At 37.8% G+C, this 144,179-nt stretch overlaps 5 protein-coding genes and 1 long non-coding RNA gene across 9 annotated transcripts in view; 2 read left to right on the top strand and 4 right to left on the bottom strand.

The window, feature by feature from the left end:
• Positions 1-3,424, top strand: part of LOC136259874 (uncharacterized) — a 4,530-nt gene extending 1,106 nt beyond the window's left edge. The window contains exon 2 of the mRNA XM_066053464.1: positions 1-3,424. This exon is cut by the window's left edge and continues 340 nt beyond it. Coding sequence (XP_065909536.1) covers positions 1-3,424 — 3,424 coding nt within the window.
• Positions 3,425-36,159: 32,735 nt separating this feature from the next.
• On the bottom strand, positions 36,160-37,905 carry LOC136248678 (uncharacterized). Of its 4 annotated transcripts, none has more exons than XR_010697799.1 (8): positions 37,812-37,905; positions 37,265-37,565; positions 36,909-37,198; positions 36,748-36,858; positions 36,651-36,698; positions 36,546-36,596; positions 36,412-36,496; positions 36,160-36,357 (listed from the first exon to the last, which is right to left on the bottom strand). It is a non-coding gene; the product is annotated as an uncharacterized lncRNA (long non-coding RNA). The 4 variants fall into 4 exon arrangements; XR_010697797.1 differs by having other exon boundaries at positions 36,909-37,264; positions 37,343-37,565; XR_010697796.1 differs by having other exon boundaries at positions 36,904-37,565.
• A 36,314-nt stretch (positions 37,906-74,219) lies between these two features.
• On the bottom strand, positions 74,220-77,246 carry LOC136259781 (uncharacterized). Its single transcript, XM_066053359.1, has 3 exons — positions 76,925-77,246; positions 76,174-76,881; positions 74,220-75,082 (listed from the first exon to the last, which is right to left on the bottom strand). Exons 1-3 carry the CDS (start codon positions 77,244-77,246, stop codon positions 74,220-74,222), a joined length of 1,893 nt encoding a protein of 630 aa, XP_065909431.1.
• Positions 77,247-98,459: 21,213 nt separating this feature from the next.
• On the top strand, positions 98,460-143,460 carry LOC136248669 (uncharacterized). The gene is made up of 9 exons (XM_066040450.1): positions 98,460-98,622; positions 126,242-126,327; positions 136,271-136,443; positions 140,188-140,347; positions 141,754-141,855; positions 142,613-142,696; positions 142,855-142,989; positions 143,107-143,169; positions 143,217-143,460. The coding sequence occupies exons 2-9, from the start codon at positions 126,255-126,257 to the stop codon at positions 143,333-143,335; spliced, it is 909 nt and encodes a 302-aa protein (XP_065896522.1). The 5' UTR covers positions 98,460-98,622; positions 126,242-126,254; the 3' UTR covers positions 143,336-143,460.
• On the bottom strand, positions 105,694-108,489 carry LOC136259706 (uncharacterized). Its single transcript, XM_066053248.1, has 3 exons — positions 107,788-108,489; positions 106,549-107,743; positions 105,694-106,340 (listed from the first exon to the last, which is right to left on the bottom strand). Exons 1-3 carry the CDS (start codon positions 108,487-108,489, stop codon positions 105,694-105,696), a joined length of 2,544 nt encoding a protein of 847 aa, XP_065909320.1.
• LOC136259624 (uncharacterized) lies at positions 109,561-112,064 on the bottom strand. Its single transcript, XM_066053143.1, has 2 exons — positions 111,108-112,064; positions 109,561-110,940 (listed from the first exon to the last, which is right to left on the bottom strand). Exons 1-2 carry the CDS (start codon positions 112,062-112,064, stop codon positions 109,561-109,563), a joined length of 2,337 nt encoding a protein of 778 aa, XP_065909215.1.
• Positions 143,461-144,179: the final 719 nt, after the last annotated feature.

The following is a 144,179-nucleotide window of genomic DNA, read 5'->3' as shown; positions in this document are numbered from 1 at the left end:
TGACCACTACTGGCGTTTCGTGCAAGATGAGGTAATTCGGGGTGATGGTCCCACAGCAGTTCAATCACGACTAGGCTACCTATTGTCTGGCCCACTTCCCTTATCTCAACCCATTAATTCAACTAACTTACACATAGCTATACTATCGTGTACCACAGAAACCAGTGACCTATTCCAATTCTGGAATTCAGAGTCTGCAAGCTTGTCACCCACTGCAGACACTCCAGATAACAATGTGTTCCTCCAGCAATACATGAAAAGCCATATCACTATACGATCAGATGGTGCCTATAGCTTGCGCTTTCCCTGGAGAGAGGATCACCCTCCTCTCCCATCTAATTATTTTATCTGCTCGAAACGAACTAGGTCCCTAGCACATCGATTGTCCAAAACACCAGAGCTACTGAAAACATATGGAACCATCATTAAAGATCAAGAACAAAAAGGCTTCATAGAAAGAGTAGAGAGTGGCAGTCACACACATAATGTACACTACATTCCCCATCATCCAGTCAGAAAAGACTCGGCCACCACACCTATCCGAATAGTGTACGACTGCAGTTGCAAACAGTCTCGCAACAATCCTAGCCTTAATGACTGCCTTTCAGCAGGCCCCCCGTTCCTCACAGATCTTTGCACCATTCTTCTCTGTTTCCGACTACATACAATTGCGCTTTCAGCTGACATCGAGAAAGCCTTTCTCCATGTGTATTTAGACGAATCAGACAGTGACAGTACACATTTTTTATGGCTGTCAGATCCCACTGATGAGAACAGCCCCTTTGTGATCTATAGATTCCGAGTTGTGCTATTTGGAGCTACTAGTTCTCCTTTCATGCTGTATGCAGCACTTAGCTTCCACCTAATTCGGAATTCCTCTGCAACATCACAGGATCTACTTCACAATCTTTACGTAGACAATGTTGTGTCTGGTTGCCGTAGTGAGGAAGCTGCACACAAATATTTCATTGAGTCTCGTTCAGTACTTGGTAGGACAGGTTTCAACCTACGCTCCTGGTCCTCGAACTGTGATTGCCTTCAGCAGGTAGCATCACAGCACAAGGTTGCTGAACCAAGCAACCCAGTCAAAGTACTAGGAATGTACTGGAACACTGAGAGTGATATGTTCTATGTCTCCCCCAACCTAGACACAAAATTTCCACCTACAATGACTAAGCGAGAGGTTCTCAAGTGGTCATCAAGCATTTTTGGACTACTATCACCTGTCACGATCTCCGCAAAGCTCTTCCTACAACAGCTATGGCAAGAGCATTTAGAGTGGGACACTACACTTGACTCCAGTCTGTGCACTCAATGGATCACCATTGCTGCGAACATTGCACAAGCCACAACTCTGTCCTTCTCCCGCAAGTACAATATTGTTTTTCCAGTACCTCAGGGTGTTTCCACTAGTCTGCATGTGTTTGCTGACGCAAGCTTAAAGGCCTACGGCGCAGTTGCCTTTATCCAACAAGGGCAAGGACCAGCCTCAATACTGATGTCCAAGACTAGAGCTGCACCATTGAAGCAGCTAACCCTGCCCAAAATGGAATTAAATGCAGCTGTACTTGCGGCCAGGCTAGCTCACTTTATTATGAAATCCCTGACAATCAATGTGACTGTTCATTTGTGGTCAGATAGTCAGATAGTTCTGCATTGGATTAATAGCCAGAAAACATTGAAGCCATATGTAAGTCATAGGGTTGCTGAGATTCACTCTGTTTCCAATAGGTGGAAGTACTGTCCGTCTGCAGAAAATCCAGCAGATCTCCTGACAAGAGGGATAACCTTTCAACAGCTCAGCTCATCTACCATGTGGCTACAGGGACCACCATGGTTGTCATCTCAACAACGTTGGCCAGTCTGGGACCCTACAGGAGTGCTCCTATCACAATCAGAAATTGACTTAGAAAAAGCAGATCAAAGCTCGCACACCGAACAAGATGAAAGCGACCCATCAGTTACCCTCCTGAACATCATACATATCAAGAGGTACAGTAGCTTAAAGAGATTGCTTGCAGTAACTGCCTATGTGTTGCGCCTTGTCAACAATACAAGACATCTCCTAACTGTCAGCACAAGGTATCTAACCCCAGCAGAGATGTCTACAGCAAACCTGAAGGTCCTTGAAGCTGTTCAACATGCAGAATTTCCCAGAGAGATCTCTAACTTGACTTCAAAATCTCGACGGCTCCCACTGGTAAGAAAGCTCAGGCTATTCTTGGATCAGAACCAGCTGATTAGATGTGGTGGCCACATCCACAATGCTCCACTTTCAGAGCTTACAAGGTTTCCCTACTTGCTGCCATCTAAACACCATTACACAAACCTTGTGATCATACAAGCACACATAACACAACGTCACGGAGGCGTGAACTCCACCCTGACGGTTATCCGGCAGCAGTACTGGATACCATCAGGAAGACAGCGCATCCGCTCACTGCTCTGGAAGTGTGTAATCTGCAGAAAGGTTTCATGCAGACCATATTCAGCGCCAGACCCTCCACCACTTGTGAAATGCCGAGTCAATATGGCTAATCCGTTCGAAGTCACCAGAGTGGATTTCACTGGTGCGCTGTACGTCCGGAGCAGTGAAGGTGAATGCAAGGCCTACATTTGCCTCTTCACCTGCGCTGTTTCCAGAGCAATCCATCTGGAAATAGTTGTTGATCTAACTGTTGCGTGTTTCTTACAGGCATTCCGTCGCTTCGCCAGCAGAAGATCTCTGCCAAGATTAATGCTCTCTGACAATGCCTCCACATACTTGGCTGCGGCCGAGGAGCTCAAGAGCCTATTATCATCTGAGGAACTAGCTGAGAGTCTTTCAAGGAGAGGCGTTGATTGGCGTTTTATCCCCAAACGTGCCCCCTGGTTTGGGGGATTTTGGGAAAGACTTGTTGGGCTCACGAAGTCAGTTCTGAAGAAGATATTGGGCCGCAGTCATGTCACATTGGACAGTCTCCAGACCATAGTGGTGGAGGTAGAAGCTGTGCTGAACAACCGTCCGCTAACCCATGTTTCTGCTGATGTCAATGACATAGACCCCATAACACCATCCCACCTCCTATATGGCCGACCCATTGTCTCCCTGCCTTATCAGAGAGTAGAAGATGATGAGATAGATGACCCAACATACGGTGATGATGCAGACATTAGGAAGAGGACTAAGGCTCAAGCACTGCTCTTCAAGCATTTTTGGACCAGATGGCAGAAGGAGTATCTGACCTCGCTTCGAGAATTCCATCGCTCAACAGGCAATAACACACAGATGATAGGAGTTGGTGATGTTGTCCTCATCCACGATGATGCTCCCCGGATTCAGTGGAGACTAGGTGTTGTTGAATATCTTAACAAGCAACGATGGATTTGCTCATTCTGCAAATGTCAGGACATTCACTGGTCAGACAAATCGACCGATAACTAAGCTCTATCCTCTTGAGGTCACAGCAGCAGAGTTGCCACGATCAACACGTGAGGATAATGTTCAAAACAAACAGCCCACTGTGGAAGAGATGTCAAGACCAGTTCGTCGAGCAGCAGTGAAGGGACGCCAGAGGGTACAGCAATGGACTGGTGCTCTTTGTGCCCCCCCGGAGGAAGTCTTAGATTGACTGACACTTAATACTGTTACTAATATTAGCTATTGCAATTACTGCACATGTGAGACTCTAATATATTAGGTTGGTATTAGGCGCGAACACGTGTTGTAGCTTGTAGTTTCGTTTCCTCTATCTGGGGCCAGAATCGGTCGTTCTACCCTATCAAACCACTATGCATCACATTCATCGGATTCCTACTAAACTTGGTCCTGCCATTCGCCTTAATAAGCCCTTTACGTGTGCTAAATTTCAGCCCGATTGGATCGGATCATGTATTCGTGTTTTATGGCGGATTTTGCAGCTGGGGTCTATTCTACGGAACAGAATGATGGACTAAATTACGGAACGGAACGCTTTCTCAAATTGAAGCCTGCAGTTTACCGTTGCTGAAACTGCTCTTACATGTTATCGACGGACCTTCAGAGGGTGATTAAACATGCTCTCAAGAAAGATAGAAACAATTAAAGGACTGATTGTGGGTTCTTGTTGGTTATCATTAGTAACGAAGTACTTATTGTGGGATTAACTGTCTCAATGATGAATTTATCTTGAAGGGTATTTAATTTATTGCTTGTTTCATCACGGCTAATAGTATGTGAGTTGTTTATGCTTACTTATACAGTCTGGGGCCTGGGCCGGTGTTTCAATTATGCATCTGTACACTGGAGGTATACTACATAGATAGCAAGGAGACTGAGTCAGTGGAATTAACTCAGTCAAAAAGTTAAGGAATTTCATGCAGTGTGTTGAGCAATGATACTGACAGACTGGGCCGTGTGCCATAAGGAGGCTATATTCTGTGAGCATCAATAAAATGGCATGCCTGAATCCATTAACTACTGCAGTGGACCAAAGCCAGCAGTGAGTTGAAAAGTTTCTGTTTTCAACTGCTAGCCTTTAATCAATACTTGAGACCAACCAAATCTCCTAAGACTCCCATGTATGTATACTATGTTGACAGCCACCACAGGGATTTCTGTAGTGTAACATTTCACATACTTCTCTGCAGGGCCGGCTCACTTTTTTAACATTGGGTGGGCCAAACTGTTATATTCTTGACAGGTATAAAAGTCACTGCGTTTGTAAAATGCAAAGCATTTTTCCCTCTAGGGGGGTTTGGGGGCATGCCCCTCCCAGGAAATTATTTGAAATCTAGATGCTTGAAAATGAAAATTATGATAATTTCGACAGAAAATTTGTTAAACGTAATCAGTATTCTTATAGCTAGCTAGTATCCAGCTTAAAATTATTGCCAGTCCATCTTTCCATTTTGTTGAAAGCTGGCGGCAATGCAATGTTGGTAAATCAACTGGTTAATATTTTTAAACTTAGCTACAAAAACCTTGTTGTATAACTTATAAGCTATGCATTTTCCTCTACCTGTGGCAAGTGTGGCAAACAGTTCTTTATCATCATAATGAAGGAAGCTAAACTCAGTAACCATGAATCTTGTCCAGTTCAATGATGATACATGTTGTCATGTATGTTGAGGCCCTAATTAAATGCCTGAATAATGCCATAAACGCCTGTCCTAAATAAAGGCCAGGGGTGTTACTTTACCAGGTCCATGGTGTGAGATAATCGTGAACGGCCTCCTACAACAACTAGTCTACAGTTATGACAAACAATATCAACAGCAGATGTTACAAGGAGAAACATGGCCAGCCGCTTCAGTGATGATTGGAAACCAGGTGCCAGCATAATTAAACTGGTTTGCTATGGTTATGGTTATGGTTAAAATATTGAAGCAGGAATTATTGGGCGTGCCATGGCCCACCTGGCCCACCCTGCTGAGCCGGCCTTGCTTCTCTGCACATGTACAAAGAAGCTAACATGCATACTGTATTTATTTGTATCCTACTTGAATATGCTGCAACATTGTGGCCTGTGTGGGTACCCGACCTGGCAGTATACCTTGAAATCTCAACTGTATAGCAGATCAATACAGAGCAGGACAAATACATGAACTTATGAACCCATTGGACTAGCTGGACTGGAAATCACTCAAAAATATGTACACAAATTTAAAAGTTATGTATGTTGTACACAACATTATGAAATTGATATAATATTTGATTTGTTACACTCCCATTTAAGAGAAGATAGAGTGGATTATTATGACACAGTCAGTATGGCTTTGGATAGTTAATGAATCATCTTTGACAGTGCTGTCTAAAAGGTCCTTGGTTTTAGCTATAATGTCAGATACACCAACTTCAAGTGTATTTGTAATTAGTACATACGTTATGATAGTACATATATATTAATTATATTTAGTACATAACTACTTGTATGTGAGGCTAGAATTTTTGCAATTAAAGATGCAGTAAGATTTCATTTTACTTCGAGAAAAATTCAGCTCGTCTGGATTTATTTGTTTACTGCGCAGAAGTCACACAAGATTATATAATTCACATGTACAGTACTTAAGTTATTACAAAACTGAATGAAGGAGGGAGAATTAATTACATAAGGGGGAGTGGGTTCCAAAGCTTAATTACTGAAGGGAAAATAATTTATATGAATCAATGTTCTGTTTGTCATTAGTTGAAAACATCCATTCCTTTAACCGAGGGTAAAAATGGATAAAGAAATCTTTAGTGATATCAATGTGGTCATTAATAATCTTGTACATCATTGTGAGTTTAGCTCTGACTCTTCCCTGTTGTAGTGTAGGTAGATCAGCATAATTATTGGAACACTGGAGTATCTTGAAAAATCATTTAGACAGAGTCTGGTAGCTCTCTTCTGGATGGCTTCAGCTTTGTTTTTGTGGGGATCCCAAACAGGTGATGCATATTCCACAATAGGTCTAACCATGCTTCTGTAACAATTGCACTTACACAACTTGGGAATGCAGTGATGTAAAATTCTGTGTATATAGAAGGTGTTGATTCGTTGGCTCTTCTGAATATGATATTCAAAGTCAGCTTGCTATCAAAACCCCTAGATAGGTAGCAGACAAAACTTCCTTGATTAGTGTGTTCTAATATGTACGATGGGACTTCTCATTTGTCACTTTTAAAAACTCACATTTTTGAGGATTGACTGACATCATCCAAGTGTGAGACCATTGGACTAGCAAGTCCAGATCTTGTTGCAAGGCAACAGTCATCTGTATTGTGTATAAAAGAGTGCAAACAAAAACATCACCATCATAGTCCATTGCAACTAAAATTTGATGAATCCAATCTCATAAATCTTCACATGTGGTCTGAAACTCTGAAAGTGATACTTCACTCACTCAGCCACGTAGCTATTTACTGAATCAAGTTGTGATCAACTAACCTTTTCCTGTCACCAGCGCCTTTCTGGTTTCTGGAAGATGTGGTCAGTTTATTGTGACTGTACTCTGAAACTTATGAAATTGATTAGCCTTCTGAATAGCTTGTCAATACCAGCAGAAACAATTAACTGACTTCCAATCCTGCATCTGAGTCGCTGCAACGAACTCGCCTCAGTCATCAATAAATGAATTAAAGAGCACCGCTTGGTATATTAGGGAGGAGAACAGTCATTGTGACAGCTAATACCACAATTACAAATTCGTTGCTAATAACGACTAACACGAACCCACAATCAATCCTTTAATCATCTCTATCTTTCTTGGAGGTATGTTTGATCACCAACTAGAAGTCCGTTGATAACTTGTAAGGCTAGTTTCAGCAATGGTAAGCTGCAGGCTTTAATTTGGGAAAGCGTTCCGTTCCGTAGTTTAGCCCATCATTCTGTTCCGTTCGGTTCCGTTCCGTAGAATAGACCCCACCGATTTTGCAAAGTGTGCGAAAAGAAGACGAAGAAAAAACCCTAACTTTGGCCACTCGTATCTCGGAAATGACTTGAGCGATTGTCTTCGAATTTGGAATGTTGACTCCCCACCCTAGCCAACACATCTGTAGCAACTTTGGTTTCAATCGGATAGGAAATCACGGAGCTACAAAGGTATGAAAATCGCGTTTACTTTCTTCCTGTAAATATACTCACGGTGTGGCGCGCCGGCTTCTTGGGCCGCACGACATACGGTACTTGATATTACCGTTAATGTCTTGTGTCATAATGAACAAGTAATAAATACAATTCTCTCCATTCAGGGCAAGCAGCTAGTGAAAATCTAATGTATATGTGATGTGTTTTCTAATATTGTAAGCAGTACATGCAGTAATGATGGAGCCATCACCACTAAGTAATTCCAGGGGCGGATCTAGGATTCCAGAAGGGGGGGGGGGGGGGGGGGGTGCTAACGTGGACATTTATTATGTAGCAAGATATATAGTTGATATAAGTAGTGTGAGAAGCACACTCAGCATGCGGAGCATGCTCTATCTAGGGAGGTCTGGGGGTATGCCCTGACAGGAAAATTTTGCATATTTGGCTAACTGAGATTGAATTTGGTAGTAATTTTGAGAGAAAAATGATGTCACATTTGGGTATCGGCAGCTGCACACGATCAAATTTAGTGTTTTGAAGTATAGCATAATTTACAGTCTCATGGCTCAAACTACACTAGCTGTCCAAATAGTAGAGAGGATAAGTGGGAGTGGAGAGGGTAAGTAGACTGACTCACCAATGTATGGAATGCATGTGCAGTCAGTTGTATATAATTCTCCAGCTAGAGGGGCTCTAGATCTGGTGGCATATATACTCCCAAACTCCCTGGAAATTTTTGGAAAAAATGGCTATCACAATTAAGCTAGATTGAATCTAGAAGCTATTTTTAACCAAATGTGAGTACAAGATAAATGAGTTCAGGTGGAAACAATTTTAATTTGAATGAGTTCAGTTGGAAGTAATTTTAGATAAAAACAGAACTATGCACTGTTTCTTGTTGGATTTGAAAATGTATAATAGTGGGCCAGTAGCTTGTCAAAGAGAATAAAGAGTGTATATAATAGACAATATAGTTAATTGAATGTAAGGTCAAGGAGAATATTTAAAACACAGGATTTGATCTACTTCATATGTAGCCACTGTTCTGAAGTGCAGGTTGCTCCTCTGATGGATCCATCCATCATTATAATTGTTTTACAACTGTAGTCTACAAATACAACTAGTTTTTGGCCCCAACTAAGCCCTTTTTAGCACACAATGATCATGACAACATACATGCTGCAGTATTATTTAAGCTTAAAGTTGAGCTTCAAGGGATCTGATAGTGCAAACTCCAAAGCTGCTAGATTTATACAAATGTAGCATGGGATTTGATCAAGCAAGGGAAACAAAACAAACAGTTCTCAGATGTTGCAGCCTTTTGAACTTTATAAAAGCTAAGAAATTTACTATTATATAAGGCTACTGTTTTACTTGCAAGAGAAACATTTCAATCCAAGAATCAAGTTTGCAGCAGAGCCTAAATAACTTAAACTATTTAACAGAAAAGGTTATTTGTGACCGGATCTGCGAAAACCCGACATAATGGCGCATTTTTCAAATTCTTTATTATTGAATATCTATATAATCTAGTTAGCGAAGTATGTGCTCTGGCCAAGTTTCAGCCTCATATGGCAACAACTTTTGGAGTTACAGCCCTACAAAGTAGCAACAACAGAAAGATTAATTTGTACAGCAAGCATTGGGGAAATAAATTACATACGCTTACAAAAATGGGTTACCATTATTCCACGGAACGGAACGGAATGGCATATTCCGTGGCATTATTCTCCGGAACAGAACGCCTAAAGTGCCTAGATATATTCTCTAAATCACTTTTCAAACACTATACTATGTTACTTTTGTGACAAACAAAACAAGCCGGCTGTTTCTTGTAGCCGATAACTAGCCTTTCGGCTATAATTATGCCTCGAGTTATGCTAATGTGGAATTTTATCACGTGACCTGCAACTGTCATCAGAGGTGACAGCACGAGGGAACACAAGATGAAGAAGGTGAGTTGGTGATGAATGCAAAGAAGTCCTTTTGTGGTGAATTCAGTCTTTGCTGTAGTTATAGAAAGTGCTTATAGCAGAAAGAACCAGAATGGAAGGAAATTCTGATGGCAGAACCAGACGACCTGGATGACAGAACCAGAGTGGAAAACAACCTGGACGGCAGAACCAGTGTGGTAGACCAGAGCTAAGAAGGACTGAGAATTACATTTTAGGTACTATAGCAGATCTCCGTGATTTTGATGAGAGATTCAGAGTTTTATTAACAAAGGCCACTAGGTTGAAAACTGAACTTTTGACTTGGTTTATGAAAGAGAAATTTAGTACTGCTGTATGTTGCAATACGTATGGCCCTAACACAGAATTTGAAAACTTACGTGAGTGGACAAGAATCAGTATAAAGGTGAGTGTGTGTTTGTTTGACATATTGTCTCTCAGCGGAACAGCCTGACTGCTCCAAACCTAGCTACAATTTATAATCTTCTTAATTGCAACAACTTTGTAAAGATCAGGCTTTACAGACTCCTTGAGCCTCCTTACCTGTAAACCTAATGCTAACTTGAGAATGGATTTACCATCAATTGAGCAAAATGAACACTAGTGGTGATAATTTTAATGGCTGAAAGTTAAGCTAAAATTTTATCTAATCTCTTTCTTTGGTATCTGCATGGGTTTGCTAAGCCTGTGGTGGAGTTACTGAAGTGTTGGTAGCCTGTAGTTGTTTACTAGATAGAAAAAAATGGCAAGGCCAACAACAAAATGTCATTGCTTACTTTCTGGACAAGAATAGCATTGATAGTAGCTTTTTGATGCACTGCAGTGTCACATTGTGGTGGTGATATACAAACATCTAATGGTAGCACTCATTTTGCCACTTTCTCTCTCAATACTTTTCTTTGACTGCTTGGTTCACACCAATGAAATTATATAGAACATGCTGACCAGGTTTCTACTCTATTTAGAGCTAATTTTAATTAGGGCTCTGCTACTAACAATTAACCGTACATTTTTATTTTTTAGCAAGAAAAAAAGGATTAATATTTCCTTACTTGTTTTGTAGTTAATATCATTATGTTAACAGTTAATATGTTTGCTCCAACATGCAGATCATGTAGTGTGCAGTGAGGAAGGCTCATCACACAGTGGATCACTCCTTTTGGACAGCTCTCCATCGAGTCAACCTGTCAATGAAGCTTCCAAAACTTGTTCAAAAGTATACAACTCAGTAAAAAGAAGCAGCATCCACCTACAAAATAAAAGACTGCTGATACATATAGAGAATCGTCCAAAGATGAAGACACCCATTCCTGGATTGATGAATTACACTTCATGTATGTGAACAAAGCTGTGGTATTGTCGGGTGATTGGATTAATGTTGCAATGATCAATGCTAACCAATATAATATTGAACAAGTACTTCAAACAAAATTTCAAGATGTTGGCTATTGAGTTATTTGATTGTTGAAAGTGCTTTCACTCAAGTTATACATGACAGCAACTGAAATCACTGGGTGACAATTAGTAACTCAACCAGAAAAGATGCATTGGTTTTTGATAGTATGTTTTCTTATGACAACTAATGCAAGTGGCCTGTTTACTGCACACCAACAAAATCAGAATTTACCCTGAACTTTGTAGATGTTCATAAACAGACTGGATGTAATGATTGTGGTTTGTTCAGCATTGCATATGCAGTGCTCCTGTGTTTAGGTGAAAACCCTGGCAAATTAGTATTTGGCTACCTTATAAGATGTGTAGCCATCTCATCTTGTATTGAACAACAATGTTTTTCTATGTTACCAATCAGAGGCAAAAGAAGAAAAATCTGAAAATAAAATAAACTGAACAAGCAAAGGCTTACTGGACGCCTGGCATGCCACGTTGACCTCCAATGATATGCTTTTTGGAGTGTTCAGAATGGTACTATGGGGATGTGTGCATTTCTCCAGTTTCATTTGAAGCACCTTAGACAAAGAATGTACGCTGGAGTTGTCAAAGCTGTGTTGATACTAATTAGTGTTTAGTAATTGTTACAGTGTAGTCTATCGTTGTACCATTTATTTGCTGTACTGCTTTTAATTTAATTGTGTTAATTTACTGTATATGCTAATACTTTGTTACTTATTTTACTTGATAATGTTGGTGTTATCAACATAGTTAATTGAATGTATTCAATTTTTGCTGTTCAACTGTGTATTCTTGCTTCCTGTAAGAATTTTTTTCACTGGCATCAACCTATGTAGCAAGGTTAAATTAGACATGCTGTATAGCTACATACATAGTTGAGACTTGGGGACTGGTCCAAGTTGAGAGACAACCTTTAAGTTTATAATAAAACAGACATAATATTGCGACTACTAGTTTTTATGCTATAACTTTGCACACCTGATAGCTATAGATTTAGAGTTGAATGTAGTCTATAGAACTTCCCTTATAGATCTAGCCATTCCAGGACACCCATGGCCACAAAGAAATACTATAGTTGATGCGCTGGAGGGAACGTGTTTGGTTTGCTTTGTGTGGAACAAAGTACCAATCAGTATTCTGGGAATCGAGAGCCGTTCTGTTTCTCGCCACACTATTTACAGACATTTTTGTTGTAATTTTTAAATGTAATTTATTGTTGTTGTTTTGTAGATGTAATTATAATTGTTGTTGATTTGTTTTGTAAGTGTTATTTTGTGTGTGTTTTGTTTAGTGGTTGTAGCTATGTGTTTTGTATTAGGACAGTACCTTGTACAGGCTTGCTTTTTGTACCGTTCCTTCCCTTGTGGTAAATTGATAATAGATAAATAAATAAACGTGTGTCTGCTCTGTTCCGTTCCGGAGAATAATGCCACGGAATATGTCATTCCGTTCCGTGCCGTTCCGTGGAATAATGGTAACCCAAAAAGGGCTGTAACTTACAAATAGAATGCAGTACAGAGTTGCAACTTGCACCGTTGTGTTCGCCATGAATAGGGGAGTACATTACTGGGTAGGTTTTGTCTTCTGTTACCATTCTTCACTGCATACAGAGACGAAATCTGTGAAGAAAAATCAATTGCGTACGATCGTTTCGACGTGACGTACACAAACGCCCATAACTTACGTATCCTTTAGTCTACTGCAATGAAACAAAGATTTTTGAACTCCTCTTGAGTAGGCGAATAAGATGATATCCAGATTTGTATCATACACTGTTAAAATAAAGAGTAATCACCACTCTGAAGAGTTCCCAGTGTAGGGAGGATTTAACACCCCATGGAGAGTAACCAACACTTGAAGAGAATAACCATTACTCTGAAGAGTAAGTGACACCACCTTCAGAGCATATGTTACTCCCCAGTTACTCCTTTAGAGTAATGGTTACTCTCCAGGGGTGTTAAATCCTCCCTACACTGGGAACTCCTTGAGAGTTTTGGTTACTCTTAATTTTAACAGTGTAGGACCCTTTCTTCACAAAGAAAAAAGCGTTTAAAAAATTTACGATTTTTTTTCGATTACGCAGATATTTGACCCATTACAAATGAATGGTTTATACTGAAAATTTAGGCTTGCGCCATTATGCCGGGTTTTCGCAGATCCGGTCACATTTTTAGAATAGATTTTCAAGTAATGATGTTTTATACAATTTTAGTACATTAAAGGTATGAATCTTTTACCTGAGTGATTGGTATATGGCAGGATGTTTGGTACAGTGGTGAGGGTAGCAGTGCACAGGTCTAGAAGAATAGGTTTAATTTCAGCTTACACTCTGATAACTTCTTTAAAATTATAGTTTTATTGTTGGATGTTCTATTAGAGTAGTTGACTGTTCTATTAGAGTATTTCGGATTTAGCAACTTCTAAGGTAAGACTTACTCCAAAAGTATAATTTTGAACCATTTTAGTAATCTTGGATAAGATTAGCTATTCCCCTTGCTCTATCTATGTTTTCAGTACCCATACATGTGTATAAAATGTAGCTGCACCAGTACTACAGCTTCTAAAAGCTTCCTAGCTTGTTCAATGTAAAATTTTGGAGGTGGGGTGCTTCAGCGCCCCAAGCACCCTCCCCCCCCCCCCCTCCCAAATCCGCCCTTGAATTCATTGGTATGCTTACAGTTCAGTGAGGTGTTTTCAATTCCTCCAGGTTTAAAATAATTCAAAATAAAGTGTCAAGTGTGTGTTATACTGGTAGGAGCCATATGTGAGAATGTTAGTATCTCAGCTTGTGATACGGGTGGTATTCATTGTACTCATATAAGCATTATATAGGTGTGTTGCAGTCAGTAAATGGCTACAATCATAGATATACTATACACATAGGGATTGGAAACGGAACTCGCACACTAAAACATCCGTGTTTTGGTTTGCATCATCATGCGGTTACTAAGGACGAGATGGCGAGCAGGTGTGCCCAGTAGCTTATCTCTTTGTGGCTTACCTCACTTCAGGATGAAGAAGTTTTATGTATCAAACATGATAAATGCTACTGAACTATCATTTGACACTCAATTTAAAGAACATCTGTGGGTGTCAATTCCCTTACTGAATAATGACTTGTTGAGTATTGGATGTATTTATAGGAGTCCTACAGCTGACTTTGTTACCAGTACAAAATCCCTATGTGACTTACTTAGTGTAGCAGCTGAATCTTGTTCTCACTTGTTAATCTGTGGTGACTTTAATTACAGTAACATCAATTGGGCCAACAACATAAGTCATACTGGTGATTCTTGTGCCCAGCAGGTTATTGACAAACTAAATGACCTTTTCCTCTACCAACATGTTAATGAACCTACAAGATACAGACTGAACCAGACTCCTAACACCCTAGATCTAGTTATCACCAATGAAGAACACATGATCAACCAAATATTGTACCAACCAGGCCTTGGTCTTAGTGATCATGTTTGTTTACATTTTAAGTACTCATGCTATGTGGAGAGGAGCAATAGACCAGTTCCTAGGTTTAATTTATATCGTGCTGATTTTAACAAGCTCAATAGTTTACTTACTTCAGTTGATTGGGAATAAGTTCTGAAGGACATTGACATCAATAGTGCTTGGGATCACTTTTCTGGTATGTTTGATAACTATATAAAAGAATGTATTCCAATGTCAGTCCCAAGAAAAAAGAACAACCTTTACATTACTCGAGAAGCTAAAGCTTTAAAGAACAAAAGAAACCGTTTGTGTAAAAGATATACCAGATCACAATCTACTGCTGATCATGTTGCTTACACTCAAGCTCGTAATGCCTTGCGTACTCTTACACGCAACTTGCGTAAACAGTTTGAGAGACAGATTGCTAACAATGTTAAGGAAAATCCAAAAGCATTTTGGAATTATGCAAGAAATAGAATGAAGACACGACCAGCTTTAGGAAATATTGAAGGAATTGATGGCAAACTTTATACCTCAGATATAGATAAATCCAATGCACTTAACAATTTCTTTTCCAGCGTTTTTACAAATGAGGACCCAAGTACAGCACCAACTTTTAATATAGACAAAAGTGATGATGTCTCATTATCCAGTATTACCATAGATCCATCTATTGTGTTTGAAAAATTGGCTTCTCTTAAAACTGGTAAGGCACCTGGACCAGATGGATGGCCAGCGGAGGTTTTCAAACAGTGTGCAGATCAGTTATGTGTCCCTCTGTCTATCCTTTTAAACAAATCTTTAGAAAGTAATGTACTACCAGATGATTGGAAATTGGTTACATAACACCTATATACAAGAAGGGTAACAAGACTAAAGTAGATAATTATCATCCTGTTTGTCTAACATCTATTGTCATTAAAATCTTTGAATCTATTATAAAGGATACTCTGTCCAATTACCTCTCCGACAATAACTTACTCTCACCTAATCAGCATGGGTTTGTTCCTAGAAGATCATGTTGTACTCAACTACTACATGCTTTAAGTGATTGGACCTTATCACTCGATGAACGTCTCTCTACTGATGTAGTTTATTTTGATTTCTCAAAAGCATTTGACAGCGTCCCACATACTAGACTTTTATTGAAACTTCAAGCATATGGAATTAATGGTCAACTTTTGAGCTGGTTCAAAAGTTTTCTTATGGGTCGACGTCATTGTGTTAAAATTAATGGTGTCTTGTCATCTTGGATACAGGTTTCCAGCGGTGTCCCACAAGGTTCAATACTTGGTCCGTTATTGTTTTCTCTATATGTTAACGAACTGCCGTCACTTGTCTCCAGTCAGTTACTGATGTTTGCAGATGATATAAAGCTCTATCGTACCATCTGTTCTTCTGAAGACTGCCTTGTACTGCAAAATGACATAAATATCTTGCTTGACTGGTCAAAACGTTGGTTATTATCTTTTAATATTTTAAAATGCAAGGTCTTACATATTGGCAATGCTCCATACACCGGCAATTATACTATAGCAGGAATCCAGCTGGAGCTATTGGACAACATTCGAGATCTTGGCATACAAATTGACTCAAAATTAAAATTTCACATTCACACAGATATGGTAGTTAAAAAGGCCTACCGGATTCTAGGTCTCATTTGTAAATCATTTGAATGTAAGGACTCTGATGTCATGGTAAAACTATATAAAACACTTGTCCGCCCAATTGTTGAATATAACAATGTCATATGGGGACTTTCTGACACACTTGACAATCAAAAACTTGAAAGAATGCAGCGTAAAGCAACCAGAATGATTCCATCTATCAACCATTTATCATACTACGACAGATTAAGACATCTAAACATACCATCTTTACAACACCGTAGACGAAGGGATGATTTGATATATTTGTACCAAATTCTCAAAGGCAGTTATGATATAGAAAATCATTTATTTACCCCATCCACTTCTACTGTAACAAGAGGTCACACAAGGAAATTATTGAAACATCACACTAATTCGTATACAAGATCTAATTTTTATAGTAACTGAGTAATCAATGACTGGAATTCATTACCCCAATCTATTGTTGATTCTCCCTCTGTCAATGATTTTAAAACACTGCTGGACAGACACTACAGTAATTGCTTATTTGATTTTGTATAGTAATTAGTCTAGCTAAGTACATAATAATTATTAATTTTGTTATGGATGTACAGGCATAAGCCTTTATCCTTAAAATACAAATACAAGTTAAGTCTCCCAGGACAGTTAACAAAAGTTTGAAGAGTTTGCAAGAACCATGGTTCGGCGAATTCGTGGTAGTGACACATTGGACGCTGACGATTTATCCAGATTTATCAGTGTGACAGTGTCTGTTTAGTGACTGATTTTCAGCTTCCCGTGGCCTTGTAGTCGTGGAAATGGAACATAATCTATTCCTTACTGTACTGCAAGTGTCCGCAACTATCGGACACCACCAGGCCACGTTCAATTCCCAGTCCTATGATTAGGCCAGGAGACCTGTATGGAAGCCTTACATTCCAGACTATGGTAGAGTCTCAGGGGCGGATCCAGAGTTTGGAAAAAGGGGGGCACCTTTCTAAAAAACAGTTGAAGACCAAAAAAACTTGCTGAAAACCAGTTGAAGACCAAAAAGAAAAAGAAAAAAGATTACAACAATAATAGCTAGTTATCCTTACCAACTATATATCACGTCTGTTATGTAAAATAAAATCCTATTTATAGCTTCATAGGTAAGCTACACTGCCTCATGAACATTGTGACTGCTTTATTAGAGTAATTGACTGCTCTATTAGAGTATCTCGATCTTGTATGCATTTTCTTGAAGGGGGCATTTGCCCCAAATGCCCCATCCTGGTTCCGCCATTGGGTCTACAACGCGAAAAATCGATATCCTTCAATCAACTACCTAACTATTGTCATGTGTTAGACTAAGTGTAACTTGAATAACACCAGCGTGGCAGCCAAGTTTGCCACTTTCTTCTGGTAGAAAACGATACAAATGTCTTAAAATCACGTGATTTTTCATTGCAGCAGTTCGTAAGGTTCTTTGTATACCACGATATTCACTTTCAAGTAGTCTATCATCAACTCAAAGGATTGGTGGATTGATAATATTGGTCAGTTTCCGGAGGCAGCACGATATGTGCAGCTTTTTGGCGACTGACAAAATGTTTCTTGCTCTGGAGCACAGGACAAGCAGAGCAACAACTGTGCCGTGTGTCAGCAATGACCAGTACTAGGTAAAGTATCTGCATGCAGAGTATGGTTGTAATTGAAGTTTGTTAGCCATCTGGCTGAGCCATCTATATGCTGAAATTCGGCAAAAACGACGCGATTTTTGAAAAACAAATACCAGAATAGTTGATACACCAGTGAGACAGTCTTCAACAACAAATATGTGAAGCTTATAAACATCTAACAATACGGCTATCTCGTCCAGTAAACGCATAGAGTAATCCATTGCATGAAATAAGCACTCACGTGATCGAAATTCAAATTGCGGAAAATACAACCATAATCTATTCCAATCTTAAAATCACTTGGAATCAAGTGGCAATCAGTTTGTGTGCATTAGGTTCAGCATCTCGATTAGCCCAGCAGTCTGACACTCTCCCTATTATGCCATCACAGCATAAAATATACCTGCACTGGCTAAGACCACGCCCGAGTGAACAATTAACACAAATATTTACGAAAGGAGTACACTACATGGTTCCTATTCAGAAATCAAAGGGATTTCATGGGTATTTCGGCAATTTGAGCTTCGATCACGTGAGTGCCTATTTCATGCATTAGATTGCTTTATGTCTTTACTGGGCGAGATGGCCGTATTGTTAGGTGTTTATAAGCTTCGTATCCTTGCTGTTAAAGACTGTCTCACTGATGTATCAACCATTCTGGTATTTGCTTGCAAAAATCGCGTCGTTTTGGCCGAATTTCAGCATATTGATGGCTCAGCCAGATGGCTAACAAGCTTCAATTATAACCATATTCTGCATGCAGATACTTTACCTAGTACTGGTCATTGCTGACCCACGGCGCAGTTGCTGCTCTGCTTGTCCTGTGCTCCAGAGGAAGAAACATTTTGTCTGTCGCCAAAAAGCTACACATATCGTGCTGCCACCGGAAACTGACCAATATAATCAAACCACCAATACTTTGAGTTGATGATAGACTACTTGAACAATGTTGAGAGTGAATATCGTGGCATACGAAGAACCCTACGAACTACTGCAACGAAAAATCACGTGATTTTAAGACATTTGTATCGTTTTCTACCAGAAGAAAGTGGAAAACTTGGCTGCCACGCTGGTGTTATTCAAGTTACACTTAGCCTAACACATGACAATAGTTAGGTAGTTGATTGGAGAATATCGATTTTTCGCGTTGCGGACCCTAACTATGGAGTAGATAAACATATAATTGATTGGTCCCTGTTATGACTTATTTCAGTGGTTAGCTACACACCAATAAATAAGCTGTCCATTCGCTCTATCGCAGCAACGGTACACCTATAGACATAATAAAGTTTACATATTCTGGCATCCAAGTTAACAACCCTCCTCGCTAACTGTCATGCTGTCAAGGTCCACGCTGACCTACAGGGATTTCGCTCCAATGATTCTCCACCTGAAACCATTCCTTCATCTGTCTTAGTCACCCCTTATAGACCTGATGTTGTTATCTATAATGCTCATTCCTCATTGATGGGTATTGTAGAACTCGTAAATACACTCGACTCAGTTCAGCACATCGAATCAGTCAGTGACCGCAAATGGTTTAAACCAGAATATCAGCACCTTTTGGTTGAGCTAGATTGTTTGAATATTTCTATCTGCTATAGAACTGTAGAAGTCAGTGTTTTGGGTCACTTTCAACCTAAGTCTATGCATGCAATCAAAGATGTAATTTTACGGACCCGCCGATTATGCTGGCATGATAATAAGCATAATAGGTGCTTGAAAGCATTGAGCATAATCCTATCATAATAGGCATATCACTGAAAAAGATCGATATACTCTAATAGAGCAGTCAGAGTAGGCCTGAGCCTATTATGCTCAAAAGTTTACCTATTATTCTTTCCAGAAGTTTCCAAAAAATTCTCCTATTATTCTTTTTGTTATTCTTGCATCCAGCCTATTATTCCATAATTATTCTCATTCAGTACATATCTGTGGGTAGTTGCTTAGTTTTCAAGATGCTGCTATAAGTAGTTTTGTCTGAATTATTAATAGCCAGATATGAACCATTCCACCTTACACATCATTTTCCTATCCATAATAGTTACAGCAGAGTTAGAATCAAGACACACGGTAGTGTGTCGTGCGGCCCAAGAAGCCTGCGCGTAACACCCGTGAGTATATTGAAAGGAAGAAAGAAAACGCAATTTTCGCACCTCCGTAGCTCTGTGCTTCCTTGATGAAACAAGACAATTTTTGCTGTGGACATGCCCTCCAACCGCAGCACTCCACATTCCAAATTTGAGCGAAATCGCTTCGCGCGTTCGCGATATATGTGACTTCAAAAATTGGCTCAGTTTCTTCGTTTTTTTCTTCTTCTTATTTTTCTTTTTCTTGTCGCACACTTACAAAAACTACTATAAAACTCGAACGCCATATCCGATTGCCTTGAAATTTGGCACACAGAAGGGGGATATAAGGGCGCATCTCGGTACCAACTTTGGCTGGAATACGATAAACAGGTAAAGAGTTATGAGCGATTATTCACGAAAAATAACACCAATATGTTGTCACGCCTACAGGGTAAACCGCGTATGGGAAGAAGCTTAAAATCGGTGGGTGAATAGGTTAACTATTGAACCTCAAACCTTTTGTGGTTTGAAAGAAATCGAGCTAAAAAAACAGGAAAATACAATGAAAAAACCAACAGTGTGTAGCAATTACGCAATCGAGATTAGCTAATAAAAAAACGACTGCTTGTCACGCCTACCAGATAAACCGCTTGGGGTAATGCTTTGAAAATCGTTGTACAGATGGAATAATCATCTTAGAAAGGCTCATCAATGGTGTAGAAGAATCAGACTTAAAACCACGGAGTTATAACACGAAATCCAACTTGGTGCAGCAAGTGCGAGATCGAGATACTCTAATAGAGCAGTCATCCTAATAGAGCAGTCACCCTAAAGAGAATTCAAGAGATCAGCTAGAAATAAGAAACCTGTATAGAGATCAGCTACACACAAGTCACCCTGTAGAGAGATCAGCTAGAAGAAGTTACCTTGTAGGGAGTTCATGCAACTGTGGAAAGAGATAGTTAAGCTAGAAAAAATCACCTTGTAGAGTTCAGCTACAAAGAAACCACCATGTAGAGAGTTCAGCTACAAACAAATCGCCCTGTGGAGAGATCAATAGAAGAAGTTACCTTGCAGAGAGTTCAGCTACAAAGAAACCATCATGTAGAGAGTTCAGCTACAAACAAATCTCCCTGTAGAGAGATCAGCTAGAAGAAGTTACCTTGTAGAGAGTTCAGCTACAAAGAAACCATCATGTAGAGAGTTCAGCTACAAACAAATCTCCCTGTAGAGAGATTAACTAGAAGAAGTTACCTTGTAGAGAGTTCAGCTACAAAGAAACCATCATGTAGAGAGTTCAGCTACAAACAAATCTCCCTATAGAGATATCAGCTAGAAGAAGTTACCTTGTAGAGAGTTCAGCTACAAACAAATCACCCTGTAGAAAGATCAGCTAGAAGAAGTCACCTTGTAGAAAGTTCAGTTACAAAGAAACCACCATGTAGAGAGTTCAGCTACAAACTAGTCACCTTGTAGAGACATCAGCTAGAAAAGTTACCTTGTAGAGAGTTCAGCTACAAAGAAACCATTCTGTTTAGAGCTCAACTGCAAACAAATCACCTGTACAGAATTCAGCTACAAACAAATCACCCTGTAGAGATTTCAGCTACAAAGAAACAAATCACCTGTACAGAATTCAGTTACAAACAAATCACCCTGTATAGAGATCAGCTAGAAGAAATTACTTTGTAGAGAGTTCAGCTACAAAGAAACCACTATGTAGAGAGTTCAGGTGCGAAGAAATCACCCTGTATAAAATTCTGCCACAAACAAATTGCCCTGTAGAAAGATCATTTAGAAGAAGTTACCTTGTAGATCGTTCAGCTACAAACAAATCACCCTTTAGAGAGATCAGCTAGAAGAAGTTATATAACTTGTAGAGAGTTCAGCTCCAAAGAAATCACCCTGTATAAAATTCTGCCACAAACAAATTGCCCTGTAGAAAGATCAGTTAAAAGAAATTACCTTTTAGAGAGTTCAGCTACAAAGAAACCATTCTGTAAAGAGCTCAGCTGCAAACAAATCACCTGTACAGAATTCAGCTACAAACAAATCACCCTGTAGAGAGATCAGCTAGAAGAAGTTAACTTGTAGAGAGTTCAGCTACAAACAAACCGTCATTTAGAAAGTTCAGCTTCAAACAAATCACCTGTAGAGAGTTTAGCTACAAACAAATCTCCCTGTAGAGAGATCAGCTAGAAGAAGTTACCTTGTAGAGAGTGAAGCTACAAACAAATCACCCTATTGAAAGTTCAGCTAGAAGAAGTCACCTTGTAGAAAGTTCAGTTTCAAATAAACCACCATGTAGAGAGTTCAGCTACAAACTAGTCACCTTGTAGAGACATCAGCTAGAAAAGTTATCTTGTAGAGAGTTCAGCTACAAAGAAACCATTCTGTAAAGAGCTCAGCTGCAAACAAATCACCCTGTAGAGAGATCAGCTAGAAGAAATTACCTTGTAGATAGTTCAGCTACAAACAAATCTCCCTGTAGAGAGATCATCTAGAAGAAATTACCTTGTAGAGAGTTCAGCTACAAAGAAACCATCATGTAGAGAGTTCAGCTGCAAAGAAATCACCACTGCCCAAATTTCAAGGCAATAGCTCTTTCCAATCTGAAGTTATCAATTGTCAAAGTTGGCAAATTGTGTGTGGAAGGCCCCTTTTCGCAAATCCAGTCACATATGTATTATATATATAATTTGTACATTTACTGATAAAATAATTAAACTACATCTACTTCATCTTTTCTTCTTCCTGTAGTAAAGAAAAAAACATAAGTTAAAAAAGTCCCAAAGCTGGCCATAGGCCGGCTTTGGGGTATACAAATACAAAAAGAAATGAAGTCTAATCCAAAACAGCTAAGCTGTAAAAAAAGTGTGCGGCCCTCAGAAAGGCTATGGTGAAAAAAGATGTGAAATCCAAGGTGGCGGCCAAGAAATGGCTGTGATGGTAGGTTAATGGTAAAAATTTTAATAACGACAATTCAGGTGAATTTTTGTGCCGCTTCACAAAATTTACCTGAATTGTCATTATTAAAATTTTTACCATTAACCTACCATCACAGCCATTTCTTGGCCGTCACCTTGGATTTCACATCTTTTTTCACCATAGCCTTTCTGAGGGCCGCACACTTTTTTTACAGCTTAGCTGTTTTGGATTAGATAGCTATCTACAGTAATAATTCAAGTGTATTTAATTATTAGTGTATTATAATACTATGCTGTATAACTACTGTATAGCTACTAAGTTAGGTAGATAATAATGCTCAAAGGCTTGAAGGAGATACACTTGTATAAGATGTACAAGTTTCAGAATTGCAGATAATCATGCAGTTAAATCCCTGATGCTGGCTGCAGATTGTTAACATGAAACGATCTGACTGCTCTATTAGAGTATTTGAGCGTTCTATTAGAGTATATCGATCTTTTAGAGGCTTTTCAGCTCCTTTCAGCCAGCACTCCTGTCAACTTTATATCATTTGTACTAGCTTAACTCTTTCTTCTAGATAATCAAGAAGAGGCACGCCCCCTAATTCCACCGATTATTCCCGTGGTCGTCCGATTATTCTAAAATTATGCCTGTAACCATCCTATTATTCCGGAATTATTCTCACGAAATTGGTGACCTATTATTCTCAAGATTATGCCGGCATAATAGGCGCAGGCCTACTAACTGTTCCTAAGAGATCAGTTAGTGAACAGAAATATTTAAGTTTTGAGAATGAATATCCTTTAATATTTGTTGAGAGATTGATACAATTTATTCAGAGTCAGAGAAACATTTCTTCACAACTATCACCCCATTCCCTGATGCTAGGCCAGCTATTTAAGCTTATTAATGCTGCACCACTGTGAGAGCCACCAACTCATCTATCCAGTTCAGAACGGATGCTCCAAGGAACAGTGTGGATGTACAGTATGTAATTACAATCTTCTGTTGACCAATAGTGTGTTAGAAGGCATTATTGAAGAGGATTTTATTTCTGGATATTTCCATGCTCTGCCAATATGAACATGCTGGATAAGGAGAATTAGAAGGTATATCAATGCAGGTTCTGGTTAGAGAAGTGGTCAAGGGCTACCATCGACCTGTAGATACAGTAATATCCCTATTATGTTTGGCCAATGTAGTGTAGTATCCAATATGTTCAAGATATCACGTGATCACAACATGTAATAAATAAACAAACAACTCATCAGGTAAATATACATCAACAATTTACAGTTCGTGCTAACCTGACACATGTATAACACGACCACTCAAGTTTAGCAGCTGCTGCCTTAAGCTTGTAATATGTCTCAACCAACCACTGAACAGTCCTTCGCCATTTCACCCGTGCCGTTCATCACGTGCGCAATTGATCACGTGATGCAATAGATACGATTTGCAGGGTTCAGCATTAATGTGATGTGACCCTCAAGAGTAGTACAGAGGAACGTCAGTTGGAAAGTAACTACCGGAGAGCTCCAGGGCTGTAAGATTTTGTGTGATTTTTTAATTAAAAAAAATTCTGCTTCTGAAAGGGGGGTTCGTCCGAACCATCCGAACCATCCGAACCCCCCTGCCTACGCCCTTGATGCACACAGTTATTGAATTTAAGACGGACTTCAACAAAATTAATAATCACTAAAAATTAATAGCAGCATAATTAACATAATTCAAGAAAACCATTAATGCTTCCATAACATCATGTTAAACATTTGTACACCTGGCTTACTACAAATATCTAGAAGCGTGCACATGATATGTTCAGCTTATAAAAATTATCTTTGCAATATGTGACCGGATTTGCGAAAAGGGGTCTTCCACACACATCCAATTGATCATAGAATTAGAAAGACTCCTTTTTTCAAATCCAGTCACATACACTGAGAATTAATCCATGACGTATAGATGTAAGATGTATAATTTAAACATGTACAGCCTTCAAATTGTTATAAAGTGAAATCTAATTACGTATGATTTTAAATCTGAAGGCTACTGGAGTCTGGAGCAAAACAATTGTAACATAACTATACGGTTTTTAGTCTTTAGTTTCAATTTCTTTTTATTATTGAAGGCTTATATTCATATTTAAAGAGAACATCGAACTTGCACAAAATCTTTTGGGGAAAATACTGAAAAAAGATGTATAATTATGTCACCTGGGCCGGAGGAATAGTTGATATGAGGAGGGGCTGGGCTGACCCAGACTTATGGAAATGATCTACATTGTCTCAGCTCTGGTTTGGTAAGGTGAGACCAAAAAAATAAATAAATAAAGGTCACAACCAGCTGACAATAGTTCCCCACCTCACTAGCTACCCATTTATAGCTGATAAACTACATAAAATCCTTACATAGTTCGCTGCACACTGCTCTAAGACTGTGACTGGTTTATTAGAGTATCTCGATCTATAGAGTGCATTTGTTGTGCAGCTGATGGAATTAAAGCCAGTATTTAAAAACACTTTTAATATCTTTTGAATCAGCTGAACAGGTGTCTGTTACCACCTTGCACAGAAGTTCTCTAATCATTGTAATAACAAGCTATAGATAATTTATATAACAATCTTTCAGAGACGTCATTATCACTCAAAAAATATATCTAAACATACTGTACTTTATACACTGTAACAGTATACGTACTGGTGTTTAAATTTGTCCAGAAAATGTAAATGGTTGAGTGTACTTGTATATCTGTACTGTAACTTTCAATGTATGAATTTTGTGCAGAGGTGATGGCTCTTGTGACAACACCTCATACCTTTGTGAATTAAAGTATGAAATTCATACAAGTTGCCATAGGAGTCATCCTCATAGTATGAAATTCATATGTTAGAATTTACTGTGTGAAAAGTAGGGGCTTAGATAATTAATCAGACCATTCGTGAAAGTTCCAGGTTCAATAACTGCATGGTATAGTATTGAGTGTCATTGAGTGAATTCATTGACTATTTCTCAGAGAACAATTAGCAAACAATCAATATTTAAGTCAGCTATGAGAATGAATATTCTTAACAATATGATTGTAACATGTGTTACTGGGGTGACCAACATAATTCAGAGCAGTTAAGAAGTACACTATGATTTTGCACATAGAAAGTGTGAAATACAAACATAAGGTAAATTACTTCATTGAAATGATTGTGTAACACGTGTAGTATGTTTAATGTACAGTAGTTACAGATGAAAATTATGTTGTCTTAAAATTAACATAATAAGTTTTAATAAGTCTTATACTACTGTGATGTCACTAAGAGAATGGCCAGCTTTTAATTAGATATAGATGCTAAAATTTGCACTGTAGTATCTGTAATACTACTGTACCAAACACTGATGGAGGTCAGGGAAGTAGCTTCAATAGGTGAGGCAGTGCTGAATCATGAATTGGTGAATGCGCTCTAGTCAGTCTAGTGTACGAAGCACAGTCAGCATGCATAGCATACTTTGGCTACTGCAACAGGATTTGGCAGGATGAAAATTAACTTACTTAAGAGTTATAAGTTTGAATTTGAAATCTGTTATGGTGATTGCAAAGAATTGCTATTCAGCTTATTAGCTGTAGCTCAGGCCTTGATTCTAGCCAAAAAGTACAAAACTACTATTTTTAATGCACGTAACAATATAACAGACTTTTTCAAGTGATACATAATTATCAGGAAGAATTAATGATTAATATTAAGCTCACCCCATATAAATGTAGAATAATCTCTTTTTTGTGCTTCTTCTGCTAGTTGTAATAGTGGCTCAATGTGGTCCACGCTGTGGCTGTCCACTTTAGCTAGTTCAAAGACACAAATTCAACTACTGTTTAAGTATTTTAAATGTGTTAACTGTGACTGTTGCTATTGTTATGAAGCAGTGATCTGATATGGATTGCATGTAGGTGGCTCCAGGAATCCCTTAAATTGTAGCTACGTCTTTGGTGGTCATGTTCATATCAAAATGTTGCTCATTAAAAGCTAATGGAGCTATTAATTATTTAATGATGTCAATTGTTACTCTACTTCCTGTACAAATCTAATGCTATGATAAAATATTAATTTCAACAAGAAATTCTAGTAAGAATATTGATAATTATGCTAAAGCTTCACAGTATTTAGCTATAAGCTGTGCTCAACACGATACAGATTGTCTTCAATTTGAAATCCAAGACAGCAAAAGGTTGTACTATCTTAGTGTTGAAATCATGGAGACGCATGAAAAAGGTGTCACTAGTGAGAATGAAATCATAATAAAGTGGATATTGTGTGATGTGAAAGAATTAAATAAAGACTTTGTCACTCCAGAACAATGTGATCGCAGTATTCTTATGAACACTTGTACCTTACAGTTAGTACATATGGGTGTATAATGTAAATAAATTATTGCTGTATATACGCTCATCCTATATTTAAGTAACTCGAAATATGAATACAAAGTGATTTAATAACACTCCTTTGAAATATGACATAAGGTAGTTATAATTACAGTATATCATTTATAGGTGGAAATGGGTAGAGTAAAATGGAGTTCAGTTTATTTGTAATATTGCTCTAATAATTCTTTGTGAATATCACGCATCCTACATATTACTTTACTATTATACTTATTTTGAGCTACAAGTCAAGTACATTCTGCTAAAAGAGATTTATTAAAATGTAGACTTATGGAGCTACTGTATTAAGAGCAATGATGCACACATTTTGTTCTATGACAACAGTTACTGTTCTTCAAACTTTAACTGATGATACTAGATGCTATTTTGTAAATAAAATTGAGGATTACTTTCCTCCAACAATAAAATAACTGATGTACATCACCTTATAATAACTTAATTATTCTACTGAATTTTTGATTTGGTTCCACACAATCAGGCTTTGATAGGTAAAACTCTCCTATTATGTATACAGAGATGTGATTCTTTACTTCATGAAAACTGGATATGTGTGGAAGCCCATTTCAGTCATAAATACTTCGTAAAGGACAAAGAGATTTAGCACACATGCTATGCATCACAGATATAAATTAAACGGCTAGCATAATAATAAGAATAAGGCATGCACTTTAATAAGGATAATGCATACTCAATATTTCATCCCCTCTTTATGAAATCTCTATCAACACAATTCAGTTGAAAAACAAAACAAATTTCTTAGTAAATGAACTCAAATAATTATAAGCATGCATTACTTTTTGTCAATTGACTGATGATAATAAACACGTTTGTTTACATGTATATACATATCAAATTGATTGAAAATGGTACACACGTACATACATCTGTACAGAACAACAGGAATACAAGCAAAAATTGCAGAAGTTAAACCAATATTATTTTATTCCTCTTAAGACTTAAAATTGAATCAAAATACTCCAAAGAAATATGTATGACTTGCTTATACAGGTGCTCAGAGTAGGACATCAGTTATGGTGTTGAAATAGGAGGACATCAGACATCAGTTACAGTATATACTGTATGTGATCTGAGTTGATGGCAAGATACTAAACTGCAGTGGCCAAACACAATAGGGATAATATCCACAGTAGGCACCAGCCTATTATGCTTTTAATTTTGCCTATTATGTTATGCTGCAGTGCTAATTTTTTTACCCATTATGCTCAAAATTTTTGCTACAGTTCCCATGTTTTGTTACTTTCTAATGGATAATGGTAAACTTTTGCTCATGAACAACTGGTTAAATGTAAAAAGTACTCATTGCACATTAAGAATTTGGCTGCATTGTAAATTATAACAACAGTCATGTTAAATGACTATGTAAAGCCATACCAGTAGCATTGAATGTTCTATTATTGTAAGTCAACCTTTCTCTATGGCATGCATTTTTGCATACAGTATGACAATTATTCTGCCTATTATGCTAGCATTATGCTTGATTCTTTCAGGCACCTATTACTCTCAAAATTATGCCAGCATAATAGGCTGGTGCCTAATCCACAGGTTTGATAGTAGCCAGTGAACACTTGCTTAGCAGACACTTTCTCATTCTCCAGAGCAGGAAATCTTCTGAATTATAATCCTGTGGTCTTTCTTTGCAGACATTGTGATGTCCAGTCAGTCATGACTAACTGTGAGGTCAGTAATCACCCCCAAAGTAACACAATTAGTCAGCTACATGTATATAATCTATACTTTCAGTCATGCTAGCTTGTATATAGCACCTAGGGAGATATTAAAGGTAGCACAGAAGTGCCAATACACTAATCTGGAAATAATATTATTTCAATAAAGATATTGGTGGAAGCCGGGCAGCTAGGACATGCTAAATAGTCCCTCCGCATTGCATGGAAATACATGTAATTGATACAACACAAAAGGGATGGAAATAATTAACACAACACAAAAGGGACAGGGAGTCGTTTTAATTTAACCTGGTACACACAGCAATTGGCTGTGCACAACCAGAGAATCCCCCTGCAATGTTAACACACTCTGAACAAGCTAAATTCATAAACTTGCCATGCAATTGGCTTAGCACTCAAACAATGATTCCATCTACAGACCAGAGACTTGCACGGTGAAAGCAAACGGGTAGCAAGTCTTCACCAGTGGATAGCGAGAAGTCTGTACATAATAGGACAGCTTCACAACACGCATAGTTGGTAAGTCTCCAAATGGGAGGATAAATAGATAATGACACTCAATAATAGCACAACAGGGTAACTTTAAGCAGCTGTTGACAGTAATGACCTTACAAAACATCACATCAACTTGAGCTTTTTCAGACTTGGTCCATTCTGCAACACCAAACCAATAATATTATAGAAGGGGATTACAAAACACAGACATTACGTTAAACCACTCATGAAGGAGAGACCTGAGACCTCCACACCAATGGAATATCTTACTTAATAATGCATTTACGCTCATAATATTCAATACCACCTGACTCAGGTAGCCCTATAAGTAGAGGTACGCTATAGCCATTATTCATCTCACCAATGTCAACATTCAATTCAATTGAATAGGAATTGTTTCACTTCTACATCACCAAAATAACTTCACTCAATGAATCACATTTAGGCTTTCTCGTTTTGTGGTTATTACCAACTTGGTTATATTTATATTATTTAGTGGCTTCTTTCAAAGATTTCAAAATTTCAGCTAATCTCCTTTATTACATGTGCTGCCATCTTGAAATGCAATTGAACTAATAAATGTAATGGTCAGAACAGGCATGTCCACTAAATAAGACCTGTACACACCAGCTCCTTCTCTCACATTGTGGCCTCCCCAGGGTCTCATCACACCTCAGATAAGATGGATACTCCATCACAAGGCAGCACAGTTCCTCATAAAAATGGTCTAGTGACTACCACCCAAGCTGTGTACATAAGTTTCATCCAATTCCATCATCAGCACAAACTCACCTCTTCTATTACTTGCTACTATTTGACATCTTTCAATATTTATCAACCATACCACTTCCAAGTACTGCAAGTTTCAGTAGAACTATGTACAAAATTCAGCAGTCGACTTGGTAAGTAATGGTAAGTCCCTCATGCTTACCACAGTACAACTTACCTCAGAGGAATTCGTGCATGAAAAATTCTTATATTCTGCAAAGTCCAAACACCAAATTTTATAATAATTCTATACATGTGCTATAGAATAATACTCTGTATGAAATATATAGTTCTGTTCTGTAGGAAGTAACTGATATGTAACAGCAAGTTTCATTAATCAGTGAATTCATTAACTGTTACTAGGAGACCAGAACAGCTTTGAGAATGAATATTGTTGAGAGACTGAGACAATTTATTCAGAGTCTGAGAAGCCCAAGAAGTACACAATGATTTTACACATACAGAGTGTAAAATAATAGCAGGACTAACTTAAAGTTATTAAAGTACTTCATTAAGTGTTACATGACTATAGTATGCATATGTGTGTATATCAAAAAAATGTACTAATATAGTTAGATACAAAATATTGTCTTCACATTAGCATAATCTTTGTAATACTGTATAGAATTAAAATCTCATTCTTGCTGCCTGAAACCAAAACTTTTTTATTACATACATACATACACATTGAAATGTTTTTATTACCATTTTTGCAGTTTTGCTAAATCTATTCAATGACAGATCGCTAGTGACAAGTCAATGTGTTTAGGAAATTCCATATTCCAGCTATTGTGGCTAGCCCCTTTGGCTGATACCTATATACATTATAGAGGATAAAGTCATCACTGGTATGGAATGTTTCTAAAGTTCATGAGATTGTCATAGAATTAAAATTTTACCTATAAGCAAATACATTTAATCATTATATGGTTCAATTGGTAAACAGGATACAATGCATTTTTATTACTGAGAGTTTTGTTGTTCTACTGAATTGTGAAAACATACAAAGGATGTAAATAGTAAGCATGTGTCACAAGTGTGTCCATTCACTAACTCAAAAGTTTCTGCTATGGATTCAATCCATTGATGTCAATAATTTTGAATTCTTAAAAATACAAATCCAGTGATGAGCAAGACTTAATAATTTACTTTTCACAACTGAGTAATAAACAAGCTAGAACAATCATGCACACTGCTGGTTCATGATAGTTGTAGCTACAAGCAAATATGGGAACACAACAAGTAATGGAGACAATAATTTATAACTTCATCTCTTCAATAACTGACTTCACATTATTTTTACATGAATGAGCATCACATCAGCTTGTATACCCTTTGGAGCTACTTTCACTATTAAAAATGTATTTACTAGAAACACACATTCTTAGGGTATGTACAGTTATCAATTACTGCACTTTAAAAGAGACACCTGATGCCTGTATACAATAAAACACATAGCCATGAGCAATATTAATTGTGAAAATACAATTCAGTGAAATGATAATTTTTATAATACGGAGAAATCTAATTTGAACTGACCAAAACATCTTTTGGGGATTATGTTAAAGGATGTATGGGTAAGTCATGCAGAATACATAGTGACAAGTAGACTATGTTCCTATACAATCTATACCTTACTGAGACTATAAAATAGCATCAGGATTTGTGAAAGTATCATTAGTTGAGTTTGAAGAAAATAAAAATTTATATACAGCTGTAAAAGAACAAAATGTGTACATCATTGCTGTTGGCACTTATGATGTCTTTAATATTTGCAATCCAAAGTGCTCCAATGGACAGACAACCTAGACAGCTAAATACAATGGAACAGAGTTTGAAGAATGAAACACTACTGACCTGCCTTTATTGTGCAGCTGACTGTATCAAAACTAGCATTCAAAAATTAGCTGAGGTAAGAAGACTTACATTGCTTGTTGTGGCTATATAAATGAGCTAATTAAAATAAAAACTTTGGTTTATGTACATTCTCATTTGCCAAATGTAATTACAGTATAATGTCAATATGCATAAGCACAGTCTGCATGATTATTATCTCTAACAAATATATTTCAGAAAGACAATGTTTCCATAATACTGAAGAAGAATGACACAGAAGACAACATCGATTGTACTGATTCACTCAATACAACTGCAATGTCATTCAAGTTGCAATTACAACAGCATTTAAATAACAATAGACAACCTCGCTGTTACAGTAGTGTTGAGACTAGACTTGATTTCATTAATACCCATGCCATCCATTTGACAAATAATGCTAGATTCCAACAAGGAATTCCAGTAAGAATATATAGAAGTTTAAGCTTCACTATACTAATTTTATGTTGTGTTCAACAGGACACAGATTGTGATATCCAAGATTACTATCTTAGTGTTGAAATGATGGGGAGGAATTCACAAAATATCACTAAAGAAAATGAAATCATAAGCAACTGGGTAGAAGAGTTAGATCTAAAGATAGAAAGAGTTCCAGATTCATGTGATTGCATTGCCTATATGAACAATTGTATCCTACATTGCAATTAAGTGTATTATGCAGTGTAATGCCAATTAATGAAGCAACGATTTTTGTACTGTGTTTATGTAATTTAATATATTCTTATGAAATATGAAATACAAAATAAGTATCATCCACAAGTATTCTGTTTCTTTAAGCCTACAAGTCTTGTATAGTAAACAAAGAACATGTTCAGTTAGCAATTAATTTAATTCTTAAGATCACTTTCTATTGTCTATGCACTAAAGGTTATTTGTACGCTAACTGCTGATATATTAAATTCTGTATTGGTGACATTAAGATATTAGATTATACATGTACAGAGCATGGTCTACTTAATAATATTCACATTCTTTAGAATAATATAGTTGATCAGTGAATTTATACATACAACCAGAAAAACAACTTAAGAAGCATCCTCCTTGGTTCTACTTAAACTGACAATCATATTTTAGGCTATAATTTAAAATCTAGAAGGATAAATAAGAAAACAATTAATACTTAAGCTGTTTGTACAAAGATTTTACAGTTGCCAAAACTGGTTATTACATGTAAAACAGTTGAAATTAGTGTGCTAGGAAGATATCAACATAGCTGTATTCAGGAAATCAAGAATTTTTACTTATTGACTTATACAGCTGTAAGATCAGGGTCTTTACAACATTGCTCATACGTGCATGGCATGCTAACAGAGAAGTTTCTTGGCTAAAAACTGCAGTTAGTGAACACTGTAGCAAAGCTATTTTTTCTATGTTGTTATTATATGATGTAATCAGTTATTTTGTACAACAATTTTGACCAAGCCATGCTCACACAGATCTCTTTAATAAAATCTGATTGTGGTTATACATGACCGAGGACTGAACTACTGTAACAGTATAATTATATTGCTCATCATGAGTATAGAATAATATTATGTAGCTAGGATGTAATAATAATCATAACTCAAGGTGTTTTATTTGACATTAACAAACAGTATGATAGTACTGTTTAATAGGGTTCTCTTTGAAAGTGACAGATGCCACAAAATACCATGTTGAAAAATCATCATTTGCATAATACAGAAGCTACTCAACAAAAGTCACCTTTAACTAACTCTCTTATTCCATTCAACATCAGATATTATGTATCTACATATTTATAAATGTAGTGTGTAACCTGGAACAAATTTTAAGCTATGTAGCTACAACACCTACAATCTTCACAAATACATTTTGCTCTAAAATATTTTTGCTTAATTTATACTATTTAGCCATGCATGTACAAGCTTAACTAGCAGTAACTTTAGTGGATTAAAGCTAATATTACTGGCATTTTAAATTGGAGCATTAAATCTATAATGTTGTTAATCTAAGAACCATTTTCCCTTATTTAATACAGACCTTGCGTAATTTTAATATGCCAGCATAATAAAGGGGGAGTGCTGGCAATACAAATAAAATGCTAGCATAATTATTATAAAGCTCAATTCCATAAAAATACATTGATATTCCCAAATAGAGTGGTCTGTGGAAACTGCAAACTGCAATAGAGCACTCAAATGAATTCTACATAACTTGGATCATGTAACCTCCAAAGAAGAGATGGCATTTCTTGCTAGATCTAGATGCTTTAATCTCGTAAAACTTGCCAGTGATCTCCCAAGGTGAGTAATTTTCTCATGATAGGAACCAGGAAGAGCCAATGAACGTACATCCTCTTTAAATAAACAAGCATACGTGCAGTAATATATAAGAATACATCACATTTAACACGACGACTCATCATTGTGAACGTACTAACTCACCTAAAGTATCTATTGTAAGGTTAAGTCGGTTTCTGATCCATTTTTCCGTAATAACCAGATTCCCAGCCATTCCTATACTAATGCAGCAACCGCGCACATTTGAAAAATGTAATTATAAATCTTTAAAAATCCGAATTACTTTTCTTCTACGCATGCGCGTGTTTGAATTTTTAAGGACAGTACGATTTTTTTACTCCGCGCTAAACTCTATTTCATGCCACAACACACACAGACACTTGGGTTGACCTGGCCGTGCACCAAGCAAGAGTTTAATGACTGTTTGAAAATAATTATTTACAAAACACCATCATAGCTAACTATGAAACACCATAGATACTGGAAACACTATCCAACACATTAATAACTGCCATGTGGTCAGTGATTTGTAGACCTGTGTGATGCTACTGCAGGGTCTGCAACAATAAAGTATCGGTTTTGTCTAAATTTTAGAGACAGCCGACCCCAAATCTGCCCCCCAAGGGAAAAAACCTCCACTGAACAAAAACCACATGGGTAAAAAAGAACAGTTGGAGGAAAAAACCATACATGATGCATGCAGCTGTAGCACCACATGTGCATCACTCTCGAACACAAACTGCAATAACAATAACCACAAGCAAGATTAAGCACATGGATGAATACATATATAATAGTCCAGAGTCTAGTCAAATTGAGTAGGCTCATCATCTAGCTAATGTCTGTAAAGGAAAAATAAAAAAAATTAACATTAACTGAAGTCAACACCACACATCACATCCATTACACACTAACATCCCTCAATAAAAATGAAGCAACAGGAGCTTGGTAAACGGCCTACAATTTCCCTAGCAACCAATCATTCATTTAAATACCCCCAATTATCCCGCCACTCATGCGAAATAACGTACCGCGGAGAGCGTATTTTCTGTCTAATATTGCATAACCGACAGAAAATACCACTCCCCCGCTAAACTCTATTGCATGCCGCAACACACACAGACACTTGGGTTGGCCTGGCCGTGCACCAAGCACCGGCACTTACTATGTATATAGACGCACTCTAGAGGTACAAAGAGCGGGGCTCAGTATATATAAGGCTCAGATGCCTAATCTTTGTGTAACTTCTAAGAGAGAATCAACTAAGTCTTTAACATAGCCATCCTTGGCGCTATCTGGGGACCAATGACCATGCCTCTTGAATAATCTGTCTGGTATTCCAGCTTGAGCTGCAGCAGTAGCACCTCCTGACCTAAGGCTGAAAATCTGAACTTAGAGAACCCACCATGCTCCACCTCTGATAGTCACGGTAAGGTACAGATTGTAAAGCTAGACTATTTGTCACTATTCTGCATGACTATATGTGCATCCTTTTAACATTACACTACCAGATACAGTGCATGAAATTTCCATGAAAGTAACCATGAAATACCCATGAAAATATCTATGATTTATCCCATGGATATTAACGTTTCATGGGTACTGCACCCATGAAATCTCTGCAACACCATGAAATTACCATGATAATCTGATCAATAGACATATTTCATGGCCCATGAAACAACCCATTGAATAACATGAATTGACTTTCATGGTACATTTCATAGGGGAGATTTAAAATTTCATGGAAAAATCATAGACGTTTCATGGCATACTTCTCTGGTAGTGATACACACTGTTAAAAATAAGGAGTAACTGTTACTCCCCTAGGGGAGTTCCCAGTGTAGGGAGGATTTAACACCCCTATATTTTTGTGGAGAGTAACTAACACCCCACAAAGGAGTAACAGGAACTCTTTGAAAAATCTATTGTAGGGAGTTCTAGTTACTCTAGGAGAGTTTACATAAGCATGCAAGGCGTTTCCTTTACTCCATGAAATTCTGCAAATAACTCCGTATAAAATTTCAAATGATGTTAAAGACATACAGCAAAACTGTAACAAAATATTTACAATATCCAGCTTTATAATATTGGAAAGTCTCTGAAAAAAATAGACCAGTAGCAAGGCTTCATCAGCAAACGATGCTTCACTGCCACTTCACTGGAGTTACTTCCTGCCACATGACATGTTATCAGCTGTTGTAAATAGCAGTATAGTAAAGAAATATTCAACAATCATATACTTGTTACCTTTATGGCTGAAGGTACGTCACACACAGTTGCCAACAAAGTTGTGAAAACAATTCTTCCAGACCAGCAGCATTGGTAGTGTAAACTAAAAAGGCAAACAGTTGCTATCATACAAAACAGCACTTTTTTTCTACCTGGAGTTCATCATTTTGTTTGTCTATTTGTTCACTGATTTCTTGTGGCACCTGTAATATATGTTTACAAATTGGTGCACAGTCACTGTATGTTAACACACTTACTGGATGTTGTAAAAATTCTATGTTCTCAGTGACATTGAGACATCCATGCTAAAAAAGCAAACATGTGCTTATGTAACTATAAACATTATCTCCTTACAGGTCAAGAATAACTTGGAAAGTTGATGAAGTTGAAGACACACAATGTACATTGTATCAAAGATTCTTGTTAACTGCAGACGATACATCTTACTAGTTAATTCCAGTGAATCTCTGCATGTAATTATGTAAAAAGACAATGATACAGGCTACTGACCTTACCAGGCAATATCATTGTGTCCGGCTGCTAACGTCAACTGAAGGCAAACGGACATGATATGTACGCCATGTTTAAGTTAGGTGGCTTTCCTCTCCTCCCTCAAGTCTTCAACTTCTTACACACTGACTACTAGTAGCTAGCGGCGAGCTTGAATGGGCTGAATACTGTACGTACCAGTCAGTGCGGATACGACTGAGTCCGCCGAATTTTCAGTATTCTCTTTCCCTGAGTCTTGAACTATTTCTGCCGTATCACAATAAGGCGCCTAAACTTTCACGAGCAGTGGTGACTTCTGTTGGAGCCAGTTTAATAAACCGGTGTGTCACACGAGACGACTCAGATATGAGCTCAAACGTACCTGAAGAAACAATGAACGAGATAGACTCTAGTGAACGTCCAGTAATTATTCACGAACAAGCAAACAGTTTAGTATCACCTTTCAAGCACTACAATTCCTCAGAGAAGCAAACCGCTTTCAACTACTCAACACGGCTCTGTTGTTAAAGAAGCCGTTTCTATGGTAATACTCTTCACTATAAATAATGCGCTTGTAATAGAAATGGTATTTAATAATTATACATACGTATTTCAAAATATTCTTGAGTAACAATTCGTCCTGTTTTCGTACTCTCTGTTTCCTTCACTATGTCTTGGTTAGCCTGTAAAATAAAACATGAGTAAATGGCTGCCATTGAAAAGGAAGCCTAAATAATTACTTTCCTTTTGTACATTGAGTGGCTAGAATTGAACAGGTTAGTTAATGGAGAAAATAACATAGTGAGACAGCTATAACCTGCATGTGGCTCATTCATATGTGGCCTCAGCCGGCATACTGGCTCACTGAGTTCACCTTAGCTACTAGCTAGCTGGTAATGGGAACTCTTCAGTTTGGTGCCTTCACTTACTTGGAGTTCTCTTTACCCTTAGTGGGTTACTGTTACTCTCCTAGTAATCCAAACTCCCCTTTCAGAGTAAAATATTTCACTCCCCTAGTTACTGTTAGCTACTCCCCTGTTTTAACAGTGCAGTATATCCCCAGCAGTATCAGAACTACAGGTTTCTTCTTATCATGAATATTAACATCAAAAAAATTCTGTGTACTGCACTATTATTGTAGTTTAATATTTGTCATGACTTTATGATCTATTGTTGCTTGGCTACAGATGGCAGATGTCTCTTAAAGGACAGTAACTTATGTTTGGATAACTGCATTAAATAATTGGGTTTCTGATAAACCCATGAATTTTTATGACAGGCTCAAAATAATGTGATGGTATTGCATTTATTGTATTCTATAACAATCTGATAATAATAGATAAAGTTAGCTATACAATTATGATGCCTCTATTCATTGTGTTGTATTATGTTCCCATATTAACTAATAATAACTAATAATAATAATAGCTATCTAATAATGTCCTTGAGGTGTGGGTCCACCTTGGAATCTAGACTTCTATAAAAAGCGAGGGTTCCACTCTTAAAAGACAACACGATAATTATTTCAGAGACACTTATTGCGTAAGAAGATAAAAGATAACTGCTTCAAGTGATATTTATACCATTTGGAAAACAAAAAGAGTATAATATACGTAGCTAGCTAGATAAAAAGTAAACAAACTAGCTATTAAAAAATTTAAATTTTAAAAGCAAGTAATTCCGGATTGGACCAAGGATTGGACAACTACAGTACTTGCTAAAATGCTTTAATCTCTACTTTTGACTAATTTCATGGTCTCATTTCACGATGCTAGCTAGCCAAAAGTAGGCATTAAAGTGTGTCACTTTTCATCTAGTAGACGTCTAATCTTGTCTCCTTACTTTTTACTGCTGGATCATTTCTCATTATTTTCAGCTGTAACATTTTTGAACTTGTTTCTTTACTTATTGTAGCATGTATATTACACCAATGCCTCCTTCCTTTTAAAATTTAAATAGCTTGTGAAATGTTTTTATTACCATTTTTTTGCAGTTTTGCTAAATCTATTCAATGACAGATTGCTAGTGACAAGTCAATGTGTTTAGGAAATTCCATATTCCAGCTATTGTGGCTAGCTCCTTTGGCTGATACCTATATCAAGACACATGGTAGTGTGTCGTGCGGCCCAAGAAGTCGGCGTGCCACCCGTGAGTATATTAACAGGAAGAAAGAAACGCAATTTTCACACCTATGTAGCTCTGTGATCCCTTATCCGATTGGAACCAAATTTGCTACAGAAGTGTCGGCCAGCTAGAGGAGTCTACACACTAAGTTTGAAGAAAATCGCTCCAGCCATTTCCGAGATACGAGCGAACAAAATTTCGTTTTAATTTCTTGGGTTTTTTTCTTCTATACATCTTCCATTCGCACACTTCGCAAAATCCGCCATAAAACACAAATGCGTGCTCGGATTGAGCTGGAATTTGGCACACTAAAGAGCTCATTAAGGCGGATTCCAGTACCAGCTTTGGTAGGAATCCGATGAACATTCACGGAGTTATGACTGGTTATTTGCGTGAAATAAAGTCGAAGGTCTGTCACGCCTACAGGGTAAACTCCTTTGAGGAATCAATTGAAAATTGATATGTAGATGGAGCAACCATCGTAGGAGTACCTTTTTGTGGTTTGAAAGGAATCGGGATAAAGACCATGGAGATATGACACAAAACCCGACCTGTGTCAAAATTACGCGATCGATTTTTATGTTTTAAAAAAATATTAGTTTTCGTGTCTACCAGGCAAACCGCTTAGAGCAACGAGCTGAAAATCAGTATGTAGCTGGAATAATCATCATAGAAAGTCCTTGCAGTAGTACAGAAGAATCGGATTACAAACCACTGAGTTATGATTCGAAAGACAACTACATGTAACAAATGCGAGATCGAGATACTCTAATAGAACAGTCACCCTAATAAAGTATTCAGCTGCATTTATAATTTACTCAATTATAATAAAAAAGTAAGAAGAAGAAGGCAGCACACTGATGGTCCACTGACATCCTGTGTCAGTGGCCGGAAGCTAAATTGTAGTAGTGATTAGCTACAAAGTTACTTACTAGTCTAAGATTACTTAAAAGGGGGGGAATTAACAGTTAAAGGGAGTTGAAGTTAGGTTGGTGAGGGATCTTTGAACACTTTGAGCATGGACATAGAAATGAAAAAGAGCAGGTGTTGTTGGAGGTGAAATTGGCAGTGAAATGATTCTACAGATAATCTAAAAGTTTGGCCTTTATCTTGAGTGGGTTGTCCTGGTAGTTGATAACGGGAAGGGCATTCCAGATGCGAGGAAGCCGGTTAAAATAAAAGTTACTAGTGGAATTGTCAGGTAATCTTGTTTGGAGTAGCTTGTTTCCAGAAGCTAGACGTGTGTGACCAGTTGCAAATTTAATGAAATTATTGATGTCAAATCCATTGTGGGGGTTGTGGAGATTTTTAAGAAAGAACATCACATCATTTACATCAAGAATGTACATCAGGGGTAGCATATGGAGATTAATAAGACGAGACTTTTAGTCAGTACAGTATTCATTTATAATGTATTTAGTTGCACGCCTCTGAACACGTTCGAGTTGCTGAATGTGCTTAATTAGGTGGGGTTTCCAGATGACCGAGCAGTAGAAAAACTGGGATCTTATATTACATTGCAAGTTATTCTGTAGGGAATTCAGCTACAAACAAGTCACTCTGTAGTCAGATCAGCCAGAAGAAGGTACCTAATAGAGAGTTTAGCTAAAAAAAAGAAACCATCATGTAGAGAGTTCAGCTCAAAAAAAATGCCCTGTAGAGAGATCAGCTAGAAGAAGTTACCTTGTAAAGAGTTCAGTTACAAAGAAACAATCATGCAAAGAGTTCAGCTGCAAACAAATCACCCAGTAGAAAGTTCCATCATGAACAGATCACCCTGTAGAGAGATCAGCTAGAAACAAGTCACCCTGCAGAGAGTTCAGCTAGAAGAAGTTACCTTGTAGAGAGTACAGCTACAAAGAAACCACCATGTAGAGAGTTCAGCTGCAAAGAAATCACCTGTAGAGAGTTCAGCTAGAAACAAGTCACCCTGTAGAGAGATCGGCTAGAAACAAGTCACCCTGTAGAGAGGGTCAGCTAGAAGAAGTCACATTGTAGAGAGTTCAGCTACAAAGAAACCACCATGTAGAGAGTTCAGCTGCAAACAAATCACCCTGTAGAAAGTTCAGCTACGAACAGATCACCCTGTAGAGAGATCAGCTAGAAACAAGTCACCCTGTAGAGAGTTCAGCTAGAAGAAGTCACATTGTAGAGAGTTCAGCTACAAAGAAACTACCATGCAGAGAGTTCAGCTGTAAACAAATCACCCTGTAGAAAGTTCAGCTATGAACAGATCACCCTGTAGTGAGATCAGCTAGAAACAAGTCACCCTGTAGAGAGTTCAGCTAGAAAAAGTTACCTTGTAGAGAGTTCAGCTACAAAGAAACCACCATGTAGAGAGTTCAGCTGCAAACAAATCACCCAGTAGAAAGTTAGGCTATGAACAGATCACCCTGTAGAGAGTTCAGTTAGAAACAAGTCATCCTGTAGAGAGATCACCTAGAAGTATCACCTTGTAGAGAGTTCAGCTACAAACAAATCACCTGCAGGGATTTCAGCTACAAACAAATCACCATGTAGAGAGTTCAGCTACAAAGAAATCATCATGTAGAGAGTTCAACTGCAAACAAATCATCCTGTAGAGAGTTCAGCTATGAAAAGATCACCCTGTAAAGAGTTCTGCTATAAGAAGTCACCTTTTAGAGAGTTCAGCTACAAACCAACCACCATGTAGAGAGTTCAGCTGCAAACATATCACCCTGTAGATAATTCAGTTACAAACAAATCTCCCTGTAGAGAGACCAGCTAGAAACAAGTCACCCTGTAGACAGATCAGCTAGAAGAAGTTACCTTGTAGAGAGTTCAGCTGCAAACAAATCACCCTGTAGAGAATTCAACTACAAACAGATAACCCTGCAGTGAGTTCAGCTAGAGTCAAGTCACCCTGTAGAGAGAATCCTGTAAAGAGTCCATCTACGTACAAACAGATCACCCTGTAGAGAGTTCAGCTACATTTCAAGTCACCCAGTAGAGAGATGAGCTGCAAATTATGCTGTGGGGATTAATTGACATGTAATAAATATCTAATCCAAAACAGCCAAACTGTAAAAAAAGTGTGCAGCCCTCAGAAAGGCTATGGTGAAAAAAGATGTGAAATCCAAGGTGCCGGCCAAGAAATGGCTGTGATGGTATTTTAATGGTAAAAATTTCAATAATGACAATTCAGGTGAATTTTTGTGCTGCTTCACAAAATTTACCTAAAATTTATTGTCATTATTAAAATTTTTACCATTAACCTACCATCACAGCCATTTCTTGGCCGGCACCTTGGATTTCACATCTTTTTTCACCATAGCCTTTCTGAGGGCCGCACACTTTTCTTTATAGCTTGGCTGTTTTGGATTAGATTTAATTTCTTTCTGTATTTGTATGCCCCAAAGACAGCCTATGGCCAGCTTTGGGACTTTTTTAACCTATATATTTTTTTTTACTACAGGAAGAAGAAACGATGAAGTAGATGTACTTTAAATATATAATCAGTAAATGTACAAATTATATATATATAATACATATGTGACCGGATTTGCAAAAAGGCTTCTTCCACACACACATCCAATTTGCCAACTTTGACAATTGATAACTTCAGATTAGAAAGAGCTGTTGCCTTGAAATTTGGGCAGTGGTGAGCACCACTATAGCTGAATATATTGTGAAATTTTCAGGTTAATATGTTACTTGAATACTGAGTTATAGTCTCCAACGTTTACGGAATTGGATGTGTGTGGAAGACCCCTTTTCGCAAATCCGGTCACATTTATTGATTACAAAAATCTCCATAGTGGTTTCTTTGTAACTGAACACTCTACAAGGTGACTTCTTCTAATTGCTCTCTCTACAGGGTGAATTGTTCGTAGCTGAACGATCTACAAGGTAACTTCTTATAGCTGATCTCTCTACAGGGTGATTTGTTCGTAGCTGAATTCTGTACACGTGATTTGTTTGCAGCTGAGCTCTTTACAAAATGGTTTCTTTGTAGCTGAACTCTCTCCAAGGTAACTTATTTTAACTGATCTTTCTACAGGGTGATTTGTTTGTAGCTGAACTATCCACAAGGTAACTTCTTCTAGCTGATCTCTCTACAGGACAATTTGTTTGCAGCTGAACTCTCACATGATTGTTTCTTTGAAGCTGAACTCTCTACAAGGTGACTTCTTCTAGCTGATCTTTCTACAGGGTGATTTGTTAGTAGCAGAACTCTCTACAGGGAAACTTCTTCTGGCTGATCTCTCTACAGGGAGATTTATTTGTAGCTGAACTCTCTACACGTGATTTGTTTGCGGCTGAATTCTCTACATGATGGTTTCTTTGTAGCTGAACTCTCTACACGTGATTTGTTTGCGGCTGAATTCTCTACATGATGGTTTCTTTGTAGCTGAACTCTCTACAAGGTAACTTCTTCTAGCTGATCAGTTTACAGGGTGAATTGTTTGCAGCTGAACGATCTACAAGGTAACTTCTTCTAACTGATCTCTCTACAGGGTGATTTGTTTGTAGCTGAACTCTCTACAAGGAAACCTCTTTTAACTGAGCTCTGTACAGGGTGAATTGTTTGTAGCTGAACTATCTACAAGGTAACTTCTTCTAGCTGATCTCTCTACAGGATGATTTGTTTGTAGCTGAACTATCTACAAGGTAACTTCTTCTAGCTGATCTCTCTACAGGGTGATTTGTTTGTAGCTAAATTCTATATAGGTGATTTGTTTGCAGCTGAGCTCTTTACAGAATGGTTTCTTTGTAGCTGAACTCTCTACAAGGTAACTTCTTCTAGCTGATGTATCTACAGGGTCACTAATTTGTAGCTGAATTCTCTACACGGTGGTTTCTTTGTAACTGAACTATCTACAAGGTGACATCTTCTAGCTGATCTTTCAATAGGGTGATTTGTTTGTAACTGAACTCTCTACAAGAAAACTTCTTCTAACTGATGTCTGAACAGGATGAATTGTTTGTAGCTGAACTCTATACAGGTTACTTATTTCTAACTGATCTCTTGAATTCTGTTCAGGGTGACTGCTCTATTAGGATGACTGCTCTATTAGAGTACCTCGATCTCGCACTTGCTACACCAAGTTGGATTTCGTGTTATAACTCCGTGGCTTTAAGTCTGATTCTTCTACACCATTGAAGAGCCTTTATAAGATGATTACTTCATCTGTACAGTGAATTTCAAAGCATTACCCCAAGCGGTTTATCTGGTAGGAGTGGCAAGTATTCGTTTTTATTAGCTAATCTCGGTTGCGTAATTGTTACACACTGTTGGTTTTGTTGTTGTATCTTCCTGGTTTTTAGCTCGATTTCTTTCAAACCACAAAAGGTTTGAGGTTCAATAGTTAACCTATTCACCCACCGATTTTCAGCTTCTTCTCATACGCGGTTTACCCTGTAGGCGTGACAACATAATTATTGGTGTTATTTTTCGTGCATAATCGCTCATAACTCTTTGCCTGTTTATGGTATTCCAGCCAAAATTGGTACCGAGATGCGCCTTTATACCCCCCTTCAGTGTGCCAAATTTTAAGGCAATCGGATAACGAGTTGGCGTTTTATAGCAGTTTTTGTAAGTGTGCGAAAAGAGGAAGAAAAATAATAAGAAAAAAAAAACCAAGAAACTAAGCCAATTGTTGAAGTCGCATATCTCAGGAATACCTGAATCGATTTCGCTCAAATTTGGAATGTGGAGTACTGAAGTTGGACGGAATGTACACAGCAAAATTCGTTTTGTTTAATGAAGGCAGCACAGAGCTACGGAGGTGCGAAAAATGCGTTTTCTTTCTTCCAGTCACTATACTCACGGGGTTGCGCGCCGGCTTCTTGGGCCGCACGACACACTACCGTGTGTCTTCATGCAAGAATTATAATGAACTCTTGATATATGCATTAAATATATAATTTGTACATTTACTGATAAAATCAGAATGAGTTAAAGTATTTATAAAATCTGCTTCATATTTTTCTTTTTCCTATGGTAAAGGAAAATATATAGGTTAAAAAGCCCCAAAGCTGGCCATAGGCCGGCTTCGGGGTATACAAATACAAAAAGAAGTGAAATCTAATCAAAAACATCCAAGCTGTAAAAAAAAGAGTGCGGCCCTTGAAAAGGCTATGGTGAATAAAGATCCAAGGTGGCGGCCAAGAAATGGCTGTGATGGTAGGGTATTGGTAAAAATTTTAATAACGACAATTCAGGTGAATTTTGTGCCAATTGACCAAGCGGCACCAAATTCACCTGAATTGTCGTTATTAAAATTTTTACCAATACCCTACCATCACAGCCATTTCTTGGCCGCCACCTTGGATTTCACATCTTTTTTCACCATAGCCTTTTCAAGGGCCGTACTCCTTTTTTTACAGCTTGGCTGTTTTTGATTAGATTAATTATAGAGGATAAAGTCATCACTGATATGGAATGTTTCTAAAGTTCATGAGATTGTCATGGACTTAAAATTTTACCTATAAGCAAATACATTTAATCATTATATGGTTCAATTGGTAAACGGGATACAATGCATTTTTGTTACTGAGAGTTTTGTTGTTCTACTGAATTGTGAAGTCATACAAAGGATGTAAATAGTAAGCATGTGTCACAAGTGTGTCCATTTGCTAACTCAAAAGTTTCTGCTATGGATTCAATCCATTTATGTCAATAATTTTGAATTCTTAAAAATACAAATCCAGTGATGAGCAAGACGTAATAGTTTACTTTTCACAACTGAGTAATAAACAAGCTAGAACAATCATGCACACTGCTGGTTCATGATAGTTGTAGCTACAAGCAAATATGGGAACACAAGTAATGAAGACAATAATTTATAACTTCATCTCTTCAATAACTGACTTCACATTATTTTTTACATGAACGAGCATCACATCAGCTTGTATACCCTTTGCAGCTACTTTCACCATTAAAAATGTATTTATTAGAAACACAAATTCTTAGGGTATGTACAGTTATCAATTACTGCACTTTAGAAGAAACACCTGATACATATAACCCGTATTACCCACATTACCTACATTACCCATATTACCTACATTACCCGTATTACCTATATTACCCGTATTACCCATATTACCTAAATTACCATATTACCCGTATTACCTGTAGTACCCATATTACCTATATTACCCACATTACCTAAATTACCAGTATTACCCGTATTACCTATATTACTGGGATTACCTAAATTACCTATATTACCAGGATTACTTAAATTACCTATATTACCCATATTACCTATATTACCCATATTACCTACATTACCCGTATTACCCATATTACTCATATTACCCGTATTACCTAAATTACCATATTACCTATATTACCCATATTACCTATATTACCCATATTACCTACATTACCCGCATTACCTATATTACCCGTATTACCTAAATTACCTATATTACCTATATTACCCATATTACCTATATTACCCATATTACCCATATTACCTATATTACCCGTATTACCTATATTACCCATATTACCTTATTACCCGTATTACCTGTAGTACCCATATTACCTATATTACCCACATTACCTAAATTACCAGTATTACCCGTATTACCTATATTACTGGGATTACCTAAATTACCTATATTACCAGGATTACCTAAATTACCTATATTACCCATATTACCTATATTACCCATATTACCTACATTACCCGTATTACCCATATTACTCATATTACCCGTATTACCTAAATTACCTATATTACCTATATTACCCATATTACCTATATTACCCATATTACCTATATTACCCGTATTACCTATATTACCCATATTACTAATATTACCCGTATTGCCTATATTACCTGTATTACCCGTATTTCCCACATTACCCGTATTACTCATATTACCTATATTACCGGTATTACCATTTATTACCAAAAGGATATTAGCATTACATAGTAATGATGTAATATAAGGACATGATACACATAGACAGACCCGTAAAATCTTTGTACAAACAGCTTAAGTATTAATTGTTTTCTTATTTATCCTTCTAGATTTTAAATTATGGCCTAAAATATGATTGTCAGTTCAAGTAAAACCAAGGAGGATGCTTCTTAAGTTGTTTTTCTGGTTGTATGTACAAATTCACTGATCAACTATATTATTCTAAAGAATGTGAATATTATTATGCTACTGTACATGTATAATCAAATATCTTAATGTCACCAATACAGAATTTATATATATTAGCAGTTAACGTACAAATCAAGACACACGGTAGCATGTCGTGCAGCCCAAGAAGCCGGCGCGTAACACCCTTGAGTATATTGATAGGAAGAAAGAAAACGCAACTTTCGCACCTCCGTAGCTCTGTGCTTCCTTAATGAAACAAGACGATTTTTTCTGTGGACATGCCCTCCAACTTCAGCACTCCACATTCCAAAGTTGAGCGAAATCGCTTAGCGCGTTCCCGAGATATGCGACTTCAAAAATTAGCTCAGTTTCTTCGTTTTTTTCTTCATATTTTTCTTTTTCTTGTCGCACACTTACAAAAACTGCTATAAAACTCGAACGCCATATCCGATTGCCTTGAAATTTGGTACACAGAAGGGGGATATAAAGGCGCATCTTGGTACCAACTTTGACGGGACTACGATAAACAGGTAAAGAGTTATGAGCGATTATTCACGAAAACTAACACCAATATGTTGTCACGCCTACAGGGTAAACCGCGTATGGGAAGAAGCTGAAAATCGGTGGGTGAATAGGTTAACTATTGAACCTCAAACCTTTTGTGGTTTGAAAGAAATCGAGCTAAAAACCAGGAAGATACAACGAAAAAACCAACAGTGTGTAACAATTACGCAATCGAGATCAGGTAATAAAAAAACGACTGCTGCCACGCCTACCACATAAACCGCCTGGAATAATGCTTTGAAAATCGTTGTACAGATGGAGTAATCATCTTAGAAAGGCTCATCAATGGTGCAGAAGAATCAGACTTAAAGCCACGGAGTTATAACACGAAATCCAACTTGATGTAGCAAGTGCGAGATCGAGATACTCTAATAGAGCAGTCATCCTAATAGAGCAGTCACCCTAAAGAGAATTCAAGAGATCAGCTTGAAATAAGTAACCTGTATAGAGATCAGCTACACACAAGTCACCCTGTAGAGAGATCAGCTAGAACAAGTTACCTTGTAGGGAGTTCATGCAACTATGGAAAGAGATAGTTCAGCTAGAAAAAATCACCTTGTAGAGTTCAGCTACAAAGAAACCACCATGTAGAGAGTTCAGCTACAAACAAATCGCCCTGTGGAGAGATCAATAGAAGAAGTTACCTTGCAGAGAGTTCCGCTACAAAGAAACCATCATGTAGAGAGTTCAGCTACAAACAAATCTCCCTGTAGAGAGATCAGCTAGAAGAAGTTACCTTGTAGAGAGTTCAGCTTCAAACAAATCACCCTGTCGAATGATCAGCTAGAAGAGGTCACCTTGTAGAGAGTTCAGTTACAAAAAACCACCATGTAGAGAGCTCAGCTACAAACTAGTGACCTTGTAGAGACATCAGCTAGAAGAAGTTACCTTGTAGAGAGTTCAGCTACAAAGCAACCATTCTTTAAAGAGCTCAGCTGCAAACAAACCACCTGTACAGAATTCAGCTATAAATAAATCACCCTGTAGAAAGATGATCTATAAAAAGTTACCTTGTAGAGAGTTCAGTTACAAAGAAACTACCATGTAGAGAATTCAGCTACAAACTAGTGACCCTGTAAAGACATCAGCTAGAAGAAGTTACCTTGAGAGAGTTCAGCTACAAAGAAATCATCATGTAGAGAGTTCAGCTACAAACAAATCTCCCTGTAGAGAGATCAGCTAGAAGAAGTTACCTTGTAGAGGGTTCAGCTTCAAACAAATCAACCTGTAGAAAGATCAGCTAGAAGAGGTCACCTTGTAGAGAGTTCAGTTACAAAAAAACCACCATGTAGAGAGCTCAGCTACAAACTAGTGACCTTGTAGAGACATCAGCTAGAAGAAGTTACCTTGTAGAGAGTTCAGCTACAAAGAAACCATTGTTTAAAGAGCTCAGCTGCAAACAAATCACCTATACAGAATTCAGCTACAAACAAATCACCATGTAGAGAGATCAGCTAAAAGAAGTTAACTTGTAGAGAGTTCAGCTACAAAGAAACCATCATTTAGAGAGTTCAGCTTCAAACAAATCACCTGTAGAGAGTTCAGCTACAAACAAATCTCCCTGTAAAGAGATCAGCTAGAAGAAGTTACCTTGTAGATAGTTCAGCTACAAACAAATCTCCCTGTAGAGAGATCAGCTAGAAGAAATTATCTTGTAGAGAGTTAAGCTACAAAGAAAACACCATGTAGAGAGTTCAGCTGCAAAGAAATCACCCTGTAGAAATTCTGCCAGAAACAAATTGTCCCGTAGAAAGATCAGTTAGAAGAAGTTACCTTGTAGAGAGTTCAGCTACAAAGAAACCATTCTGTAAAGAGCTCAGCTGCAAACAAATCACCTGTACAGAATTCAGCTACAAACAAATCACCCTGTAGAGAGATCAGCTAGAAGAAGTTAACTTGTAGAGAGTTCAGCTACAAAGAAACCATCATTTAGAAAGTTCAGCTACAAACAAACCTCCCTGTAGAGAGATCAGCTAGAAGAAGTTACCTTGTAGAGAGTGAAGCTACAAACAAATCACCCTATTGAAAGATCAGCTAGAAGAAGTCACCTTGTAGAAAGTTCAGTTACAAAGAAACCACCATGTAGAGAGTTCAGCTACAAACTAGCTACCTTGTAGAGACATCAGCTTGAAAAGTTACCTTGTAGAGAGTTCAGCTAAAAAGAAACCAGTCTTTAAAGAGCTCAGCTACAAACAAATCACCTGCACAGAATTCAGCTACGAACAAATCACCCTGTAGAGAGATCAGCTAGAAGAAGTTACCTTGTAGATAGTTCAGCTACAAACAAATCTCCCTGTAGAGAGATCAGCTAGAAGAAATTACCTTGTAGAGAGTTCAGCTACAAAGAAACCATTCTGTAAAGAGCTCAGCTGCAAACAAATCACCTGTAAAGAATTCAGCTACAAACAAATCACCCTGTAGGGAGATCAGCTAGAAGAAATTACCTTGTAGAGAGTTCAGCTACAAAGAAACCATCATGTAGAGAGTTCAGCTGCAAAGAAATCACCCTGTAGAAAATTCTGCCAGAGAAAATTGCCCTGTAGAAAGATCAGTTAGAAGAAGTTACCTTTTAGAGAGTTCAGCTACAAAGAAACCACTCTGTAAAGAGCTCAGCTGCAAACAAACCACCTGTACAGAATTCAGCTACAAACAAATCACCTGTACAGAATTCAGCTACGAACAAATCACCCTGTAGAGAGATCAGCTAGAAGAAGTTACCTTGTAGATAGTTCAGCTACAAACAAATCACCTGTAGAAAGATCAGTTAGAAGAAGTTACTTTGTAGAGAGTTCAGGTACAAAGAAACCATTCTGTAAAGAGCTCAGCTGCAAATAAATCACCTATACAGAATTCAGCTACAAACAAATCAGCCTGTAGAGAGATCAGCTAGAAGAAGTTACCTTGTAGATAGTTCAGCTACAAAAAATCTCCCTGTAGAGAGATCAGCTTTAAGAAATTACCTTGTAGAGAGTTCAGCTACTAAGAAATCACCACTGCCCAAATTTCAAGGCAATAGCTCTTTCCAATCTGAAGTTATCAATTGTCAAAGTTGGCAAATTGGATGTGTGTGGAAGACCCCTTTTCGCAAATCCAGTCACATATGTATTATATACATAATTTGTACATTTACTGATAAAATATTTAAAGTACATCTACTTCATCTTTTCGTCTTCCTGTAGTAAAGAAAAAACATAGGTTAAAAAAGTCCCAAAGCTGGCCATAGGCTGGCTTTGGGGTATACAAATACAAAAAGAAATGAAATCTAATCCAAAACAGCCAAGTTGTAAAAAAAGTGTGCGGCCCTCAGAAAGGCTATGGTGAAAAAAGATGTGAAATCCAAGGTGGCGGCCAAGAAATGGCTGTGATGGTAGGTTAATGGTAAAAATTTTAATAACGACAATTCAGGTGAATTTTTGTGCCGCTTCACAAAATTTACCTGAATTGTCATTGTTAAAATTTTTAACATTAACCTACCATCACAGCCATTTCTTGGCCGCCACCTTGGATTTCACATCTTTTTTCACCATAGCCTTTCTGAGGGCCGCACACTTTTTTTACAGCTTGGCTGTTTTGGATTAGATAACCTTTAGTGCATAGACAATAGAAAGTGATCTTAAGAATTATTAATTAATTGCATGTTCTTTGTTTACTAAACAAGTCTCGTAGGCTAAAAGAAACAGAATACTTGTGGATGATATTTATTTTGTATTTCATATTTCATATGAATGTATTAAATTACATAAACACAGTACAAAAATTTTGTTGCTTCATTAATTGGCATTACACTGCATAAAACACTTAATTGCAATGTAGGATACAATTGTTCATATAGGCAATGCAATCACATGAATCTGGAACTCTTTCTATCTTTAGATCTAACTCTTCTACCCAGTTGCTTATGATTTCATTTTCTTTAGTTATATTTTGTGAATTCCTCCCCTTCATTTCAACACTAAGATAGTAGTCTTGGATATCACAATCTGTGTCCTGTTGAACACAACATAAAATTAGTATAGTGAAGCTTAAACTTCTATATATTCTTACTGGACTTCCTTGTTGGAATCTAGCATTATTTGTCAAATGGATGGCATGGGTATTAATGAAATCAAGTCTAGTCTCAACACTACTGTAACAGCGAGATTGTCTATTGTTATGCTGTTGTAATTGCAACTTGAATGACATTGCAGTTGTATTGAGTGAATCGGTACAATTGATGTTGTCTTCTGTGTCATTCTTCTTCAGTATTATTGAAACATTGTCTTTCTGAAATATATTTGTTAGAGATAATAATCATGCAGACTGTGCTTATGCATATTGACATTATACTGTAATTACATTTGGCAAATGAGAATGTACATAAACCAAAGTTTTTATTTTAATAAGCTCATTTATATAGCCACAACAAGCAATGTAAGTCTTCTTACCTCAGCTAATTTTTGAATGCTAGTTTTGATACAGTCAGCTGCACAATAAAGGCATGTCAGTAGTGTTTCATTCTTCAAATTCTGTTCCATTGTATTTAGCTGTCTAGGTTGTCTGTCCATTGGAGCACTTTGGATTGCAAATATTAAAGACATCATAAGTGCAACAGCAATGATGTACACATTTTGTTCTTTTACAGCTGTATATAAATTTTTATTTTCTTCAAACTCAACTGATGATACTTTCACAAATCCTGATGCTATTTTATAGTCTCAGTAAGGTATAGATTGTACAGATACATAGTCTACTTGTCACTATGTATTCTGCATGACTTACCCATACATCCTTTAACATAATCCCCTAAAGATGTATTGGTCAGTTCAAATTAGATTTCTCCATAAATTATCATTTCACTGAATTGTATTTTCACAATTAATATTGCTCATGATTATGTGTTTTATTGTATATAGGCCTATATGTATCAGGTGTCTCTTCTAAAGTGCAGTAATTGATAACTGTACATACCCTAAGAATTTGTGTTTCTAATAAATACATTTTTAATGGTGAAAGTAGCTGCAAAGGGTATACAAGCTGATGTGATGCTCATTCATGTAAAAATAATGTGAAGTCAGTTATTGAAGAGATGAAATTATAAATTATTGTCTTCATTACTTGTTGTGTTCCCATATTTGCTTGTAGCTACAACTATCATGTACCAGCAGTGAGCATGATTGATCTAGCTTGTTTATTAGTCAGTTGTGGAAAGTAAACTATTAAGTCTTACTCATCACTAAATTTGTATTTTTAAGAATTCAAAATTATTGACATAAATGGATTGGATCCATAGCAGAAACTTTTGAGTTAGTGAATGGACACACTTGTGACACATGTTTACTATTTACATCCTTTGTATGACTTCACAATTCAGTAGAACAACAAAACTCTCATCAGTAACAAAAATCAAAGATGCATTGTATCCCGTTTACCAATTGAACCATATAATGATTAAATGTATTTGCTTATAGGTAAAAATTTAAGTCTATGACAATCTCATGAACTTTAGAAACATTCCATACCAGTGATGATTTTATCCTCTATAATGTATATAGGTATCAGCCAAAGGAGCTCACAATAGCTGGAATATGGAATTTCCTAAACACATTGACTTGTCACTAGCAAATATGTATGATAGTGCAGCTATCCACTGGTGGTGTTAGCTTTATTTGGCCTGATGTGTGATTTGGATCAGTTTTGTAAAATCTGATCACATATTTTCAGCCTAGACCTGCGCCTATTATGCCGGCATAATCTTGAGAATAATAGGTCACCAATTTCGTGAGAATAATTCCGGAATTATAGGATGGTTACAGTCGTAATTTTAGAATAATCGGACGACCACGGGAATAATCGGTGGAATTGGAGGGCGTGTCTCTTCTTGATTACCTAGAAGAAAGAGTTAAGCTACTACAAATGATATAAAGCTGACAGGAGTGCTGGCTGAAAGGAGCTGAAAGCCTCTAAAAGATCGATATACTCTAATAGAACGCTCAAATACTCTAATAGAGCAGTCAGATCGTTTCATGTTAACAATCTGCAGCCGGCATCAGGGATTTAACTGCATGATTATCTGCAACTCTGAAACTTGTACATCTTATACCAGTGTATCTTCTTCAAGTCTTTGAGCATTATTATCTACCTAACTTAGCTATACAGTAGTTAGAGCATATTATTATAATACACTAATAATTAAGTACACTTGAATTATTACTGTAGATACGTAGCTATTCTAAGTCTGCTTTAACTATTATGGATAAAAAAAATGATGTGTAAGGTGGAATGCTTCATATATGGCTATTAATAATTTGGACAAAACTACTTATAGCAGCATCTTGAAAACTAAGCGACTAGCCACAGATATATACTGAATGAGAATAATTATGGAATAATAGGCTGGATACAAGAATAACAAAAAGAATAATAGGAGAGTTTTTGGGAAATTCTTGAAAGAATAATAGGTAAATTTTTGAGCATAATAGGCTCAGGCCTATTTCAGCCTATAAAATTATCTTCGCAATAATGTGACCGGATTTTAAGGGGTCTTCCACACATATCCAATTTACTAACTTTCACAATCTATAACTTCAGATTAGAAAACAATAATGTCTTGAAATTTCGTCAGGAGTGAGTACCAACATAGTTTAATGAATGGAGAAAATTTCAGGTTGATATGTTATTTGAAAATCAAGGTCTGATCTTCCAACATCATAGAATTAGAAAGACTCCTTTTTGCAAATCCAGTCACATATACTGAGAATTCGTCCATGACGTATAGATGTAAGATGTACAACTTAAACATGTACAGACTTCAAATTGTTATAAAGTGAAATCTAATTGCATATGATTTTAAATCTGAAGGCTACTGGAGTCTGGAGCAAAACAATTGTAACATAACTATACAGTTTTTAGTCTTTAGTTTCAATTTCTTTTTATTATTGAAGGCTGATATTGAGAAAATTGAACTTACACAAAATCTTTTGGGGAAAATACTGAAAAAGGATGTATATGTCACATAAGTTGAGTACACAATCATAAGTTTCTGTGACAATAGGATAAGGATTTGTGAAGGTTTCAAGTTTGAAGGACAGAAGAAATTATCATACAGTACAATTATTTATTATTGTTATTATTATACTGGGCAGACAGCACCAGCTGGTTGTGGCCAGGGGACAAGGTCTGTTCCAAACAATTACAAAAAAATCAACAATTACAACTAAAAGCAGTATTAAGATAAATATCTGCTGGGTAGTTGTTTTAATTACCAGTTTAGCTTTTTTGTGAGGTAGCTAACTAATGATATCCTTGAGGGGTGGTCCACCTCCGGATCCAGACTTCTATAAAAAGCAAGGGTTTCACTCTTAGTGGTGGACTATCCAGTGATGCTTTACTGTAAAATCAGCAATATTTAGGCAATTAGAAATGCAGCTGAAGCCTTAAACAGTTGGTGTAATAGCTTTAAAAGACAAGATGATAATTATTTCAGAGACACTTATTGCATAAGAAGGTAAAAGATAACTGCTTCAAGTGATATTTATACCATGTGGAAAACAAAAAGAGTATAATATAGCTAGCTAGCTAGACAAAAAAGTAAACAAACTAGCTATTTAAAAAATTGAAACTTTAAAAGGAAGTATGGCCGGATTGGACCAAGGATTGGACGACTACTTGCTAAAATGAGACACACTTTAATCCCTACTTTTGGCTAATTTGATGGTCTCATTCCATAATTTTAGCTAGCCAAAAGTAGGCATTAAAGTGTGTCTCATTATAACTAGTAGACATCTAATCTTGTTTCCTTACTTTTTACTGCTGGATTATTTCTCATTATTTTCAGCTGTAACATTTTTGAGCTTGTTTCCTTACTATTTGTAGCATGTATATTATCTAATCCAAAACAGCCAAGCTGTAAAAAAAGTGTGCGGCCCTCAGAAAGGCTATGGTGAAAAAAGATGTGAAATCCAAGGTGGCGGCCAAGAAATGGCTGTGATGGTAGGTTAATGGTAAAAATTTTAATAACGACAATCCAGGTGAATTTTTGTGCCGCTTCACAAAATTTACCTAAATTGTCATTATTAAAATTTTTACCATTAACCTACCATCACAGCCATTTCTTGGCCGCCACCTTGGATTTCACATCTTTTTTCACCATAGCCTTTCTGAGGGCCGCACACTTTTTTTACAGCTTGGCTGTTTTGGATTAGATTTCATTTCTTTTTGTATTTGTATACCCCAAAGCCGGCCTATGGCCAGCTTTGGGACTTTTTTAACCTATGTTTTTTTCTTTACTACAGGAAGAAGAAAAGATGAAGTAGATGTACTTTAAATATTTTATCAGTAAATGTACAAATTATACATACTGTATAATACATATGTGACTGGATTTGCGAAAAGGGGTCTTCCACACACATCCAATTTGCCAACTTTGACAATTGATAACTTCAGATTGGAAAGAGCTATTGCCTTGATATTTGGACAGTGGTGAGCACCACTATAGCTGAATAAGTGGTGAAATTTTCAGGTTAATATGTTACTTGAACACTGAGTTATGGTCTCCAACGGTTACGGAATTGGATGTGTGTGGAAGACCCCTTTTCGAAAATCCGGTCACATAATATTATATTGATTACAGAAATCTCCATGGTGGTTTCTTTGTAACTGAACACTCTACAAGGTGACTTCTTCTAATTGCTCTCTCTACAGGGTGAATTGTTTGTAGCTGAACGATCTACAAGGTAACTTCTTCTATCTGATCTCTCTACAGGGTGATGTGTTTGTAGCTGAATTCTGTATAGGTGATTTGTTTGCAGCTGAGCTCTTTACAGAATGGTTTCTTTGTAGCTGAACTCTCTAAAAGGTAACTTCTTCTAACTGATCTTTCTACAGGGCAATTTGTTTCTGGCAGAATTTTCTACAGGGTGATTTCTTTGCAGCTGAACTCTCTACATGGTGGTTTCTTTGTAGCTGAACTCTCTACAAGGTAATTTCTTCTAGCTGATCTCTCTACAGGGAGATTTGTTTGTAGTTGAACTATCTACAAGGTAACTTCTTCTAGCTGATCTCTCTACAGGGTGATTTGTTCGTAGTTGAATTCTGTACAGGTGATTTGTTCGCAGCTGAGCTCTTTACAAAATGGTTTCTTTGCAGCTGAACTCTCTACAGGGTGATTTGTTTGTAGCTGAAATCCCTACAAGGTAACTTCTTCTAGCTGATCTTTCTACAGGGCGATTTGCTTGTAGCTGAGTTCTCTACAGGGTGTTTGCTTGCAGCTGAATTCTCTACATGGTGGTTTCTTTATAGCTGAACTCTCTACAAGGTGACTTCTTCTAGCTGATCTCTCTACAGGGTGATTTGTTTGTAGCTGAACTCTCTACAGGTGATTTGTTTGCAGCTGAACTCTCTACATGATGGTTTCTTTGTAGTTGAACTCTCTACAAGGCGATACTTCTAGGTGATCTCTCTACAGGATTCCTTGTTTCTAACTGAACTCTCAACAGGGTGATCTGTTCATAGCTGAACTTTCTACTGGGTGATTTATTTGCAGCTGAACTCTCTAAATGGTGGTTTCTTTGTAGCTGAACTCTCTACAACGTGACTTCTTCTAGCTGAACTCTCTACAAGGTGACTTGTTTCTAGCTGATCTCTCTACAGGGTGACTTGTTTCTAGCTGAACTCTCTACAGGTGATTTGTTTGTAGCTGAACTCTCTACATGGTGGTTTCGTTGTAGCTGAACTCTCTACAAGGTAACTTCTTCTAGCTGATCTTTTTACACTGCATATTTGTTTGTAGCTGAGTTCTCTACAGGGTGATTTGTTTGCAGCTGAACTCTCTACATGGGAGTTTCATTGTAGCTGAACTCTCTACAATGTGACTTCTTCTAGCTGAACTCTCTACAGGGTGACTTGTTTCTAGCTGAACTCTGACTCTATAGGTGATTTGTTTGCAGCTGAACTCTCTACATGGTGGTTTCTTTGTAGCTGAACTCTCTACAATGTGACTTCTTCTAGCTGAACTCTCTACAGGGTGACTTGTTTTTAGATGATCTCTCTACAGGGTGACTTGTTTCTAGCTGAACTGTCTACAGGTGATTTGTTTGCAGCTGAACTCTCTACATGGTGGTTTCTTTGTAGCTGAACTCTCTACAAGGTAACTTCTTCTAGCTGATCTTTCTACAGGGTGATTTGTTTGTAGCTGAATTCTCTACAGGGTGATTTATTTGCAGCTTAACTCTCTACAAGGTGACTTCTTCTAGTTGAACTCTCAACAGAGTGATTGATTTTTTTTGCAGCTGAACTCTCTACATGGTGGTTTCTTTGTAACTGAACTCTCTACAGGGTGATTTGTTTGTAGCTGAACTCTCTACAGGGTGATTTGTTTGTAGCTGAACTCTCTACAGGGTGATCTGTTCATAGCTGAACTCCCTATAAGGTAACTTCTTCTAGCTAATCTTTCTACAGGGCGATTTGTTTGTAGCTGAGTTCTCTACAGGGTGATTTGTTTGCAGCTGAACTCTACATGGTAGTTTCTTTGTAGTACTACAATGTGATTTTTTCTAGCTGAATTATCTACAAGGTGACCTGATCTCTCTACAGGGTGACTTGTTTCTAGCTGAACTCTCTACAGGTGATTTGTTTGCAGCTGAACTCTCTACATGGTTTATTTCTTTGTAACTGAACTCCCTGCAAGGTGACTTCTTCTAGCTGATCTCTCTACAGGGAGATTTGTTTGTAGCTTAACTCTCTACACGTGATTTGTTTGCAGCTGAACTCTCTACATGATGGTTTCTTTGTAGTTGAACTCTCTACAAGGTAATTTCTTCTAGCTGATCTCTCTACAGGCTGATTTGTTTGTAGCTGAACTCTCTACATGATAGTCTCTTTGTAGCTGAACTCTCTACAAGGTGATTTCTTCTATAGCTGATCTTTCTACAGGGTGATTTGTTTGTAGTTGAACTCTCTACATGATAGTTTCTTTGTAGCTGAACTCTCTACAAGGTAACTTCTTCTAGCTGATCTCTCTACAGGACAATTTGTTTGTACCTGAACTCTCACATGATTGCTTCTTTGAAGCTGAACTCTCTACAAGGTGATTTTTTCTAGCTGATCTTTCTACAGGGTGATTTGTTTGTAGCAGAACTCTCTACAAGGAAACTTCTTCTAGCTGATCTCTCTACAGGGAGATTTGTTTGTAGCTGAACTCTCTATACATGATTTGTTTGCGGCTGAATTCTCTACATGATGGTTTCTTTGTAGTAGCTGAACTCTCTACAAGGTAACTTCTTCTAGCTGATCTCTTTACAGGGTGAATTGTTTGTAGCTGAACGATCTACAAGGTAACTTCTTCTAACTGATCTCTCTACAGGGTGATTTGTCTGTAGCTGAACTCTCTACAAGGAAACCTCTTTTAATTGAGCTCTGTACAGGGTGAATTGTTTGTAGCTAAACTATCTACAAGGTACCTTCTTCTAGCTGATCTCTCTACAGGATGATTTGCTTGTAGCTGAACTATCAACAAGGTAACTTCTTCTAGCTGATCTCTCTACAGGGTGATTTGTTTGTAGCTGAATTCTGTACAGGTGATTTGTTTGCAGCTGAGTTCTTTACAGAATGGTTTCTTTGTAGCTGAACTCTCTACAAGGTAACTTCTTCTAGCTGATGTATCTACAGGGTCACTAGTTTGTAGCTGAATTCTCTACATCGTGGTTTCTTTGCAACTGAACTATCTATAAGGTGACATCTTCTAGCTGATCTTTCAACAGGGTGATTTGTTTGTAACTGAACTCTCTACAAGAAAACTTCTTCTAACTGATGTCTGAACAGGGTAAATTGTTTGTAGCTGAACTCTCTACAGGGTGATTTGTTTGTAGCTGATCTCTATACAGGTTACTTATTTCTAACTGATCTCTTGAATTCTGTTCAGGGTGACTGCTCTATTAGGATGACTGCTCTATTAGAGTATCTCTATCTCGCACTTGCTACACCAACTTGGATTTCGTGTTATAACTCCGTGGCTTTAAGTCTGATTTTTCTACACCATTGAAGAGCCTTTCTAAGATGATAACTCCATCTGTACAGCGATTTTCAAAGCACTACCCCAAGTGGTTTATCTGGTAGGCGTGGCAAGCATAATAATAATAATAATAATAATAAAAATTTGCTAATCTTGATTGCGTAATTGTTACACACTGTTGATTTTTCGCTGTATCTTCCTGGTTTTTAGCTCGATTTCTTTCAAACCACAAAAGGTTTGCGTTTCAATAGTTAACCTATTCACCCACCGATTTTCAGTTTCTTCCCATACGCGGTTTACCCTGTAGGCGTGACAACATATTGGTGTTATTTTTCGTGCATAATTGCTCATAACTCTTTGCCTGTTTATGGTATTCCAGCCAAAGTTGGTACAGAGATGCGCCTTTATACCCCCCTTCTGTGTGCCAAATTTCAAGGCAATCGGATAACGCGTTCGCGTTTTATAGCAGTTTTTGTAAGTGTGCGAAAAGAGGAAGAAAAATAAGAAGAAAAAAAACGAAGAAACTAAGCCAATTTTTGAAGTCGCATATCTCAGGAATGCCTGAAGCGATTTCGCTCAAATTTGGAATGTGGAGTACTGAAGTTGGAGGGAATGTGCACATCAAAATTTGTCTTGTTTCATCAAGGCAGCACAGAGCTATGGAGGTGCGAAAATTGCGTTTTCTTTCTTCCTGTCAATATACTCACGGGGTTGCGCGCCGGCTTCTTGGGCCGCACGACACACTACCGTGTGTCTTGATACCAATCCCTCCTTCCTTTTAAAATTTAAATAGCTAGTTAAAATATAGAAAATGAACAAATTATGTGCATCGCTGCAATTACTTTTAAAAATGTTTGCTATCAATGAAAGAATGTTCTCAGTAATTTATACTAAAGAGAAAGTAGAGTGTATTTGTTGTGTAGTTGATGGAATTACAGCTAGTACTCAAAACACTTTTAATATCTTTTGAATCAGCTGAGCAGGTGTCTGTTACCACCTTGTACATAAGTTCTCTAATCATTGTAATAACCTGCTATAGATAATTTGTATAATGATTTTTCAGAGACATCATTATCTCTCAAAAAATGTTAAACATACCATACTTTATACATTGTAACAGTACTGGTGTTTAAATTTGTCCAGAAAATGTAAATGGCTGAGTGAATATACCTTTATATCTGTACTGTAACTTCCAATGTACTGTATGAATTTTGCACAGAGGTGATGGCCCTTGTGCCAACTCATACCTTTGTGAACTAAAGTATGAAATTCATACAAGTTGCCATAGGAGTCATCCTCATAGTCTGAAAGTCATATGTAAGGGCTTAGATAATTAATCAGATCATTTGTGAAAGTTCCAGGTTCAATAACTGCATGGTTTAGTATTGAGTGTCATTGAGTGAATTCATTGACTATTTCTAAGAGATCAATTAGCAAACAATCAATATTTAAGTCAGCTATGAGAATGAATATTCTTAACAATATTGTTGTAACATGTGTTACTGGGGTGAACAACATAATTCAGATAAGTTAAGAAGTACATTATAATTTATAGTAAAGAGAAAGTAGAGTGTATTTGTTGTGTAGTTGATGGAATTAAAGCCAGTACTCTAAAACACTTTTAATTAGGGACCCGCCGATGATGCTGGCATAATTTTGACCATAATAGGTACCTAAAAGCATTGAGCATATTGCCAGCATAATAGGTTAAATATTTGTACGATAGTATAAATTCTTGCTGGAAAAATGACAATTGCAAAATAAGATCGATATACTCTAAAGAGCAGTCAGTAACTCTAATAGAACAATCATCAAACTGACTGTTCTATTAAAGTATATCGATTTTTTCTCTTACATGCAGCAAGAATTTATTATTTGTGTTCCAGCCACTCATTTTTTTTTCTTTCTATACAGCGTTAAACTAGTAGCAAAGTATATGGACTAAGGCATGAACATAGAGCATAATCGAGCATAAGGCCCCTATTCGGTGATTATTACACTGTAAATTGATGGTATGACTCCTGCGGTCACTTAGTATAATGATCATACTTCAAAGTGTGATGCTCATACTTCTGAAGTATGATCATCACACTAAGCGACCGCAGGAGTCATACCATCGGTATGAACTTCACACTTCTGAATTTACAGTGTAGTTTCTCATCCAGCCTTTCTAATTGTTATGATGCGGGCGGGAGGGTATTACCATTATGCCATGTTGTTGAAACCATCATAATAAATGAGACATGTATATACATTTACAAATTTATTTTATAATATTAACACACTGATGTACAGACCTTGTCCAAATTGTCTTTCTTTCTTACTACAAACATTTCCTTCACCACCCGATTCTACTTTTCGTGATCACCAACTGTTTTTCGACAGTCAACTGAAAGCCTGCTTTGATGAAGTCGATAGAACGCGGTTGCAACTGGCACTGCAGCAATTTGCTAAGGAAAACAACAGTTCTCCTGGCGATTTATAGCGCATCGTAGCGTTCATCAACAAAAATTATAACAGTTTGGTATCACGTGTTCTTCTGAGCATGCACAGAGTAAATAATGGCTTACTAAGCGGTAGCTAAAGAAGGATGCGGGCGGTGGATGAGAAACTAATAATCACCAAATAGGGGCTTAATAGGTAAATATTGAGCATTAATTTAAGCATAATAGGTGAATTTTTGAGCAGTGCAGCATTGCATAATAGTTAAACCAATTATGAGCATAATCGGCGGGTCCCTATTTTTAATATCTTTTGAATCAGCTGAACAGGTGTCTGTTAACACCTTCCACAGAAGTTTCCTAATCATTGTAATAACCTGCTATAGATAATTTGCACTATAATAATGATCTTTCAGAGACCTCATTATCTCTCAAAAAATGTAAAACATACCGTACTTTATACACTGTAACAGTACTGGTGTTTAAATTAGTCCAGAAAATTTAAATGGTTGAGTGTACCTGTATATCTGTACTGTAACTTCCAATGTACTGTATGAATTTGCACAGAGGTGATGGCCCTTGTGGCAACTCATACCTTTGTGAACTAAAGTATGAAATTCATACAAGTTGCCATAGGAGTCATCCTCGTAGTATGAATTCATATGTTAGAATTTACTGTGTGAAAATTAGGGGCTTAGATAATTAATCAGACCATTCTTGAAAGGTCCAGGTTCAATAACTGCATGGTTTAGTATTGAGTGTCATTGAGTGGATTCATTGACTATTTCTAAGAGATCAATTAACAAACAATCAATATTTAAGTCAGCTATGAGAATGAATATTCTTAACAATATGGCTTTAATATGTGTTACTGGGGTGACCAACATAATTCAGAGCAGTTAAGAAGTACACTATGATTTTGCACATAGGAAGTGTGAAATACAAACATAATGCACGTAATACAAACATAATGCACATAAATGCACGTTAATGCACGTAACTGTATAACAGACCTTTACAAGTGATACATAATTAACATAAAGAATTAATGATTATTATTAAACTGGCCTCCATATAAATGTAGAATAATCTTTTTTGTGCTTCTTCTGCTAGTTGTAATAGTGACTCAATGTGGTCCATGCTGTGGTTGTCCATTTTAGCTAGTTCAAAGACACAAATTCAACTACTGTTTAAGTATTTTAAATGTGTTAACTGTGACTGTTGCTATTGTTATGAAGCAGTGATCTGATATGGATTGCATGTGGGTGGCTCCAGGAATCCCTTAAATTTTAGCTACACCTTTGGTCGTCATGTTCATACCTAAAATGTAGCTCATTAAAAGCTAATAGAGCTATTAATTATTTAATGATGTCAATTGTTACTCTACTTCCAGTACAAATCTAATGCTATGATAAAATTAATTTCAACAAGAAATTCTAGTAAGAATATTGATAATTATGCTTAAGCTTCACAGTATTTAGCTATAAGCTGTGCTCAACAGGATACAGATTGTCTTCAATTTGAAATCCAAGACAGCAAAAGGTTGTACTATCTTATTGTTGAAATCATGGAGAGGCATGAAAAAGGTGTCACTAGTGAGAATGAAATCATAATAAAGTGGATATTGTGTGATGTGAAAGAATTAAATAAAAACTTTGTCACTACAGAACAATGTGATTGCAGTATTCTTACGAACACTTGTACCTTACAGTTAGTACATATGGGTGCATAATTTAAATAAATTATTTCTGTATATACACTCATTCTATATTTAAGTAGCTCGAAATATGAATACAAAGTGATTTAATAACACTCCTTTGAAATGTGACATAAGGTAGTTATATAATTACAGTATATCATTTATAGGTGGAAATGGGTAAAGTAAAGTGGAGTTCAGTTTATTTGTAATATTGCTCTAATAATGCTTTGTGAATATCACGCATCCTACGTATTACTTTTAATTACTATAATTATTTTGAGCTACAAGTCAAGTACATTCTGCTAAAAGAGATTTATTAAAATGCAGTCTTATGGAGAAAGGTGAAACTACTGTATTAACTGCAATGATGCACACATTTTGTTCTATCACAACTGTACTCTGTTCTTCAAACTTTAACTGATGATACTAGATGCTATTTTATAAATAAAATTGAGGATTACTTTCCTCCAACAATAAATAACTGATGTACATCACCTTATAATAACTTAATTATTCTACTGAATTTCTGATTTGGTTCTACACAATCAGGCTTTTATAGGTAAAACTCTCCTATTATGCACACAGAGTTATGATTCTTTACTTCATAAAAACCGGATATGTGTTGAAGCCTATTTCAGTCATAAATACTTTGTAAAGGACAAAAAGATTTAGCACACATACCATGCATCACAGATATAAATTAAACGGCTAGCATATTAATAAGAATAAGGCATGCACTTTAATAAGGATAATGCATACTCAATATTTCATCCCCTCATTATGAAATCTCTATCAACACAATTCAGTTGAAAAACAAAACAAAATTCTTAGTAACTGAACTCAAATAATTATAAGCATGCAATGCTTTTTGTCAATTGACTGAATCATATAATGATAATAAACATGTTTGTTTACATGTACATATCAAATTGATTAAAAATGATACACACGTACATACATCTGTACAGAACAACAGGAATACAAGCAAAAATTGCAGAAGTTAAACCAATATTATTTTATACCTCTTAAGACTTAAAATTGAATCAAAATACTCCAAAGAAATATGTATGACTTGCTTATACAGGTGCTCAGAGTAAGACATCAGTTATGGTGTTGAAATAGGAGGACATCAGACATCAGTTACAGTATAATTATACTGTATGTGATCTGAGTTGATGGCAAGATACTAAACTGCAGTGGCCAAACACAATAGGGATAATATCCACAGTAGGCACCAGCCTATTATGCTTTTAAGTTTGCCTATTATAATTGTGACCTGATCTTGGAAAACCTACCTTTTTGGCACATGGGTCTATTTTCTGTTTTATAGCTTAAATGAGGTACTAGGTGCTCATCTATCTTGTGTTAAAATTTCAGCTTAATACCTTTAAGCATTCCTGAGATATGGCCAATGTTCTGTCCTGTACATTACAAACTAACTTTTATGGTTATGTATTGAGTTCTGTGGGTTATTAAGGGTGACAAATGGTGACAAATCACTTTGTTTACTAATAATTCCACTCTTACCATCTAAAATACTTTAAAAGACATTTCTGATAGTTTAATGAAGTATTCTTGGTACATTTCTGCAATTAAATTCCATGTATCATTGTCTAAGACTAAGGTTTAGCCATTCCAGCACCTGAACAAATCACCCAATTTGTAAGTTACTTGTTGTCCCACACATGTGAAATTACTACATGGTCTGATATAATCATCCATATATCCTAGGAAAAAGAAGCTATGGGTGTGAAACTTCACAGCAAGAAGGTTTAATAGTTGCTATATCCAAATGTGCAAAAAAATTAATTTAAAAAATATTGTCGAAATTTTCATTTGAGTTTTCCCAAAAAGTTTGCTTGTGCCCAAAAGGTAGGTTTTCCAAGATCCGGTCACAATTTATGTTATGCTGCAGTGCAAATTTTTTTTTTTACCTATTATGCTCATAATTATGCTCAAAATTTTTGCTACAGTTCCCATGTTTTGTTACTTTCTAATGGATAATGATAAACTTTTGCTCATGAACAACTGGTTAAATGTAAAAAGTACTCGTTGCACATTAAGAATTTGGCTGCATTGTAAATTATAACAACAGTCATGTTAAATGACTATGTAAAGCCATATCAGTGGCATTGAATGTTCTATTATTGTAAGTCAACCTTTTTCTATGGAATGCATTTTTTGCAAACAGTATGACAATTATTCTGCCTATTATGCTAGCATTATGCTTGATTCTTTCAGGCACCTATTATGCTCAAACGTATGCCAGCATAATAGGCTGGTGCCTAATCCACAGGTTTGATGGTAGCCAGTGAACACTTGCCTAGCAGACACTTTCTCATTCTCCAGAGCAGGAAATCTTCTGAATTAGAATCTTGTGGTCTTTCTTTGCAGACATTGTGATGTCCAGTCAGTCGTGACTAACTGTGAGGTCAGTAATCACCCCCAAATTAACACAATTAGTCAGCTATATAATCTATACTGTCAGTCATGCTAGCTTGTATATAGCACCTAGGGAGATATTAAAGGTAGCACAGAAGTGCCAATACACTAATCTGGAAATAATATTATTTCAATAAAGATATTGGTGGAAGCCAGGCAGCTAGGACATGCTGAATAGTCCCTCCACATTGCATGGAAATACATGTAATTGATACAACGCAAAGGGGATGGAAATAATTAACACAACACAAAAGGGACAGGGAGTCTTTTTAATTTAACTTGGTACACACAGCAATTGGCCGTGCACAACCAGAGAATCCCCCTGCAATGTTAACACACTCTGAACAAGCTAAATTCATAAACTTGCTATGCAATTGGCTTAGCACTCAAACAATAATTCCATCTACAGACCAGAGACTTGCACGGTGAAAGCAAACGGGTAGCAAGTCTTCACCAGTGGATACCAAGAAATCTGTACATAATAGGACAGCTTCACAACACGCATAGTTGGTAAGTCTCCAAATGGGAGGATAAATAGATAATGACACTCAATAATAGCACAACAGGGTGACTTTTAGCAGCTGTTGACAGTAATGACCTTACAAAACATCAAATTAACTTGAGCTTTTTCAGACTTGGTCCATTCTGCAACACCAAACCGATAATATTATAGAAGGGGAATACAAAACACAGACATTACGTTAAACCACTCATGAAGGAGAGACCTGAGACCTCCACACCAATGGAATATCTTACTTAATAATGCATTTACGCTCATAATATTCAATACCACCTGACTCAGGTAGCCCTATAAGTAGAGGTACGCTATAGCCATTATTCATCTCACCAATGTCAACATTCAATTCAATTGAATAGGAATTGTTTCACTTCTACATCACCAAAATTAAACTTCACTCAATGAATCACATTTAGGCTTTCTCGTTTTGTGGTTATTACCAACTTGGTTATATTTATATTACTTAATGGTTTCTTTCAATAATTTCAAAATTTCAGCTAATCTCCTCTATATAATTACATGTGCTGCCATCTTGAAATGCAATTGAACTATTAAATGTAATGGTCAGAACAAGCATGTCCACTAAATAAGACCTGTACACACCAGCTCCCTCTCTCAGATTGTGGCCTCCCCAGGGTCTCATCACACCTCAGATAAGATGGATACTCCATCACAAGGCAGCATAGTTCCTCATAAAAATGATCTAGTGACTACCACCCAAACTGTGTACATAAGTTTCATCCAATTCCATCATCAGTACACACTCACCTCTTCTATTACTTGCTACTACTTGACAGCTTTCAATATTTATCAACCACACCACTTCCAAGTACTGCAAGTTTCAGTAGAACTATGTACAAAATTCAGCAGTCGACTTGGTAAGTAATGGTAAGTCCCTCATGCTTACCACAGTACAACTTACCTTAGAGGAATTCGTGCATGAAAAATTCTTATATTCTGCAAAGTCCAAACACCAAATTTTATAATGATTCTATACATGTGCTATAGAATAATACTCTGTACGAAATATATAGTTCTGTTCTGAAGGAAATAACTGATATGTAACAGCAAGTTTCATTAATCAGTGAATTCATTAACTGTTACTAGGAGACTAGAACAGCTTTAGAGACTGAGACAATTTATTCAGAGTCTGAGAAGCCCAAGAAGTGCACAATGATTTTACACATACAGAGTGTAGAAAAATAACAGGACTAACTTAAAGTTATTAAAGTACTTCATTAAGTGTTACATGACTATAGTATGCATATGTGTGTATATTACAAATGTACTAATATAGATACAAAATATTGTCTTCACATTAGCATAATCTTTGTAATACTGTATAGAATTAAAATTTCATTCTTGCTGCCTGAAACCAACAATTTTTTATTACATACATACATACACATTGAAATGTTTTTATTACCATTTTTGCAGTTTTTGCTAAATTTATTCAATGACAGATTGCTAGTGACAAGTCAATGTGTTTAGAAATTACATATTCCAGCTATTGTGGCTAGCTCCTTTGGCTGATACCTATATACATTATAGAGGATAAAGTCATCACTGATATGGAATGTTTCTAAAGTTCATGAGATTGTCATAGACTTAAAATTTTACCTATAAGCAAATACATTTAATCATTATATGGTTCAGTTGGTAAACGGGATACAATGCATCTTTGATTTTTGCTACTGAGAGTTTTGTTGTTCTACTGAATTGTGAAGTCATACAAAGGATATAAATAGTAAACATGTGTCACAAGTGTATCCATTCACTAACTCAAAAGTTTCTGCTATGGATTCAATCCATTTATTTCAATAATTTTGAATTCTTAAAAATACAGTGATGAGCAAGACTTAATAGTTTACTTTTCACAACTGAGTAATAAACAAGCTAGAACAATAATGCTCACTGCTGGTTCATGATAGTTGTAGCTACAAGCAAATATGGGAACACAACAAGTAATGGAGACAATAATTTATAACTTCATCTCTTCAATAACTGACTTCACATTATTTTTACATGAATGAGCATTATATCAGCTTGTATACCCTTTGCAGCTACTTTCAACTTTAAAAATGTATTTATTAGAAACACAAATTCTTAGGGTACAGTATGTACAGTTATCAATTACTGCACTTTAGAAGAGACACCTGATACATATAGGCCTGTATACAATAAAACACATAGTCATGAGCAATATTAATTGTGAAAATACAATTCTGTCAGTGAAATGATAATTTTTATAATACGGAGAAATCTAATTTGAACTGACCAAAACATATTTTGGGGATTATGTTAAAGGATGTATGGGTAAGTCATGCAGAATACATAGTGACAAGTAGACTATGTATCTATGCAATCTATACCTTGCTGAGACTATAAAATAGCATCAGGATTTGTGAAAGTATCATCAGTTGAGTTTGAGAAAATAAAAATAAATTATATACAGCTGTAAAAGAACAAAATGTGTACATCATTGATGTTGGCACTTATGATGTCTTTAATATTTGCAATCCAAAGTGCTCCAATGGACAGACAACCTAGACAGCTAAATACAATGGAACAGAGTTTGAAGAATGAAACACTACTGACCTGCCTTTATTGTGCAGCTGACTGTATCAAAACTAGCATTCAAAAATTAGCTGAGGTAAGAAGACTTACATTGCTTGTTGTGGCTATATAAATGAGCTAATTAAAATAAAAACTTTGGTTTATGTACATTCTCAGTTGCCAAATATAATTACAGTATAATGTCAATATGCATAAGCACAGTCTGCATGATTATTATCTCTAACAAATATATTTCAGAAAGACAATGTTTCAATAATACTGAAGAAGAATGACACAGAAGACAACATCAATTGTACCGATTCACTCAATACAACTGCAATGTCATTCAAGTTGCAATTACAACAGCATTTAAATAACAATAGACAATCTCGCTGTTACAGTAGTGTTGAGACTAGACTTGATTTCATTAATACCCATGCCATCCATTTGACAAATAATGCTAGATTCCAACAAGGAATTCCAGTAAGAATATATAGAAGTTTAAGCTTCACTATACTAATTTTATGTTGTGTTCAACAGGACACAGATTGTAATTTCCAAGACTACTATCTTAGTGTTGAAATGATGGGGAGGAATTCACAAAATATAACTAAAGAAAATGAAATCATAAGCAACTGAGTAGAAGAGTTAGATCTAAAGATAGAAATAGTTCCAGATTCATGTGATTGCATTGCCTATATGAACAATTGTATCCTACATTGAAATTAAGTGTATTATGCAGTGTAACGCCAATTAATGAAGCAACGATTTTTGTACTGTGTTTATGTAATTTAATACATTCTTATGATATATGAAATACAAAATAAATATCATCCACAAGTATTCTGTTTCTTTTAGCCTACGAGACTTGTATAGTAAACAAAGAATATGTTCAGTTAGCAATTAATTTAATTCTTAAGATAACTTTCTGTTATCTATGCACTAAAGGTTATTTGTACGCTAACTGCTGATATAAATTCTGTATTGGTGACATTAAGATATTTGATTATAATAAATGTACAGTGGCATGGTCTACTTAACAATATTCACATTTTTTAGAATAATATAGTTGATCAGTGAATTTGTACATACAACCAGAAAAACAACTTAAGAAACATTCTCCTTGGTTCTACTTGAACTGACAATCATATTTTAGGCCATAATTTAAAATCTAGAAGGATAAATAAGAAAACAATTAATACTTAAGCTGTTTGTACAAAGACTTTATAATTGCCAAAACTAGCTATTATATGTAAAACAGTTGAAATTGGTGTGCTAGGAAGATATCAACATAGCTGTATTCAGGAAATCAAGAATTTTTACTTATTGATTTATACAACTGTAGGATCAGGGTCTTTACAACATTGCTCATACATGCATGACATGCTAACAGAGAAGTTTCTTGGCTAAAAACTGCAGTTAGTGAACACTGTAGCAAAGCTATTTTTTCTATGTTGTTATTATAATATGATGTAATCAGTTATTTTGTACAACATTTTTGACCAAGCCATGCTCACACAGATCTCTTTAATAAAATCTGATTGTGGCTATAGGTGGCGGAAAGGGGGGCTAGGGGGTTAAAGCCCCCACCCCCCCCCCCCCCCCCCCCTCAAAATGATATCACACCAAAATTATCTTTCTTGGAGTGGGGCTGAAAACCGTGATAAAGATCAAGATACTCTAATAGAGTAGTCACTCTAATAAAGTAGTCAGTGGGTAGTGAGCTATGTAAGGATTTTTATTATGTAGTTTATCAGCTAGAAATGGTAGCTGGTGAGGTGGAAAGGTCTTGTCAGTTGGTTGTGACCTTTTTTTTTTTTTTTTGGTCTCACCTTACCAAACTATAGAAACAAGTCTGGGTCAGCCCAGCCCCCCCTCATATCAACTACTTCCTCCGCCGCTGATTGTGGCTATACATGACTTAGTCCTGAACTACTGTAAAAGTATAATTATATTGCTCATCATGAGTATAGAATAATATTATGTAGCTAGGATGTAATAATAATCATAACTCAAGGTGTTTTATTTGACATTATCAAACAGTATGTTAGTACTATTTAATAGGGTTCTCTTTGAAAGTGACAAATGCCACACAGTGGCATAGCCAGGAAAATATTTTTACTGAGGCAAAGTTTATTCATTTAAATAATTGAGAGGGTCAGCTTCTGACTCAACTGATTCACACACACTTTCAAGATAGGGTGGTACAGCATTTGCAGGTTGACTCTCTGTTTGGATGAAAGAAATTGTTTCAGAAGACTTTGAGCATTTTCTACATGTAATAAGTATCCAGCTTAGTTAATGCTACAGTATATATGCATACCATGCTTAAATTTTTAGACTAGTATAATTGCACTCAACATAAAAACTAAATCAGACTACTCCGGAGATATGTTGAGTGATCAGGCCATCGTGGACTGCAATGGTAGTCATAGCCATGCACACTACTTTTTCAGCATTGATTTGCTGTGATGTTTTAAGTCAGAGCTTATCTCTTTGTTGTGATGTTCAACTGCATGTGCAAATTATGTCAAGCTAGTGAGTCTAGGGGCATGCTCCCTTAAGGAAATTTTTGAAAATATATGCTTTGAAATGGCATGTGGAGGCTATTTTTTTATTGTAACTGCTAATATGTGATATAGCTATGCATGATCAACTGATTAACATAAATATAAATGATTTAGACCAAGCAGTGCATGTAATGAGAACAGTGGCTATAATCTTTACTGAATGTTCTATTAGTACTAGTAATAGCATGGGTAGTAGTGAAATTTGGGATAAATACCACGACTGTTGTATTGGAAATGGGGATAAATTTCACGAGGCGAAGCCGAGTGAAATTTACCATTTCCAATACAACAAGAGTGGTATTTATCCCAAATTTCACTGCTACCCATGCTATTCCCAGTTAATACCATACTCGCTGCATATACGCATGCTGTGCATTAGCGTTGCTATGTACGCAATTTGTCACTATGTACTAAACATGCGTCAACACTAATTGGCGCTATATTGTTAACATAAATTCTATCCAATGAAATTGCAATTACAACTTTTTCACTGCTGTCAGTGAAATACGGGATAAATTTCACTGCTACTATTGAGACTTTTGTATGGACAGTGAAACATGTATGGTATTAGAGTATATTATGATGACTGCTCTATTAGAGTATCTCGATCTTTTTACAAACTCAAGTAGCTGAAAAGTGATCCATTCAATGTCGGACTGTGTCACCAAGGGTTCTGGCCCTGCTTAGTACTACAACCCCAGAGACTTTTGTGTGTGGCACAGTAATGCTGTCTAGTAAGGCCCCTATTTGGTGATTATTAGTTTCTCATCCACTGCCCGCATCCTTCTTAAGCTACCGCATGGTAAGCCATTATTTACTCTGCGCATGCTCAGAAGAACACGTGATACCAAACTGTTATAATTTTTGTTGATGAACGCTACAATGCGCTATATATCACAGGAAAAAATATATATATATCACAGGAGATCTGTTGTTTTCCTTAGCAAATTACTGCAGTGCCAGTTACAATCGTGCTCTATCGACTTCATCAAAGCAGGCTTTCAGTTGACTGTCGAAAAACAGTTGGTGATCACGAAAATTAGAATCAGCTGGTGAAGGAAATATTTGTAGTAAGAAAGAAAGACAATTTGGACAAGGTCTGTACATCAGTGTGTTAATATTATAAAATAATGGCATAATGGTAATACCCTCCCGCCCGCATCATAATAATTAGAAAGGCTGGATGAGAAACTAATAATCACCGAATAGGGGCCTAATGTTTGAATAGAAAATCCTCAGGCCTGCTCAGCCTGTTCAGTTGGTTGTCTCAATGGTAGCTACGCCACTGCCACAAAAATACCATGTTGAAAAATCATCATTTGCATAATACAGTAGCTAGTGACTCAACAAAAGTCACCTTTAACTAACTCTCTTACTCCATTCAACATCGGATATTATGTATCTACATTATAAATGTAGTGCGTAACCTGGAACAAATTTTAAGCTATGTAGCTACAACACCTACAATCTTCACAAATACATTTTGCATCTATAGTCTAAAATATTTTTGCTTAATTTTCCTTCTTACATTTAGTGATACTATTTAGCCATGCATATACAAGCTTAAGGTTACGGAATAGTTTAAAATGCGTGGGCGGAACAAATTACAAAACCTGCTTTAAACCAAGCAGGGATAAATAATTTCAACAACTGTGTTGTGTTAGCAATACAACTAATTGTGCTTGTTTGTTTTTACTACAGAACAACGACTGTTCTTGGGTGTGTGGTCTACAATAGAGCGATGTTTTATAAAAACGCGCCGCCAAAAACCAGACTAACAGATTACTGAATCCTTATAATTTCAACACAAGTGGCTAAACAACTAAAATATCTAGGTCCTGTGGAAGCGATTTTTTAAGTTACTGGTAGTATAGACGTTTTATTGAACTTTTAGTAGCTTTTTCGAGTGAAACAAGCTCTTGGAAGGCTTGTATCTGAGTCACTAGGGAGAAACACGCCAAAAACGCTTCCACAGGACCTAATAAGTTTAATATACAGCATCACTATGCCCCAGAAAAGCCAATAGAGCTTACAGCTTTTGCTGTATTTAGCGGCGGAAAAACATGGTAGTGACAGCTGGAGCTGAGCGATGTTGAGACGGATGCGGGAGTGTCTCCAAATACCGGTCGTCTCAGCTACCAGGTTCTTCTCTTGCTGGAATGTTTGACGAAAGCCACTTGACCTCTATCACCATGCGCCACGAGGCGGGAAAAGATTCCATATAACGCACACACACACACACACAGCTCACGTGTACAACCACAATTGAAAATACCTATAGCCTAACCTAGTACAATAAGATAAAACATAAACTTGCTATATTAGAGTCAGTCAGTCAGTCTTCATTCTAGACATCCTCCGGGCGGCGGCGTAGCATTTCAGTCCATTCACTTAACTGCCTCCTTGCTCTCAAGGCTGCTCCCCTGGGATGTCTGTGAGAGATCTGGTTATTCTGTTGTGCTGGCAGCTCAGGTTCTTGCTCAAGTGTTTCCACGTCTGTTGGAGAATGTGTCACTTCCAAGGGATATAGACGTGCAATTGGACGATTAGTGCGTCCACTTGTCGTGCGTAATGTCACTGATCTGATAAATCCATCCTTCCCCTTCACAACTTCTTCAACCACTCCAAGTCTCCACTGGTTTCTAGGACAATCATCATGTATTTGCACCACATCGCCTGTCTTGACTGTTTGTTCTGTGGTGCCTGTTGTGCGGTGCACTTCTCGTAACGAAGTCAGATATTCCTTCTTCCATCGTGATTGAAAGTGCTGTAATAGCAGGCCTTGTCGGTCTATCTTACTTCTCAACTGGTCTGCAGAGTGGTAATCAGGGTCAGATATCTCTTCATCTGTAACATTTGGATGTGGTAGAGGAACAATTCGGCGCCCACACAACAAATGAGAGGGTGTTAATGGCTCAAGGTCTCCAGTGGCAGATGAGAGGTGTGTTAGAGGTCGATCATTGAGCACTGCTTCGACTTCAACAATGGTGGTTTGGAGGACAGTGAGTGTGATAAAGGCACGGCCTAAGGTCTTCTTCAGAGACATCTTCACCATTCCAACCAGCCTCTCCCAAAAGCCCCCATACCAGGGAGCTCTTTTGGGAATGAATTTCCATGTTGTGCCCTTGTGCATAAGAGCAGACTTCAGTGTAGGTGACTGGAACAATTCATGTAACTCCTTTGCTGCTGATGTATAAGTTGAAGCATTGTCTGATATGATTAGTTTTATTTTATTTTATTTATTTATATAATACTGAGCAGACAGCACAGCTGATATGCTCAGGAAAAAAAGCAATCATAAAATGAATTTAGCTACGTAGTTACAAAGATTACAGTTATAGAGTTCCATACAATGTTTGCAGTTCCGCTGAAAAAGAGTCAATATTGTTGCTCTCAATGATGGAAGATGGTACGTTGTTCCAATCCTTAATTGATCTGGAGAAAAAGCTCTGTTGGTATGAATGGGTAGATGAATTTGGTAGAATAAAACGATGTGGGTGATATAGTCTGGTGGATCTTGTCATTGAAATAAAGTGAAGAGGAATTGACAGTGAATAATCTTGATGTATAATTTTAAAAAGTGCTTGTAATCTGGATATTTTATGTCTCAGCTGAAGGCTTGGCCAAGAAAGATGCTGTAACATAGCTGTGACTGAGCTGAATCGATTGAAATCATTTAGGACCCATCTAGCTGCCCTACGCTGTACTTTCTCTAGCTGTTGAATATTGTTATGGTGGTATGGGTCCCAGATGACTGCAGCGTATTCCATTGACGGTCGTACTATCGTAAGGTAGGCTGTTGCTTTGATGTTAGATGAGCAGCAACTCAGATTGCGTTTCAAAAAGTTTAATGTTCTATTGGCCTTAGCAGCTATATTACTAATATGTGGAGACCATGATAGTTTGTTGTCCAATATAACACCAAGGTAGGAGTGTTGGTTTGACGTACCCAAGTTGTGATTGTTTAGCTTGTAGTTGAAAATGATTGGTGATAATGATCTGGTAAACCGCATAATAGTACATTTGGTTACATTGAATCTTAATTGCCACTTAGTTGCCCATTCGTGTAGTTGATCAAGATCATGCTGAAGTTGAATGGCATCCTCCTTGGTGGTGATAATTCTGTAAAGTAAACAGTCATCAGCAAATAACCGTAGTGGTCAGATGGGGCAATGACCTGCGGGCAGCAAACCTTCGGAAAGCTTGTAGAAAGGTTTCTTCTGTAAGGTCAGTTACAATTTCAAGGTGCACAGCCCGGGTACTAGCGCAGGTGAACAAGCACACATACACCTTATACTCACCGACCATTCCTTCCCTCTTCACGTACATCGCTCCCGTAAAATCAACTCCAGTCACACTGAAGGGAGGGCCATCTTGTACTCTGGCCTGTGGCAGCGGTGGTGGATCAGGGACAGGGAATGGTTTTCCAGCAACTCTACGACAGATCACACACTTCCGAAGCAACCTCGCCACTACTCTCCGTGCTGCAGGAATCCAGAAACGTTGCCTCAGAGCAGTCACTGTAGTATCTGTGCCCCCATGTAGTTGAGTGGCATGAGTAGCATACACAATCAAGGTGATTAGTCTGTGATTGGGGAGGAGAAGATAGGGGAACTTGGTATTGTGGTCAACTGGAGCATTATGTATCCTCCCACCACAATGGAGGAAATTGTCAGAGTCTAAAAACAACCTGAGCTGTCTGACAAGTGGGAGACGTCTACTGGATGTCCGTCCCCTGTGTAAAGGGTGGATTTCCTTCAGGTAAGTTGAATGTTGGCAGCTTTGGATCCACACATTCTGGGCATTACTTAGTTCACTGGCAGTGATCGGTCCTACAGGCTTGGATTCATGTGATTTGATACACTCAATAAATCGCAACACGTATGCAGTGATGTACAACAGTTTAGATAGAGTACCATACCTCTCTATGTCAATGATGGCTGCCACAGTAGGGTGCTGATCGCCTTTGGTTGTTTCTTCAACTGGGTCCGGTGATTGCAACTCAGCATCTGTATATAACAGTAAGTTGAACATTTAGTATGTCAGTAGCACTCCATGTTGGCCTTAATTCTTCATGAACAATCCACTCTGGTCCATGTGTCCACATAGTTGAGGCTTGCAAAGCTGAGAACGAAATGGCTCTAGTTAACAAGTCCGCAGGGTTGTCTGCAGATGGACAGTAACCCCACCATTGGACAGGGCAAGCTTTAGTGATTGCTGACACACGATTGGAAACAAACTGCTTCAGTTTCTTATCACTGTTGAGCCAATGAAGTACGATTTGGCTGTCACACCACATATGGACTGAGTTGATCCTGTGATGAATTGATGAACTGATCCAAGTAAACATCTGAGCTGCAGTAGTGGCACCCATCAGTTCTAGTCTAGGAAGTGTGAGTTGTTTCAGGGGGGCCACTCTGGATTTCGAGATCACAAATGATGTTTCACTGCCTTGACAAAAGTATGCCACTGCTCCATAACCTTAGTGCTTGCGTCACAGAATACGTGTAGTTCAATTGGAGCATCTGTACTTAATCCATCCTTAAAGTAACACCTAGGAAAGGAGATTGCGTGTAGTTGTCGGAGATCATCTAGAAGGGTCTGCCATTGTTGTTGGCTCTCTGCCGGGAGTGGACTGTCCCATGATAACTTGTTCTGCCATAGTTGTTGTTGCAGTAATTTGGCACTAATCATAACTGGGGACGCAAAACCCAATGGGTCAAAAATCATGGAGGATTGCTGCAACACTTTGCGCTTTGTGGCTGGAGAATTGTCAAGTGGTAAGGCCCTCTGAGAGAGTGACAAATTGTCATTGGCAGTGTCCCACACAAGTCCAAGTGTGTTTATCTGTTTGCCACTATCCATAACTTGATCATTCTCTGCTGCAGTAGTCAATTGTGCACTGTTAGATGCCCAGCTTCTTAAATTAAAGTTGGCGTCAGATAGTGCCTTTCTGGCCTCAGTGTAGTACACAATGGACTCTTCTTCAGTAGAACACCCTGACAGAATATTGTCCACATACAGATTCTGAAGAAGATCCTTGGATGTTGTCGAACTACAATGTGTGAGATGACAATGAAGGGCAGCATACAACATAAATGGCGAGCTGGCCGATCCAAATAGGACAACTTTGAATCGGTATGTTTGAAGTGGGCTATTGGGATCATCAGGACAGCAGGGCCAGAGAAAACGAGTGTAGTCACGGTCCTTGGCGTGCAACTGAACATGTAGGAATTCCTTTTCAATGTCAGCGCTAATACCAAACTTGTGGCAACGGAATCGGATGAGGATAGCTGGTAGTTCTTGCAGAAAGGGAGGCCCAGTTTCTAGACAGTCATTGAGACTTGCCAAATGCTTGGCTCCACGGCTGCTGCAGTCATACACGATCCTGAGTGGTGTTGTTGCTGAATCCTTGTGCACACCGTGATGTGGTATGTAATGGCATGGCTTGGCTAATTCTGAGATTGGTACCTGCTCAATGAATCCATGTCTCAGTTGTTCCTCTATTATGCTGTGGTAAACTTTAAGCATGCCAGTAGTGTTGCTTAGTTTACGAGTAAGGGACCTCACATGTCGTTCACAAGTGGACTTGTTTGTAGGTAGCACGGGGTGGCTGGATTTCCATGGAAAGCTCACAATGTATGTACCATCACTCTGCCGACTTACTGAGTTGTGAAGGTACTCCTGTAGGAAGTCAGATGATTCCTTACTCAGCCCAAAGTGTGTGCTTTCTACTGGGGTGATACCACTTGAGTCGAACAGTGATGCTGAACTAAGATGAAATACACTGGATGCTGTAGAGCTGGTGTAGTTATGTAGTGGTCCTAAAAGTAAGTACCCAATCTTAGTCTGAACAGCAGTAGGACCTGGTCCTCGAACTATGGCTTCCTGCACAATGGACCAGTAAGCATCGGCTCCTATAAGCATTGAGATGTTGATTACATCACTGTCTGAGATTGCATGGTTAAGGTGTAGCTCCTTCAAATATGGCAGTTGCTTAATATAGGAAAAGGGAAGGTTACGGAGTGGCTGAGCGATTCTCGAAGTGACAAGAACATTGATAGGAATCTGAATGCTTTCTGTAGTTTCTAGGCAGATTGTAGCAACAGGAAGAGTATGGTTGGAAACCTCTGATGCTCCAAATGCAGCAATTGCAACTGATTCTCTTCTTTGAACATTAAGGTGCAGAGAGTTGGCGAGAGTTTGTGTGATAAATGAGCGTTGTGCTCCCTCGTCTAGTAATATGTTTGCTTGTGCAGAAAAGTTGTTAGCTCTCACTGTAGCAACAGCTGTCTTCAGAAAGTATACCTTGGTTGGCTGAGGATGTGATATCGTGGAATTTATCAAATTCTGTGCAGTTTGAGTGGGGGGAGTAGATTGCTGTTCTGAAGTTGGTCTCTGTGTGTTAGGAGGATTCTGTTGGTGATGTGTCCCTCGACACAAGCTGGTATGATGTCGCTCCTTGCAGTGTTTGCAGCGGCCCTTCGACTGACATTGACCAACTCTGTGGTGACCAAGGCAATTAAAACAGAGCTTATCACGCTTGACAATGTCCATGCATTTAGACTGGTCTGGGATAGTGTCACACTGTGTAGCTGGGTGTGGTCCCTTGCAAAACACACACTTAAGCTTCCTAGGTTCAGGTTTGCTCATGGCCCCTGTGTGAAATGAAGCTGTGGAGTGGTGTTCGTCTGACTGAGATGGAGAAACTAGGGCACCAGCTTCAAGGACTCTTATCTCTGTGGCAATTGATTTCCTTAGCTTGTCAAGGGTCCACTCTAGGCTGCTGTGCTCTCTGGCCAGGTTTTTTCTCACATCAGCAGGAAGTCTCCCTAGTACCATAGGAACTAATAGGGCCCCATAACTCGTTGTTGATTGACCCAAGGCTGACAGACCACGAACATGATTTTCAATGGCATCATGGAAGGCCCTCAAACCAGTTATGTTGTTGCTAGTACGTGGCAAGTTCATCAGTGAATGCATATGGGCATTAATGATTCTCTGTTGATCACCAAACCTGTCCTTCAACAGATCTAAGGATTGTTGGTAATTAACACTGGTCAAGGGAAATCCAGCAATTGCCCTTGCAGCTTCACTTTCAAGGTGTGCCCTCAGATAGTTCAGTTTCTGAACATTAGTCAACACATTGTTGGAGTGCACAGCAGAATCAAAGGAGTCCCAAAATGTCTGCCATTTCAATGGGTCACCTCCAAATGTGGGTAATGTTAGCTTGGGGAGGCGGCTGACATTCTGGGACATACCAGCAAAGGTGTTAACATACCCCTGAGCCTGAGCAAAATTTGTTCCTTCGTTGGATTCAGTTCGCTGCTGTTGTTGAGGGGTGTCAGTCACAGATGCATCTTCATTTGATAGTTGAACAATGGCTGAATGACTTGCTGATTGATCACTAACTGTATGGCTTGATGGCTGATCACTGACAGTGTGATTGGATGGTCGGTCACTAGCCGAATGACTTGACAATTGATCACTGATTGAGTTACTGGATGGTGGGATCATGACACTCTGCGGTTGAAAGGGTAGAGCTTGAATATTGAGTGTCTTTGGTCTGGCCAACACTGCTTTGACTAATGTAATTTTCTCAGCCACATTGAACATTATCTCTTCGGAGTCCAAAATTTCTGATTCAAGTGTGTCTGGATCCTCAATTTCAGCAACAATTTTTGTGTCAAGTTCCGCAATGGTACATTTCTTGGCTTCGATTTGCTCTAACGATGTTTGAAGGGTGGCAGTGTTTCTCTCATCAGGAGCATCGTTGCTCTCCAGAATGGCGTCAATCTTCCCAAAAACTCGAGTGAGGTGAGCGCGATGAGCCCTTCGTGACGCTCGGAGGTGTGAAACTTCCATCGTCATAATTTGCTTTCGGTAACTGAAATAAAACCAACAAGAACAGAATCAAGATAATGAGTCGCTTTCCTTACTGGGTACCGTTCTCCTTTGCCACGGTACCACGACTTTTAAGTGGAGGGTTAGAAAGTGTAAGGCTCACGACTCGCGACTGCGTCACAGCACCAATGAAACGGATGCGGGAGTGTCTCCAAATACCGGTCGTCTCAGCTACCAGGTTCTTCTCTTGCTGGAATGTTTGACGAAAGCCACTTGACCTCTATCACCAAGCACCACGAGGCGGGAAAAGATTCCATATAACGCACACACACACAGCTCACGTGTACAACCACAATTGAAAATACCTATAGCCTAACCTAGTACAATAAGATAAAACATAAACTTGCTATATTAGAGTCAGTCAGTCAGTCTTCATTCTCGACAGATGTACGGGCTGGCTTACTTGTGTTACTACAACAAACTGTAATGTTCCACCTGCCTCAAACTACACTGTAGCTACATAAAAACATTCAATATGAAGGGCTTCACCTTCTTTTACAACTTTTCACGCTGTTAGACTGGCTTTATGGACTTCTCAAAAAGTATCGATAGGCATTCAAAATTTTGAATGATTGCCCGTGACTATACCGTAACCTTAACTAGCAGTAACTTTAGTGGATTAAAGCTAATATTACTGGCATTTTAAATTGGAACATTAAATCTATAATGATGTTAATCTAAGAACTATTTTCCCTTATTTAATCGAATTTAAAAATAATTCGTAAAATTACCGGCGCATGCTACAAAAAAAACTGCGCAGGTTTTCATCGGGCCAGTACTCGAAGAAGGAAGAGTCAAATCGATTAAACCTATATACCATCTTATTCGCCTGTTCATGGAGAATTCGAAAAGCTTTGTTTTTGTTTCTCTAGCTCGGAGGGTATGCGTGTCACGTGCGTTTGTTTACGATGAGGTAAACGTAAACAAGATTGTTATCGTTTCTTCTACTTAACCGCCTTCATATCCATGCATATGCGCAAGTATATACATGGCTAATACTATACCTTTGCTGATGTGCTGATCCATGGTGAACGTTTTAAGCAAAATTAAACATTGTAGGCTAATCCAAACGGAAGCTATGGCTGCGAATGTAAGCGCCTGCAGTTTATTTTCAGTATATAGTCGCTGTACAAATCGATTACCTTGTTCTTCCTACTGTCTATCGCTGTAATTCCAAAACTACACACTACAGAAGGCTGAAACTGTGGTGGTCCATTCCTTGGATACTGCTGATAATGCTGAGTTTAAAAAAAAATTATTATTTTTTAATGTGTGAACAAGTTGGGTTTTTGCTGAGACGGTCACATATGCCAGCATAATAAAGGGGGAGTGCTGGCAATACAAACATAATGCTAGCATAATTATTATCTAATCCAAAACAGCCAAGCTGTAAAAAAAGAGTGCGGCCCTGAGAAAGGCTATGGTGAAAAAAGATGTGAAATCCAAGGTGGCGGCCTTGAAATGGCTGTGATGGTAGGTTAATGGTAAAAATTTTAAAAACGACTATTCAGGTGAATTTTGTGCCAAGACCAAGCGGCACCAAATTCACCTGAATTGTTGTTATTAAAATTTTTACCATTAACCTACCATCACAGCCATTTCTTGGCCGCCACCTTGGATTTCACATCTTTTTTCACCATAGCCTTTTTCAGGGCAGCACTCTTTTATTTTACAGCTTGGCTGTTTTGGATCAGATTTCACTTCTTTTTGTATTTGTATACACCAAAGCCGGCCTATGGCCGGCTTTAGGGCTTTTTAAGCTTTCATTTTTTCTTTACTACAGGAAGAAGAAAAGATGAAGCAGGGTGATTTCTTTGTAGCTGACCTCTGTGCAAGGTGACCCATCTAGCTGATCTCTCTGCCGGATGACTTGTTTGCAGCTGAACTCTCTACAGGATGGATTGTTTGTAGCTGAACTCTCTACAAGGTAACTTCTTCTAGCTAATCTTTCTACAGGGTGATTTGTTTGTAGCTAAACTGCTGAACTCTCTACAATGTAACTTCTTCTAGCTGAATTCTCTACGGGTGGCTTGTTTCTAGCTGATCTCTCTACAGGGTGACTTGTTTCTAGCTAAACTCTCTACAGGGTGATTTGTTTGTAGCTGAACTCTCTACAAGGTAACTTCTTCTAGCTGATCTTTCTACAGGCTGATTTGTTTGTTACAGTAGCTGAATTCTCTACGAGGCAATTTGTTTGCAGCTGAACTCTCTACATGGTAGTTTCTTTGTAGCTGAACTCTCTACAATGTGACTTCTTCTAGCTGAATTCTCTACAGGATGACTTGTTTCTAGCTGATCTCTCTACAGTGTAACTTGTTTCTAGCTGAACTCTCTACAGGGTGATTTGTTTGTAGCTGAATTCTCTACAAGGTAACTTCTTCTAGCTGATCTTTCTACAGGGTGATTTGTTTGTAGCTGAATTCTCTACAGGGCAATTTGTTTGCAGCTAAACTCTCTACATGGTAGTTTCTTTGTAGCTGAACTCTCTACAATGTAACTTTTTCTAGCTGAACTCTCTACAGGGTGACTTGTTTGTAGATGAACCCTCTACAGGATGATTTGTTTGTAGCTGAACTCTCTACAAGGTAATTTCTTCTAGCTGATCTTTCTACAGGATGATTTGTTTGTCTCTACAGGGAAATTTGTTTGCAGCTGAACTCTGTACATGGTAGTTTCTTTGTAGCTGAACTCTCTACAACTTAATTTCTTCTAGCTGAACTCTCTACAGGGTGACTTGTTTCTAACTGAACTCTCTACAGGGTGATTTGTTTGTAGCTGAATTCTCTACAGGGCAATTTGTTTGCAGCTGAACTCTGTACATGGTAGTTTCTTTGTAGCTGAACTCTCTACAATGTAACTTCTTCTAGCTGAACTCTCTACAGGGTGACTTGTTTCTAGCTGATCTCTCTACAGGCCTAGAGTGACTTGTTTCTAGCTGAACTCTCTACAGGGTGATTTGTTTGTAGCTGAACGCTCTACAAGGTAACTTCTTCTAGCTGATCTTTCTACAAGGTGATTTGTCTGTAGCTGAATTCTCTACAGGGCAATTTGTTTGCTGCTGAACTCTCTACATGGTAGTTTCTTGTAGCTGAACTCTCTACAATGTAACTTCTTCTAGCTGAACTCTCTACAGGGTGACTTGTTTGTAGCTGAACCCTCTACAAGGTAACTTCTTCTAGCTGATCTTTCTACATGGTGATTTGTTTGTAGCTGAATTCTCTACAGGGCGATTTGTTTGCTGCTGAACTCTCTACATGGTAGTTTCTTTGTAGCTGAACTCTCTACAATGTAACTTCTTCTAGCTGAACTCTCTACGGATGACTTGTTTCTAGCTGATCTCTCTACAGGGTGACTTGTTTCTAGCTGAACTATCTACAGGGTGATTTGTTTGTAGCTGAACTCTCTACAAAGTGACTTCTTCTAGCTGATCTATCTACAGGATGACTTGTTTCTAACTGAACTCTCTACAGTGTGATCTGTTCATAGCGGAACTTTTTACTGGGTGATTTGTTTGTAGCTAAACTCTTTGCATGATTGTTTCTTTGTAACTGAACTCTCTACAAGGTAACTTCTTCTAGCTGATCTCTCTACAAGATGACTTGTTTCTAACTGAACTCTCTACAGTGTGATCTGTTCATAGCGGAACTTTTTACTGGGTGATTTGTTTGTATCTAAACTCTTTGCATGCTTGTTTCTTTGTAACTGAACTCTCTACAATGTGACTTCTTCTAGCTGATCTCTCTACAGGATGACTTGTTTCTAACTGAACTCTCTATAGTGTGATCTGTTCATAGCGTAACTTTCTGAGTACTGGGTGATTTGTTTGAATCTAAACTTTTTGCATGATTGTTTCTTTGTAACTGAACTCTCTACAAGGTAACTTCTTCTAGTTGATCTCTCTACAGGGCAATTTGTTTGTAGCTGAATTCTCTACAGGGTGATTTATTTCAGCTGAACTCTCTACTAGGTACCTTCTTCTAGCTGATCTGACTACAGGGTGACTTGTTTGTAGCTGAATTCCCTACAGAATAACTTACAATGTAATATAATTGAGTAAATTATACATGCAACTGAATGCTTTATTAGGGTGACTGTTCTATTAGTATATCTCAATCTCGCATTTGCTGCACGTAGTTGCCTTTAGAATCATAACTCAGTGATTTGTAATCCGATTCTTCTGTACTACTGCAAGAAACTTCCATGATGATTATTGCAGCTACATACTGATTTTCAGCTCGTTACTCTAAGCGGTTTGCCTGGTAGACACGAAAACTAATAGTTTTTTTATTCATAAAAATCAATCGCGTAATTTTGATACAGGTTGGGTTTTGTGTCATATCTCCATGGTCTTTATTCCGATTCCTTTCAAACCACAAAAAGGCACTCCTACGACGGTTGCTCCATCTACATATCAATTTTCAACTGATTCCTCCAAGGGGTTTACCCTGTAGGCGTGACAGACCTTCGACCTGATTTTACGCAAATAATCGGTCATAACTCCGTGAATGTTCATCGGATTCCTACCACAGTTGGTACACATATCCGCCTTAATGAGCCCTTTAAGTGTGCCAAATTGCAGTCCGATCCGAGCACGCATTCGTGTTTTATGGCGGATTTTGCGAAGTGTGCGAAATGAAGAAGTAGAAGAAGAGAAAAAAACGAAGAAATTAAAACGAAAGTTTGTTCGCTCGTATCTCGGAAATGGCTGGAGCGATTTTCTTCAAATTTGGTATGTAGACTCCCCTAACTGGGCGGCACGTCTCTAGCAAATTTGGTTCCAATCGGATAAGGGATCACAGAGCTACATAGGTGTGAAAATTGCGTTTTCTTTCTTCCTGTTAATATACTCACGGTGTGGCGCCGGCTTCTTGGGCCGCACGAAGCTCAATTCCATAAAAAATAGATTGGTACTCCCAAATAGAGTGGTCTGTGGAAACTGCAAACGGCAATAGAGCACTCAAATGAATTCTACATAACTTCTTACAATAGATTGATAATCTCTAATAGAACAGCCACTTTGTAGTGAAATGCTCTAATATTAGTACAACACATTAATACACCTGATGCAAAACTGTTATGTTACAACATCAAAGATAGTTTTTACTGTTCACTTTCCAGTATATACTCACAACCATACATATCTTGCATGAATGTATGTTAAATCGCTTTGTCCATTACAAAGTATTTGTGACTGAAAGAGACTTCAACTAATGTGGCTGAATTTGACAAAATCTGGCTACCACACACATTCAATTGTCTGATGGAATAATTTTAGTAGAACATATAAATTATCAGATACTTGTCAAAAACCCCACACTTTGTCGTATCTTATGTTATTTTATTTTTCAAACCTGGAAAGCAAATGCTGAAAAACTTGGTGTTATTTATGTACTGTAAAGCAGACTGTTGGGTTACGAAGTTAATTAGTTTATGTATAATTGTTTTCATATTAAAAGTCTTTAAAATAATTATGGGAATGTCACTGTAGTGTGGGTGCTACTATTGCATTCCACTTGTTACAAGTGAAGTTGGGCATCCTGCTATATTTATTGGGTAAAATTAGTATGGTCCATATTTGCTTAATGTCATAATCTTCTTGTTGTACTAGTGTTACTACAGTAATAGTACTAGTGTTCCCTTTATGAAATCTAATACCCGTTTTAGGAGAAATTTACATAGGATATTAATTAATGTAGTTATTATAAACTGATGTACATCAGCTATTTATATTGTTGGAGGAAAGAAAGACAGTATACCACAATTTCATGAAATTGTCATGCATTTAAAATTGTGTCTATAATAATACAATAATTTTAATCATTATCAATTGGTGAACAGGATACAATGCATGTTTGATTTCATTTACTAAGAGTTTAGTTGTTCTACTGAACTGTGAAGTCATAAGTAGGATGTAAATATTGAGCATGAGTACACAAGTGTATTATATATTCATTCAATAACTCTGAGGTTCCTACAGTGGATTTTCCTTAGCTAGTTATGCATATTTACAACATTATTTTGTAGAATTTTGAATTCTAAAACTACTTCAATATATAGTACAGCAAATCTAGTTATGAGTATTGCATAGAAAGATGAGCCATTTACTTGTCATATTGAAACAGTCACTATATAGCTCACTGTTAGAAGTTTTAACTACAAAAAATGGTAAAATGAATGTAAACATATTTTTATAATTTAGCAGGTTACTGTTAGCAGTAGTGATGACCTTGCAATACATCATAATCAACTTATGAGCTATTTCATCCTTGATCCATTCTGCACCACCAAACCGACAATATATGACAATAGAAGAAACAAAACACATTTTAGATGCTATTACCTTAAATCATGTGTATCATGAAGTGTAACATGATGATACTACTATAGTATTCACAAAGTGATAAACTCAAAAGTAAATTTTTGTGCCAGTATGTATAATTATACAACTATCATAGCCAAATTTTATGTTAATATGATATCCTTGTCCATAAATTGTTTGCAAACAGTTACATCGCTACTTGTTAAAATCAACTACTTTGTTAATGCATGCTGAAAATTTTATGGCCAAGCAGTAATAGAATACAAAGTTATGACGAATCACAATTTGAAAAAGTAGGCAATTTTTATGTGCCCACATGTCCTCTTTTTGCAGGCCCAGTCACATATTAGCCACCTGCACCTTAGCAGGAAGTGGTAATTTTAATGCATTTATTATGTCATGCAGTCTAGACAAGTGTGTCATGCTCCATTAGGCAATACACCTGTAACGTCTTCCTATAAATTCTTAAGAAATGTTTAACTTGTGATATGGGCTGGTAGCTACATAGAAATCTCAAACCTGTTTACTGTAAGTCATAGCGTTAAGGTTGAGCAGTTGATAAACATCAAAAGATGAAAGTATTTCACAACTAAATTTTCACTTGATGAATCAGCACATGTATGTCTATCGTAAGGTCTTGAACAATATTATAGTTGATAAGTGTAAAGGTTTGAAAGTTTTTTCAATGCACCAATTTCACCAAATTTAGTCCTACCAAACTTCTGTAGTTTACCACGTGACAAAAAGTCTCCTCAATCTCACATATGTACCACTTACTATTTGCACTTGTTAGCTTTTCAGTATTATCTACACAATATCTTTATAGTTAAAGTCATTAGTCTTTTGTGTCAATTACTGTATATGCTTGTCATCCTAGTCAAAGGTATTTAAATTCATTCCGCTTGAATTGTCACACAGTTTTAGTTTTACTTCTCATGAACCTACTGATAGCTATATATGATATATTTATTGACCTTTGTGAAGACTAGGGTAAGACATATGTATAGACAAATCAAATAAAGCAACTGAGGTTTTGCAATAAAGGTTCCCATAATCCTCAGATTTTGAACTTTATTAATTCTGAATCAGTATTGGAATCTTAAATTTATTATCCACTGAATCATGAAAGTTTTGAAGGATTCACTAAAATTATGTAGTATTATAACTCCATTAATCTAAAAGTCATTGTGGTGAGCAGCACCAGTCATTGTCACTACACAGCGACATCCAGTTTAGAAAGGTATCTTCTCAAAAGACTAACGTTAAGTTCCTAAGTGACAATTTTACACACTAATCTACTTGCCATCCACCTATTAAATCAATAAAACTTAGCCTTAAGATGACAAGCTTAGACAAGTTCCACTGTAGATATTCAATGGTATTCTTTTAAGCATATTCATGACAACAGCTCACACCAACCTATCCAGGTTACCAAATTAAACTATTTTATATTCATTACTTCCTGTTATTGTTCCTATTACTGCAGTTATAAGAGTGAGCACATGTTTAGTAACTATGACATCATTTGACTGTCTTGGATATTGGAGGTGTGTAGAAATAAACTAGTGTCCATTTGGTTCTACTTGGGGTACTTAGAGATAATGAGTTACTCTCTGGAATTCCTATGGATATAATTACATGAAAATAACAAGGAGAAAACATCCTGACTACCTGGCAGACTCCTGTAAGCGTTTGAGCGTAAATCGGATGGCTGCAGGTTCGAGGCTACCTAGGTCCAGTCATGGATTTTCCAACTTTTCAAACACACCTTAAGTAGCTAAAGTCTTTGAGCAAGGTGTCCTACGGACTTTCAGCACTTGTGCTGTAAAGCATTAATAAGTAGAAAGTTTTCTGCTTGTGTTTGTGTACTGTGTGTGGATATAATATATTAAATGTTTAGGGTATGTATTTCAGTATTGAATCTGAACAGTTCAATGCTTAACTTACTAATATTTAAAGTCTGCCCTCAGTCTGTCAACATAATAAAATCTTAAAGTATATGTATATGCATCTTTCAGCTTCTACTCTCAACTTTTAACAGGAGCACTTGAAGGTAGGTTCCACTATAATGTAATTTACTTGCAATACGCTGAGTATAAATGCAAAAGTCAGTAATCTACTATATTTGCGCTATTAATGAAAATGTTTAAGAGCACAAGTGATAGTCAAAGATAATGGATATTAGAATTACGCTGAACACATACATATAAAATTATTCATTTGTAAAGTTCTCAAATCATCTACAGGTAGCAGTAGTATTAGATCATGTGCTATGCTGAGTCACACTTGCATGATGCATGGTTGTTTGGTTAGGGTGTGTAATCATCACTTTTGACAGAATCACTTCACTGCTCTTCTAGGAAATAACTAATAAAATCACTTAGCTTTTCACCATTTGTTATGAGTGAGCGATTCTTAGTACATTTCATTACTGTTACAACTGTTACTAAAGAGAATTTCTATTGCAACTATATGGCTAGCTGATGGAGATCATAAATCTTTCCAAGCCATACTAATCATTTTCAAATTTGATTGAATAATTATTTTGGATTGATCAGTGTAGACCAGTATAGTTTTAGCAGCTAAAGTTCTTAAGAAATACTGCAGACCAGAGAATGTTGTTATCTTTATTAGCTAGCTAGTTGAATAAGCCATAAATGAGCATAGTTATTGACTTTAAAATCTTTTTTCACTACTACTGGTAACAGTGTGTATAATTGAAACACTATACATGAAGCAGCCCATCATGATACTGTAGTGTCACAAATGTCATCATTAACCAGAAAAAAATCATAGTAAATTATGTAAAATGAGTGAGTTAGTGATGGGGCAATTAAACCTGATGACATGTTTGATAGTTTATTAGCACCCACTCTACTATGAAATGATTTAGTGGTTCACCAAGTTTGAAGTCTTTACATTTATCAAGAAAGAACAATTTGTCTACACTACTAAATTAGTATACTGTATTTCAAGCATAAGTACATATATTAGGTATTGAAATCACAAGTATATATCTACCTTTACCAAATTGTACACATACCTGTTCTAATAGCAGTGTTATTATTTTATAAAGTACACTTGCTGAATTGATATTACACTGAACAGGAATACATATTGTTTATATAAATTATGCCCGCAGTATTTCAGATACTATCTTTGGTGAAGTTATTCTTTAGTTGCTACACAACAAGTACCAATTTGAACCAGTCATAAAACCATAAAATGTGTTTTAGAACTGCAGTTGTGGTTATATTAATTCATTCAATGTTATACAAGTGAAATCACAAACTGTAACTGGATTATAGCAAAGGAGTCTTCCACATGCATCCAATAGTAAGAACGTGAAAGACCATAACTTACCTTTCAAGGCACACTATACAAACCTGAAAATTCCCCATCAATTCAACTATATTAATGCTAGTGCTCACTATACTGACCATGTTATTAAGGCTGTAGCATATATATTTCAATTGTATGTTATGAATCATCAATTAATGCAGTACACTTGCTGAAATGATTATTAGCTACATTGAACAGGAATACACATTGTACACATGTCTTTCACACACATGCATGTGAGCAGTATACAATGTTGAAGTTGTTATGGTATACTTATTTCTTGTTATTATATCAACCAAAGTAACACATTTAATTTGAACTATAGTATTTATAGTAGCTATAATATTAAGTTGCATGTTTATTTTGTACTGTAAGATGTCAAATTAAAATTGTCAGAAAGCCAGCTATTTTGTCTACTTCCAGCTGTGTCTTTCTCCAGAAGTTATGACCTTTTATATGCATATTACGTTTTCTTTTTTGCTGCAGTAAGTAATAAAAGCAACGTGTTATCCTTGTACATGTGAATGTGGGTAGTAGCTATCCATACTCAGATATAATGATCTAAAAGCACCACACACCCATACCTAATATGTACCTATATGGTTAAAATTTACTGCTCCACTAACTCTATACTTCTCATAGTGATAGAACATCCTCTCCTGCACAGTCTTCATTACACTACGTATATGGTAGTAAGTTATACTGTATGACTAAGTATACAATAACGTGCACATTTTTTTACTTCTCAGAATCCATTGATACTATTCATTAATATGTTGTTGTGGACTAGGGTAATATCTTTATGGTCACCAAATCAAGACAAGGATATTTCATATTACCAGTAATTTTATATGTTTATCAGACATCTTTCAATCCATGACACTCTTTCTAAAGACCAGCATAGCCACCTTTATAAAGCATCACTTATGTGATAGCCAATTTCTTATTACTACCGATTCAGAAGATTTTTCATGGCATCTTGACAGTGGGGTACAAATCGGTGTTGTATTATTGGATTCTCCAAAGCTTTCAGTAAGGTACCACATCAGCACCTGTTTTTAAAGCTTGCACATTATGGAATTTAGGGCCCTGGACTTGAATGAATTAAAGGTTTCTTACTAACAGAACACATTAATTATTGTATTGAATCATATCACTATAATACTCCATTTAAAGCACCATCAGGTCTCTGTCCTAGACCTCTTTTGTTCCCATTGTATATTAATGATCTTCCTTCTACTGTCTCATCCCACATTCAGCTAGATACAGACAACAATCATCCACACCTGAAGATATAACAAGACTTAGATACTTTAACTAAATGGGCCAAAAGTAGCTAATAAGTTTTAACCCTACCGAATGTATGCATGTAACTATCACCTACAAGACACTTCTTGATACTAGTTATTCAACAAACTAATAGTGCCTGTATCCTGGCCAAAAACATCAGAGTTACTATTGCAAACAATCTCTCATGGTGTGAACACATTAACAAGATAGCCAAAAAAGCCAATTCCACGAAAATTTTCTTACAAAGAAATCTTAATCGGTGCCAACCATCTGTCCCCTTATACCAGTCAACTGTCTGGTCTCCCTTATCAAGTTGGAGATATACAGTGTGTAAGCAGAATTGAAATGGTCCAACATCGTTCAGCAAGGTTTGTGCATAACAGCTTTAACAGAACAGCTGGTGTCACAAATTAAACCACCGGACCTGAACTGGACAACTTGCTAGCTCAAAGAAATTAACCCAAGCTACATAAGTAGATTATGTTATATAAAATCTTTTAATCTCAATACCACATGACTATCATCTTCTACCACATGAGGTCACAGCTTGAGATATAATACAGCTGGCAGCCAGAACAAACATATGTGACCGGGCCTGCGATAATAGGGCACGTGGGCACATGATTTTTGCCTACTTTTTCACAGTTGTATCACTCATAACTTTTGGTACCATTCTGCTATGGTATTGCAATTTTCAGTGCCTAGTAAAAATTTAATTGGCATAATGATGCAAGTTACAGAATGGAAATATACTTTTCCAATACTCAGATATGATCTATAGAGTGATGGGGGTGTAGTTTGTGCCCACATGCCCTGTTTTTGCAGGCCCGGTCACATATATTTGTGCTCTTTCTTCCCATCTACTGTACCATCAGACTATGGAACTCCCTCCCAGAAGAAATTGTTAGCTCACTAGAATTTCTATCATGTAAAACACTTTTACATTTATTAATCAATTATATCTGTGCATGTATACACTATACTCAATTCTGAGTCCTGTACATTATAAATAAAATTAATTTTTTTTTAAAAATGAAATGAAAATAGTCCAACAGTCTACATCAATATTTAACAGTCAGCTAAATGTTGTGAGTGCAAAGTATGATTCCAGTTTGTTGTACATTTTGCATACTGAAATTTTTTTTCTGTAAATCTCTCCTTGGTGAGTTGAGTTTGCAAATGTTTGATGGAAGTAATTGGCCTGGATTGTTGCAATATGGTGTGAAGAATGAAATGGTGCAGCTATAAATGACAATCATGCTCAAAAAGTTTGTAAGGTATGCAAGTCTTGAAAACTGGAGCAACCAGTGCTGTTTTTCCAATCTATCATTATTATTATTCATTATTTATCTTTACTGTGGAGACTTCATCAGATCATACACTGCAGATATAGCTACTGTTAGGGGTAGTGTATTATGGTAATAAGTATGTTTATTATTGTATATGAATAATAATGTTTGATGTAGTTTATGCAAGGAATGGTACAATAATATTATACAAGATGGTGGAAGATATACTCTTAGCTGTGTATCTTGGGGAGGTATTATGTGATCTTATTTGTTGATTTCATATTGCATGCATGGGTGGAAGCTTTATTAAGTTTCTTTGTCATACAGTGTTTAAGTGGTGGTCAGGGAAAGAGAGGTTAGAGACCTCTTGGCACTGTTACAGGTCAAACACGGAGCTGCTCATAGTTATTAAGTCTAATATAATAGTTTTGTAATGATAATTTGAAAGATTTTGCTGCGGTGCATTTAACATTGTAACATTGCAAAGAGTTTCATGATCTTGGTGATGACATTAAGAAGGAGTACTTGTAGCTAGGTGTCAGTATTACAGAACAATTCAGTTAATCTGAACATGTGGCTTGATCTGGTTTGTAGTTGATATTGTAATGTCTGGGAGAGAAATTCTGGAATTCTATTCTGATAGTGGATGGGTGTTCTGTTTTAGGATGTTATAGAGCATGATAAAACTAAACTGGTCCTTACATGATTCAAATGATTCCCATTGTAACTCATTCAGTATCTCCGTAACACTGGCATTATATGTATACCCTCTTTTTTGTATATCTAGCAGCATGTCTCTGTATACTTTCTCCAACATATTCTAAAACTTTTCAAGGAAGCTTGATACAATATGTGACCGTCTCAGCAAAAACCCGACTTGTTCGCACAAGCATGCGCGCGTAATGAGAAAACGAAATTTAAAAATAATTCGTAAAATTACGCATGCTACAAAAAAAAACTACGCTGGTTTTCATCGGGCCAGTACTCGAAGAAGGGAGAGTCAAATCGATTAAACCTATATACCATCTTATTTGCCTGTTCATGGAGAATTCGCAAATTTTTGTTTCGTTTCTCTAGCTCCAACGGTATGCGTGTCGCGCGCGTTTATTTACGATGCTGTAAACGTAAACAAGATTGTTATCGTTTCTTCTACTAAACCGCCTTCATATCCATATGCACAAGTATATACAGGGCTAATACTATACCTTGGCTGATGTGCTGATCCATGGTGAACGTTTTAAGCAAAATGGCAACATTGTAGGCTAATCCAAACGGAAGTTATGGCTGCGAATGTAAGCGCCTGCAGTTTATTTTCAGTATAGTCGCTGTACAAATCGATTACCTTGTTCTTCCTACTGTCTATCGCTATAATTCCAAAACTACACACTACAGAAGGCTGAAACTGTGGTGGTCCATTCCTTGGACACTGCTGATAATGCTGAGTTAAATTTTTTTAAATTGTGTGAACAAGTTGGGTTTTTGCTGAGATGGTCACATATTGTAAGTGGGTATGTTCTATACCATATGCGCATTGTGTAACGTACGCGTATGGTATGTACCGTACGCGTATGGTACATACCATACGCGTACGGTACGATTTTCCGTACCATACTCCTACGGTGTAGGCATACGCGTATGGTTCGTACCATATGCGTATTATGCCTTTTCTCAGTGTCTTCTAGCCTTGCCATCACCTAGCTACAATGGGCTATCTTTACAAGCATTTCTAGCTTTGCACTGCTTGTGCAAAGCTAACAACTTGACAAATGAACTTTGTAAGTGTTATCAGTTGTGCAACATGGCCCCTCACTGTCTTTGCATCTTTATCTACTATATACACTCTTCTTCTTTTGAGGATCCAATTTATCACTGTGAAAAAGGTGGGATATAAGATGGTATTTCCAGTGGCTTATTGAATACAAATAAGCCTTAATATAAATCCTGTATTATACTCATCTTATATACTTTAGTATAATGCATACTATACTATTGCATGTATGGTTTCAATTTAATTACCACAATACTTGAAATAGCTTATATCTGATATAATGCCCACACTATACTATCACATATACGGTTTCAGTATGTTTAACACATTAACTAAAGCCTTATGTGGGATTGTTAGTATAATACAGGTTATACCAAGCTTTTTTGTATTCAATAATCCACTGGAAATACCATCTTATATCCCTAATTTTTCACAGTGTATGTTTGCGTACTTTTCTTGTTTGTACATACTGTAAGTAGTACCACCACTCACATTCATCACACTGGACCTACAGCACAAATTAACGTGGATGTTGTTAACTTTAAAGAGTATAGCTATACATTCAGATAAGAGTAGCTAAACACATTGTCCCATCCACAGTAAGTAGTGAGTGGTTACAACACACTTAACAATTAAACAATGCCAGATAATATATATATATACATACATTTGTTACTGAAATATTCATTAGAACTCAAAAACTCACCATAAAATCTCTGCCATGTTATGTTTTTCTCAGGCAATGTGCATGCCTCATTTGATAGCAAAGATTCAGTTTAAAAAGAATTTGTTGCACATGCAATTAATTATGCTAATAATGCTACGCTACAGCTAGATTTACATTAATTTGCAAACTGGAATATTGCTTTCTCTACAGTAAAATCTCTTTGCTACCTCCCTCGATGTTATTGTATCAGAATTCTCCAGATCTTCTTCTGTTTGAGCAATCATTACATTGTACTTCTCGAGCTCATCTGATTAAAATTGTCTGCTCAAACTCCTTTAGTGCGTGCCATCAGGCATAAATATCCATTTTTAAGTGGAAGCTATAGTGTACTAACAAATTAAAGCTAAACAATAGATTATGTAACAACAGTAGAATAAAATATTTAATGAAATAATATACATATAATGTAACTGTAAAAAATTGGCTATATTTTCCAATGGATAAAAATTAATTAATATGGCTGCTATCACATATGTGTGGGTATTGTTCTATAATTGTAAGGAAGTGTCACATCATTACATTGCATCATAAACTCTATTACAGGTATGAAGGTGGAGTAGCATTATGTAATAATGGCCTGATTTTTGAATTTTCATTATATCAATTAAACAATGGATCATGAATCCAATAGGAAGTAATATATGTGTAGCAATTGCAGCCACAATGTACTGCGTGGAAGAAGAAATAAAAATAAAAATTTACAATGCGTTTTTAGTGTATGTGGTTGCTATGCAACAGCTAGATAATTAACTTGACTATTCTAAAGAACATACATTACTATAGTTTAGCAGCTTGTGTACTTTCAAAGTAATATATAACATTTCCACTGTGGAGAAAAAAAGCACTTGTGCATTCAGGAGTGGAAGGGTAGAAATGTGACAGCTTTATTATCAAAGTCAACCACTCATCATAGTATTATTGTGAAATATTACATCATCTGCAGTTTCACAATTGGTGTAACATTCCTGGAATGTCAACAATCTACAAACAGTACACAACACTATTAGTCAGTCAGCAACTTACTGCTTTCCAATCCGAAACATTGTTTCAAAATGTATAATAAACCTATATCACCAAGCCTGGAGTTTGATTGTGGGTTTAATTTCACTCCGCTGAAGCTACCTTAAGATATGTATGGGCCCCCACTGATCATCTTTTTCATCTCTCTACTGTTCACTGGATTAATCTAATGGAAATTCTATGAGTTAATGTTAATCAAGAGTTTTACTCTTGGTTGATGCAAATTGGTTACTTTATTGATACAAACATACTGGCTTTGTTCATTGACTTGAACTGTCACTACAATAAATGTGTTTTTGTGCAAATCACACACACACACACACACACACACACACACACACACACACACACACACACATCACATACTTCAGCGAAGTATGTGATGTGTAGGAGATGATGGTTCACATTTGCTAACTAATGGACAAATGGGTTCATATTTGCTAACTAATGGACAAATGTGGACAATCATCTCCTACATATCACATACACAACAGGTGCATGTGCATGCTATGTACAGCACATTTAGGGCATACCACATAATTATGCACGAATACACATTTTATTGTAGTGTGCCTGTGTAATGGCTTAGCACAAAATAAGTTTATTTATAGCACATAAACACTGATGCTTTTCTATACATCTTACTACCTCTAAATGATAAAGGATGCCATGTACACCAATATACAGTCACACTGCTTGTCTTGTGTGCTTCACACACTATATCCTGAAAGTGTGCCTGCACCCCAAGGATGTGCTGCTGGTTAAGTGTGCTATGACCACCTCAGTTTTAACAGTGTAGGTTTGCATCATGCATTAAAGCAAATTATATCTTAATTACAGTTAAAGCAAAATACATCTCAGCTCTAGAGAATAGAATAGCTAATCAGACCAAACTATGATTGCTCTATAGAGGTATATACCTAGCTAGCTCGATCTTGACTGAATTACAGAAACTGCTAAGAGACTAGCCGGGCCCCTTCCCACTCCCTCTTCCCCAAAAAGAAATGAAAGCAGAGTGCCATCCGGCATAGTCAATAGGTACTACAGTGTAAAACCTTCTGCTTGATATTATATACAAAGCAGGTTAGCTATAGCCTATACTTAGATGGTACGATTTTCCGTACCATACGCGTATGGTTGTACCGTACGAGTATACGCATACGGTATGTACCATACGCGTATGGTACAAAATACGCATATGGTATAGAACAGGTAGATTCAATCTGCATGGACCACAGGCTTTAGCTATTTTCATTAAGACCACATAGCTACTCTAGGTAGTAACTGGAGGCAATTCCATTTAGCTACTGTTACGTACAATGAGAGGGTCTATGTGGAGGGGTATGGAGAGTCCGTGTCTAATCTTGGTAAATATCAGCGTTTTCCCTAGTAAACACGGTTGAAATAATGTTTATAAAAAACTTAAGCAATATTCTCAAATTATTTGGTGTCATCCATCAGAGTTGGTATGCCAATTTTTTTGTTTCTATTATTTGAATTACTATAGAGCTATACTGAGTTATTGACAATAGGCGTAGCAACCCGGAAGGGATGGGGCAAGGGGGGCTGGAGTCCCTCTATAGATTTTTTGATTTTACGTAGCTATAGCTAGTTTGCGAAAAGTTCTGCAGTCAGTGGTCTAAAGTCTAAAAGCAGTCAGTGCGTACAATTTTCCTCATTGATATACACCTACTTTGGGCCATAACTAACTAAACGTTTTCAAGTTACAACAAAACAGCATGGATTTCTGAGCTCGTTTTTAATGATCTCATTGATATTTTTTTTAGAAAGTAGATAGTTATAGGGGGCTTTGTTCCTAATCTAGGTACTTAAGTTTTACGCTGACAACCAAGGCTGTTACATATTTTTGTAATTATGTGAACTATATAGCTAGCTATGCCCGTATGATCAGCACGACTGCTTCCGGTAAATCTACGAGCCAGCTAGCTACGTATGCAGCGGACTATAAAAGTGTGGCCTTGCTAGCATTGTGGAGATGAGTGGTGAAGAAATCAGCTAGGGGACTAGTTATTGCCAATTCATTAGTCATTTTTTCGCAAACCTTTTACAGCTGTGCTTGAGTAGCTATAGGTAAGGAAGATATGGTATGGTAAGCTATAGCTATAGTTGTGTGATTTTCTTTTCTTCGTTTTCTTCATCGAGTTACGTATGCATGAATGCATGTAAGAGTTTATGCACGGTCTAGTATTAATTGTACTCACTATAGCGAATGTAATCTACGTATATGTTATGTTGTACGTGAGTTTAGGCCATGATTTCTTGGGACAAAATTTGCCATGTGGGAGGGCGGAAATTTCTGTTATTCTATTATTATTATTATTATTATTTATTGTTAATCAGCAGGACCCTCCAGGGGTATAATGCTGATGTGCAATTACATGTGTACAATTTCAATTAGTTACTTAACTATACAAGTGTGTACAATTACGACAAGTTACTTAATTATATACATATGTACAATTACAATTACAATAATAAACTATAAAAATATATACAATTACGATAATTTACTTAACTATATACATAGAAGGGGCTAAGTTTTGCTAAAATTCTTCAACACAGTCAGTCTAAATAATCTCATCATCAAAAAAATATTAAAAATCTCATCCATTCTGGTACAGTTCTTGGGAGAAAGGAATATATATATATATATATATATATATTCCTTTCTCCTATATTGAACCGAAGCAACCATGCATGTGTGAGACCACTGCAACAATCGGTCAACATCACTTTATATATATATATAGAGAGACTAGTGGATAACTTAGGCTGCAAAGTGATGTTGACCGATTGTTGCAGTGGTCTCACACATGCATGGTTGCTTCGGTTCAATACAGAGGCGTAGCTAAGGGGGGGGGGGGGGGGGGGGGGCAAGGGGGGCATTTGCCCCCCCCATCACTAAATGATTTTTTTTTAAACCTTCGTCACAAGTTTACCAGTATTAAACTGACATGCAAATGACTGTAAATTATGTACACTACTACGCGGTATCACCAGGGGTTGCTAGCGAATGCGCACACACAACATTCAACTCGCTCGTGAATCCATCGAACGAAAATATTAGACACATACTTCTATATTTAGCCTAGATTACTCGCGTGATAGAACATTTTTGAATCTAAAAAGAGTGACCCACTTCTCCACGGCAGGAGTCACAACTCACAAGTGACAAAGGAGACCAGATGATGCTACGAACCTACTGTCTACGAGGTGATAAAGTGTTAGCTAAATAAATGTACCAAGTTTATTTTATCGAGTCGATCACACTGGACCTTTGTACGTACTGCAGTGCAGTCTGTTTTTACTTTGTCAGTCAGTCAGGTGGATCAGTCAAGCTTACAAGTTCTGCTAGCAAGACAGGTGGGATTTCGTGCAATACATTCAGTGCTGGTCACTGTAAAGCATTAATACAATACAATACAATACATGGCATTTAAAAAAAATGAATTTCGCTGAGTGAAGTGAGTGAATATACGTCATCCTAGGCCTGTCAGCAGTGTGCTAGGACTGCAGCACAGGCTGTGGCTAACGTAAAGTAACCTGTATTTGCACTAAAGTATTAGCTCTACCGGACTGTGGATGAATTTGTTGGAGTACAATTGTGGCACGTGCGATGATTCTCGACGAATATAGCTACCTCGATTGGAAGCAGTCAGTACTGAAATGGTTACGTAGCTAGTTATTTAAGCTGTAATAATACAACACCTTATGTTGGCTAGCCCACCATTGGGTCATTAGCCTTTTTTGCAATTATGAATGATTTTGAGTGTTTCGTGGGGACATGCCTGCCCCTCCATCACCTTCTGGCTAGCTACGCCCCTGGTTCAATATAGCTAAATGTAAGCTGATGCGGATTGGTAACTCTGCTCCGTTCACCTGGACAGTTCCACCAACTTACCCTTTGAAATCACAGAAGTGCAAGAAGAAAAAGATCTTGGTATTTGGTGCACTGAAGACTTGAAACCATGCAGCAAAAGCTATGCAAGTTCTTGGTTTGCTAAGAAGGTCCTTCAAACTTTTTTTTCTGTTGACTTGTTGACTTTTTTGTACAAAATTTATGTCAGACCTCACTTGGAGTATTGCATCCAGGTCTGGAGCCCTTACTTGGCGAAAGATAATGATCTCCTAGAGAAAGTACAGAGACGTGCCACCAAGTTATTACCTAGTTTATTTGATTTACCATACGAAACTCGTCTAGAGAGACTTGGTTTATATTCACTGAGAGAGAATAAACGTCTTAATGATTAAGAGGAAATATACATTACAAGCATACAGGGGCCTAGACACAGGGGTCCCATGTGTTGATGGATCAGTACAGGAGCAGACGTCAAAGGGGAGATAAAATTGAGACGTACAAGATATTGAATGGTTACTATGACATCAACCATACCTCATTTTTCACATTGAGTAATACGGATACGACCAGAGGTCACCACCGTAAACTCTTTAAATTTCGATCTCGGCTGCTAGTGAGGTATAATTTTTTCACCAACAGAATAGTTAATTTGTGGAATTGTCTTCCAGCAGATGTTATTTCTGCACCAACCGTGGCATTGTTTAAGAAGAATCTTGATGATTTATGGAGAACAACAAGATATGGGCACTCTCAAAGGCCTGCGGCCTAGTTTGACAGTCTTGTACTGCCAAGTAATTTTTGTCCATTAATAATAATAATAATAATAATAATAAACTTTGGTATTTGGACACCTTCAAGTATAGAGATTCTTCGCTCAATCATAGATACTATAGCCGTACCTATATAGTACTGTATCTATGGCTCAATTGCTCGGATTTCCACTGTGCGGAATGGGCTGTCCACAGGCAAGGCTTTTCGCCACCTTGTTGAACGGCTAAGTGTTCAATGATACCGTTATAATTCCAAAACATTATTTTATTTATTTATTGATTAGCAATACCCATCAAGGGAATAGCGCTAATGTACAAAAAAGGTCATGTAAGTGATTAACTAGCTATAACTAGATAAATGATCATTTTTAAAAAACTAGATTACAATTACTTAAATTCTCAATATTCAAGTTATTCCAATCAGGAATTGTCCTTGGCAGAAATGAATAAAGATATCGGTTCGTTCTGGCAAACTGTTGCATAAACTTTTGGTTGTGGTTAGCCCTAGTAGTTGTTAAGGGGTATGGCACTGGCAAATACTGGGTAGGAGTATGTATCAATTTGTTTACGAAGTTAAATAGCAGAATTAAACGTGAATGTCTTCTACGATTCTCAAGCGATGGCCATTTCAACGCATTAGCATAACATAGTAACTACGGCTATAGTATCTATGGCAAAAATGATTTTACGTTTGTGGGAGCTTCACCCCCTTTCTGAAGATGATTTGTTGCTGGGTTGTTCTGTGGAGGATGATGAGGATTTTGTAGCGGGGTATGACAATATAGCCGACGTACCTGTCACAGCACCAAAAATGTGTTGGTAGAATTGTAGTACGCCGAGGTTCCACTAACGATTGGCGGAATAGGGGAGGATTCAAGACTGGTCGTGAAGCCAAGCACCTCGTGTTAATACCACAATCGAACCTGATTCTTATCACGTGAACCGCATACGTGCAACATACTAATAGTGTTTTATGATTATGATTATGATTAAATACGGGTAAAGGCACAGCCTGCATACCCGATCAATGCAGTAATTATACAAAAATAACTCTTGAATCAATTAAATAACTTATACAAAAATAAATCTTGAATCAATTAAATGACTATCTAATAATGATTTAAAAGTGTTAATCGAAGAACTATTTACAACATAATTAGGCAAACTATTCCAATTGTTGGTGATTCTATTGATAAAGTAATTAGATCTACATAATAGTCTTGAGCGTTCCTTAAACAATTTGAATTGATGCCCCCTGGTAATAGATCTTGAGTACGTATATATATATCAGTAAAATCGGTGGTGAAATAATTGTTAAGAATTTTGAAAAGAAATATTAGATCACCTCTCAAACGTCTATAATGAAAAGATGGCAAATCTAGTTGTGTCAACCTCTCTGAGTAAGATTTGTCTTGAAGTTGTGGGATGAGACGAGTAGCCCTTCGTTGTATCTTCTCTACCTTTCTGTTGTCTAGAATATAATGAGGCCCCCAAATAGGATTATTGTATTCCAAGATAGGTCGAACTAATGTATTGAACAGACAAGTTAGCATGGTAGAGTCAAGGTATTCAAATGATTTCCTAATCAAACCAAGTACTCGGTTAGCTTTGGTAGTAACTTGAGTGGTGTGATGGTGGAATTTGAGCTGATCGTCAAAAACAATACCGAGGTCGCTGTGCGTTGCATTGATGTCAATAAATATTCCGTTGAGACAGTAAGGACCATAGTGGTGGGCTGGGCCGAAGTGAAGGTGTTTGCACTTGGAAATATTAAAATTCAAAAGCCACTGTTGTGACCATCCTTGAAGTAAGTCTAAGTCACTCTGTAACGCAGTATAGTCTTCTCTATTTCTAATGACTCGAAAGATTTTTGTATCATCAGCAAACAATAGCACCGGACTTGATACAATTGATGGTATCTCATTTACAAACATCGTGAATAGTAGGGGACCCAGCACAGAACCCTGGGGGACACCACTAGTAACTGGAATGGTGGAAGATTTATGGCCATTAAGTACAACTTGTTGCACTCTGTTAGATAAAAAACTTTCAATCCATTTTAGCACATTTCCATGAATACCAAACGATGTTAACTTTTGCAATAAACGTCGGTGTGGAACAGTATCGAAGGCTTTTTGGAAATCTAAGTAGATTACGTCAATAGAATAGCCCTCATCAAGATGATGAGTTAAATAATCCAGCATCAGAAGCAATTGAGTGGAACACGATCTTCCTGGTATGAAGCCAAATTGATAGGGAGACAGTAAGTTGTTTGTGGATAGGTGGTTCAGTATATGATCTTTGACAATGGATTCCATTAACTTGCTGAAAATAGAAGTGAGGCTGACTGGTCTATAATTGCAGGCCAGATTCCGTGCACCTTTTTTGTGAATAGGTGTTACATTGGCACACTTCCAATCTGAAGGTAAAGTGCCACTATTTAGCGATTTATTAAACAGGATAGATAATGGTACAGAAATAAATTCACTTACAGATTTGATAATAGTTATAGGCCATCCGTCTGGTCCAGAGGATTTATTACTTTGTAGAGCTATTAGCTTGCTGAAAACAGTTTCAGGAGTGATTTCAATGGAGTCATTAAGGAGAGGGGAACTAGTTGAATCAACTGTTGGAATACTTGTGGTGTCCTCACAGGTAAATACACTAGAAAAGTATTCGTTAAAGTGAGTAGCCATTTCAGTATCGGAATGTATTGCAGAACCATCCGAGGAGACCAACTCGGTAACACCTGGACGTACTTTTGTTTTTGAGTTAACATATTGCCAGAATGCTTTAGGCCTAGATCTGACACCTTGAGCCAGATTCTTTTCGTAGTCTTTTCTAAGGTTACGAGTCAAGCTTCTAAGCTGATTATTTACTGATTTAAAGTTTGCAAGGTCTATGAGAGAACGGGTCGAGAGGTACTTTTTCCAAAGATGATTCTTTTTCCTTTTCAAACTAAACACTTCAGAGTTACTGTATAGGCTTTTCTTCTCCTTGGGCTTGTAAGTAGGAACACAATTGTCAAGAGCATCCTGAAAGATTGACCTAAATTGCAACCAAGCATCGCTCATATCAAGGGGGTCCAATAAGGATACCCAGTCAACATCACCAAGAGTTTGCTTCATTAGATCAATATTTGCCGCTCTTGTATTATATTTCAAGTTGTCAGTCTTCTTCGGCTCCAAATAGCACAAAAGATCAAACTGTATACAAATGTGGTCGCTATTACCCAAGGGTGGAAGATGCAACAAGTTTGTAACCATATTCTCTTCGTTTGTGAATACTAGATCGAGTAGGCTTGGAGAATCACCCTGTCTAATTCTTGTGGGCTTGTTGACATGCTGAAACAAGAATAAATCATCTACTGAGTCGAGAAAAGGTACTATATGAGAATTAGTAGTTGAACCTGAAAGGTCTGACCAAGTTACTTCTTTAAAGTTGAGGTCGCCACATACTAATAAGTGAGAATAGTTATCGAGTTTGGTAAATAAATTACAAAGAGATGAAACACTAGTACTGAGATCACCCGTAGGACTACGATACAGACAGCCAACTAACAGTGAATCAGATCCACAAAGTTGAATTCTAACCCATACTTGATCTTCAAGATCAGGTGAGTGAAAAAATACTTGATGAGCCTGCAGCTTCTCAGAGACAAATATTCCAACTCCGCGTATGTGAGAGGTGACAGGGATATATGTGTTTGGATCAAAGTTAACGTAAAGAGAATATCCAGGAAGTGCCAGTAGAGCTGAGCTAACAGTAGAATTTGGTGATTTAGGAAGCAATTCGGTAATAATAATTATGTCAGGGGGGTGGCTACCTGTAATTTGAGCGGAAAGAAGATCACGCTTATTTAAAAACTGATCAGCGTTTGTATACAAAGTTCTTAACATTGTATTACTTATCATTACTGAAGAACCAGCAAGACTTCTATCAGGAACAATTAGTAGCCTGCTGAGTGTTGGTGGTTTCAGCAATTATATTTACACGGGGTTGTCTCTGTGAAATAATGCCATTACGAATTATCAGATTAGTTTCTCCATTGGCCTTCCTTTGTTTTAACTCGTCAACAACCCTTTTGTGCTTAGCACGTTCAAGTCTTGTTCTATCAGGGACAAGGTATACTTTGTTGTACTGTTCGTGTCGCTTCAGAAAATGAGAATGAGAGAGCATGAAAGTCTTGTCGTCAACATCTTCAACAGTCAATAGTAATGGTCTGTGTTTATTAGGGATCTTTGGTCCCAAACGAATAGCCTTGGTTACATCCAGATCCAATTTGAAAACTGTGTCACTTAGGGCCTTAAATGATTGAATATCAACGTTTCGGTCAGTGGACTCCGGGAAATTGTATGCGACAATGTTATTTTTCCTTCGATCTCTATCTGCCATCTCATCTATAATGTCTAAAGCATTACTAGATGGACCAGCACCTTGAGTGATGGATTGAGCTGGAGCACCAGTGTCCATGTTAACAGCAGACTCAACAAATTTGGAGGATATAGATTGTTACATAATAGGTGTATGTAAAGGTTCTACAGTTCCTCCTCCACGACATCCTCTGGGGGGGGCAGAAAGAAATCTGACCCATTCCTTCACTTGATCTGTGGCCTTTCTTGCAGAAGCTCGCTGTGGGCGACTGTGCTCACTCCCAGAGTTGTCTGGATCAGGAGTAATGTTATCTGAATTGGTAGTAGCAGTAAGACTCTTCTCCACCCCTAGTTCCTTCTCTTCTGTTGCATTGAGTTCTAATGGGTACAGCTTAGTTATTGGTCTGGTCGTGTTCCCATTAGCAGTGCGTATTACAGCAGCTCGTATCAGCCCATCTCTTCCAGCAATCAAATCCGTCACTACAGCCATTCTCCAAGTTGCTCGAGGGGTGTCATCATGAACAACGACTACATCACCTTCTCTTATACTCTGTTTGTTGTTCCCAGATGCCCTGTGGTACTCCCTTAATGCTGTTAAGTACTCATGACACCACCTCTTGCGAAAATCTCTCAGTATGGCTGCCTGGACCTTGGCTTTCTTCTGAAGTTGACTAGTCTCTCTGTAGCTTGGGTCTATAAGTTCATCCATCTCCACCAACTGATGTGGTAGGCAAGTGATTCTACGGCCGTGTAGAAGGTGAGCAGGCGTCAAGGGTTCTGGATCACCTAATTCAGAAGAGACAAAAGTGAGTGGCCCGTCATTGAGTGTAGCCTCTACTTCTACAGTTATAGTCTCTAAGGTTAGCAGTGAGACATGCCTCCTTCCTAGAACCTTCTTTATTGCAGACTTGGATAGGCCAATCAATCGTTCCCAGAACCCCCCCAAACCAGGGGGCCCTCTTCGGTATGAATCGCCATGAAACACTTCTTCTACCAAGTTCCTCCTTGACTGTTGGTGATTCCATTAGGGAACGTAGCTCTGATGCCGCTGATAGGTAGGTTGAACCATTGTCTGACATCATGATTGTTGGTAGTGATCTTCTTCCTGCAAATTTACGAAAAGCCATCAAGAACGTATCAGCTGTCAAGTCCTGGACTATCTCCAGGTGGACGGCACGTGTAGTGGCACAAGTGAAGAGACACAGATATACCTTGACCTCCTCCTTGCTTTGTTGTACATACAGGGGCCCAGTGAAATCCACTCCTGTAAATGTGAATGGGTGGACGTCCTGTGTTCTCAGTTGAGGCAAAGGAAGGGGGTCAGGTGCAGCATATGGTCTTCCATTCACCTTGTGGCATGTGACACAGTAATGTAGGATGGACTTGACATACTGGCGTGCAGCAGGAATCCAGAAGGATTGACGTAAACCAGTTAGGGTTGCATTGGTGCCTGAGTGACATAGCTTGATGTGTATGTCTAGGATGATCAGCCTTGACAATGGATGTTTTGGGGGTAACAGGAAAGGAAACTTGGCAGTCTCACTAACGGGAACATTGTGGATGCATCCACCACAGCGTAGCAGTCCATCTGAGTCTAGGAACAGCCGTAGTTGTCGAACAAGTGACAGTCTAGCTGTTTTAGGCTGCTTTGTTGTCATCTGGAGGTTGTTGATCTCCTTCCAGTAGTTGGACTGTTGTGCATCCTTAATCCACCTGATGCTCACCCGTTGAAGTTCCTCTGCATTGACTGGTCCACTCAACCTCTGCTGCGGTTGTGTTCTGAGATTATCTATAAAACGGTAGACATACGCAGTGACTGACACTAACTTGGTAAGAGAACTATGGCGATCAATAGAGATGGCACAGTGTAGCCCAAGATCTGGTGGTACCTGCTTCATGGGCACAAACTCTGTTGCCACTGCTGCTGCCAAAACCATTGGTGGCAAATGTGGTGGTTGAAGAGATGGCCAATAGTCTGGTGTTGTGAGCCACTTGGGGCCATGTTGCCATAGGTGTGATGACATAAGCACTTTGGAAGTGGTACCCCTTGAGAGAAGATCAGCCTGGTTATCGGCAGTAGGGCAGTAATTCCAATTGACACTTGGTAATAAGGAATTAATTTCTGTGGTACGGTTCCGTATGAACACCGAAGAGGCTTCTGGCTCTTGATCCAGTGGAGCACAATCTGACTATCGGACCACATAAAAACTAATGAATTAGAGACAGGAATTGCCTCATTCACAAAGTGTGTCACACGAGTGCCAACCAGAGCTGCCATGAGCTCTAAGCGTGGGATGGTGAGTGTCTTCAAGGGTGCCACACGGGTTTTTGCTGCTACAAATGACACTTCATTGCCCTGGGTGAGGAATACTACTGCACCATATGCATGTTTGCTTGCATCAACAAAACAGTGCACAACTGGACATGTCATGCATGCAATAAAGTAACATCTACTTACTGAGAAAGCTGTTGCAGTCTTAAGATCACCAGCAATGTCCTTCCATTGGGCTTGGATGTTCTCTTGTAGTGGCTCATTCCATGTGACCTTAAGTTGCCACAGTATCTGCATCAGCATCTTGGCACGAATTACTACTGGTGCCACAAATCCCAAGGGGTCGAATACTTTAGAGAGATCTTGTAAAATTTCCCGCTTGGTCACAAGGTGGTCATTAGTTAGAATGGATGGTTTAGCAGCCAGGTGGAGCTTGTCTGACCCAGGGATCCAACGAAGTCCCAAGATATTAACTGATACGGCTTTCTCGGCAGTGTTATCCTTGGTGGCTATTGTGGTCAGTGCAACACTATTGGAGGACCAGCTGCGGAGATTCAGTCTGGCATCACACATGATGGCTCTTGCTTCTCGGTAATAGTTCACCACATCTTGCTCCACATCACAGCCAGTAATGATGTTGTCGACGTAAAGGTTGGAGCACATATCGAGTGATACGGGTGTGCTATATTGTCTGAGGTGATACTGAAGCACTGCATTGAGCATGAATGGCGAGCTGGTAGCTCCAAAGGGCACTACCTTGAAACGGTACACACAAAGTTGACTTGAGGGATCTGTTGGTAGGCATTCCAGTATCCGAGATTTTTTAATAAAAAAATTCTCCGTATATTCCCCAATAGAACCCTGGCACAAAATGACAACTCGTGTTTAACTTGGGATTGCTCCGTCGTCCGAGCTCCAATGAAGATGAAACTCGTTGTGGGGTTTGTCTACACGCTGATCATCATGAAAATCTTAGTTTTATCGTGTGCGTTACATATAAGTAAGTTTTGTGTTGTTTTGTAATCTTTTCAAGCCTTGTAATGTATGTAGAATACCTTAAAACTTTAAAAAACCTACTGTCGGGTGGAAGGTAGTCACTGGTGCTAACTTTAAAGTGCGTAGTTACTTCACTTGGGTTAGCGATTTTCAGCTCCAGAGCAATTTCCTGATGGCTGTGTCATCAGCTCAACAGTATAAACCACTTCAAAGTTGGCATAACAATGCCATAATTGAAACCACAACTCCACCTTAGGTATTGTTGCATCATTGTGGCACCTCCACTTTAAGTTGTTTACCTTTATAAGTTGCTAACTTGATGTTTTTACCAACTTGAGATAGCCACTTGCCTATGGGTATACACCATTGTATTGAGAAGTGTGCAGTAGGTGAAACATATTTGCTCACCACAAAGCATGCAAAGATCGCTGAGATCCAAGAAGACCTGAAGTTACTCTCATTACATGTACAAACTTGCAGCTAGAAGCAACTGCAGTTTCAAGATAGTCCAGATTGCTAGATGGCTTCCTGATTCAATTGTGCCATTTTTCCCTGTAAAATGTTTGGGGAGCCCTGGAGAAAAAATGTACCTTTTTTCAGTTTTTAAGCACTGTGCATGCCAAAGTAGCTAATTCCAACCCAACAAACTATATATTTCTGAGATCAGCAACCAATACTCTATCTATTGAGCATATAAAAAGCCCTTTTTACCAAAATTTAAAAATCGGTCTGGAATGCCTACTGTTGGATCAGATAACCAAAAAAGGCGGTATAGTTCCTATCATCAGGATGTAGCCGTATGTGAAGGAAGGCCTTCTCAATATCAGTAGATATTCCGAAACAATATGATCTATAACGAATCAGAATTGCACATAAATCATTATCACATGTTGAACCTATTATCAGACAATCATTAAGACAGGGGCTGTTGGCAGATTCACGGCAACTGCAGTCAAAGACAATTCGTATCGGCGTTGTTGTAGAATCCTTTTCTACAGCATGGTGTGGGATGTAGTGTACTCCAGAGTGTGATGTGGAGTGGTTGTCCACACGTTCAATGAAGCTCCTAGTCTCCTGCTCACTTATGATTTGGTGATACGTCGTCAGTAGATCAGGATTTTTGAATAGACGCTTGACTAGCTGGCGGGTTCTCTGCTTGGCTACAGTTACATTGGTTGGAAGTGCAGGGTGGTCTGGTTTCCAGGGGAATCTGGCAACATATGCTCCTCCCTGATCTCGTTGAACACACGAAGTTAAATAGTGGTTCAGCACATTGTCTCCTAGACTGTCTTCAGTGGGGATTACTCCCACAGATTCTAGATCCCAAAACTGCTCCAAGTTGAACTCACTTGCGGGGGTGGTCAGCATCATGACGCTGTTGATACTGGTGAAAAATTGTCCAGTTGTTAATGGAGCCGGTCCAGATAGCAGGTAACCCAGCTTTGATTCAACTGCAGTTGGTCCATCACCTCTTATAACACGGTCTCCGACAATGTCACAGTAGTGGTCAGCCCCTACTAAAATAGAGATGTCAAATTCCTTGTCAGTGGTCAGTGGGTGGGCCAGAGGGAGATTTTGGAGGTGTGGAAGTCGAGTAACACTGGAGGTCACTGTGTTCTGTATAGGTGTTGCAATACGAGGTACTACAAGTACAGTGAGTGGTATGGCTTGGCCGGACATGGTAAGTAAACTGATAACAGCAACATTCACCTCACGATTCACTTGACACTGTGCGCCGAATGACGAAACTGTGAGGTCTTCCTTACAGAATGGTTGTAGAGCAAGGGTCTTAGCTAGGTCTTGAGTGATGAATGACCGCTGAGAACTTTCATCAAACAGCAGGTTAGCCTTGGTCAGGTTGTTTCCATTTGTGACAGTTGCCACAGCTGTTTTCAGAAGGCATACACTGTTTTGTGGTGATGGGATGGTCATTGACAGGGAGGCAGTGTCCGTTGAGTGTGTAATGGTAGCAACGGCAGACTGACTAGGTATGGTGGTGTTCTGCTGTGCAGTGCTTGCAGAGTGGCCAGATTGGTCTGCAGGGTTGTCTTGCCTAGAAGTACATAGGCTGGTATGATGTTTACGCTGGCAGTTGTGGCAGCGATGTCTAGAGTTACACTGAGACACCCAATGGTGTCCTAGGCAATTAAAACAAAGTTTGTTCTGTCGTACTATATCACAGCGTTGCTTTGGATCCTTGAATGACTCACAAAGTGAAGGAATGTGTGACCCTGCACAGAATGGGCACCGCGGTTTGCCTTTAGTAGTTGTGGACTTCTTAGTACCTGCAAGAAATGAAGCAGTAGGTGGGGTGGGGAACTGCGTGGTTCTGCTGATCCCATCTCAAGAATGTACAGTTCATTGAGAATAGCTGCTTGTAATTCTGTAATGGACCACTCCTTCCTGCCATGTGATCTGATTAAATTCTTCTTGGTTTGGGACGGCAGTTTTCCCAAGAGAATAGGTATGAGTAAAGTGCCATATGAGTCCTCTGGTTTCCCAAGTGTTGCCAGGCTACGGATGTGTGCCTCAGTAGAATCATAGAATTCTCGCAAGCTGGAGATTGTGTTGCTTGGGGCAGGAGTGTCAATCAAAGCTTGCATGTGGGCATCAACTTGTGTGTAGGTCTGACCAAACCGTTCCTTCAACAAGGTAACTGAATCAGTGTAGCTATCGTTTGTCAACTGGAAGCCAGCAATGACACGGGCAGCACCTCCACGGAGCTGTGTGCGAAGATAACTAAGTTTCTGCACCCCGGTCAAGGAAGTGTTGTTGTGGATTGCCGCCTTGAAGCAGTCCCAGAAGGAGTGCCAATGAAGGGGGTTGCCAGCAAACTGTGGTAACTCTAATTTGGGTAATCGAGTTACTTGTGGTACCGCAGCAGGAGGAGGTAATGTATGGTCAGGGGATGTGTGCCCTTCTGTAGTTGTGGATACTGACCTAAGGCGTTCAGTGATTTTCACCTTAGCTGAGGATATGGAGGAGTTTACTTCTTCAGTCTGTAGCACTTCTGCTTCTATCTCCTCATCGTTTGTGGTGGCTTCCAGTATCTTGGCGTCTAGCCCTGAAATCAATTCTTGTTTCCGCTGGAGTTGTTCGTGGAGGTCCTTCAAACTGGCGATGTTATCCTCAGTGAGCGGTTGTGACGCATTAGTTAGAATCTCAATCAAACTCTGTAGCAACTTCGTAAGATGCGCTCGGAATCCTCGTCTAGACGAGATCAGTCTCTTTAATTCCGCCATTGGTTACCACAGTACCATAAATGTAGCGGGGTATGACAATATAGCCGACGTACCTGTCACAGCACCATAAATGTAGCGGGGTATGACAATATAGCCGACGTACCTGTCACAGCACCAAAAATGTGTTGGTAGAATTGTAGTACGCCGAGGTTCCACTAACGATTGGCGGAATAGGGGAGGATTCAAGACTGGTCGTGAAGCCAAGCACCTCGTGTTAATGCCACAATCGAACCTGATTCTTATCACGTGAACCGCATACGTGCAACATACTAATAGTGTTACATAATAGGTGTATGTAAAGGTTCTACAGTTCCTCCTCCACGACAGATTTGCCCCAAGATGTTGTTGAGGGAGATGACAGTCAGCCCTGTACTGATATGAGTGAAAAAAATTGGACAGAAGTAGCTATCACCTGGCTTCTGCAAGGACAACACAGTGTCTGATGATAACTTTCCTTCTGCAGTTCCTGTCACCAATAGGTTTTCATCGCTCTCTGTTGAATATGCTTCCTTGGATCCTGAAGATGCAATTCCTCAAGACGTTGGCATTGAAGATTCACACATTCAGTTCACTTTTGCATCATCTCAAGGAGCTGTTATGACAAAGAACATTGGGCCAACTGATTTTGAGTTGCTTGAGGAGACCATTACTGCTATTGCAGAGTATAAAATTTCACATTTGGTAACCTTGGCGCCCCAGATACTGTGAACTCTCAGCTCCTTTAGTTGTTGCTGATGGGATTGCTTCTGAAACTCTGTGTGTTTGGCAACGTCTAAAAACGTCGATGCATTCTCGGACAACGACATGTGCGCTCGGACCCCACCCTCTGCACCCTTCCCATGGAACTTCAAAAGCTGTTGTTTGGTAGTTATTGATAGAGCTAACCTTGAGCTACCACATGATATAAACAGATTAGATTTTTATTAAAACTGGCATTGTACATAGCCAAATTTTCCCTGAGGTGGTAACTTGATCAAACGTAGGACGCAATAAATCATTATATGTGACCGGGCCTGTGATAATAGGGCATGTGGGCACATGATTTTTGCCTACTTTTTCACACTTTCATCACTCATAACTTTTTGTACCATTATGCTATAGAATTGCAATTTTCAGCACTTAGTAAGCATTTCATTGGCATCATGATGCAAGTTACAGGATGGAAATATACTTTTCCAATACTGAGATATGACCTGTAGAGTGATGGGGTGTAGTTTGTGCCCACATGCCCTGTTTTCGCAGGCCCGGTCACATATTTTCGGACTTTTCAATTATTTGCAAGAATTTTGGTATTTTATGACTTTCAGTAAAACACTGGCTTTAAAGGTTTTAAATGCAGCAAATATCAAAATGTCAAATGAGTAGCTAAAAGGAGTGGCCCTATTTAGCTAATTTGTATAGACATACTATAATACTACAGCTACTGCTTGTCTTCTTCTACCAAGAACTGTCGAAAAACACCCTATACCTGTGTTACAATTGCTGCATTTAAAACCTTTTAAGCTAGTGTTTTACTGAAAGTCATAAAATACCAAAATTATCACAAATAATTGAAAAGTCCGAAAATTATATGATTTTTTGTGTCCGACGTTTGATCAAGTTACCATCTCTGGGAAAATCCGGCTATCTACAATACCAGTTAATAAAAATCTAATATGCTTATATCATGTGGTAGCTCAAGGTTAGCTCTATCAATCACTACCACACAATAGCTTTTGAAGTTCCATGGGAAGGGTGTAGATGGTAGGGTCAGAGGGCACATAACGTTGTCCGAGCATCGACGTTTTTGGACATTGGTTTTCCAAGGTCACTGCAGCCACACGATATGACCAAATCCTTTCATGTTTTATATATGGAGGTTACAGTCATAGGTCTTCATAGTAGTGTAATAATTGAGTTTTGTTGCTCCTCTAGGAAACATTGCGTCTGAAAATAAATGGTGGTCGGAAATACCTGAGTTGCTCTACCTACCAGTTCCAAATTTACCCCTTTTCCCTATATTTATCCTCCCCCACTATGCCCAGCGTCTCCCTTCCAACTTGACTATTTTAGTGTATAATATTATTTAGTATAATTGTATGGGGGAGAGTGTCTAACTTGAATGCATTCACCAAACACCCTGCATAAAGTAGCTAACAGCTTAGCCTTACTTCAGAACAAAGGCTTTGCTTTCATCAACACTAATCAATGCAAATCAACAGTTTTCTATCCCCAGTGAAGGTGTTGATTTGATGAAAGATGAACTTTGGTGAACTTTACGCAGGGTGTTTGTAAACAGGCCATACTGAGAGTTAGACACTGTCTCCCATATAAATACAAATTATAATATATATACTACATATATTTATTACAGAAATCTCCATGGTGGTTTCTTTGTAACTGAACACTCTACAAAGTGACTTCTTCTAACTGCTCTCTCTACAGGGTAAATTTTTTGCAGCTGAATGATCTACACGGTAACTTCTTCTAGCTGATCTCTCTACAGGCTGATTTGTTTGTAGTTGAATTCTGTACAGGTGATTTGTTTGCAGCTGAGCTCTTTACAGAATGGTTTCTTTGTAGCTGAACTCTCTACAAGGTAACTTCTTCTAACTGATCTTTCTACAAGGAATTTGTTTTTTTGGTTGAATTTTCTACAGGGTGATTTGTTTGAAGCTGAACTCTGATCTCTCTCTACAGTGTGATTTGTTTGTAGCTGAACTCTCTACATGGTGGTTTCTTTGTAGCTGAACTCTCTACAAGGCGACTTCTTCTAGCTGAACTTTTTACAGGGTGGTTTGTTTGCAGCTGAACTCTCTAAATGGTGGTTTCTTTGTAGCTGAACTCTCTACAAGGTGACTTCTTCTAGCTGGTCTTTCTACAGGGTAATTTGTTTGTAGCTGAACTATCTACAAGGTAACTTCTTCTAGCTGATCTCTCTACAGGGTGATCTGTTTGTAGCTGAATTCTGTATAGGTGATTTGTTTGCAGCTGAGCTCTTTATAGAATGGTTTCTTTGTAGTTGAACTTTCTACAAGGTAACTTCTTCTAGCTGATGTCTCTACAGGGTCACTAGTTTGCAGCTGAATTCTCTGCATGGTGATTTCTTGTAACTTAACTCTCTACAAGGTGACTTCTTCTAGCTGATCTTTCTACAGAGTGATTTGTTTGTAGCTGAACTATCTACAAGGTAACTTCTTCTAGCTGATCTCTCTACAGGGTGATTTGTTTGTAGCTGAATTCTGTATACATGATTTGTCTGCAGCTGAGCCACTGCTTGAAGTTTTTTAGTTTACTAGAGTGGTATATCCCCAGTATATGCAACAGTTAATTGTTTGTTATTTTAGTAGTTTTTCAGTAAACCCGCATTCACTGACGTTTTACTGAGAGTTTAAAACTTAGTAAAACAGTTATGTTCCATATACTTAAAGTTACTGACATTTTACTGTCAGTTATACTACAGTAAAGCAGCTCAACAAATTAGTAAACTAAGAACATTCAAGCAGTGAGCTGTTTGCAGAATGGTTTCTTTGTAGCTGAATTTTCTACAAGGTAACTTCTTCTAGTTTTAGTCTCTACAGGGTCACAAGTTTGTAGCTAAATTCTCTACATGGTGGTTTCTTTGTAACTGAACTCTCTACAAGGTAATTTCTTCTAGCTGATCATTCTACATGATGAATTGTTTGTAGTTGAACTCTCTACATGGTGGTTTCTTTGTAACTGAAATCTCTACAAGATTACTTCTTCTAGCTAATCTTTCTACATGGTGATTTGTTTGTAGCTGAGGAAACTTCTTCTAGCTGATCTCTCTACAGGGAGATTTGTTTGTAGCTGAACTCTTTACAGAATGGTTTATTTGTACCTGAACTCTCTACAAGGTAACTTCTTCTAGCTGATTTCTCTACAGGACAATTTGTTTGTAGCTGAACTCTCTACATGGTGGTTTCTTTATAGCTGAACTCTACAAGGTCATTTCTTCTAGCTGAACTATCGCTTTCCGTAGTTGAACTCCTTACAAGGTAACTTCTTCTAGCTGATCTTTCTACAGGGTGAATTGTTTGTAGCTTATCTCTCTCTACAGGGTGACTTGTTTCTAGGTGATCTTTATACAGGTTACTTTTTCTAGTTGATCTCTTGAATTCTCTTCAGGATGACTGCTCTATTAGAGTGACTGCTCTATTAATGTATCTTGATCTTGCACTTGCTACCCCAAATTGGATTTCGTGTCCGTGGTTTTAAGTCTGATTCTTCTACACCATTTAAGAGCCTTTCTAAGATTATTAGTCCATCTGTACAGTGATTTTCAAAGCATTACCCCAGCGATTTATTTGGTAGGCGTGGCAAGCTGTCGTTTTTTATTAGCTAATCTCGATAGCGTAATTGTTACACACTGTTGGTTTTTTTCGTTGTATCTTCCTGGTTTTTAGCTCGATTTCTTTCAAACTATAAAAGGTTTGAGGTTCAATAGTTAACCTATTCACCCAACGATTTTCAGCTTCTTCCCATATGCGGTTTACCCTGTATGCGTGACAACATATTGGTGTTATTTTTCGTGAATAATCGCTGATAACTCTTTGCCTGTTCATCGTATTGCAGCCAAAGTTGGCATCGCGATGCGTCTTCATACCCCCTTCTGTGTGCCAAATTCCAAGGAAATTAGATATAGCGTTCGCGTTTTATAGCAGTTTTTGTAAGTGTGCGACAAAATGAAAAGAAATAAGAAGAAAAAACCAAAAGACTAAGCCAATTTTTGAAGTCGCATATCTCGGGAAAACTTAAAGCTATTTCGCTCAAATTTGTAATGTGGAGTACTGAAGCTGGAGGGAATGTACACAGCAAAAATCGTCTTGTTTCATCAAGGCAGCTTAGAGCTACAGAGGTGCTAAAATTTTGTTTTCTTTCTTCCTGTCAATATACTCGAGGGTGTTGCGCGCCGGCTGCACGACACACGGTAAAGTATACACTGCTGGCATGAATTATACTGCTAATTATATCTAATCCAAAACAGCTAAGCTGTAAAAAATGTTTGCGGCCCTCAAAAAGGCTATGGTGAAAAAAGATGTGAAATCTTAGGTGGTGGCCAAGAAATGGCTGTGATGGTAGGTTAAAGGTAAAAATTTTAATAACGACAATCCAGGTGAATTTTTGTTGCTGCTTGGTCTAGGCACAAAATTCACCTGAATTGTCATTATTAAAATTTTTACAATTAACCTACCATCACAGCCATTTCTTGGCCGCCACCTTGGATTTCACATATTTTTTTCACCATAGCCTTTTTGAGGGCCGCACACTTTTTACAGCTTGGCTGTTTTGGATTAGATTTCATTTCTTTTTGTATTTGTTTACCCCAAAGCCGACCATAGGCCGGCTTTGGGACTTTTTTAACCTATCTTTTTTTACCACAGGAAGAAGAAAAGATGAAGTAGATGTACTTTAAATATTTTATCAACAAATGTACAAATTATATATATATATAACACATACATTGATTACAGAAATCTCCATGGTGGTTTCTTTATAACTGAACACTCTACAAGGTGACTTCTTCTAGATGCTCTCTCTACAGGGTGAATTGTTTGTAGCTGAACGATCTACAAGGTAACTTCTTCTAGCTGATCTCTCTACGGGTGATTTGTTTGTAGCTGAATTCTGTACAGGCAATTTGTTTGCAGCTGAGCTCTTTACAGAATGGTTTCTTTGTAGCTGAACTCTCTACAAGGTAACTTTTTCTAACTGATCTTTCTAGAGGGCAATTTGTTTGTGGCTGAATTTTCTACAGGGTGATTTCTTTGCAGCTGAACTCTCTACATGGTGGTTTCTTTGTAGCTGAATTATCTACAAGGTAATTTTGTTCTAGCTGACCTCTCTACAGGGTGATTTGTTTGTAGCTGTATTCTGTTTAGGTGATTTGTTTGCAGCTGAGCTCTTTACAGAATGGTTTCTTTGTAGCTGAACTCTGTACAAGGTAACTTTTCTAGCTGATGTCTACAAGGTCACTAGTTTGTAGCTGAACTCTCTACATGGTGGTTTCTTTGTAGCTGAACTCTACAAGGTGATTTCTTCTAGCTGAACTATCTCTTTCCATAGTTGTATGAACTCCCTACAAGATAACTTCTTCTAGCTGATCTCTCTACTGGGTGACTTATGTGTAGCTGATCTCTATACTGGTTTCTTGAGGGTGACTGCTCTATTAGGATGACTGCTCTATTAGAGTATCTCGATCTCGCACTTGCTGCACCAAGTTGGATTTCGTGTTATACCTCAGTGGCTTTAAGTCGGATTCTTCTACACCATTGATGAGCCTTTCTAAGATGATTACTCCATCTGTACAACGATTTTTAAAGCATTACCCCAAGCGGTTTATCTGGTAGGCGTGGCAAGCAGTCGTTTTTTATTAGCTAATCTCGATTGCGTAATTGTTACACACTGTTGGTTTTTTCGTTGTATCTTCCTGATTTTTAGCTCGATTTCTTTCAAACCACAAAAGGTTTGAGGTTCAATAGTTAACCTATTCACCCACCGATTTTCAGATGCTTGCTATACGTGGTTTACCCTGTAGGCGTGACAACATATTGGTGTTATTTTTCGCGAATAATCGCTCATAACTCTTTGCCTGTTTATCGTATCCTAGCCAAAGTTGGTACAGAGATGCGCCTTTATACCCTCTTTTGTGAGCCAAATTTCAAGGCAATCGGATGTGGCATTCGCGTTTTATAGCAATTTTTGTAAGTGTGCGACAAGAAAAAGAAAAATAAGATAAAAACGAAGAAACTGAACCAATTTTTGAAGTCGCATATCTCGGGAACGCATGAAGCGATTTCGCTCAATTTGGAATGTGGAGTGCTGCAGTAGGAAGGCATGTCCACAGCAAAAATCGTCTTGTTTCATCAAGGAAGCACAGAGCTACGGAGGTGCGAAAATTGTGTTTTCTTTCTTCCTGTCAATATACTCACGGGTGTTACGAGCCGGCTTCTTGGGCCACACGACACACTACCGTGTGTCTTGATATTAAAGTTCAATGTCAGAGCATTAGCTTAAATTATTTTCCTGGGAATGTCCCCAGACCCCCTAGTTTAACAGGCTTTCACACGAGCTTTGCATATTCAACTATCATTTGTGACCAGATTTTACAAAACCGATGCAAATCGCACATCAGGCGAAATCAAACTAACACCTCCAGTGGATAGCTACACCTGTAGTACTAGTAGTTCTGACACTCAGTACTACTCAAACTACTCGAGGCTGGTTTCAACAGACGTCTTTTCTGGGGGGTGTGTAGAGCTCGAGTGGCGGTTATAGGACTTGTGAAGGACCTGGCTTGACAAGAACCAGTGGTTTACTTGTGGACAGCCTGATAATGTTAGCCACACGTTTTTCTGTGGGTTTTGCTACATATCAGCCACTAAGGAGACAGCACAGCCATGTAATCTCGTATCTGGACTCCAATCATGATCTGCCTTCATTTTGAGGTCTTAAGCTTGCCCACCCCACCACCCCCGTCCCCCACCCTTCACCACTTTCTGAGCACTCGTGATAATACTTCGCTCATCCAACTTAGGGTCCGCAATCCAAAAAATCAACTTCTACTAATCGATTCCCCTACCATTGTGGGATGTTCATTGTAGTATCCCATTGCTTGATCCACCATGAAACCGGAGGCACGATTGTTGTCTTCACAGAAATATCACTTTCAGTATCTCACAAGATGCAAGATATATTTTTAAAATTTCGTGCTCCACACAAAGGACTGGATGAAATTTGCTATTTAGCTAAATCGTATCCAGAGTTGTTGTAGTTGAAAACTACGCGCAGAAATAAGTAAATTATTTGCTGGGTGCCCGGCACAGGGTTGCTTTCTTTGAAAAAACAGACAAAGAAATACGAAGTTTCGAATTCAAACTGCCCTACCACCCAGGGCAAAAGAAGCCAACTCTTCCTCATAGTGTTTCGATACGATTGGGTGCATAGTCTGTCTATGCTGTTAGTTTGGAAAAGATTTGAAACTTCTCACCATCTGGGTGACGAGCGTTAAAATTTTCTTCAGCATAGAAGAAATGTGTCGCGCTTTCTAGCTATTTCCAGCGCTTTTGCAGCCACAACGATCATCAATTATAGACTAAAACCATTGTAAAAAGATGTCCCTGAACGTTTGGTAGCAGCGGTTGTCAATTATTATTTCATCTACAGCTTCCACGCCTCGCTCTAAGCTATGCATCAAGGGAGGCAGCAAAATCGTCGAAATTTGATTTCACATCTCACGCTCTACAGCAACCTCAAATCTTCATTGCATCACCCTACATCACCATTATGCTGCAAAACAAACAGAAAAATGCGCAAAATCTTTTATTTTTGATTCGAGCTGGGTGGAGCTCCTGGTGAGCTGCTGGTATACTGCATCATATAAAATCACAGAAATACCACCTACTACTACTACTACTGAACGTTTTTAAGCATCTTTTATCATCATTCTAAACAAAATTAAGTGACCAGTGTAGCATTAGAAGTACTGGAAAGCACTTTGGTACCATTGAGAGAATCCCTTGGAATGATGCATGAAAATTTTGACGTTCTTCACCCAGATGGTGAGAAGTCTCAGATCCTTTCCAGACTAACAGCATAGACAGACTATGCATCCAACCTTATCACATCACTATGAGGAAGAGTTGGCTTTTCTTATCTTGGCAGGTAGGACAGTTTGAATTTTAAAATTCGCGTTTTGTTTTCTGCTTTTTGAGAGAAAGCAACCCTGGGCCGGGAACCCAGTGAATCATTAGCATATTACTGTGCGTATTTTTAAACTACACTAACTCTAGATAATACCTAAGTAAGCAGCAAGTTCTATCCTGTTCTTTTTGCGGAGCACGAAATTTAAAAAATAATTTTTGCGTATTAAATACTAAAATCGATATTTCTGTGAAGACAACAATCGTGCCTCCGGTTTCATGGTGGATCTAGCAATGGGACACTACAATGAACATCCCACAATGGTAGGGGATCGATTTGTGAAAGTTGATTTTTTGGATTGCGGACCCTATCCAACTGCTCAGATTCTCTATCTTATTTGGTGGGAAACTCTACAAGCAGCTACAAGTACTGGAAGTGGCCTGAAAGGTACATGTAATAGATTGGTGAATCTTTTGTGCAAATTTTATACACGTGCTTGCTATCCTTGGAGAGTTATGCTGGCTTGAATTCTTTAAAACAGTTTATCCTGAAACTTCTAATGTGTGATTTGGATCTTTTTCCAAAATCCAGTCACATTTTATCTTCACCATTGCCTAGATCCCAGCCACGAGATGCTAGCTATGCCTATAGTTATCTATTAGTTTACAGTGCATGACCTACACGTCAACTATTGATGACCTATTGAACTATAATAACTAATAATCATATGGGTTTTTAGCATATTTGTAAAAGGTATGCATTATTTATATGCATATCTGCATTAATACTCTTTCTGCCGGATTCCCTGAATGCAAACTTAAACTTTCGGTAGCTAGCTATAGTCTTATGCATGGAATGATTAGTGAGAAACTGACAATCAAGACTCACGGTAGTGAGTCGCGCGGCCAGTAAAGCAGAAACGCGCGCCGCAGACAGTAAATGACGCGACCACTACGTGCGGATTTTACAGGAACGAACGTTGTCAAATTCGGCCGTCCAGTAACTCACCCGCCACTTACGCTATCCCTCTGAAACTCTAGAGTTGAACTCATCGTGTCACTAGTAACTACCACACAAGCAGTGAAGCAAATTCATGCCAATTGTTTCGTTATGGAGATTGCCGACATCAAAGGGGAAGTTTCATTTAAAAATATATATATATTTATCGCATGCGGTTAGACGCAACCGCAGGTGTATGCCTTGCGTTCCTTTGTGCATTCCAAACATTGATTGCCCTGCTATCGCTTCAGTATTCACTCAATCGCCTCAAGATTCACATCATTGATTTCACCATACATGATTATCCTACAGTAGTAATTTCAGCACCAAACGAAGTTTCAGTCGTCCTCAGTCGACCTAGAGGCCAAATACAAAACCCAGATTGTTGTTTTCCGCAATACTCGCTTGGCATGTAGGGCAATGTGTCTTTAAACTGTTCTAAAAGTTTTGTTTAGATTGAAACATATGTTTTCGAGAATGGCTAGTTTGAAATTTGAATTTAGTCGCCCCCACGTAATTTGCTCTCTAAGAATTTTACTCGGAATTTAAAGAATGACGCAGAGCACAACTGCGGTCACTGGGTATTGATGAACTGGCGCTCTATGTAGTTAATCAGTGCATAAAGCCACAAAGAAGTGTGCTGCCATAGATTATAGTCCACAGATATAATCTATGGTGCTGCATACCATCGTTCGTTTTTAACAAATTTAGTCGCCCCCACCGTGACGTAATTTGTCCCTCTAAGGGCGCGGCTTAAAGAATGACACAATACAACTGCGGTTACCAGATTTTGACACAAGCTGCAGTGGCGGATCCAGGATGGGGCATTTGGGGCAAATGCCCCCCCCCCCCCTTCAAGAAATTGCATACAAGATCGAGATACTCTAATAGAGCAGTCAATTACTCTAATAAAGCAGTCACAATGTTCATGAGGCAGTGTAGCTTACTTATGAAGCTAAAAATAGGATTTTATTTTACATAACAGACGTGATATAGTTGGTAAGGATAACTAGCTATTATTGTCGTGACCTTTTTTTTTTTTTTTTTTTTTTTTGGTCTTCGACTGGTTTTCAGCAAGTTTTTTTGGTCTTCAACTGTTTTTCAGAAAGGTGCCCCCCTCTTTCCAAACTGTGGATCCGCCCCTGAGCTGCGAGTAATTAGCACATGTAGCTAGCTAATTGTCACCATGCATTATTACATTTTATAGCACCCCCACACAAAAATTATACATGTAATTACAACATACAGAGGACACATGAATGCCAAACACTTTTAACAACAATATAATGTAAGAATTGTACAATAATGACTGTAATATAACAGCTATGAAAAGTTTTCCAGTGGCCCGCCATGGTAGCAAGTCTCACATGACGGCATGTATATTCATCCAATCCAAGCACAATGGGAGTAACACGTAAGTATGATGACAAGTTGGTATGACTCCATTTGTAGAATCCAGATGAGTGGGTGTGGCTCCAGTATGTCTAAACAGTTAACAAACATTCCTGTTATAAATACGTGCTAGTGTTGCAATATAATAGCATAGTATTTAAATGCAACAATACATAGTCTCCATTGCATCACTATCAAATGACACTAAGTGGAGGATATTGTTGCATCTCTAGTATGTACACTCTATCAGTACAACCTGTCTTAATGGCCACCAGTATAGAAAGATAACCTCTCTTGAAAAGCAAATTCCAATTGAGAATTTATACACTGTTACCTGCTTATTGAGTGAAGGTGGCAATAAACAAGTTCCACCGTAATTTGTACACATGATCTTATCTGTATATTCTGTCCGTGGATGAGATCCACTTGGCCAGGACAAAATGTGACCCAAATGTCCTGGATGATCCATACTCAACCCACTTATGACCCTGTGGCACAATAGAACTGAGTATAGAGAATACATATATATTTATTTCTAAGATGTGTGGATGTGTGGACACATTACAACACATTACATGTACATACAAGACATGGTACGTACTGTTTTAGCATTTCAAGTCACCACATTATGTACGGACCATTCAACAATGCTTCACAGTGCCCATCAGTGAACCTGAAGAAAAGTTACGAAAAATAAAAATTTACATAAGTACAATGAAACCTCATTAATATGGCCAGCTGTGGAACCAAAAATTTGGCCTGAATAACAAGGTGGCCTTATGAATGAGGTCATAAAGTACTGCTTAGCTATATTTGGGATCTACTAGAGGTGGCCAATATAATGAGGTGGTCTTATTAAAGAGGTGGCCACTAAGTGAGGTTTCACTGTACATACAGTTCACAATGGTGAACAATATTAATGGTTAACAGTATACACTGAAACCTGCAGGTCACTTGTGGAAGATTGCTCTCTACACAAAATGACACATTCAGAGATGGATGATACAATAACACATTGTGACTTCAATACTCGTGATGTGTCATTGCTTGGCAGCAACCATATACACGGCACTGCCAATGCACAACATCGCACATGCTTGTAGTTGTACACACAATTTTGCTCAAGATTTTACAAATTGATAATTAAGGGGTGTGGAAACTAGCTGCTCGCTCGAAAGACTGTGTGGCAGCTGTTTCCCTTCTGTACAAGTGGCCACCAAGACAGGTCCACTGTGGATGAAAGCCAGGCATTAGATATTTGGTATTTCATGTGTTGAAGGCATTCCAGGGCTTCCGGTAGTCTCAGATCTCACCAGTTTAACTCAGGCAGTGTTGTGGTCACCACTAAACCACTGGAATGCTGTGTTATGTGAAAAATATATCCTATGGATAATGACTTAATCACTTTCTTCATCAGGAGCTTATAAGGACCAATAGTGAAACTTTTTACACTTTGGGCTGACAGCCAACTGCCTAAGTCTGAAGCAGTGCCTTTGGTGCTCTAACAGATTGGCTGCCCCCTTTCTGCCAGCATTCACTGTCTCATACGTTGTCACACACTAAATCCATCTCTATAGCCTGTTAGAACAGTATGCTTCTTACCTTTTTTTAAGGCCGCATAATGCAGCCACCTCTTTAAAAGGCAAGGTCAGAAAATTTTGTCCCTACGGCCTGAATAATGACCAGTTTTCACTGTACCATTAGTGATTAGTGATCATGGATTTATTAAGATACTAAGATATACAAACGCTACAACCTCTAAATATAGCAGTAAATTTTTTACCCTGGTCCAATGTCTAATAATCGACTGTGACAAATACATGTTTATCATGATATGTGCTAATCGCCTTTTTACAATTAAGTTTTACAACACAAATACATGTATAATTAAACTCACTAATTGTGACTAAATCCCTTCAACACGAAAAGACAAGTAATGAGACAACCTTGGATACAACAGCCTCACAAGCCTATTCTGGTGCACTTATTTAGTAGTAATATAAATTTTAAAGGCATTTATTTACAACAGGACATAATTACGTGCCCCTCTAATGTCTCTGTACATACTTGCCTTTTCTTTACTATTCTCATTTCATTTCACAAGATCTCTTGGCAGGCGCGTAGCTTCTTCACTTGAATTAGTCAATGCTTGAAGTAGATCGAGAAACTCTAATAGAACAGTCACATTTCTACAAGTGCCATATTTTTATATTGTAAAGTGTGTAAGTAGCTAGTAATTTAAACTATACAATCCAATGCTAAGCAGAAGTTGCAACTATGCTAAATATTGATTGCAGTGTTACAGCTATTTTGTAACTGCTCTAATAGAGTATTTTGATCGTTTTAATGCCTTACAAGATGAAAGGCAAAGTGTTATTAAGGGTTTACTAGTTAAAATGGTTGTTAGTTGACTGCAGTTGCATGCCACTAACACGGCTGCCAAGAGAAATTAGGGGGCCCAGGGAAAAGAGTTAAAGATGGGCCCAGGGGCAAGGAAGGGTCTAGATCCTGACTGCTCTGTTAACTGCGACAAAAAGTAATGATATCATAATGCGGCCATGTATGAGGTGTGCAAGTTGTAAAATTAATATTAGCTAATCAGATAATACAATGTTATTGTTAAAGTGTTAATGAGAACTATGTGCTGCTAGTTTATAAGTGTGTGAGCATCTTCATAAATGCCACACAAATTTAATTCTCAATAAAGAATAAAGCAATGTGTATAGATTCTCTGATAGCAATAAATAGTTTGAGTTTGGCCGCTTTTCCTGTATACAGCAATGCTACGAACAAAGGAAAGGTGGCCAAACTCAAACTATTTATTGCTATCAGAGAATCTATACACATTGCTTTATTGAGAATTAAATTTGTGTGGCATTTATGAAGATGCTCACACACTTATAAACTAGCAGCACATAGTTCTCATTAACACTTTAACAATAACATTGTATTATCTGATTAGCTAATATGAATTTTACAACTTGCACACCTCGTACATGGCCGCATTATGATATCATTACTTTTTGTCGCAATTAACTCTGCTTTACTTGGACGAGCACTTTTTTACAGCTATAAGCTGTTTTTCATAATATTTGTAACCAAGTTTGTAAGTCTAAAATATCAATTGTTTTACATATTTGCAGGAAGAACTATAAAATGGACACAGTGATGATCATAATTGGAATAATAGTATCATCTCCATTGATACTTCTAGTTACTTCATATAGTGGTATGTTTATTATTTAATAATAGCTAAGTGAATTGTATTATCAAATTTAATTTATGTGGTAATGAGCTGTAATTGTTTTGTATAGACAGGGTGTATGATAATGAGAGCAAGAAAGAAACTTTATTCCATTTACACTGTGAAACTGTCTTCTATAATATACTATACAATAATAGGAAGTGGTTACTGAACCCAAAAGGTTTTCATTTTCCTGTCTAGTGGTTGCCCTGAACATTTGACTTTAGGGGACATGTCTAGTAGTCTTCCCAAGCATTCAACTTTAGGGTACGCAAAAGGAGTGTTAGTGTTAGGGCTGGGTTCAGCTTTTTTCAATATTAATTTTTTTTGCACATTTGGATAAAGCAACTATTAAACCTTCTTGCTGTGAAGTTTCACACCCATAGCTTCTTTTTCTTAGGAGATATGAATGATTATATCAGACCATGTAGTAATTTCGCATGCATGGGACAACCATTAACTTACAAATTGGGTGATTTGTTCAGGTGCTGGAATGGCTAAAACTTAGTCTTAGACAATAATACATGGGATTTAATTGCAGAAATGTACCAAGAATACTTCATTAAACTATCAGAAATTTATTTTAAAGTATTCTAGATGGTAAAAACGGAATTATTGGTAAACAAAGTGATTTGTCACCATTTTTCACCCTTAATCACTCACAGAACTCAATACATTACCATAAAAGTTAGTTTGTAATGTACAGGAGAGACAATTGGCCATATCTCAGGAATGCTTAAAGATATTAAGCTGAAATTTTGACACAAGATAGATGAGTACCCAGTACCTTATTTAAGCTATAAAACAGAAAATTGACCAATGTGCCAAAAAGGTAGGTTTTCCAAGATCAGGTCACATATATGGGGCTATAGTGGGGGGATTTGGCACAGCCGAATGTCAAATGCCTCATAGTAGGGCAAACTTATCGTATCAAATCTCCACTGTTGGCCTTAGTTGCAACACGGGGATTTACTCGGAATTTCGCACAGCATAGAAAATTACAACACAAAATACTTTGACACTTAATGAATGATTGTAAAATGCCCCATAGTGGGCAACAGTTTTTTGTCAATTCCCCCTGTAAAAGCCCCACTTGTGGCGGGGAAACACATTGATAGGTGCATTGTTGATTGGAAATTATAAGCGCCTGCTCAAAAAATGATCTGGTCCAGTTTGCACCAGTAAGTTGTTTTCAGCACCTTTATCAACACCCCGTGCATCAATGATGAGCTTGTGATATATGTAGACATTAGCGGGCTTCTCATATCATTAGCATGCTTCCAACAAAGGCAGTTATGACGTATGCCAAAAATCAACACCCAACACCACCTTGCTGGCTCTCTGAACTACTTGCTTTTATCGAGCCTGGCCTATATGATCTGGACCAGACCCTTTTAAGCAGGCACTCATAATTTCCAATCGATAAGTGCCATGGGAGAAAAATCAGTCTGGCCATGTGAGACTAAGCCAAAATTGCTTATTGAACTGACTTTCGGTTAGTACCCACTGCCATAGTATCATGTGTGTTCTGGATAGATAGGTATATATCACAGTGCATGGTATAAACTATAATGATGTTTATGATACCTGCATGAATATCAACTCGTAGACAAAGTAACCCTGTAATGAGTTCAGCTACAAAGAAACAACACTGTAGAAAGTCCAGTTACAAACAACCTACCTTATCAGCTAGAAACAAGTCACCCTGTAAAGTGATTAGCTAGAAACAAGTCAGCCGGCATAGACATAAGCTAGAATCATGCTATCAAGTCACCCTACAGAGAGTTCAGACTAAAACAAATCACCCTGTTGAGAGACCAGCTACAAACAAATCACCCTGTAGAGAGTTTAGCTACATACAAATTATCCTGTAGATAGTTCACCTACAAACAAATCACACTGTAGAGAGTTCAGCTGTCAAAATATCAGTGAAATCACCCTGTAGAGAAATCAGATAGACAAAGTAACACTGTAGATAGTTCAGCACCCTGTAGAAAATTTAACTACAAAGAAGTGAGATAAGCTAGAAACAATTCGAAAGATCAGCTATAATAAATGACTCACCATGTACACAGTTCAGCCAGAAAATAAATCACCCTGTAGAGAGATCAGTTAGTATCAAGTGGCTCTGTAGAAAGATCAGCTAGAAACAAATGACCTTGTAGAGAGATCGTCTAGAAACAAGTCACCCTGTTGAGAGATCAGCTAGAAATAGCTTACCTTGTAGAGAGTTTAGCTACTGTACATAAAACCACCCTGTAGAGAATTCAGCTAGACACAAGTTAGCCTGTAGAGAGATCAGCTAGAAGCAAGCCACCCTGTACAGAGATCAGCAAGCAACAAATCACCTTGTAAAGAGTTTGGCTACAAACAAATCATCCTGTAGAGAGTTCAACTACAAACAGATAACCCTGTAGAGAGTTCAGCTAGAAAAAAGACACCTGTAGACAGCTCAGCCACTAACAAGTCACCCTGTAGAGAGTTTGGCTACATTTCAAGTCATCCAGACAGAATCAGCTGCAAACCAGTTATCCTGCAGAGAAGAACTGGCATGTAATAATACCAAGAGTACATAATATTCTTTGCCTAAGAGAAACGCACTGCAATGGTGGTGCCACTGTAGCTGGAAACGTAAAAACGAATCTACTCCTTTTTGGCATTCAGTAAATAATTCCACAAATATTTTTCTGTGGTGTACTAAAATACCTTAAAGAAGCTGTCCATTTTTAAATAATTCAAGAACAAACTCTCGAAGGACCACTGGTAAAGACAACTCGTCCAGCTTGCAACGTGCAGCATAAATCAAAACAGAACATCAACTGAGTTCAAAAAACTGCACAGTCCTTGCCTCTCTTTCTTATTCAACACTTTCCGAGTCCGTTTCAGGGGCGGATCTAGGATTTATAAAAGGGGAGGGCTAACTCAAGGTACTAATCTGTTGGGTAGAGGTGTCACACTTCCCAGCATGCGAAGCATGCTGGAACTAGGGGGGTCTGGGGGCATGCCCCCCAGGAAAATTTTTGAAAAATAGATGCTAAAATACTGCAATTTGGAAACATTTCCACATAAAATTCATAATATTTTCTGCCTGTAGATATTTCATATACTACCTTTAGATTATAGGTATGGCTTTCTAAAGCATTTTGCTAATCAAAATGTTTGGGTAGGTACAGACAACCAAGTACATGATGCACCCCTCTCACAATTGCATAACATCGAATAGGTGCATGTTAGAATAATATAATGTTGAACGTGGAAAATTTTGAAATTTCAACAATACAAGATTGAATCTGAGAGCATTTTCAATGAAAATTGTGTACCTGAATTAAGTATTGCCATATATCAAGACACACGATAGTGTGTCGTGCGGCCCAAGAAGCCGGCGCGCCACACCGTGAGTATATTGACAGGAAGAACGAAAACGTCATTTTCACACCTTTGTATCTCGGTGATCACTTATCTGATTGGAACCAAATTTGCTGCACAGTTGCCCGCCAGCCAAGGGAGTCTACATTCCAAATTTAAAGGAAATCGCTCAAGCCATTTCCGAGATACGAGCTGCCAAAGTTTCGTTTTTTTTTCTTCGTTTTTTTTTTTCTTCTTCGTCTTTTCGCACACTTGCAAAAATTGCTATAACAAGCAAACGCGTACTCCGATCGCCTTGAAATTTGGCACACAGAAAGGGAGTCCAAAGGCGAATCCTAGCATCAAATTTGGTACAAATCCGATGAATGGTTCAGGAGTTATGACCGATTATTCGCGTAAAACAAGATCGATTATGTTGTCACGCCTACAGGATAAACCGCTTCATGGAATGAGTTGAAAATTGCTATGTAGATGGAGTAACCATCGTAGGAGTGCCTTTTGGTGGTTTGAAAGGAATTCAGATAAAGACCACGGAGATATGACACAAAACCCAACCTGTGTCACAATTACGCGATCGATTTTTATGAATAAAAAAGTATTAGTTTTCACGCCTACCAGGCAAACCGCTTAGAGCAATGAGCTGAAAATCGGTGTATATCTGGAATAATCTTCACAGAAAGTTCTTGCAGTAGTACAGAAGAATCGGATTACAAACCACTGAGTTATGATTCGAAAGCCAACTCCGTGTAGCAAATGAGAGATCGATATACTCTAATAGAACAGTCACCCTAATAGAGCATTCGGCTAATTTATTTACTCCATTATAGAATTTTATTGCATCACAAGTTATTCTGTAGGGAGTTCAGCTGCAAACAGTTAATCTTATAGACAGTTCAGCAAGAAGACAGTCACCATGTGGAGAGTTAAGCAAATATATCACTATAGAGATTCAGAACATTACAAGTCACACTGAAGAAAGTTCAGCTATAAACAAGTCATGCACTGTGTAGAGAATTCAGCTACAATTAAGTCACTCTCTAGAGAATTCAGTTACACAGAATTCAGCTACACACAAGTCACTGTGGAGAGAGTTCAGCTACAAACAAATTACCCTTAAGAGTGATCAGCTACAAACAAAACACTTTGCAGGGTGTTCAGCTGCAACATATCAACCTTTAGAGCAATCAGCAATGAACAAATCAACACAAATCTACCTGTAGACAGATCAGCTAGAAACAAATCACCCTGAAGAGAGTTCAGCTACAAAAAAATCACCCTGTAGAGACATCAGCTAGAAACTAGACACAATGTAAGGAGTTCAGCTACAAGCAATCAACCTGTAGAGAGTTCAGCTAAAACAAATCAACCTGCAGAGAGATCAGCTACAAACAAATCAACCTGCAGAGAGATCGGCTACAAACAAATCAACCTGCAGAGAGATCAGCTACACACAAATCACCCTGTAGAGAGATCAGCTAGAAACTACACACAATGTAAGGAGTTCAGCTACAAACAAATCACCCTGTAGAGAGATCAGCTACAAACTAGACACAAAATAAGGAGTTCAGCTACAGGTAAATTACCCTGTAGAGAGTTCATCTACAAACAATCAACCTGTAGAGCAATCAGCTAGAAACAAATCACCCTGAAGAGAGGTCAGCTACAAAAAATCACCCTGTAGAGAGATCAGCTAGAAACAAATCACCTTGAAGAGAGGTCAGCTACAAAAAAATCACCCTGTAGAGAGATCAGCTACAAACAAATTGCCCTGTAGAGAGATCAGCTACAAACAAAACACCCTGTAGAGAGTTCAGCAACAAAGAAACCACCATGTAGAGAGTTCAGCTACCAACAAATTACCCTGTAGAGAGATCGGCTACAAACAAATCAGCCTGTAGAGAGTTCAGCTAAAACAAATCAACCTGCAGAGAGATCAGCTACACACAAATCAACTTATAGAGAGATCAACTACAAACAAATCACCCTGTAGAGAGATCAGCTAGAAACTACACACAATGTAAGGAGTTCAGCTATAAATAAATCACCCTGTAGAGAGTTCAGCTAAAACCAATCAACCTGCAGAGAGATCAGCTACAAACAAATCACCTTTTAGACAGTCAGCTACAAATAAATTACCTTGTAGAGAGATCGGCTACAAACAAATCAACCTGCAGAGAGATTAGCTACACACAATTCAACTTGTAGAGAGATCAGCTACAAACAAATCACCCTGTAGAGAGATCAGCTAGAAACTAGACACAATGTAAGGAGTTCAGCTACAAGCAAATCACCGTGTAGAGAGTTCAGCTACAAACAAACCAACCTGTAGAGCGATCAGCTAGAAACAAATCACCCTGAAGAGAGGTCAGCTACAGAAAATCACCCTGTAGAGATATCAGCTAGAAACAAATCACCCTGAAGAGAGGTCAGCTACAAAAAAAATCACCCTGTAGAGAGATCAGCTAGAAACAAATTACCCTATAGAGAGATCGGCTACAAACAAATCAACCTGCAGAGAGATCAGCCACACACAAATCAACTTATAGAGAGATCAACTACAAAGAAATCACCCTGTAGAGAGATCAGCTAGAAACTACACACAATGTAAGGAGTTCAGCTACAAATAAATTACCCTGTAGAGAGCTCATCTAAAACAAATCAACCTGCAGAGAGATCAGCTACAAACAAATCACCTTTTAGATAGTTCAGCTACAAATAAATTACCTTGTGGAGAGATCGGCTACAAACAAATCAACCTCCAGAGAGATTAGCTACACACAATTCAACTTGTAGAGAGATCAGCTACAAACAAATCACCCTGTAGAGAGATCAGCTACAAACTAAACACAATGTAAGGAGTTCAGCTACAAGCAAATCACCGTGTAGAGAGTTCAGCTACAAACAAACCAACCTGTAGAGCGATCAGCTAGAAACAAATCACCCTGAAGAGAGGTCAGCTACAGAAAATCACCCTGTAGAGATATCAGCTAGAAACAAATCACCCTGAAGAGAGGTCAGCTACAAAAAATCACCCTGTAGAGAGATCAGCTAGAAACAAATCACCCTGAAGAGAGGTCAGCTACAAACAAAACACTTTGCAGAGAATTCAGCTACAAACAAATCAGCTTGTAGAGAGATCAGTTACACACAAATAAACCTGTAGAGAGATAAACTAGAAACAAATCACCCTGTAGAGAGTAGCTACAAGCAAAACACCCTGTAGAGAGTTCAGCAACAAAGAAACCACCATGTAGAGAGTTCAGCTACAAACAAATCACCTTATAGAGAGTTCAGCTACAAACAAATCACCCTGTAGAGAGATCAGCTAGAAACTAGACACAATGTAAGGAGTTCAGCTACAAGCAAATCACCCTTTAGTAAGTTCAGCTACAAACAAATCAACCTGCAGTGAGATCACCTACAAAAAAGCACCTTGTACAGAGTTTAGCTACAAACAAATTACCCAATAGAGAGATTGGCTACAAACAAATCAACCAGTAGAAAGATCAGCTACACACAAATCAACTTGTAGAGAGATCAGCTACAAACAAATCACCCTGTAGAGAGATCAGCTAGAAACTAGACACAATGTAAGGAGTTCAGCTACAAGTAAATCACCCTGTAGAGAGTTCAGCTAAAACAAATCAACCTGCAGAGAGATCAGCTACAAATAAATCACTTTACAGACAGTTCAGCTACAAACAAATTACCTTGTAGAGAGATCGGCTGCAAATTAATCAACCTGCAGAGAGATCAGCTACACACAAATCAACTTGTAGAGAGATCAGCTACAAACAAATCACCCTGTAGAGAGATCAGCTAGAAACTAGATACAATGCAAGGAGTTCAGCTATATACAAGCAAAATCACCCTTTAGTGAGTTCAGCTACAAACAAATCAACCTGCAGTGAGATCACCCACAAAAACGCACTTGTACAGAGTTCAGTTACAAACAAATCACCCTGTAGAGAGATCAGCAACAAAGAAACCACCATGTAGAGAGTTCAGCTGCAAACAAATCACCCAGTAGAAAGATCAGCTAGAAGAAGTTACCTTGTAGAGAGTTCAGTTACAAAGAAACCATCATATAGAGAGTTCAGCTACAAAGAAATTACCCCGTAGAGAGTTCAGCTAAAAGAAGTCACCTTGTAAAGATACAAAGAAACCATCATGTACAGAGTTCAGCTACAAAGAAACTACCTGTACAGAATTCAACTACAAACAAATTACCCTGTATAGAGATCAGTTAGAAGAAGTTACCTTGTAGATAGTTCAGCTACAACAATTCACCCTGTAGAAAGATCAGCTAGAAGAAGTCACCTTGTAGAGTGTTCAGTTACAAAGAAACCATCATGTAGAGAGTTCAGCTGCAAACAAATCACTCTGTAGAGAGTTCAGCTACAAAGAAACCGCCATGTAGAGAGTTCAGCCTCATACAAACTACCTTGTAGAGAATTCAACTACAACAAATCACCCTGTAGAGAAGAAGTTACCTTGTAGAGAGTTCAGCTACAAAGAAACCACCTAGTAGAGAGTTTAGCTGCAAACAAATCACCTGTAGATAGTTCAGCTAGAAACAAATCACCCCGTAGAGAGATCAGCTGGACGAAGTCACCTTGTAGAGAGTTCAGCTACAAAGAAACCATCATGTAGAGAGTTCAGCTGCAAACAAATCACCCTACAGAGAGTTCAGCTACAAAAAATCACCCTGTAGAGAGTTCAGCTAGACGAAGTCACCTTATAGAGAGTTCAGCTACAAAGAAACCATCATGTAGAGAGTTCGGCTACAAAGACACCACCATGTAGAGAGTTTAGCTGCAAACAAATCACCTGTAGAGAGTTCAGCTAGAAACAAAATACCCTGTAGAGAGACCAGCTAGAAGAGGTTACCTTGTAGAGAGTTCAGCTACAAAGAAACCATCCTGTATATAGTTCAGCTATATTTCAAGTCACCCAGTAGAGAGATCAGCTGCAAAAAAATATCCTGTGGGGAATAATGGGCATTTAATAAATATATGTATATAATTTGTATAATTACTAATGAAATCAAAAATAATTGAAGTACTAAAAGTCTTCTTTAAGTTCTTTTCTTCTTCCTGTAGTAAAGAAAAAAACACATGGGTTAAAAAAGCCCCAAAGCCAGCCATAGGCCGGCTTTGCAGTATACAAATACAAAAAGAAGTGATATCTAATCAAAAACAACCAAGCTGTGAAAAAAGGTGCGGCCCCCAAAAAGGCCATGGTGAAAAAAGATGTGAAATCCAAGGTGGCGGCCAAGAAATGGCTGTGATGGTAGGTTAATGGTTACATTTTAATAACGACAATTCAGGTGAATTTTGTGCCGCTTGGTCTTGGCACCAAATTCACCTGAATTGTTGTTATTAAAATGTAACCATTAACCTACCATCACAGCCATTTCTTGGCCGCCACCTTGGATTTCACATCTTTTTTCACCATGGCCTTTTTGGGGGCCGCACCTTTTTTCACAGCTTGGCTGTTTTTGATTAGATATTAACTACACAAGTGGATGAATGAAGCCCTTTAAACAAACCAATGCACTTCATTGCATATATGTATAGGTGCAGGCAGATTTGGAAAAATTCCTTAACAGAACCAACTACATGTTTCCAGTGAATGTTCTATTAGAGTAGTTAGCTGACTGCTCTATTAGAGTATCTCGATCTTGTACACCTCCAATGCTGATCCGGGTCCTTGTTACATAAACTTTAGCATAAATCCACTGACAATACCTTGGAAAGATGTTTATAAGGTGGTTTTATGAGTATTTGTATTATTAGTGATCATATAATTATGCTAAGACAAAATTTCATTATAATACTCAGCATATTGATCACGTAAAGCCTAAATATGAAGAGGGGGGGGGGGGGCTTACGCCCCCAAAGCCCCCCCCCCCCCCCCCCGGATCCGCCCCTGCGTTTATGTGTAGAAGGCTGGCTGGTTGATTGCTGATCGGTGTCCGTTGGCAGTTATGCATTCTTACGTGCCTACTTGCTGGTCAATCGTTCAGAGTCGTCACACTTTGTTTCCTTCCTAGTACGTTTGGCAGGGAGCTTGCTGATTTGCTCAGTACCGTCACTAAAGTTCCTCTGCTTACTCGGAGTCCATTTGGCAGGGAGCTTGCTAGTGCCGTCACTACACTTCGTCTGTTTACGAGTCCGTTTGACAGAGAGCTTGCTAGTTTCATCAGAGTCGTCCGTGTTAGACTTCACCTCCTTTCGAGTTTTGACACTCCTGGACCTCGACGCCATTTTTATCGTTCACGTGCGTAGTTTGTAATTTGTGAATCCCGCGGGCCAGCGCGTGTGAACCATGGATTATCAACACCATCAAAAGAGCCAACGGTCTTTACGTGCTCATTTTTGATAGCACATATGGAAGTTAGACACTCTCCTCTTTATTATGTACTCTTGATATTCAAATACATATAAAACTTGTATAATTACTGATAAAATAAAAAAATCTGCTACCTAATGGGCAGTTTTGTACAGTTTGGCTGTTTTGGAATTGCTGTGACAATGAAAAATTTTAAATTGTTTTCCAGGTTTTCAGAATCCCCAAGTGGCACTGACATGTTCCAGTGGACCAACGAATAATATAGTGAATGTGACATGGAGTCCAGTACATGAAGATCATGATTCAGTAGAGGACATTTTAAAGCAAGAAAAACTTCAGTGGTGCAAAATCAAAATAAATTGTAGAAATGGACAAAATAAGGTTAGAAAGTTCCAATGTACGTAATGTAATAAGCAATTATTTTACCATATAAATTTCCCCTCATTATGACATCAGAAATATAGGATACAACTTCTTCTATCCTTTAAATCCTCTGACTGTTCTATTACAACTTTATATAATAATAATAATAATAATTTTATGACCTCACATTAATGGGTATATTACAATTGGAGGAAAGGTGAAGAAGGAAATAAAGTCATTATCAATTAATGTTATCCTTAAAACCATCTAATGAGCTGCAATCAATAATACAGGTGTATGTGATGGTAAATTGTTTCAGAGCTTGATTGTGTGGACAGGTTGAAGCTAAATTTATAAGGATCTACATAGACTGCTGGATGTGTGTATTAAAGATGGTTTCCTTTTGATGGTCTTGATGGCTAAAAAATGTAAACAAGTAGTGGAATATTAACAATTTCATGAATAATTCTGTTAAACGTAATCAAACAAGCTTTCTTGAGTTGTGTCACAGTGCTGGACGACTGCAATTTTGACAACATGGATGCAACACTACTGGTGTGGCGATAATCTGAATGAGCACCAAGATGCTGAACTGAATCTAGCTGTTTAATGGCACGATTAGTGTGAGGAGCCCATTCTGATATACAGTGGAATAGTCCATGATAGGCTTAGATACAATTCAGATTTAACTTTATGCTGACAACAGCTGAAATTACTGCGAAGGAAAAAGAGTGTAGAGTTTGCTATCTTACCATTGTGGCCATTAAATGATAACCTAGAATCTTTTATGATACCTTTAATACTTTGCTGTGTTGACTGATGCTGGAGGAAGGTAATGCAAAGTGTATCTTTAATCAATGTCCTCCTTTTCAAAGGTACTCTTAGAACACTGCATTTATCGATATTCAGTAACATTTTCCATCCGTTCTCCTATTCTTCAAGATTTAATAAATCACTCTGTACAACACAGTAGCTGCATCAGCAGAGGAGTCAATAATAGTTTATATAAAATACAATCATCTGCATACAATTGGCATGTTGAGGTGATATATATGCAGGTGTAGTTAGGGATGTCATTGACATAAGGTAGAAGCAGCAGGGGTCCCAAAACTGAGTCTTGAGGCACACCACTCACCAAATTTGCATTGCAAGAACAACTACTGCCACAAATGACCTGCTGCATATAATTTGATCAATGATAAAAAGGATTGAATCCAGAGTAGAACAGAGTTCCTAATACCATAATGTTTAAGCAATAGAAGTGAATTACAGTGGGGTACTCAATCAAATGCTTTACTAAAATCCATAAAAATTACAGTACAGCACATTGACTTTTATTGCTTATGTTATACATGTGGCTTGGCTTCATGCTGCAGCCAGTCAGGCAGGCAGCAGAATTCTTCTTTAGTTTGTGAAATTTATCTCATCGTCAAACGTCCTTTTCAGTATAGATTGCTAGAATAGTTTGTTAATCTGCATATCATTCTGACCTGGACTCTGAAGTCTGAAGATGACTCAGTCTAGGTAGCGCTTTGGACTAATAATTCCAATGCTGGAAATAAATTGTGTATGATGTTTGCTGTGTGGTAAGCACAGTTCATAATTATATGTGAAGGATCTTATTGAACAGGAACCAAGAGAATTGGGTTAGTGCTAACAGACTTGTAGCTGGCCACCAATCAATAATTCACATCCATGCACCATTTGTCTTAATGTCATAGAAAATGGTGGATACGATTTGTTGATTGGTGGCTAGCTACATTCACTAAATCCAGTATTTTTTTGCTTCTCCAATAAGAGACTTCACATACAATTATGAACTTTGCATACCACAAAACAAAAATCATGCACAATTTATTCCATGTTATATCAGCATTAGAATTACTAGTCCAAAGTGCTACTTAGACTGACAAACCACAGGTTCCAATATTATACCCCAAAAAATAAGTAGCGAATACTGTGGCAAACAGTGTAAATTTTAGTGACCGTCACAATAAAATTCCTGTGACGCTTGCTATTTGCCACAGTATTCAATACTTATTTTTACAGTGTATCCCAACACATACTACTAATAGCATGGGTAGCAGTGAAATTTGAGATAAATACCACAAGTGTTGCATTCAAAATGTGTAAAATTTCACAAGGTGAAGCAGAATTTAATTTCCATTTTCAATGCAACAAGAGTGGTATTTATCCCAAATTTCACTGCTATACCCAGTTAATACATGTACCACACTTGCTACATATGCGCATACTGTGCATTAGCATTGCTATGTACACAATCTGTCACTATGTACTAAACACATGTCAACATTAATTGGCACTACATTGTTAACATAAATTCTAGCCGCTGAAATTGCAATTACAACTTTTTCACTGCTACCAGTGAAATAAAGGATAAACTTCACTTCTACTACACTGTAAAAACGATTTTGTCATTTTAACAATTTTTTGTTATAATCGTTCTCTAATTTCTAGTTTGGCCAATTTTTTGCATCCAAACAACAAATTACAAAACGGTGGTAACAAACAATTTGTTAAAATGACAAAATCGTTTTACAGTGTATTGAGACTTTTGTAAGGGCAGTGAAACAGGTATGGTATTATGAATGGTATCGTATCGTTCCACTTTTGTCTAAGTCTAAGCAGTGTTTTTGGACTAGTTAGTTTCAGTACTGACATAAAGATGGAGTTAGTATTGGAGTTAGTAATTGTTGTAGGAGGTCATTCACGATTGTTATCTCACACCATGGACCTGGTAAAGTAACGCCCCTGGCCTTTATTAGGACAGGCGTTTATGGTATTTATTTAGGTTTTTAGGGCCTCAACATATGTGACAACATGTGTCATTATTGAACTGGACAAGATGCATGGTTTACTGAGTTTAGCTTTCTTCAGTATTATGATAAAGAAATGTTTTGTCACATTTTCCACAGGGAGCAGAAAATACATAGATTATACAACAAGCTTTTGTAAATTTAATATTAATATTAACTGGTTGATCTACCAATACTGCATTGTCGGTAGCTTTCAATAAATGGAAATATGGACTGACAAAAATTTTAAGCTGGATACTAGCTATAAGACTACTGATTATTTGTAACAAATTTTCTGTCCAAATTATCATAATTTTCATTCTGAAGCATCTAAATTTCAAAACATTTTACTATACTGGGGGGACATGCCCCCAGACCCCCTAGAGTGCAAAATGCTTTGCATTTTACAAGCACAGTGTGCAGTGACTTATCCCTGTCAAGTATATTATAACAGTTTGGCCCACCCAATGTTAAAAAAAGAACCGGCCCTGCTTCCACAATATATATATATATATTTTATTGATTTTACTTATCACTCAGGTTCTTTGAGCATGATACGATTGGTAATTTTAATGGCACCATATCTAATATGAAATAGTATGAATTAAGTTGTACCACACATGAATAAATTCAATGATAAAGATATTAATGGTGGAAAATTAGATGATGTTTATGTTAGTAAAGCGGCTAAGCAATAAAATCATTCACTTGTTTTTGTACAAATTGGTATAGCCACTTTCTTATATTATTAGATGCCTTGTATTAGAGCCAAAATGTCAAAAGCAGTAACCACACAGTTGATGCTCAGAAGTTTAATATAACTAGTTAAATAAAATACTTAGCTGAAAAATTTGTGTATACAAATTGTATATAACAAACTATATTAATTTTAAATATAATTTATAATATAAGTGCAACAGTATGTGTGTATTGTTTCATAATATAGGTCAACATGCTAAAATGTGCAGCTCATAATTTCAATCCTGTTTATGAGTGGACATCAGTTCCTGCATCAGAAAATTTTTGCAGTGTAACAGTTTTGTATAGAGACTTCTATGATTCAGACAGAACAGTGTTTCACACAATGAAGGAATGTTACTTCAGAAGTGAGTACAATGTAACATGTTTGCATGTACTAGCAACAAGCCTAGTCTGTTACACATACTTTAGTGCAACCAGGCATAAACTCCCAAAAGTTTTTACTCGCCCACCCACGCATTCATTTTATACCCCACTTTACAGTGTCCATTATTCTTTCAACAAATGCTCTGTTCATTAGTATTTTATAATTCACTGCTTTTATTGTGGTTATACATGTTTGCAGTGTTTCAAAGCACACATTGCTAAAAGATCCATAATCTGTGTTCATGATATCATAAAACAAAATTTCTAAAATCCTCATACTATGAATTTCAGCAAGTCTACCTTCTTACAGAAAATAATGAGTAAATGTACAAACTAGGAAGTATGTGAAGCTAGATACGTTGTTTTGAAACCCAATGGACATTACAAAAAATAACTTACATTTTATTTTAAATCTGGTACTACAAAATGTCAGGCTGAATGAGAGCTTACCTAAGTTACAAAATTATTGCTTAAGTATAAAAACTAGATATGAAAACTAACAGCCATAAATATACAAATCTTAGCATAATTTTTGCCATGGTAACCTGTGTACAAATTAATATGTACAGACACATGAGTTCAAAAAAAAGAATTAAGATGTCTGGTGTAGATCTGTGTTTGTGATAAAAATATGAGATTTAACTTTTGGAAGTTTATGCATGGTTGTACTATTGCAGCTAATTTTGTGATGACAAGTTGGGTTGACAAATATTATATTATTTCATAATTTGCAACTTAAAGCAATTTAGTGACTGTTCAGGATTACAAATTATAGCTATTTGTGGTGTCATAAAGTCATCCTCAAAATTAGGATTCTGGATATTAAAATACTGTGCAATAATCATTAAAAGTGATATCAGATGTATCACAGGGTTATAGTAGAGTTGTGTTGCTTTTTTTCATACTATTACAGCATCTACCTTTTGAATATAGTTTGGCACCATATACATCAACATAGGCAGTGGAAGAGGAGGTAACTAAAAGCTGTATTGTGCAATAGTCATCACGTGAACTCCTGCAAGGTTTCCAGAAACTGGGCAATCACTATCGAGATACTCTAATAGAGCAGTCACCCCAAAATAGCAGTCACCCTAATACAATAGTCAAGCATGTATTAAAATAGATAGCATTTTATTGACAGCTAAATCCACCAAAAATGCCCCCAAATTCAATCTCCTGATTCATATTTTCCAGGGGGGGCATGCCCCCAGACCCCCCTAAAATTAGCATACTTTGTATGCTGGGTGTGTTTTGCACACTTACTACTACTACCAACATAAATTTTGGGCACCCCCAACTCTACCACCCTTCCACTTCCTATGATTAAATTGTGTCTGTATTAATTAGGTGCTCTTGCACATGCACATTGAATAATGCACAAATACAGGTAATTCTACTGTTACCAAAATGTCACCTACATCAACACTTGCTGATATTGATGTCTCCACCTTTCTACAAATATCATCTACTTTAACAATGGACAGGATATGTAAGTATTTGAATTAACTTGAATTGTTTAGTGCATGCAGGGTAATTACATACACACATACAACTAAACTAATTGATAGCTTAAAATCAGGGGTCTATAAAATATATTTTAACTGCTTGAATACGCTTGACCACTTTCTAGAAACTTAAGAAATCACCCTGAAGTTACCCCTGTAATTAACTTGTAATTTGCTATCATGCCCACGAAAATAGGGAATGTATGTGGGCACATAAAATTTACATACTTTTCTGAAACGTTCATGACTCATAACATTTTATGTTGTTATGCTGTGGTCATTTAAAAGACAAGATGCAAAATGCAAATACTCTATTCAAAAGCAGAGATGTGACCTCTGGGTGTGTGTGTGTGTGTGCGTGTGTGTGTGTGTGTGTGTGTGTGTGTGTTTGTGTGTGTGTGTGTGTGTGTGTGTGTGTGTGTGTGTGTGTGTGTGATGGGCTGTAGTTTGCACCCCCATGCCTTATTTCCATATTCCTGGTCTCATTTATTACACTACTATGTTTTGATTGACAAAATAATATAATTTTTTAAAAAATCACTTTCAACCAGTCCTAAGACTTCTCTGTATTTTTGTATGCATACAAGAACATTATTATTGTATAAAATATTTACAATAAACTACATATGTCTGAATTGGTGCATGCATCATGTCACTGATGTGCATAAATATTTTCAATAATTGTTGGTGTGGATAATATGCACTTGTGCATGTATTATATTATTGAATCCACATGTACAGGTAATTCTACTCTTCTGGAACTGTCACCCACATCAACCATTTATACAGACGTCTCCACCATTCTGCCTACAATGGACATACAATGTAAGCACAAAAATGCATCCTTTTGAGATCACAATAAGTTTTTAAGATTGTTTTACATTATCACAAAATCCACTCATAGCTAATATGGTAGCTACTGCTGTAGCTACTTCAAGTCTGACAGAAAATTTTCTGATTGATCATTTTAACTTATTCTGTAGATAATGCTACTAAAACTCCAACCGATTCAAGTCCAACTATACTGTCACCCACTTTGGTGCCAATACCATCAGATACTGTTGTAATTACCTCAAATGTAATGGACCACTCTACTAGTACTGTAACAATTATGACAGGTATGTTAAGATGAGGTGTTTGATTAGTAATGTAGTAGTCACATCTGTGTAGGTTAGTGTGTACCAATGTATATTAAAGCGTATATTACACTAAGTGCTTGTCATGTATATCATTAGTAACTTCAACACCAACTTCATCAACTAGTGTCTCCAGTGCTGGTAATATCCTTACACTTGCAGGTATGTAGTGCCCTAGAGCAGTATTGAATTATGTAATTCATGCACAGGATTTCTTCTGTCAACTTCTCTGATTGCAGCATCTATAATTTCTGTGACTACAATGGCTGGTGCAATTATTTATTGCAGTCTAGTATTGGCTAAAAGCAAGCGGAATGCAAAGTTTTAGTGTGTGATCTTAATAATTAACACTAAATACTCACACCTAACAGAACACTTTTCCTAATAACATTTATTAATATAACTACTGTTATTGTAAGTTACCCTTTTTGTTACTTTTGTTTACAAATATTAGATTACTCTCTGGACTTGACAATTTGCTGGAAAACACTTCTGGCAACATTCTACATATTGTTATTAAGATAGATTGTGCAAAACAAAATGTGATCGGGCCACACATAGCTCATAGCTCGCTACACACTGTTCTAATACACTGACTGCTTTAATAGAGTGACTGCTCTATTAGAGTGATTCAATTGTTAATAAACAATTCAAAGTTGTAGGTTCAATACGATTTTACAGACCAGGATGAGTAGTGTGGTGCTTGTTTTCCTTCACATAAAATAATACTGCTACTCTAACATTCACAAAAGGAGACCATGTTGGTGCTGGTCTGATGTGGGAAGTCATATGTACAAAAATTGTTTGACTATGTCAATTAATATAAACAACTACTTTGGTTTGGGTGATGCAGTGGCCATTATTATTCTCTCATCAGTTGTGACCCACACTGTTTATTCCAATTACAAGTACAAATGCGTACTAAATGTACAATACCGAAAGAAAATATCTGCAGTGAAGCCTCTCTAATCTGACATTCAATGGGAAGCGTAAAAATTAATTTTTGCTGGATTTTAAGGAGATTGTTGGATTAGACTACTCCAAAAAATTCCTTGTTTCCCATTTTATTGACCTCAAAAATACATGTGGGTGGGTGGTCCATTATCCATTATAAATATTTCCACTTACTTACAAAATTCATAACTAATTTACAGGTAAGAATACAGTAGAAA

The sequence above is a fragment of the Dysidea avara genome, chromosome 1 (assembly GCF_963678975.1).
Source record: "Dysidea avara chromosome 1, odDysAvar1.4, whole genome shotgun sequence".
In the NCBI taxonomy this organism is placed as follows: Eukaryota; Metazoa; Porifera; class Demospongiae; order Dictyoceratida; family Dysideidae; genus Dysidea; species Dysidea avara.
This window is presented reverse-complemented; position numbering and strand designations above follow the sequence as displayed.

Bases quoted from the DNA above. Each gene is read 5' to 3' on its own strand.
- LOC136259781 (XM_066053359.1), bottom strand. From the start codon at position 77,246: ATGGGTGCCACTACTGCAGCTCAGATGTTTACTTGGATCAGTTCATCA. The intron at 76,882-76,924 runs GTGCTACTGACA...TGTTATATACAG, and splicing joins AGAATTAAGGCCAACATGGA to ATGCTGAGTTGCAATCACCG. The intron at 75,083-76,173 runs GTGAGTATAAGG...TAATCATATCAG, and splicing joins GAAGAGGGAAGGAATGGTCG to ACAATGCTTCAACTTATACA.
- LOC136259706 (XM_066053248.1), bottom strand. From the start codon at position 108,489: ATGTGCTCCAACCTTTACGTCGACAACATCATTACTGGCTGTGATGTG. The intron at 107,744-107,787 runs GCAATTCCTGTC...GTGGTCCGATAG, and splicing joins TGACACACTTTGTGAATGAG to TCAGATTGTGCTCCACTGGA. The intron at 106,341-106,548 runs GTAGAAGAAGTG...CTTCTGAATTAG, and splicing joins AACAGTCAAGGAGGAACTTG to GTGATCCAGAACCCTTGACG.
- LOC136259624 (XM_066053143.1), bottom strand. From the start codon at position 112,064: ATGGCGGAATTAAAGAGACTGATCTCGTCTAGACGAGGATTCCGAGCG. The intron at 110,941-111,107 runs GTACTAAGAAGT...TGGGTGTCTCAG, and splicing joins TACTGCTTCATTTCTTGCAG to TGTAACTCTAGACATCGCTG.
- LOC136248669 (XM_066040450.1), top strand. From the start codon at position 126,255: ATGGACACAGTGATGATCATAATTGGAATAATAGTATCATCTCCATTG. The intron at 126,328-136,270 runs GTATGTTTATTA...ATTGTTTTCCAG, and splicing joins TCTAGTTACTTCATATAGTG to GTTTTCAGAATCCCCAAGTG. The intron at 141,856-142,612 runs GTAAGTATTTGA...CCACATGTACAG, and splicing joins TTTAACAATGGACAGGATAT to GTAATTCTACTCTTCTGGAA.